Source organism: Rana temporaria, chromosome 9 (genome assembly GCF_905171775.1).
Source record: "Rana temporaria chromosome 9, aRanTem1.1, whole genome shotgun sequence".
In the NCBI taxonomy this organism is placed as follows: Eukaryota; Metazoa; Chordata; class Amphibia; order Anura; family Ranidae; genus Rana; species Rana temporaria.
The window spans coordinates 117,783,026-117,906,108 of NC_053497.1; the positions used below are offsets into that span (position 1 = coordinate 117,783,026).

Consider the following 123,083-nt stretch of genomic DNA (forward strand, 5'->3'; position numbering starts at 1 on the left):
GTAGGGTTCTCACATTAGGCAGACAAGCCCCAGATGCCACACGAAAAAGACTAAATCTCCTACATTTTACTGAAAAACACTATATATCAACTCTATTCATTACCTTAGATGCCGAAAATGCATTTGATAGGATTCACTGGGGTTATTTGAAACATACTCAAAATACGCAAAATTTGGATTTCAAGGCAACATATTATTAGCCATTCTAGCTTTATACTCTAATCCCAACGCTCGAGTTCCCTCAGATGGGGTATTTTCAGACCCAGTCAATATCCACAATGGGACAAGACAGGGATGCCCCGTCTCCATTGATTTTCACACTAATGATGGAACCCCCTAGCTCAAAAAATTTGTTCCTCAAACTCCATTTCAGGAATAAAAATTAATGGTCAAGAATTTAAAATCACCCTATTTGAAGACGACATAATTCTCACTTTGACTGATCCGGCTTCTTCCCTGGTAAAGGTATGGGAAATCTTACATAACTTCAATGCATGCTTCTTTTATAAGGTAAATGATTCCAAATCCAATGTCCTTGGCGTTCACATTGCTAAATCCGCAAAATTGCATCTACAATCTAAAGTTCCTTTTCATTGTGTATCTTCCTCAATGCCTATCTCTCATGGGCCGGTAGAGTAGCAGCTTTTAAAATGATCACTCTCCCGAAACTCTTATACCCAGGGCTTTTTTTCAGCTGGAACGCGGGCGAACGCAGTTCCGGCACCTCCAGCACTAAACGTATGTAATGGCTAGGGGTGCTGGAGGGTCTATTAATGCTGGCTGCTGGGAGATCTATTGTTGCTGGTAAGATCTTTTGTTGCTGTGGTGGATCTACTGTTGCTTGAGGATATATTGTTGTGGGGGTTCTATTGTTCTTGGGAATCTATTGTTGTTGTCTGCAGGTGATCCATTTTACTGCCTTTCTTGTTATCATTAGCAAAGCCTATTAACCACTTAAGAACTGCCTCCTGCACATATACATCGGCAGAATGGCACGGCTGGGCACACGCACGTACAGGTACGTCCTCTAAGTGTCCAGCCGTGGGTCGCCGCGCGCTCCCGCGACTCGGTCCGAAGCTCCGTGACCACGGGACCCGATCGCTGCTGGAGTCCCGCGATTGGTCCCCGGAGCTGAAGAACGGGGATGTAGTGATCTCATAAAAGTGTATCCAATAAATGTAGTGATATAGATGTATAGTATGATGACTAGAGGTCGACCGATATATCGGCAGGCCGATACATCGGCCGATATTTGGCCGCTTTGGAGAAATCGGCATCGGCCGATTTTCATCCAAATTAGGCCGATATTTAACATGGCCGTTGGCGGTGCCTCGGCTCCAGAGCTAGGCCGAAGCCGTGGCCTTTCCTGATGCTGTGACCGGTCACAGCATCAGGAAAGGTCGCAGCTTCGGCCTAGCTCCGGAGCCGTGGCCATCTTGGTACACCCAGCGTGGCGGCCCTCCCCTCTGTTTACACCCAGAGGAGGAGGGGCCCGCTCGCTGCTATCTGCTGACTTTTTTTTTTTAGTTTTAGGAAGTCGGCAGCGGGCCTGTAACCGCCAATCGGTGGCCGCCGCTGCCGACATCCTCCACTCTGGAAAAAAAACGTCCCCTGACTGCTGTGCGCCCTGCCTACAAGCCCCAGAATGCAGCGCAGGCCGGTAACTGCCGGGCCGCGCTGCATTGTGGGGTTTGTAGGCAGAGGCAGGGCGCGCAGCAGTCAGGGAATGTTTTCTTTACAGTGGATGATGTCGGCAGCGGCGGCCGCCGATTGGCTGTTACCGGCCCGCTCTGCATTCTGGGGATTGTAGGCAGAGGCGGGGCAGCGGCACGTCAGGGCCAGGGACGAATAGAGTCTTGTGCTAGGCTGGTGGGCATTGATGAGTGAATGACATTGGGCTGTACTGGTGGGCACTGATGAGGTGATGACTGGTTGGCACTGAGGTGACGCACTGGTTGGCACTGAGGTGACGCACTGGTTGGCACTGAGGTGACGCACTGGTTGGCACTGAGGTGACGCACTGGTTGGCACTGAGGTGACGCACTAAGGTGACGCACTGGTTGGCACTAAGGTGACGCACTGGTTGGCACTAAGGTGACGCACTGGTGATATATGCGCTGGTGGGCAATGATGGGATGCACTGGTGCATTGATGAGGTGGCACTGATGGGCTGCACTGATGAAGTGGCACTGGTGGACACTGATAGGCTGCACTGGTGGGCACTAATGAGGTGGCACCGATGGGCTGCACTGGTGGGCACTGACAGGCTGCACCCCACCTCTCCACCTTAAACAATTATCTCCTCTCCACCCTAGGTTTTTTGAGATGAGGGAAAAAAAAAACCAGCCTAAAATATCGGCCGCAAAAATCGGCAACACATATCGGCCGCCCCGATTTCCAAATATCGGCATCGGCCAGAGAAAAACCCATATCGGTCGACCTCTAATGATGACTTATAAATTACGTTGTTTCGCAGCAACACAGGTCCTCCAGAGAATGAAAATTTAATTAACTTCCAATAACATACAAAGTCCACAGACGATACAAATCCAACAGAGTATATAATTCCTAAACATGTGCCATATTTCTCAGTCACAAGACCAGACTGAATGCCAGCTTGACTGCCTCAAAAGCTGGTCTCACACTGGGGGGAGTGGTTCTTCCAGGTCAATGGAAACTTCCCCAAGTCTAATTACCATCAATAAATACTTCCTTATGTATGTAAGGAAGTACCAGGCCATCTCACACACCTAGTCTTAGATAAGATTAACACATCAAAGGGTCTTCAGCTGTTCCTTTGATCTGTGTTTGACCACTAACCCTTTTGGTCTGAAAACACACTTTGATGTGTAACCTTGAATGCCTGTATGTCACACATAAATACCATGCCATATATATAACACAATATATATAACACAATATTTTAAATACCTACACATCTATATTAATATTACAACAGGGGAGAGCTGTGTGTAAACACAGCTTCCCCGTTCTTCACTGTGGCGCCGTCATCGATCGTCTGTTTCCTTATATAGGGAACCACAATCAATGACGTCACACCTACAGCCACACCCCCCCCCTACAGTTAGAAACACAGATGAGGTCATACATAACCCCTTCAGCACCCCCTGGTGGTTAACTCCCAAACTGCAATTGTCATTTTCACAGTAAACAATGCATTTTAAATGCATTTTTTGCTGTGAAAATGACAATGGTCCCAAAAATGTGTCAAAATTGTCTTAAGTTTCCACCATAATGACGCAGTCACGAAAAAAATCGCTGATCGCCGCCATTAGTAGTAAAAAAACAAAAATTAATAAAAATGCAATAAAACTATCCCCTATTTTGTAAACGTAAATTTTGCGCAAACCAACCGATAAACGCTTATTGCGTTTTTTTTTTACCAAAAATAGGTAGAAGAAATTTTTTTATATATATATTTTTGGGGGATATTTATTATAGCAAAAAGTAAAAAATATTGAATTTTTTTCAAAATTGTCGCTCTATTTTTGTTTATAGCGCAAAAAATAAAAAGGTGATCAAATACCACCAAAAGAAAGCTCTATTTGTGGGGAAAAAAGGACGCCAATTTTGTTTGGGAGACACGTCGCACGACCGCGCAATTGTCAGTTAAAACGATGCAGTGCCGAATCGCAAAAACTGTCCGGGTCCTTTAGATGCCTAAAGGTCCGGGTCTTAAGTGGTTAACATACCTTAACACCACAAAATTATACTTGGTGCTGTATTCTCTAAAAGGGGCAGGCCTGAGCAGTAAGTAGGGGGTGCAACCAAGGGAAAGTGGATAGGGGGCGGAGACAAAGGGGTGATTTAAAAGGGGGAAGTACCTGTACCTTTTCACTGAGGAAAAAAAGCCCTGCTTATACCTATACAGAGCTTTACCAATACAGGTCCCCAAGTCTTTCTTCCATGCTATTAAAAGATTACCGAGAGTGTCTGTATGGCAAGGACGGAAACCTAGATGTTCGTATGCCACAATTGTAAAACATAAAATTGCAGGAGGAATGAGCTTCCCGGACACAAACGATTACTACATGGCAGTGTACTACTGGACCAAATTAGACATTGGTTTACGCCTTTGTTCAACAAAAAATGGCAATTTTTAACTGTTTAACATGTCTGCCTCGTCCTCTCCTGATAGACGGAACATAGCCCTACTGTCAAGATTTGGAGCTGTGTCAATCCATGAACCAAAGAGAAATTACATTTTTGTTGCAGGACATGCTTGAAATCTGACTTCTATCTTAGTGCAGACTTCTGAGAAAATTGGTGAGCCAATCAGACAAGAAATTATGGGCCGGATTCAGAAAGCACTTACGCCGACGTATCTTCTGATACGCTGCGTAAGTGCACGGATGCGCCGTCGTATCTCTGCGCCCGATTAGTGAAACAAGATACACCTGAATTTTGGCTCCATCCGACCGACGTAAGTCTCCTACACCGTTGTATCTTGGGCGCATATTTACGCTGGCCGCAAGGGGCGCTTCCATTGTTTTACGCAACAAATATGTAAATGAGATAGATACGCCGATTCAGAAATGTACTTACGCCCGTCGCAGTAATCTACGCCGTTTACGCAAGGCGTACGTCCGGCGTAAAGTTAAGCCACATAAAGCAGGTGTAAGTCATGTTAGGGTATGGACGACGGAACAGCCGTCGTATTTTATGTCGTTTACGTAAGTCGTACGTGAATGGGGCTGGGTGTAGGTTACGTTATTGGCGTAGGCATTGAGCCGTCGTATCTTAGGGAGTATATGCAATGTGATTCTGAGCATGCGCGCGCATGGGCCGTTAGTTCGGCCCTTCATTTACATGGGGTCACGGTTCATTTTAATAGATCGCGCCCACTACCTTCCTACTTTGAATTAGGCAAGCTTACACTGGCCAATTTACGTTACGTGGGAGCAACAAAGGGAGCAAGTGCTTTGTGAATACTGTTCTTGCCTCTCTATGTTACGTCGGCGTAGTGCATATGAGATGCGCTACGCCGCTCTAAAGATGCGCCAATCTACGTGAATCCAGGCCTCTGTGTACAAAACTCCAGGTAGCCATTTTGCTTTGCATTTAGAGAAAATTACAGTGGCTGCAGATTGAAAAACAAAAAGGTAATTTAATAACATTCAATTAAAATATGACTTGTATTAAATTGTACATGCTATATTCTTTTTTCGCTATTTTTATTCCAACAAAAGAGGAGTTACCCTTTAATAAATATGTCCTTATGTCTAGCTATAAAGCCCTGTCTAGCATCAACCTAGGGTATCCTCGGTGTAGAAATCTCCCATAAAAGGGACTGTTCACATGGGTCATCGCTGCAGATACGCCGCAAGAACTGACCAACATGGATAATTTTAATGGTAGGTCTCGGGTGGCCTGACTGGGCAAATAGGAGGGAGTACCACAATAAGGGCTACCCATATAAAGTGGTGGAGACTAACCAATTAGCTTCAGTCAGGCACAGATCCAATAAACACACAGATCCATTGTCCAAACCACCAGTGAAAACAAGGATTCTATCATTACAATTAAAAAGGTTTCAAAAGTGGCAATAGACAATCTGTCCCAAATTTGTACCACCAGCAGTAGGTCAATGAACCTCAGAGACCCCAGTAAGTGGCCTAAAGGGGGTTTTCCCCTACAAAATATGTTAGACCAATCCCACCAACCCATGTAAAGGTTAGCCAAGGAAGATGGGGGAAAAAAAAACAAAAAAAAAACTTTGCTCCCACGGCAGCCCCACACCTCTGGATGTAGAACTCCAAATATAAAGTATTTGTGTGACAAGAATGCAAGTATATGCGCAATGTAGAGTCTGTGTTCCATAGATAAATTGGTCATATATTCCAAGTAAAACAAAACAGCTGCCACTGCAAGATGGGGAGGTATGGAAGAAATAGGATTTTTGTACTCACCGTAAAATCCATTTCTCTGAGTTCATGGACGGACAAAGCAGCCTTTGACCTTAGGGTTATGTACCTTCCTTCCAGGAGAGTTAGGCAAAAAAACAGCACTTTAAGTGCTAACAACACTTTCCTCAGTACAGCTCCTCCCAGGGAGCGTGGTCCCCAGGGTATAACCCACACTCTGCCTCAGCAGCTCCAGTTCGTAACAAGCAGTACAAACAAAAGGAGGGGTGGGTGCTGTGTCCGTCCATGAACTCAGAGAAATGGATTTTACGGCGAGTACAAAAATCCTATTTTCTCTTCCGTTCATGGACGGACACAGCAGCCTTTGACCTTAGGGACGTCCCCAAGCAGTGTCAAAAAATTCGAGGGGTAGGGGGAAAAAAAGCAGCAAACCAAGCTACACCCCAAACAAAACCGGAGTTACTCAACGAAGGAACTCCAACCTTAAACTACCGCCTGTAACACCTTGCGGCTGAAGGAGGCATCCGAAGATGCACTCACATCCACCTTGTAAAATTTCGAGAAGGTGTGGATTGACGACCAGGTCGCTGCCTTACACACCTGTAACACAGAGGCTTGACGGAAAGCCCAAGAGGCACCGATCGCCCTGGTCGAATGCGCCGTAACCTGAAAGGGAGGCGCCCGCCCCTTCAGGGCATAGGCCTGAAGCACAACCTTTCTGATCCACCTAGAAATGGTGGCAGACGAGACCGCCAGACCTTTTTTAGGACCGTTCACCGACACGAACAGTGATTTCGACTTCCGGAACGGAGCCGTAGCAGATAAGTACACACGTAGGGCCCGAACCACATCCAGGGAATGTAAAGTGGCCTCCTTTGGGTTTTTTCGGCCGAGGACATAAGGATGGTAACACAATGTCCTCATTAATGTGAAAAGCCGAAACAACCTTCGGGAGAAAAGATGGCTGCGGCCGCAGCACCACCACCTTATCCTCATGGATGACCAAGTAAGGAGCCTTGCAGGACAAGGCTGCCAGTTCAGACACCCGTCTGATCTATGTAATTGCCACCAGAAAAAACACCTTCTGTGACAGAGTCAACAAAGGGATCTTTCGAATGTCCTCAAAGGGAGCGTCTTGAAGCACCGAAGACTAAATTCAGGTCCCATGGGGGCGGCAGTGGAGGGCGCACAGAAGGCGCCACATGCCGGACCCCCTGCACAAACGTACGCACCAAGGAGTGCGCTGCCAAGGGTCGCTGAAAGTAAACAGCTAGAGCCGAAATCTGACTCTTAACCGTACTTAAGGCGAGAGCCTGGTCCACTCCCCGCTGTAAGAACAGCAGAAACTGGGACACCACGTATGTACGGGTGTGCCATCTCATCTCCTCACACAGAGATGTAGGCCTTCCACGTACGATGGTAAATCTTCCTTGAAGTAGACTTCCGTGCACGCAGCATGGTAGAAACCACCGAGCCCGATAGGCCCCGGTCCTTCAGCACCTGGCTCTCAACAGCCACGCCGTTAAAGCCAGCGACTGTAAAGCAGGGTGGAAGATCGGACCCTGCGACAGAAGATCTTCTCTCAGGGGTAGACACCAGGGGGCGTCTGCCACCAGACGCACCAGGTCCGCGTACCAGGAGCGGCGCGGCCAATCTGGGGCGATCAGGATTGTTGGAATCCCTTCGGCGTCCACTCTGCGCAGTAGGCGAGGAAGAAGCTTCAGAGGAGGGAAGGCGTAAATTAGGCGATAGCGACCCCAAGGTGCCACCAACGTGTATGACGCGTCCGCCCACATGTCCTTCGACCTGGCCACGAACCGTGGCACCTTCTGATTGAGACAGGATGCTAGAAGGTCTATGGCTGGAGTGGCCCAGACTCTGAAACACCTCCGGGAGGAGCGACCAATCTCCTTGGTCCAGTGTTTGGCGACTTAGGTAGTTGGCTTGCCAATTCTGTACTCCCGGAATGTACACGGCCGGAACGGACATTTCGGCCCACCGAAGGATGTGCGTGACCTCCGTCACTGCAGCTGAGCCCTGTGTGCCTCCCTGATGATCGACGTACGCCACGGCCGTGGCGTTGTCGGACTGGATCCTGACCGGTCGGCCCTGCAGATCCAGGGACCACCTGGCAAGGCACAGCTTGATTGCTCGGAGCTCCAGTACATTGATTGGCCGGCGGGACTCCTGATTCCAGCGCCCCTAGGCTGACTGGGTGCCCCAAACGCCCCCCCCAACCTGAGAGGATGGCATCCGTCGTGACCACTGTCCAATGGCACGGCAGAAACGACTTCAGACACCGGAGACATCAGCCACCACACCAGGGAAGACTTGACCAGATGACTTAACTGAATCTGGTAATCCAGAGATGATGGTCAAACTATTTAACCACTTGCTTACTGGGCACATAAACCCCCTTCGTGCCCAGGCGAAATTTCAGCTTCCGGCACTGCGTCGCTTTAACTGACATTTGCGCGGTCGTGCAACGTCCTTTTTTCCCCACAAATAGAGCTTTATTTTGGTGGTATTTGATCACCTCTGCGGTTTTTATTTTTTGCGCTATTAACAAAAAAAGAGCGACAATTTAAAAAATATATATTTTTTTTACTTGTTGCTATAATAACCCAATTTTTTTTAAAAAAAACTATTTTTTTTCTTAGTTAAGGCCGATACGTATTTTTCGACGTATTTTTGTAAAAAAAAAAAAAAAAAAATCGCAATAAGCGACTGGTTTGCGCAAAAGTTATAGCGCCTACAAAATGGGGAACAGAATTATGATTTTTTTTATTTTTTACTAGTAATGGCGGTGATCTGCGATTTTTATTGGGACTGCGATATTGCGGCGGACGTATCGGACACTTCTGCCACAAATTTGGGACCATTCACATTTATACAGCGATCAGTGCTATAAGAAATGCACTAATTACTGTATAAATGTGACTGGCAGGGAAGGGGTTAACACTAGGGGGTGAGGAAGGGGTTAAATGTGTATCCTGGGTGTGTTCCAACTGTGTGGGGGGAGGGGGGTGACTGGGGGAGGTGACCGATGCTGTGTCCCTATGTACAAGGGACACAGATCGTTCTCCTCTCCTCTGACAGCACGTGGAGCTCTGTGTTTACACACAGAGCTCCACGTCCCTGCTGTGTTCCCGACGATCGCATGTACCCGGCGGACATCGGGGCCGCCAGGTACACGCATCGGCTCTTCAGCGATGCGCCGGGACAGTTTACCCGATGCGCGCCCCCCAGAGGCGTGCGCGTGTAATGCACATAAAAGGATGTCTAAAGACGTCCACTTGGCACTTGAAAGCCGCGCTGACGACGTCTTTTGTCAATAGCGCGGGTCTCAAGTGGTTAAGGAAGGAGAGGAGGAAATTGAAGCATTCCAAGGTCCATGACAACGGGAGCTTGTCCCAACGTGACAGAATTTCCTTCTGTAGCACCCGGTGTGGAATTGGGCATATTGGCCATCAGACCCAGAACCTTCATGCAGAATCGAAGAGATGACCACTTCTGGGTCGACAACTGCTGCACCGCTGATTGCAGTGTCTGAAGTTTCTCTGTTGGGAGAAAAACTCCCGCCTCCGCAGAATCCAGGACTAGCCCCAGGTATTCCAGTCGCTGAGACGGAACTAACACTGACTTCTGGATATTCAGAAGCCAGTCGAACTCTTGGAGAGTCTGACACGTGATACACGTCCTCTAATTCTGAGCTTGAGGAAGCTCTCAGGAGAAGGTCGTCCAGATATCCCACGATAGCGATCCCTCTCTGCCTCAGCAGGGCTGGTATCGGGGCGAGCACCTTGGTGAAAACTTGTGGTGCCGATGCCAGGCCGAACGGGAGGGCCACAAATTGAAAATGGTCCTCCCCGATCGCAAAAACCTCTGGTGCTTTGTGCATATGGGAACATGCAGGTACGCGTCCATGATATCCAAGGACGCCATAAAGTCCCCCTAATGGAGCGCTGCTATTATTGAGCGAATCGACTCCATCCTGAATTTTTGCACTTTGACAAAACAATTGAGGGCCTTGAGGTCCAGGATTGGACGGACCCCTTCCTTCTTGGGGACTACAAAACAGATTGGAGTAAAACCCCTGAAACCATTCCGTTGAGGGAACTGGCACAATCACTCGCCTGCCCAGTAGATCCTGGACAGCCCCTGACAGATCCTTCAGGCGATCCGGAGGAAGCTGGAGGTTGGAAGGAAAAAATCTGTTTGGTGGACAAGAGAGAAACTATCTTGTACCCTGAAGAAACTACTTCACAAACCCAACGGTCGAAAAGAAGAGACCTCCACCGAGCCGCGAAATCGCGAAGCCGGCCCCCCACCCGAGACACGGGTGGGGGCAGACCTTCATGCGGAAGCAGGCTGGTCCGCAGGCTTGCGGTACTAGATGCGCTTCTGCCCTGCAGCGGGGGTCTTAGCACCTTGAAAACCTTTTCCCGCCGCACTGGGCGGGCGAAAAAACAGCTTGGGGGTAGTAAAAGAGGGCCCTTGCTTTCGGCGAGGCTCCTTGCCCTTCCCAGACTGTGGGAGCAGTGTGCTCTTACCACCTGTGGCATCCTTTATGATGTCATCCAGGGACGCCCCAAAAAGCCGTTCACCCTTAAAGGGTAAATCCACCAAGGCCTTCTTGGAGGACTGGTCCGCAGACCAGCACTTCAGCCACACAAGGCGGCGTAGTACCACCGCATAGGCCCTGAAAAGCAAGGGGGGCGTATCCAGGGCCGACTCAGACAAACTTCAGACCCTGAACCAACTGTTCAGCCAGGTCCTTACAGGTCTCAGAAGCATCCTGCGCCTCCAGCTCTTGTAGCAAAACCTTTGCCCGTTCGGTCAGTGTCTGCGACACCAGAGTCCCGGCCAAAACCGGTCTTACTGCCGAACCCACTACTGTGAACATGGAGCGGGCCACAGCCTCCACTTTCCGGTCTGCGGGGTCCTTAAAGACGGGAGCCCCTTCCACCGGCAACGTGGTGGCTTTGCTCAATCTGGACACGGAGGGTCCACTGACGGAGGAGAGACCCACTTTTTTTTTTAAAAAGTCCTCCTCAAAGGGATAACAGGTCGCAAAGTATTTTGGAACAGCAAAAACTTTCTGCGGCGTATCCTATTCCTTGTATAACAATTTGTCCAAATATGGAATACAAGGAAACGCTTTTGCGGTGCGGGGCGGCTTGCGGAACCCAAAAGGGACCGGCACATCCGATGCCTCCGCCAAATGCTCAAGTTTGAGTATCGCGCACCGCAGAAATAAGAGCTCCAACAAATTCCTTATTCATAGACCCTGAAGCAGTCATCCTCGCTGTCCGCGTGGGTTAAGCCTGCATCATCTGACATGACAGAGCCAGAAGCAATAGCAGGGTATGATTCTGTGTCAGAGACATCCCCAGAAGCAGGCTCAGGGAGGGGGCGCTTTTTACCCCCCTTCTGGCCACTTGTCGCTTCAATCCTGGCGAGAAACGCCTCAAGGACAGCCGTCATTGCCTCAACAGATGCGGCAGGGGCACTAAGGGTTAACTCAGGCATTGCTGGGGCAGAAGCTCCTGGTTCAGGCTCCATGATGCCCCACCGCTGTGCCACCCTAGTACTGCAAAGCAGAACAACCCACCGGTCACCTCCCGGCTGCAAAAACAGAAGGCAGGGGCCCCCAGGGAACTCACCACCCCACCCGGTTGCAGTGTGAGCTGAAAACGCTGAGAAGTGCTGGCTGTGCTGCGTCTGTCCCTCAGGGATGATTCGCGGGCTTTAGCAGCGCTATTTCAGGCACTAGAGGCCAAGACTTTTCCAAGATGGCCGCCGTCTGAGGTAAAAAGCCCCATGCGGGCTACAAGAAAATGTCCGCCGACCATGTAAACGGCGTCCGCGACAAAATGGCGGCCAAACGCAGTTTAAAAACCCAGTGACACAACACACGGCCAGCACACACAACAGCATCCCCAAACATAAAAAATAATCGCAGCACCCCGCAACACGGTCCCGGGTGGTGATAAAACCCCAGGAGGCCCCCCCTCACAGCCGCCACCCAGTATGGGGAAGGAGGGAGAGAGGAAAGCAGGGCGGACCCTCAGTCGACCTCCCCAGGGAAGCACCAGCCATACCACCTTGCCAGGGCAAGGGGCCACTACTTACCCGTCCTGCGACCACCGGCTGGTGGCATCCGGGACAGAACCAACGTCTGCTAAACGGCTTGGCTGTCAGCCAGACACACTGTGACAAGGCCATAAAGACCGGTCATATGTGTGTCCTGGAACATGTAGTTCCCTGGCCGCCCCTGGAGCAATGGGGCCCTGTCGTGGACGACCCAGAGCTGAGCTGAGGGCCGGCACAAACTCGATGGCCGAACATGGGGGGACTACAAGAGTCAAGACCCAGCCTGTCACCCAGTCGGCAGTTGATCTCAGGATTCAAAAATGCAGGAACAAAACAAATAAAAGCGAAAAAAAAAAGTTGCAAAAAAAATTCCAGAGTACAGGGACTCCAGAAGGCCATGTCCTCTCCTGACATTAGGCAGAAAAAAAACTGGAGCTGCTGAGGCAGAGTGTGGGTTATACCCGGGGGAACATAGTTTCACCACAGCTGAAGGGAGAGTTTCTGGATTCCTGACAGACTCTTGCATCCGTTTATCCAGTGTTGCACTGACGTTTCTGTATTCATGTGGAAAGCAAAAAAGGAATTGTCAAAAGGATCTGAGGAAAAGGGCAGTTAAAGTATAAAAAACAGGCAAGGGATATAAAAAGATATCAAAAAACAAAAGTGCAGCGCTAAATATGTGAAAAATAAGAAAGACTACATGAGTATGTCTTATAAACAAGTGATAATGACACCAAATGTGCTCAAAAAGTCCATATATAGTGATATAAAGGATAAAGTCTCTAAAAATTCAAAATCAAAAATTATCCAACTAAGTGACTTAGCGTTAATAGTTTTGATGAAAATTTGCTAGTAGATCCACCACCAAGAGACATCCCCAGAAGCAGGCTCATGTTAGGTCACTTTATTTAAACTATCACCCAAATAATTTTTGGCATTATGGCGGTTTCTGCCAGATGCCATTGTGTGGGATAGCTTTTATGTATATGGTTGTGGATACTGACTTCTGTCAACTCTGTCCATATTTAGGAAGAGGATTAAGTTATTTTGTCTTCCTTTCGTTTTTATTTTTAAATACCAGATTTTTAGTACGGTTTTATATTTAATTTGTATCATCAGAAAAGGGGGGAATCCTAATATATGTTTGTATCATAGACGTGCGGTATTTCTCCGCTGTGTACGCGTGCTGTCAGCCTCCATTTCCTGGTGGGTCATGTGATGTGATCCCGGAATGATAGTGAGCCGTGGTGTCTGACTCAGCGCGCATGTCTGGGGGAGGCCACCTGACGTCGACGCTGCGTTCCGGTTCTGCCTTCATTGCGAGTCCTGGAGCGCACGCCAGCGTTGCCATCTTGCAATAACCCGGAAGTAACGATGTTATATCGTTAATCTCTCAGCTGGAGCCATAATTAAGGTATGGGGGTTTATCCATTTATTAGGGTCGTTTTCCAGCAGTAGGTCAGTGCCCCAGATGACGGTCTAGTGATCGAAACGTGTCGGGACCACACGCTGACCCTACTGCTTGTTTGTTTTATGCCTATTTTAATTTTCCTGAAATGGGAGTGTAAATTTTTTATTATTTACTGCCAAGTAAAATAATTTCATACGGATTTACACTATGTGCACCCTCATTTCTCTTTTTTACTCCTCATACTCTGAACTTTTTGAAATTGGAAAGTGTCCACTGTCATCACTGGCTGTTTCCATCAAATGGTCTTATATTACCTATGCAGTAGAATTTCATCCCTTTGCGCATCATTCAAGTGGTTTTGGAATCAGGACATCATTATTCCTTAAGCCTGTCTGACCCAATAAGTGTATGCTTACTTGGGTCCGATCCTTCCGGTAGGCCTCCCATTTATATCTTGGTGGTGGATCTACTAGCAAATTTTCATCAATACTATCAACACTAAGTCACTCTTAGTTGGATAATTTTTTATTTAGAATTTTTACAGACTTTATCCTTTATATTACTATATATGGACTTTTTGAGCACATTTGGTGTCATTATCACTTGTTTATAAGACGTAGTCTTATTTTTCACATATATATTTAGCACTGCACTTTTTGTTTAGTTTGTCTGCAGAATTGATCTAATGTTGTGGTGTTGGCTGCCATTTATATATTTAAATCAGGTAGCGCGGTGATTGTATATACTATTGTGTATATAATTTCTTGTATATAAAAAGATATCCAAGGAATTGAGAATGCCAAACAGTGTTCAAACTTGAATCAAGAAATGGAAAATTAGGGGATCTGTTAAAACCAAAACCAGTCAGTTGGACCAATTAAAATGTCAGCCACAACTGCCAGGAAAATTGTTTGGGATGGAGAAAAAACAAACAAAAAACTTCAGGTTGAATAAAGGACTTTCTAAAAACATGTGGTGCGGCTGTTTCAAGATGCACAATAAGGAGGCACTTAAAGAAAGATGCGCTGCATGGTCGAGTCGCCAGAAGAAAGCCATTACTATGCAAATGCCACAAAGTATCCCGCTTACAATACGCCAAACAGCACAGACAGGCCTCAAACCTTCTGATAAAGTCATTTAGAGCAATGCAACCAAAATTTAGCTTTTTGGCCACAACCAGAAAATCTATGATGAACAAGGCCTATGATGAAAGGTACACCATTCCTACTGTGAAACAGAGATGGATCGCTGAGGTTTTGGGGATGTGTGACCTACAAAAGGCACAGGAAATTTGGTCAAAATTAATGCAGTATGTCACCAAAATATACTGGAGGAACATTTGCATTCAACAGCCAGGAAGCTGCGCATGGGACGTACTTGGACAATTCCAACATGACAATGATCCAAAAACACAAGGCCAAGGAAACCTGTTATTAGCTACAGAAGAATAAAGCTAAGGTTTTGGAGTGGCTCAGTCTCCTGAACTCAATATCATTGAGCCACTCTGGGGAGATCTCAAAACATGCAAGACAGCCCAAGAATTTATAGGACAACACACAATATTATGAACTGGGGGTAAACTTTTGATCAGGGTCATTTGGGCAGTTTCTGCCCAAAAAAAAAAAAAAGAAAGAAAGTGTAAAACACAGTTGATAAGAAATGGCTTCAGCCAAACACTAACCATGAGTGGGAAAAAAGTTTGTTATCCATATTCTCTGAAAAATAGGATTTTTGTACTCACCGTAAAATACATTTCTCCGAGTTCATGGACGGACACAGCAGCCTTTGACCTTAGGGTTATAGCCGCTTCCTTCCAGGAGAGTTAGGCAGAAAAAAAAGCACTTTATGTGTTAACAAAACTTTCCTCAGTGCAGCTCCTCCCAGGGGGCGTGGTTCCCCGGGTATAACCTACACCCTGCTCTAGCAGCTCCAGTTTGTACTGCTTGTTACGAACAAAAGGAGGAGTGGGTGCCGTGTCCGTCCATGAGAGAAATAGATTTTACGGCGAGTACAAAAATCCTATTTTCTCTTCCGTTCATGGACGGACACAGCAGCCTTTGACCTTAGGGACATCCCCAAGCAGTGTCAAAAAATTCGAGGGGTGGGGGAAAAAACAAAACAGCAAACCAGGTTACACCCCAAACAAAACCGGAGTTAATCAACGGAGGAACTCCAACCTTAAACTGCCGCCTGTGACACCTTGCGGCCGAACGAAGGCATCCGAAGATGCACTCACATCCACCTTGTAAAACTTTGAAAAAGTGTGGACCGACGACCAGGTCGCTGTCTTACACACCTGTAACACCGAGGCTTGATGCCGGAAAGCCCAAGATGCACCGATCGCCATGGTCGAATGCGCCGTAACCCGAAAAGGGAGGCGCCCGCCCCTTCAGGGCATAGGCCTGAATCACAACCTGTCAGATCCACCAAGAAATGGTGGCCGACGAGAGTGCCAGGCCTTTTTTTTAGGACCAGCCACTGACACGAACAGTGAGTCCGACTTCCGGAACGGAGCCGTAGCAGATAAGTACACTCGAAGGGCCTGAACCACATCCAGGGAATGTAAAGTGGCCTCCTTCAGGTTTTTTGGCTGAGGACATAAGGATGGAAGAACAATGTCCTCATTAATGTGAAAAGCCCAAACGACCTTTGGGAGAAAAGACGGCTGCGGACGCAGCACCACCTTATCCCTATGGATGACCAAGTAGGGAGCCTTGCAAGACAAGGCCGCCAGCTCAGATACTCGTCTGATCGTGGTAATTGTTACCAGAAAAAAACACCTTTTGTGACAGAGTCAACAAAGGAATCTTCCGAATGTCCTCAAAGGGAGCATCCTGAAGCACCGAAAGGACTAAATTCAAGTCCCATGGGGTAGTGGATGGCACACCGGAGGGGCCACATGCCAGACCCCCTGTACAAATGACGCACCAAGGAGTGCGACACCAAGGGTCGCTGAAAGTAAACAGCCAGAGCCGAAATCTGACTCTTAACCGTACTTAAGGCGAGAGCCTGATCCACTCCCCGCTGTAAAAACAGCAGAATCCTGAACACCACGTATGTACGAGGGTGCCATTTCATCTCACACGATGGTAAATCCTACGTGAGGTAGACTTCCGTGCACGCAGCATGGTAGAGACCACCAAGCCAGATAGGCCTCGGTCCTTCAGTACCTGGCTCTCAACAGCCACGCTGTTAAAGCCAGCAACTGTAAAGCAGGGTGGAAGACCGGTCCCTGCGACAGAAGATCTTATCTCAGGGTTAGACGCCACCAGGAGCGGCGCGGCCAATCTGGGGCGATCAGGATTGTTGGAATCCCTTCGGCTTCCACTCTGCGCAGCAGGTGAGGAAAAAGCTTCAGAGGAGGGAAGGCGTAAATTAGGCGATAGCAACCCCAAGGTGCCACCAACGCGTCCGCCCACGGGTCTCTTGACCTGGCCATGAACCGTGGCACCTTCCGATTGAGATGGGACGCTAGAAGGCCCATGTCTGGAGTACCCCCACTTTCGGCACAGACTCTGAAACACCTCCGGGTGAAGTGACCACTCTCCTTGGTCCAGTGTTTGGCGACTTAGGAAGTCGGCTTGCCAATTCTGTACTCCCGGAATGTACACGGCCGAAAGAGCCGGAACAGACCTTTCGGCCCACCGAAGGATGTGCGCGACCTCAGTCTCTGCAGCTTAACTCCATGTGCCCCCCTGATGATTGACGTACGCCACGGCCGTGGCGTTGTTGGACTGGATCCAGACCGGACTGCCCTGCAGATCCAGGGACCACCTAGCAAGGCACAGCTTGAATGCTCAGAGCTCCAGTATATTGATTGCCAGGCGGGACGACTCCCGAGTCCAGCGCCCCTGGGCTGACTGGGTGCCCCAAACGCCCCCCAACCGGAGAGGCTGGCATCCGTCGTGACCACAGTCCAAGAAACAACTTCCCGGTCGGAAGCACCGGAGACGCCAGCCACCACACCAGGGAAGACTTGACCAGTTGGACTCAACTGAATCTGGTAATCCCGAGATGACGGGATCTTGTGCCAATGTGACAGAATATCCTTCTGTAGCACCTTGGTGTGGAATTGGGCATACAGAAACGCCTCGAAAGAGGCCACCATCAGACCCAGAACCCTCATGCAGAATCGAAGAGATGACCACTTCTGGGTCGACAACTGCTGCACTGCAGATTGCAGAGTCTGTAGTTTCTCCGTTGGGAGAAAAAAACTCTCGCCTCCGCAGAATCCAGGACTAGTCCCAGGTATTCCAGTCTCTGAGACGGAACCAACACTGACTTCTGGACATCCAGAAGCCAACCGAACTCTTGGAGAGTCTGACACGTGATAGACACGTCCTCTTCTAATTCTGAGCCTGAAGAAGCTCGCAGGAGAAGGTCGTCCAGATATCTCACGATAGCGATCCCCCGCTGTCTCAGCAGGGCCAGTATCGGGGCAAACACCTTGGTGAAAACCTGTGGTGCCGATGCCAAGCTGAACGGGAGGGCCACAAATTGAAAATGGTCCTCCCCGACCGCAAAAACCTCTGGTGCTTTGTGCATATGGGAACATGTAGGTACGCGTCCATGATGTCCAAGGACGCCAGAAAGTCCCCCTGATGGAGCGCTGCTATTACCGAGCAAATTGACTCCATCCTGAATTTTTGCACCTTGACAAAACAATTGAGGGCCTTGAGGTCCAGGATTGGACGGACCCCTTCCTTCTTGGGAACCACGAACAGATTGGAGTAAAATCCCTGAAACCCTTCCAACGAGGGAACTGGTACAATCACTACCCTGTCCAGTAGATCCTGGACAGCCCCTGACAGCCTGCCGGCGAGCCGGAGGTTGGTGGACAAGAGAGAAACTTGCTTCGCAAACCAAACGGTCGGAGAGAAAAGACCTCCACCGAGCCGCGAATTCGGCCCCCCACCTGAGACACGGGCGGGGGCAGACCTTCATGCGGAAGCAGGCTTGTCCGCAGGCTTGCAGAACCTGGGACGCTTTCTGTCCTGTAGCGGGATCCTTAGCACCTTGCGAATTCTTTCACGCTGCACAAAAAAAAACAAAAAAATAAAAAAAAAAAACGCTTGGGGGTAGCAAAAGAGGGCCCTTGCCTACGGCGAGCCTCCTCGCCCTTCCCAGACTGTGGGAGCAGTGTGCTCTTACCACCTGTGGCATCCTTAAGGATGTCATCCAGGGATGCCCCAAAAAGCTGTTCACCCTTAAAGGGTAAACCCACTAAGGCCTTCTTTGAGGTCTGGTCCGCCGACCAGCATTTCAGCCACACACAAGGCGGCGTAGTACCACTGCATAGGCGGAGGCTCTGGAAAGCAAGGGAAGCGTATCCAGGGCCGACTCACAGAAATTTTAGACCCTGAACCAATTGTTCTGCCAGGTCCTTGCAGGTCTCGGAAGCATCCTGCTCCTCGAGCTTCTGCAGCAACAACGTTGCTCGTTCAGTCAGTGTCTGACACAAGAGACCCGGCCACAACCGGTCTCACAGCGGAACTCACTACTGTGAACATAGGAGGGTGGAGACTGTGGCCCACTCTATCAGTGGGGTCCGTAAAAGCAGGAGCCCCTTCCACAGGCAATGTGGTGGCTTTACTCAGTATGGAGTGTACACTGATGGAGGAAAGACCCATTTTTAAAAAAGTCCTAATGAAGGGACAACGGACCGCAAAGTTTTTTAGGAACAGCAAAACCTTTGTGGCGTGTCCATTCCTTACATAGTAACGCTCCAAATATGGAATACAGGAAAATACACTTGCGGTGCTGGGTGGTTTGCGGAACCCAAAAGGGACCGGCACATCCGATGCCCCCGCCATCCTCAAGTTTATGAGTATCACTGCAGAAATAAGAGCTCCAACAAATCCCCTAACATTTACTGACCCTGAGGCAGTCATTCTCACAGTCCGTGTGGGTTAAGCCTGCATCGTCTGACATGACAGAACCAGATCTGTGTCAGAGATATCCCCAGAAGCAGGCTCAGGGAGGGGGCGCTTTGAACCCCCCTTCTGGGCACTAGCTGCTTCAAACCTGGCGAGAAACGCCTCAAGGACAGCCGACATTGCCTCAGCAGATGCGGCAGGGGGATTAAGGTATAATTCAGGCATTGCTAGGGCAGAAACATTCCATGTTGCCCCACCGATGTGTACTGCAAGGCAGAACACCCCACCGGTCACCTCCCGGCTGCAAAAATAGAAGCAGAGGCCCCCCAGGGACTGACCACCCCACCCGGTTGCAGAAAGAGCTGAAAACCTGAGGTGCGCTCTGAAGTGCTGGCTGTGCTGCGTCTGTCACCTCCGGGAAGATTTGCGGCGTTTTGCAAAGCTTAAAACTGTCACAAGAGGCCAAGACATTTCCAAAATGGCCACCGTCTCAGGTAAAAATCACCAGCGGGCTACAGGAAAATGGCCGCCGACCTATGTAAACCGCGACCACGGCAAAATGGCGGCCGTGGCGCAGTTTAAATTCCCCAGTGATGCACCAAACACCTGACACTACACCGCAGCATACAGTAGCACACCCCAGAGTAAAAAACCCAGTCACCCGCAACACACGGGCCCCGGTGGTAGTAAAGAAACCCCAGGAGGCCCCCCCTCACAGCCGCTACCCAGTATGGGGAAGGAGGGAGAGGAAAGGGAGAGAGGAAAGCAAGGCAAACCCTCAGTCGACCTCCCAGGGAAAACACCAGCCATACCACCTTACCCAAGCAAGGGGCCACTACTTACCCGTCCTGCGACCACCGGCTGGAGGTATCCCAGACAGAACCAACGTCCACCAACGGCATGGCTGTTGGCAAGACACACTGTGACAAAGCTATAGAGACCGGTCATGTGTGCCGTGGAACATGTAGTTCCCCGGCCGCCCCTGGAACAATGGGGCCTGTCGTGGACGACCCAAAGCTGAGTTGAGGGCCGGCACACGCTCGATGGCCGAACATTGGGGGACTACAAGAGTCAAGACCCAGCCTGTCACCCAGTCGGCAGTTGATAGAAGAATCTCAGGATTCAAAAATGCAGGAACAAAAGAATAAAAAAGCGAAAAAATATTTGCAAAAAAAAAATCTCCAGAGTACTGGGACTCTAGAGTGCCTGTCCTCTCCTGATGTTAGGCAGAAAGAAACTGGAGCTGCTAGAGCAGGGTGTGGGTTATACCCGGGGAACCACGCCCCCTGGGAGAAGCTGCACTGAGAAAAGTTTTGTTAACACTTACGGTAAAGTGCTTTTTTTCTGCCTAACTCTCCTGGAAGGAAGTGGATATAACCCCAAGGTCAAAGGCTGCTGTGTCCGTCCATGAACGGAAGAGAAAAATTACCAAGAAAAAACACTTGGACAGGACAGGCGTAGCCTTTATTCAGTCATGAATTGTCGAGTGTTATAGATCTGTTTGACATTTTCACTCTAGAAGACTAGTGTTCTGGTCCAATAGAATAATTGATCAAGTGTGTTTCCTTCTACCAATTACCATCCTCTGAACACCTGCGATTATAGGGGGTGGATCTATACAAGCTTCTTTAGTAGGATAGGTCTTTGTACTGCTTAAGCACATTTATACTGTGTGAACGCGTCTACGAGATTGTGTGTTGTCACCATGGTGACTAAATGGCATTTGGAAACACTCAATGTTCAGTAACCTTGAATACATCCACATCAGACACATTCAACTCACCTGGAGCAGCCAGGTCTTTAGATGTTATACTTACCTGCTCTGTGCAGTGGTTTTGCACAGAGCAACCTAGATACTCTTCTCGGGTCCCCTCCCTCCTGATAAGCACCCCCACAGGAGGGAGCTGTGTCCATTCAGACACAAAGCCGCAGCCCGACCCTTGCCCTCTTTATCGGCTCAATGACTTTGACAGCAGTGGGAGCCAATGGCACCGTGCTGAGGGAGGGGGTGGTGCAGTGTAGGGGGAAAAAATGCATTTTGTTTACCTGCAAAAAGGAGAAAATTATCTTTTAAGGTCTGATGTACACTGCGGCTGGTAAACGGATGTTTAGGAGTAGTTGCGCATTTTTTTTTTTTTCCCAGCTGCCCCCTTAGTCATATACGTTATTTTATCAATACATGTACACAGGGTCTTTTATAGCAGTTTCTGGGCAGTTGAGTTTAGAAGCATTTTTTTTAAACGCAAAAGAAAAAAACACACACGTTCAGGACAAACCGTTCAGGGGAATTTGAAACGGCAAATGCCTGTAAAAGCTGGTAAACGCGGTAACTTGCGTTAAGGCACGTTTTGTTTACAGGCGTTTTTCATTTCTGCCCATTTGAATTTTCTTAAACACTTCTAAAAAAAAAAAAAAAAAAGCTGAAACGTGGAAAAGCGCCATGTAAACATGCCAAAAACTGCCATTTTAAACATAGTTTACAATCAGTCAAGTCGTTCAGAAGATGTAAAAACGTCCCCGCAAGTTTTTTCAGCTTACTGAAGAAAAGGGTGTGCAACCGCCTGGGACACTAGCAAAAAAAATATGAGGCATGACAAGTAGGAGAGGGTTTATACAGGAGCTGGCATATTGCTTTTCTGTTTTCCGGTGTACCAACAACTTCTAGGTGGCAGTATAACCTGACCTGTATGCTTCAATGGACAGTAAAGAAAATATGTGGCCCGTGGCCAACAGGAGAATCCCCAGTAAAGATGGCACCTGTCAAAACACCCAGGGAAAGAGTAGAGCTGTCATTGCTGAAAACAGAGAAAACGTTGGAGGCAATTGTGTCAAAACCCATTCATGGTAAAAGCATCTGCCGCCCACAGTACTATTAATCTGTACCTTCCCAGTAAGATGGACCAGACACTTTATTAAAAGGCAGAAGCAACAGCTAGGAGTTTTAGTTTTTTTTATTTCCTTTTCAGAACTCACAGTATAAAGAAACATTTCTATAAGATAAGGCCCTCAGATCACTGGCACGCTCTGGGTGGTGGTGTGGGCAAGACAAAGATGCTCCCCCATGCAGCTGTAAAACCAGAACTCTGGACAAGCTCCAGTCGGTCACTAACCCTTCTGCCAGCAGGTATGAAGGGTTAAAGTATATCTAAATTCAAAACTTTATTTTTGGTAGTTTTGGATAGAGTATGAGAACTTTGATTTCTGTCTGCATTCAATTGGGGAGCTTTCCCTTGGAGACAACATGAAGTGAAAAATCTTTTCAATGTGAAGACACCGCCATTTTAGATTTCCCATCATTATGTCACCATGACAATGGTCCCCAGGACAATTCCAGGGTTAAACATGTCAGAGGTGACAGACAAAAACCCGACAGAGGTTCTAACCCTTCTCCACTCCATCCAAATCTAAAAAAGTCTTGGGTTTAGAAACACTAAGCAAATGTGTGCACTACACAGCTAACAAAACAAAAATGAAACAAGTTAATGAGACAAAGACATGGAACAGAATGTGTTGCAGGCTGGCACTTCTTGGGCCAATGAATCAGGATACATCAAGGGAAAGCAGACCGAGCCTGAAATGGGCACTCATAGAAGGGTACTTGGGTAGAGTGCCCTTTTTCCCCCATGCTGCCTCAAATCCCCCAACATATGCATCAAAACCAATATTCTATGTTCAGCGAATGGTGTAACGCACATAAGGGACCTCCACATCTTCTCCAAGATCATCGTTACAACACAGTTCGAACACGAGCGCTTTAACATGTTTCCCAATCTTCTTCTTTGACACTCTAGCCACAATTTCAGTCATCCTGCAATCAGAACAAGCATGTTAAATAGGCAGGGAGGGAAAAAAGAAGGCCCCACTAAGATATTCAATATATACAGTATACCAACTAAACAACAAAAATAAAGAGACAAGAAACAAAATCATTTTGCAATATGATGCAGCTTCTTTTAAACTTGCTGTGCTAGCCAGGAGTCTAATGGTAAACGCAACAAATCTTTGAGTTGCAGTATTTAGGAAAAAAAGAGATACGTACGGTAGCTTGAGACGCTCTTTCAGCTTAGCAGCTTGCATGAAGAATGAGTACAGCATGGAGACCCCCTGGGACAACATTGTGATTTCAAGTTTGTGTTCATTCTGCAGACAGAACAGACATGATAGTTACTTCAAAAACAACAGAAAAAAAATGTTGGCATCAGATACAGCCTGTAGAGAAGACCAATCTTGGACAGTCACTTCAAACATCTCCAACATCGATCAGGCCTGGAGAGCGGTAAGTGCTTTCATTTGTCCGACGGGAACAAGGTGGTCATTGCTTGTACATTGTTAATCAGGCAACAAGTACAAGAGCTCCTGCTGCCCATTACAGTTCAATACCTTTTTATACATTTTTCATAGACATAGCAAAAGACTGCAAGTCGTAGAATAGGCGAGAATATCATGAAAATATCCATACAAAGAAAAAAAAAAATAATAATTTTGAGTGTGGGGGAGTCTTCAATGCTCTGCCTTCTGCTGTCAGTTGCTACAGACTACTGCCTTCTCACAGAAAGCATTTAAGCCCTGGTTGACACATATGCTATTCTGGGTGCGTTTTAAAATGCACAGATTCGCACGACAGGCTAGATATTATGTGTTCCCATTGATGCAATCCACAGGCATTGCGTTCTGAGTGCGATTCCAAAAAGGGTCCTGTGGGAGTTTGGAGCAGTACGTTCCAGACTAGCAAGTATAGCAGCATGCAGAGAGTGTTTAAATAGGATTGCGAGTGACATGTAATTTTGCCCCGATATCAATGGAAGGCAATTTTGGCCTGAAGTCAAAAATACAGAAGCCAAAAATAGCACGCCTGGTGAAATTGCACTCAAACTGCAATGCTATGCACATTGAAAACGCATTCATAAATTGCAATGTTATTTTAGCACACATATGTGTGAACCTAGGCTAAGAATCAGGTACTGCAACACCACACACTGGAGTCCCGAGTCCATTAGCAAGCACAATCATATACAGAGTTGGCATGTTCTCTCCCCAGTTAGTGGCAGGAAACGGATGCAAAACACACAAGCTGGCAAGACAACTGGCTTCCAGACTGCAAAGCTCTTTGGGCAGGGACAGATCAAATGTATTATTCCTAGGCAGGGTTTGACAAATGTGCTTGGAATCTGGGAGCCAGCTAAAAAAGTTAAGAGCCAGAAAACGCACCCCGTCCCGATGAGCTTGCACGCAGAAGCGAACACATACGTGAGCAGTGCCTGCATATGTAAACGTTGTTCAAACCACACATGTGAGGTATCGCCGCGATTGGTAGAGCGAGAGCAATAATTCTAGCCCTAGACCTCCTCTAACTCAAAACATGCAACCTGTAGCTTTTTTTAAACGTCGCCTATGAAGATTTTAAAGGGTAAAAGTTTGTCGGCATTCCACGAGCGGACGCAATCTTTCATAATATTAAAAAAAATGGGGATAACTTTACTGCTGTCTTATTTTTTTAATTAAAAAAAGTTATTTTTTCCCAAAAAAGTGGGCTTGTAAGACCGCTGCGCAAATCCGGCGTGACAAAGTATTGCAACAATCGCCATTTTATTCTCTAGGGTGTTAGGATAAAAAAATATATAATGTTTGGGGGTTCTAATTAGAGGGAAGAAGATGGCAGTGAAAATAGTGAAAAATGACATTAGAATTGCTGTTTACCTTGTAATGCTTAACTTGTAATACCAACAGCCACCACCAGATGGCGCCAGCTCACATCTGGTGGTAATAACTTGTAATACCAATGGCTCACCACCAGATGGCGTCAGCTCACTACCTTCCAAGCCAAGTCGCCAGGACACTATTTCTAGTCGCCATGGCGACCGGGATTTGTCGAGCCCTGTCCCTAGGAAAGTGTGCCTCTACTAAAAGCATAATAAAAGGCAACTTGTACATTAGGTTCCTTGTCTTTTTAAGTACGCAAGACTTAGGGAAGTGACTCACCTTGAAATAATCCAAGAACTGCTTCAGTGTCATTTCCTCCCCATTGTCTTGTATGCCAGCCACCTCAAACCTGTCCCACAGAGTCCATTCATGCTCATAGTACTAAAAAAAAAACAAAAAAAGAAAAAAGAAACTGTCATTGTTAAAATAATCAGGGCTTTAAAAACTAGACCAGAGTTGTGCTTTAAAAGCATTTTTTTTTTTTTAATGAAGCAAAGCAGGGGTTATGCCCCACCACTGCCCATGACTTTGTTTGCTACCCACCTTTCAAAAGTCAAAATGTTAACCTTCAGGTAGGAACAGGTGTGAGATACAGATCTCACCAGTGCTTCCCAGATTTAACAAGGGCCTTACCTTGTGCTTGGGGGCAGCAATGGGTTCAGAGAAGCCAAAGAAAGGCAAAGCTAGGTTCATGAAGCCATTTTTGTAGGATTCCAGCGACTTGTGTCCCTGAATGATCTTGTAGAGCTCCAAACAGACAAGGCCTACCACTGCAGCTGTGGTTGTAGCAATGGCTGGGATGATCTTCCCAGCTATCAATTTGCTCTGCAAAAAGGAACACATGAAAAACATGTCACAGAGCAGCCATTATTTCCAACACAAGGTTACCAGTGATAAGTGACTAAGTTATAAGTACATTCCGCTCATTGAAAACATGTTAAAGCCTTAAAGTGGATGAAAATCCACTCTCATCCTTTCTAAACTACTGACATAGTGATCTATAAGGATATACATGCCTCCTGCATGTATCCTAACCTGTCAAATGTTTCCGCTCTGTCATTAGACCAGAAAAACTGCATATTCTGTGGGTGATTATGCTTTCCAGAGCTGGGTGGTCGTGATGTCAGTAGACACTCCCCGCCCACCTCTACACCTTTTTGTGAACATGCATTTTCTCCCAGGTATTTTACACTGAACTTGTGCTATGATCACCAACATCTGAATTAACTCTTTGTGGCAAGACTGGACACAGACATGAAATCCTATACTGTAATATAGCTTTAAGGAAGAAGAAAAAGAAAAAGAAAAAAGAAAAAGAAAAAGAAGATTAAAATGTGGGCTTACATCCACTTTAACCCTGACCTCTAGGGCTTCGATTTTACAGGTGTGAGGTATAGATCTCACTGTTAGGTGATCAAGAACCCAGCCATTACACTTACCTTGTGTCGATCTGCAGGTGGGATGTCATAATTCTCTGCCCGCAGATTAGAAGCGGCTACAATGAAGTCCATGTGGAAGTTGGTGTCATCGTCCTGTAACAGACAAGATCATCAACACCCAGCACGTAAAAAAAGATTAAGGGCTTGTGCACACCATAAACAGAGACCCAAGTTTTTCTACCACTATAAAAACACAACACACACAGAAAACATTTGTTTTCTATGTGTCTTGTTCACCCCAAAACGATGGTGTAATGTGTTTGTGCAAAACTCTGCAGAATGATGCAGTATGTCTGCGGTTTTCCGCACGGCTCCACACAAACTCAAGGTAACCGAAAGAAACACTGCATAGGGGAATTATTTTTTTTTATAAAATATGACAAGGGGATCACCGATTGGTGGACCTCTGAGCTCCAATGTGGGACACTGATAGTGGGGACCTTGCCATGTTCACACTTGTGCAGGTCTTGCGTGCAGCATTAGTGTGGGCACAGCAGCCCATTCAACTGAATGGGCCGCTGTAGATGCTGAAAGTAGGGAAAAACATCCATGACCTTTTATTAAAAAACACACACCCTGCAGTTTAGCGCACATGAAAATGCACTCATTTTATAATGTGTGGAAGTGCCATTAAGAATTATTGAACCCCAACGCTGCTGCTGCTAAAGAGCAGCACATGTTGCCTGTGGGTCAGTGACGCATGCAATTTTGCATGCATTCCCCACCCACAAATGTGTAAATCTAGCCGAATGAGGGGTGCACGAATTTCATGGGGCCCCATCAAATCATTATCCACAGCCATTACCTTTTGTACCACCACCCCCTCCCTTTATAATGTAAGCACTACAAGCAGGGCCCTCCTGTACCTTCTGTATTGAAACGTACTGTAATTGTGCTGTCCCCCCCTCTACATTGTAAAGTGCTGCATGAACTGTTAGTGCAATATAAATGGTAAATAATAATATTATTAACGTGGGAGCTCTGATGGGACTAGGATGTAAGAGGGTTTAATGAAGACTATAGTGTAAAAGGTGGCGCTGATGGGGACTGTACGGTAATGTACAGATGACTCGGTGGGGACTCTAATGCTAGTGTTGCAGAGCCTCCCTTTACATCAAACTATCCAAACTGTCCTCTTCTTTCTGCACAAATGGGGAAAAGGTTACAAAGGATGGGAAGTCTATTTGTACAAAAAGATAAAAAAAATCAACGTACATAAAAACTTCACTGAAAACGCACATGAAAAATGGACGTAAATTTGTCTTGTGTTTCTGCACATATGGTGTGAACAAGGCCTAAACAAGCCACAGGTCACTTTACCTTTTCGAATTCAATAGGAAACATTTTGAAACCGGAAAGACTGTCTGGTTGGGGTAGGCTGTTTTTCAGCTCATCTAGACGGCTGTCATCTATCAGATAGAAAAAGTATAATAGTTAGCGAGCTATATGGCAGTGGGACGAAATTCCACCGATAACGTCTCCGTCAGCAAGAAAATCAAATGTACAAAATGCTGAAACCAATAGCAATCAGAAAGGGGTTGCAGATAAAAAGGAAATACAAAATATAAATAAAATAGGAAAACATTGGCTAGTATTCCACTAAGGCCTCATTCACACTTAGGGCCGTTCGGGTCCAACTGTCACGGACCTGAACGGCAGCTCCATGCATCGCTATGGAGCGTCGGATGTCAGCGGACATCGTATGGGGGCCATGTCCCCATCCTTCCATGCGGATCGGGTAAGATCTGATGAAAACAGACATGCTGTCCGTTTTCATCAGATCGCTCCATAGGACACAGCGGTGCCCGACAAGCCCCTCCCCGCTCAGTGAGAAGAGAGGAGCTTGTCATTCGTCGGCTCAGCGGAGATCTGCGGACTGATCTCCCGCTGAGCCGACAGGAGCAGGCGGACTCCGTATCGACGGAGTCCGACAAGTGTGAATGAGGCCTAAGAAAGTCAGCAATAACCCTCCTTCCTTACTGAGCTGCTAAATAAGTCAGATTACAGGAGACCTTCCATTTTCATTAATTTTCAACCAAGCCCAGTATACCCTGTGCTGGAAAGCCAATTTAATCATCATTCTTAGTCTCCTCCCTTTTCTTTCCCCATTATACAGACATTTGCTGTATAAAAATTACAAGTTAATATAGAGTATTTGACTTGTTGCAACCTCTTTAATAGAGGCCATGCCACAATTTACCATTATGCAAGATGAACATACTAAAGCAAAATGTGTGTAGTGATCATACCTAGGGAGGCATGTGCATTTTGCATCTCTTGGTCCGACACATGGATTTTGACCCCGGATTTGGGTTTAAACTCCACCACTTTGACAGCTTTTAGAATTTCTAGCACAGCGGTTCTGTCCGTGGATCCACTGACACTGTATGTCTCTGCCAAGAGGTTAGCAGCTGCCATGATGTAATCCAAGTGCAATGACTAGGGATAACCGAAAAAGATGAGATTTTTAAAGCTCCACTGGAAAAAAAAAAAAAACTAGAACAAAAAGGTCTTAGAATATCAGAGAACTTACATTGTTTCCACTGAAAACTAAAGGATGGGGACATCTTTTGGGGCCGGACCAGAATGGAGCACCAGATGAGGTCAGCTAGACGGATAAAAAAAAAAAAAAAAAAAAAAAGCATAATCAGATACCATTACCAGGTATACTGTTTAGTCGCATTTCTTGTAGAAAAACATTCAGGGTTATTTGCCAGATCACAGTCAAAGAAGTGTCTTTTTTAATTTAAAATACACATCTCATATATACGGCATCACACACACAAATATATATATATATATCTCAGACCTCACTGCATTTGATTTAAATGAGACACACCTGCTCAGAAGGAAAATTGTGCAGCAGCTGGCAGATGTTATTGGAGTACTGAGTGTGCCAATGATTAAAAGCCCAGGACACGCAGTCTGTCCAGCTCTTAGGCCGGTCTGTAACTAGACTCTTGTAAACAGCATCGATCACCTCGAGGGGTTGAGAGCCTGGAAGCTTCAAAGTCCTTTCCATGAACTTTGGATCTCTGAGAAAGAAGAATTAAAAATAAATATAAGTCAAGAAAGCAAGAATTGTCACTTCCTATCCATAAACTAGGTCTTTTTGCTCGACTTGCACAATAAGAACTGCTGGAGATCACCATTATGGTTGAGTGCCAAGTGATGCATCTTCATATCACATCCAGCTCTGGAGAGAATCTGAAGATCTGACTCTACAAAAGAGAGCAAAGCAGAGAAGAAGGTGCTTCCAAGTGTAGTAACATTTTAATGACAAGGAAGGGTTAAAAACACTTACAAGATGGAAGTGAAAAACAGGTTTATCAATGAATCCATAATGCCTAGTGGGATGCCTCCTGGGAGCTGCAGGTGGAAGTTCCAGTCGACCAGCGGTGGTAAACATTGCGTCTCTGGTCCAAGACGGAGAGGCGTGCTGCCAGGATCAGCATGGCAACCGAAAGGGACATAGAGTGGGCAGGACCATATGAGTATGCTCAGTTACTCATTGGTCTGAAGGAGTGACTGGGCATGCTCCGAAACATGTCCTGCTCACAGATGTCCCTGCTGGTTGCCTGGATTCCATGCTGGTCCTGACAGCATGGCTCTCCATCTTGGAACAGATAGCGTTTACCACCGCTGGTCAGCTGGAACTTCCACCTGCAGCCGTCTTGACTCCCAGGAGGCATCCCGCTGACATTATAGACACGTCCGCTATTCACCTCTATCTTGTGTTTATAACCCTTCCTTGTCGTCATTAAAGCGGAGGTTCTGGTTTTTTAAAAGCCAGCAGCTACAAATACTGCAGCTGCTGACTTTTAAAAAATGCACACTTGCCTGTCCAGCGTGACCGCGATGTCAGCAGCCGAGCAATCGCTCGGTCCTCCGCTGCCATCCTCGGTGAGGGAATCAGGAAGTGATGCCTTGCGGCTTCACTGCCCGATTCCCTACTGGGCATGTGCGAGGATCGTGGCGCGCCGTCACTGGTGCCCGCTCTCTCCTGGGAACAGTGTTTCCCAGAAGAAAGCGAGGGGGGCGGAGGGGTGATGACACGACGAGGCTGGATTCCCCGCGGGAGTCAGAACCCGGAAGTGGTGCAAAAACAGGTCTCAGACAGGTATCTGCACCCCCTTGAAAAGGTGCCAAATGTCACACCGGAGGGGGGAGGGGGATACAAAAAGCAGAGGTTCACTTTGTGTGAACCTCTGCTTTAAAGTGTTTTATTACTGCACTTAAAAAGCACCTTCTGTATCTCCTATAGAGTGTGCTTCCCTCTACATAAGTGCTACATTAATCACATTTCAAGAGCCAGCCATGTACTCTTTGTTAGAGTAGCCTTGTTATCCAGAGCGCCCAATTCTCCCACACACCTACAAATCAGAGCAACTTTTAGAAGACTATCGCAGACAGGTTATGTGAAGAATTTGTTACTCACGTTAAATATTGATTAACATTGTCTCCGGGTTGCTTGAAGAGACCCTCAAACTCATCCCGAGCCCACTATAAAATGAGAAAAAAATAAAAAATAAAAAATAAAAACTGTTTTTGCACTCCCTTGTAAAAATCTTTTTCTTGAATTCCACTGAGGGCACACAGAGCCTTTCCCTTTGGGGTATATTTCCATGTACAGTAGGACTGGACATTGAAATAAACTAAATAAAACCACACACACAATGTTTCAAGCAAAGTAGTACAGAGAGCATGATCAGATATACACAGTGGGTGCAACCCAAGAAAATAATTTTACAGTGAGAACAAAGATATACATTTTTCTTTATCCATTGAGAAACACAGGAGGTTTAACATTTGGGTCAGCAATAAGCAGTCCAAATAAGAAATGTGCAACATAAACAAATCTCCATCAGCTTGTTCACTGGTGTGTTAATACCATGCGTTTATTCTGCATTTATTCAGCATTTTCCAAGCTTCATAACCACCCTTCAACCCCTGCCATGAATATTACAATGGCACCACACAGTGCTGTTCACACAGGAGCGGGCAAGTTGTGTTAAAAAATAGTGACTCACTTTCATGAGGCATCGACACTTGTTAGCCACCACCATTAGCAACGTCATCTTAACAGGACCTAGAGCATTTATTTATGGACGTGTTGGTAAAGCATATATAAAAAAGTGTTACACTGGAAGCAAGTTTGCATCTTGGACTTGTACCTATAGGTGAGCCTCTTTATAGGTTTACCTATAGGTATTGTAAATATCTCCTAAATGTGCAGCGTTTAGGAAGATATTTTCTGTCCATGCAGCCAGTGACATCCCAGTTGGGCATTCCTTCAGAGCCCTGTGCTGTAAACAGCAGTGCATGCACAGGAGTGACATCACTGCTCCGGTCAGTCTCAGAGCCAGAGTCCACAAACCCAGAAGCAAGACGGGTGAAGATGGAGCGCTTGAAGCTCCGACATCTCGGCGCTGGAAGGGCTTCATTTTATAGGCAAGTTTAACAATGTGCTAGTATGCAAAGACAAGTCCACCCTATGTGTGTGATTAGGTTAGTATTACCTTGTATGTTGTAGTCGTTCAGGTGCTTATCTAAGGCCGGGTTCACACCTATGCGAATTGAATGCGTGTTTCCCTGCATTAAATTTGCATAGCAGGAGAATGTGACTGGATTTCTATGGAGCCGGTTCACATATTTCGGCAGCGGGTCCAGCGCAGAGTGCCGGAAAAACGCATGCTTTTCAGGTTACATTTAAGCCCAAAATTCGGGCCAAATTCAGACCTGAACCGGTGAACCAGCACGCACCGGACCCCTGCTGTGAGCTGCATGCAGAGACAGTGTGAACTCAGCCTAATAGTTTCTTGAAACTATTGATGCCCCCCGCTGAGACCACTGCCTGTGGAAGGAAATTCCACATCCTTGTCGCCCTCTACGAAGTTTGAGGTTAAACCTCTTTGCTTCCAATTTTAATGAGTGGCCACGTATCTTGTTAAACTCTTCTGCAAAAAAGTTCTCTATTGTGGGGACAACAGTACAGTATTTGTAAATTAAAATTATATCCCCTCTCAAGTGTCTCTTCTCCAGAGAGCACAAGTTCAGTGCTCGCAACCTTTCCTCATAACGAATATCCTCCAGACCCTTTATTAGCTTTGTTGCCCTTCTTTGTACTCACTCCATTTCCAGCACATCCAGCCATTGCTGAGCCCATCATCTACTGCGGGGATGTGCAATTAGCGGACCTCCAGCTGTTGCAGAACTACAAGTCCCATGAGGCCTAGCAAGACTCTGACAGCCACAAGCATGACACCCAGAGGCATGATGGAACTTGTAGTTTTGCAACAGCTGGAGTTCCGCTAACTGCATATCCCTGGTCCTTTTCCATCCTAGATTCCCCCAGTGTATAGATAGCATTCATATCTTTGCTAACCAAATGCATCATTTTACATTGAAACTCATTTGCCATGTAACTGCCCACCCAATTCATTTGTTCAGATTTTTTGCAAGATTTCCACATCCTGCGGAGAAGTTATTGCACTGCTTAACTTTGCATCGTCCGCAAATGCAGAGATTGGACCATTTACCCCATCCTCCAGGTCGTTTATGAGGAAGGTGGGGGACCTTCACTTCCCACCCCTGACCATTCCGAGTATTCCCCCCCATCACCACCCTCTGAACTCGCCCTTGTAGCCAATTTTCAATCCATGTACTTACCCTATGGTCAATGCCAATGGACCTTACTTTGTACAGTAAACATTTATGGGGAACTGTGTCAAACCGCTTTAACTGAGCATGAAGCCCTGAAAACTTTTGCCAAATCCCCAGCTGAACAAACATTACCAAGATCGCAGTTCCTACTGCAACTGAGCTGGTTTTAACCACTTGAGTCACAGGCCGTTTTTATAGACAGCCTGTGGAGAGCAAGTGGTTAAAGATGAGAAGCTTTCTTTTCTCAACTTAATTTTTAAAAACAAGCTAGAGCTTTTTTTTTTGTTTGTTTTTCAGATGAAAGTGCAGTTATGACTGGGCCCCAGAAAGAGGAATCAATGATATGTCAATTTCAAAAATACTTTATCTGTAAGGCTCATTTCACACTGAGCAGCGTCAGGCGTCAGCTGTAAAACGCTGCAATTTTTAGTGGCGCTTTAGTCTTTTTGCAGCGCTTTTCGGCTGCTAGCAGGGCCCCTTTAACCCTAGCTAGTGGCATTGATTTCAATGGGCAGGGGCACTATAGGCTAAACCACTGCAAAGATGCAACTTGCAGGAGTTTTTTTTAGTGTCCTGCCAGTGCACCCTCTGGCTTTCACATGGGAGGAGAGGCGCTTTACAGGCGATATTTTAGCGCCAGTAAAGTGCCTCAGTGTGAAAGCAGCCTTAGACGCTGATGTAAGAAGCCTGCAATTGGATATTGGTGCACGAAATAGGTGTGAAGGTGGGCAGTACAGATTTCTGGTCTGTTAAATTAGACTCGAAGTGGATGGGACAGACCAGGAGTGTGAGCCAACTGGGTCTTCCCACTGCACAGAAGTAGTTACCACTGCCGCTCGTATAGTAGAACCAACAAGAGGCTATTACACAACTAGTAATGCAGAAAAAAGCAGGCATGGTAGCCAGCCCTTACTAACAGGAAAGTTAGGACATGGAGCCATATAAATATAGGAGACAGGGAGATTTCCCAGTGGCTGCTGAAGTGCAATGAAAAAACAAACATATTTCAAAGTACTGTAGAAAGATTTATAAAAAAAAGTGTCGTTACAGCTCTGCCCAGAGTTCAGCTTTAAATATCAGTGCATTTATTACCCATGTTTGTCATACATTACCCATTAAAGATCAGCCTACCTGTAATGTGTGTTCAATGGCATTTGGGAAGTTCTTTAGGGTACAGATGGGTATAGACTTCTCAGGTGGATCCTGGCTTGAGCTGTAGGACTCTGTTATGAAAGGTATGACAACTTGGACATTCCCTTTTGTTCCTAACGTTCCAGATTCCAGAAGTGGTTTTCGGTAGTAGACACAACGACGGTCCATATACATCCCTAATTACCACCACAAGAGAGTGAAGGAAAGCATTCTGTTAAAGTCCAGCTACAGTGCCAGTCTCTAAACCAAACAGATCTCCATTTAATGGCTTCAAAACTATAATGTGCTGGTTTAAAAAAAAAAAAAATGGAACATAAGAAAAATATTTTCTCTTCATTTTGGACAGAGCAAGTGAAGGTTATAACCCCTGGCAGAATTCTCACCATCTGTGTCCCATTTCAGAGATGTCCCTTCACTTCCTGTCCAATAGCCAAACAGGAAGTGAGAGGAAATGTCTAACTTAAAAGGGAATTCCTTGGGGACCCCCAGGTCCCAGAACTAGCGTGCCCATTGGAAGATTTCCCCCTCTTACTTTTTTGGGGACACTAGTAATGGTACACAGGACAAATAGAGGGGATGAATCTCCTAAACCGGGTCACAGACAGCAATAAAACAAAAAAAACAAACAAACGGCAGCTGATATAAGTGAAGGCTTTGTTTTCCAAAACAAAGAGAAAAAACACACACACACACACACACACACACACACACAATGTGTTACGCGGGGCTTGGTTCCCAAGACTTCAAAAATCAGCACCACAGATGCTTGGACTCACCTCCATGCCGGACCTTAATCATCAGTGACCTATCCACAAATGAACCATCTTTGACCGCCTGGCTACTGAAAGGGAGCTTTTAGAGATACTATCCTTAGCATCAGGAAAGCCGCCACCAATGCTATACACAAGATCTTGGAAAAAAGTTTGAGGTGTAGCGTACAATCAACAGAACCTCAGACCCTAGGATCCTGGCGGTTTTAGAATTGCTTCAAGCCAGTGCAGACCTAAACCTTGCAGTCAGTACAGGTATAAGCCCCAGCATGCTTCCTGATACAAAAGCTAGTAGAAGAACCTCCAATCAAAAGGTTTCTTAAGCCACAAGTCTTAAAAGGTTACCCAAATCTAGGAGGTACACCTCTTGGGACTTATCCAGAGTACTACACTTTTCTGGGAGCCATTTGTGCCACTGAAAGACTGTTCCATAAAAACAATTGACCTTAAAAACGGTCACTCATCTCTGCTAGGAGAGGGAGAAATTCAAGCCCTCTAAATGGCAGAACCATTTTGCATTTCCTGCCCAAAGTAGCTTCCAACTTCCACCGACTGGAAGATATACTGTCTTTTTGTGGAGACCCAAAAATGATAAGGAGGCCAAGTTTAATAAAAACAGACGTGAGAAGATGAGCGATTGCGAATAAATTGAGTGCACCAAAGGATGGAGATCCTCCATGAGTCTGTTTATACCGTTTGCTGGTCCTAACAAAGGTAAAAAAAAAAAAAAAAAAAAAAAAGCGTCAAAAAGTACCATTGGTAGGTGGATGAAGTCGGCAATCATGGATGCATACAAGACAGCATCTCTACCACCAACAGGTAGTCAACGCTCATTCCACAATAGCAGTGTCTACATCTTAGGCTGGAAGGCCTGGAGCTTTGCACTACAGGCTGGATGTGCTTGAAAATCAAGACCAGTACTGCAGGCTGTGGTCTCACCCTGATCAGTTAGTTCTATTTTGTCCTCTGTAAGCCGTCCTGGATGATGACTGGAAAAAAAACTGTTTTATTACCGCCAACGCTCTTTTCCAGCAGGGTGCTATGCAACTTAAACGACAAAATTGAACAAGCCAAAAACAGGAAACCATGGCAGAAGAGGCCGCATTGCACTTCCTCAGACCATCAGAGTACAAAAAAAGAGCCAGATCTCTGGAAGAAAGCCGTAGCAGATAAATACACCAGAATCAGCCATTCCACATCCAAGGAGTGCAACATTGCTTCCTTAGGATGCGACGGCCAAGGACTCAAAGAAAGGACGGACAATGTCCTCATTCAGGTGAAAAGCCGACACCACCTTCAGAAGAAAGGAAGGAGACAAAGAACCACCTTGTCTTTGTGCACAACAAGATAGGGAGGCCTACAGGACAGGGTTGTCAGTGTTGATCTTCACTGTACAGAAGTAATTGCAACCAGGAAGGCAATTTTCTGAGAGTAAGAAATTACCTAAATGCTCTCAAAAAGGAAGGCTTCATGAGAACCGGAAAAAAAAAAAAAAAAAAACGAATTCAAGTCCCACCGTGGCAACAGCGAACCCCCTGGATAAAGCTGAAAATCTAAGATCATCATGACCTGAAAATAAATAAAATATTAAAAAAAAAAAAAAAAAAAAAAAAAAAACAGCAAGGGCATAGACTTGACTTAGTCAACACCCTGTTGCAGAAAGGCCAACACACATGCCACCAAAAACAAAGTATGAATCACCAGAGGCTCGCACCAAACGACATAAACCTTCCAGGTGCAATGATGATCTTCCAAAAGGTAGACTTGCGTGCCTTGTACAAGTGTAAGGATCACAGAATGCAACAACTCAATGTCCCTCAGAACCTGACTTTCAAACAGCCATGACAGCCAGAGATGGCAAAGCACGATAGATGACTTAACCTTGAGACAGGCAATCTTCGAGGAGGGAGGCGCCAGGGAATGTCCACAACCAGCCGAAGCATGTTTGCATACCACAGGTGAAGAGATCAGTCTGGAGGCACCAGAACCTCCTCAACCTCGATTCTGCAGAGCAGATTGAGAGGAGAAACAGCACAATCACTGCGTCACAAATGGGATCTCTGGCCCTCGGGATGCCAGTAGTTACACGTCCAACATTTCCTAACATAGGTAAATCTGTTAGAACACATCTGGATGAAGGGAACACGCCAGTCCAAGGTTTGACAGCTGAGATAGTCAGCCTGCCAGCTTCTGATGCCCAGGGACTGCCCCAGATCTCACCCCCAGCACTGGAGTCAAGTTATGATGGCAAGGGTCACAAGAGAAATGATCACCCATTCATCCCCAGCCAGCTCCCCTGCAAAGCGGTCCATCGCAAAATGGCTGCCATTGCAGAAGACAAGACAAAGGCAACCGGCCCATAAGGAGCACACGGCTGTACAACCGTCTCAAAATGTGGCCTATGCAGCGAGAGGGGGTTTTATGCCGAGAGGACTGCTCATAGGAAGTGTCAAGCTCTTTCCTAACTAGTGCCCTACTCCGGGAAGGTGGCGCTATAAAACCCCATTAGTCACGAATATGAAAAGAAGCTGTGTTGGTCAATGAACGAATAAAAAAACTAAAATTTGAACAACAATAAGCTTACAGGTCTGCCGTTTCCTTTATCAGCATGGCTGCAGGAAGGGAGGCGTAGAAAAATACACACAAACAGATTCAGGCTGCAAGTGTGTGATGGCACAGGGGTGTCTCCTTGGAATCACATTTAAAGTGGTTGTAGTTCCTTTACAACCACTTTTCTACTACAGGCAAGCCTATAGTAAGGCTTACCTGTAGCTACCCGGGATATCTCCTAAACCTAGTTTAGGAGATATCCTCTGTATCAGCATATGCCGATGTCATCAGCACATGCGCACTGAAGCAATGGCACTGTTTGTGCCGTTACCCACTCCCATGTGCGGGAGTGACTTCATTGTGGCGCTGGTCAATCACAGCGCCAGAGCCCACGAAACCTGGAGGTAACTCCGGGAGCAATGTCTCCGGCCGGAGTGGTGTACGATGACCGATGCGGGGGCTTCGATCGTAGGCAAGTAATTTATATGCTATGCATACTAGCTCATTTTGCCTTTGTCTTGCAGTTTTTTGGTTTTTTGTTTGTGGGTTTACAACAGGGGTCTCAAACTCAAATTACCTGAGGGCCACAAGACAAGTTTTCATATGCCATGGGGGGCCGCATGCAAACTTTCAAACTTCAAAAACAACAGTACTGGTGTCAGCGGACACATTATTAACCCCCAGCACTGGTGTCAGCGAGCGCATTATTACCACCAGCACTGGTGTAAGTCAGGGTTTGACAAATTTGCTTGGAATCTAGGAGCCAGCTAAAATAAATAGGAGCCAGAAAACGCACCCCGTCCCGACGAGCTTGCTCGCAGAAGCGAACACATACGTGAGCAGCGCCCGCATATGTAAACGGTGTTCAAACCACACATGTGAGGTATCGCCGCGATTGGTAGAGTGAGAGCAATAATTCTAGCTCCTCTGTAACTTAAAACATGCAACCTGTAGATTTTTTTAAACGTCGCCTATGAAGATTTTAAAAGGGTAAAAAAGTTTGTCGGCATTCCACAAGCGGACACAATTTTGAAGCGTGACATGTTGGGTATGAATTTACTCGGCGTAACATTATCTTTCATAATATTAAAAAAAATGGGGATAACTTTACTGTTGTCTTATTTTTTTATTAAAAAAAGAGTAATTTTTTCCCAAAAAAGTGCGCTTGTAAGACCGCTGCGCAAATACGGCGTAGCAGAAAGTATTGCAACGATCGCCATTTTATTCTCTAGGGTGTTAGGATAAAAAATATATATAATGTTTGGGGGTTTTCTTTAGAGGGAAGAATATGGCAGTGAAAATAGTGTAAAATGACATTAGAATTGCTGTTTAACTTGTAATGCTTAACTTGTAATACCAACGGCCACCACCAGATGGCGCCAGCTCACATCTGGTGGTAATAACTTGTAATACCAACGGCTCACCACCAGATGGCTCCAGCTCAAAAAAAAAAAAAAAAAAAATTTTTTTTTTTTTGCTCCCCTCACTTCCACCCTGCCTGAGGGCCATTTATAACTGGTCCGCGGGCCGCAAATGGCCCGCGGGCCGGTACTTTGAGACCACTGGTTTACAACCACTTTAAGTCAGCACCCAGGACATGAAACAATGAAGGAAAAAAAAAAAAAGTGCAATAACCTGCAAACTAAAAAGCCCTGCAGCACCACAGGTGGCCATTACTTAGAGAAAACCTCAGCTCCAGCATATGTAATCAAGAATAGTGTACTATAGGAACACTAAAAAAGGAACGCTAGAAGGGTCACTCAAATTTAGGAGCAAGCGTCCACAGTGAATCTCCAAATCTGGTGCGACACTGATAGAGAGCGAGGGATACCTAGTTCCTAGTGTTCCTCTCCTCCTAAGGACAGGACTTTAAAAAAAAAAAAAAAAAAAAAAAAAAACACTGCAATAATTTTAACAAAAATTTCATACTTAACTGCTCTGTGCAGTGGTTTTGCACAGAGCAGCCCCGATCCCCCCACTGGCTCTCCTGGCTTCTCCGTCCGGCCCCCAGAGCAAACAGCTTGCTATGGGGGCGCTCGAGCCTCTTCTGTGCCCATTTACACATGAGCCACGGTTCAGTCCCACCCCTCTCTCCTCATTGGCTGATTTTAGTCATAGCTAGTCAGCCAATGAGGAGGGAGAGTCCCCAGAGAGCCGAGGCTCTCTGGGGACGATGGGGCTCAGGTAAGTATTGGGGAGGGCTGGGGTGGATGCTGCACAGAATGTATGAAGGTAAAAAAACCTTGAACCGTTAAAACCACTTTAAAGGGTCACTAAAGGAAATTTTTTTTTTAGCTGAAATGACTGTTTACAGGGCATAGAGACATAATAGTTAACTGATTCCTTTTAAAAATGATTAAAAATTGATAAAAAAACAATCATATAATGTGCCTGCAGTGTAGTTTCGTTTTTGCTGTTGTTTGCTGGTTCTCTGATGTACAGAGAGCCACTAGAGGGCAGTCAGCCAATAGAGAGCAGTGATACTTTGTCTAAAACTCCTCAGCACCAATCCAGTTTCGTTTTACACACAGTAATCACACCTCCTTGATTAGTGACCACCGTGAGAAATCTCCCAGTACTGTGGTGATCAGGAAACAGGCAACCAGGAAGTGTCCAAAACAGAGAGGATTTACAGCAACATCAAAGCAAAAACGAACAATGAGGACATGAAATCAGGACTGCAGTAAGGTAAAGGAAGCCATTTAGCTAAAAAAAAAAATTCCTTTAGTGACCCTTTAAGAGTTCCCCGACTAACCATTGAAGAAAATCATTTAACTTTCAACTTGTTTTAGAAAAAATAATTTAATATTACTTTAATGGCATGTTATATTTACCTGGTCTGTGTAGTGGTTTTGCACAAAACAGCCCAGATCCTCCTTTTCTCAGGTTCCTTGCTGGCGCACCTGGCCCCTCCCTCCACCTGCAGCTTGCTATGGGGGCACTCAAACCGAGGTTTTATGTGTCCATTCAGACACAGAGCTGCGGCCCCGATCCCCTCATTGGCTCAATGACTGGCAGGAGCCAATGGCTTGAGACTGGGCTCAGGTCAGCTCAGGCTGATGCACACAGAATTATTATTTTTTTTTTAAACGCACAGAATGTATCAAGATAGATATATATATATATATATATAAATATAAATATATATATATATATATATATATATAAAAAAAAAAAAAAAAAAAAACACACGTTATGCCTTTAGAACCACTTTAAACACCTCGTTATAGTGAGCCCATTACAGTTAAAAAGGCTGCATTCCAAAGTGTGCGTTTGACACATGGAGTCCAACCATTTTAAATGTAAAAGGACCATACACACGATCGGACTTTAACAAATGTCCGATGGACCGTGTGTATGCTCCATGAGACAAACTTTGTCTTTTTCATCGGAACAAATGTCCGCTGTGCTAACAAACTTTGCAGCAACAAATGTCCGATGGAGGCCAATCCTATCGTGTGTACACAAGTCCATCGGACTAAAGTCCAAAGTACAAACACGCATTCTCAGAACCAATGCTAAAAGATCAGACAATAGCAGAAGTTGCCCACAGGGTGTCAGTAAAGTGCTGAAAAAACACGTGCTTTGGTGAAAGTTGGCCAAAAAAGTCCTGCCGTGTCTAGTCCGATGTGTATGGCTTTAATGTGATGCACAATGGAATGAAACAAGTATTTATAGGTGCATTGAAGTTCCTGCCATTAGGGTATCAGCAGACATCAGTAACTTCTGTGACACCTTGCGAAAAACCCTTAAGAAAAAAAAAACTGTAACTTTTACCTATTGATAAAAAGTACTTTAACAGCAAGGGGCTCAGTTTGCAATAGTAATGTCAGACATAAAAAGCTTGTAAATGATGATCACTCACTGGCATCCACATTATCAAGTGCATTAGCTACACCATCTAGTGCTTCAAAGAAATCGTCATCATAAACTTTCTCGGTGTCTGGTCCCACTCTATTCTGGTGAGCAGTGACATGCAAATCAGGATTCATCTGTTTGACGGCCAGTGCAGCAGTTTCAGATTTCATTTTCTGTTAGGAGAGAGGACACAGCAGTTACATTTCGGTCATTTATTGGTGGGACACAACTCAAGCTGTAGGTTTCTCCGCCATTTTTGGCAAACTTTTAGAGGTTTACCCTGCACCAAAAGGGTTAAAGCTGTAAATTTGATGAGAACAAAAACTATGCCAGGAGATGAAAGGAAAAACCTGCCCTTGCGCCACCACTCACCGTAACATCCCACGTTCTGAAAAGGAACTGTCTGTTCAGATTAGACTTTTCTATGGTGTCCATGTCCGTAACTGTGATCTCTCCACCTTCTTTAGTTCCCAAACCAATCATAGCAAAGTTTTTCAGCAGCTCACAACCAATGGCACCAGCACCAACCTGCACAAAAAAAAAAAAGAGAAAATGAATAATAAAAAAAAAAAGCAAGAGATACCAAACGATCACGTAACCACTTAAGACCCGGACCATTACACAAGTAAAGGAAATGGCCAGTTTTTGCAATTCTGTACTGCGTCGCTTTAACTGACAAACATTTTCTCAGTTTAGGCCAATACGTATTCTTGTACATATTTTTGGTAAAAATAAAAAATTCGCAATAAGTGTTTATCGATTGGTTTGCGCAAAAATGTATAGCGTTTACAAAATAGGGGATAGTTTTATTGCATTTTTATTAAAACATTTTTTTTTACTACTAATGCCGGCGATCAGCGATTTTTTTCCGAGACGGCGGCATTATGGCAGATACATCGGACAATTTCGACACATTTTTGGGACCATTGTCATTTTCACAGCAAAAAAAGCTATAAAAATGCATTGTTTACTGTGAAAATGACAATTGCAGTTTGGGAGTTAACCACTATGGGGCGCTTAAGGGGTTAAGTGTGACCTCATATGTGTTTCTAACTGTAGGGGGGCAGGGCTGGACATGTGACGTCATTGATCGCCTTTACCTATATCAGGGAACAGACAATCAATGACAGCGCCACAGTGAAGAATGGGGAAGCTGTGTTTACACACAGCTCTCCCCGTTCTTGAGCTCCGGGGACCAATCGTGGGACTCCAGCGGAGATCGGGTCCCGCGGTCACGGAGCTTCGGACCGGGGTGTGTCCGCAACCCACGGCTGGGCACTTAAAGAGGATGTAAAGATACATGCTTGTGCCCAGCCGTGCCATTCTGCCAACGTATATGTGCAGGAGGCGGTCCTTAGATGGTTAATGAACCCATTGTGACAAACCTCTACATATTTGAAGATACTCAATCCCTGTCATAACAGCTTTGTTGCAACATGCTCATCAAATTCAAAAGATCTAGACTGGAACAGTGATGCAAACAAATTGTACATTTAAAGTTTGTATTAAAGCCTAAACATTTTTTACTTGAATGCATTCCCTGCATTAAAGGGGTTGTAAACCCTCCTGTTTCACCTTAATGCTTCCTATGCATTAAGATGGGGAAAAAAAAAAAAAAAAAAACTGCCAGTCACCAACCGCCCCCATTTTACTTACCTGAGCCCTGGAAGGCCCCACAGCGAGGATGTGCCATCTCTCTGCCCAGGGTTCTCGGCTCTTGATTAGATAGATTGATAGCAGCGCAGCCATTGGCTCCCGCTGCCGTCAATGAAAGCCAACAACATGGGCGCCGGGGCCAAGTCCTGCATTCAGCAACTATGGACGCCGAATGCTGGACTCGGGAGGGCACCCGCAAGGTAACCCCCCCTGGGAGACCGCATCTCCTAGGATCATCTGATGCGGGGAGGAGCTGCCGTGGGACCCCTAAAGACAGTGTTCGGGGCCACTTTGTGCAAAATGAACTGCACAGTGGTGGCAAGAAAGTTTTTTTTTTTTTTTTTTTTTTAAAACAAGCCTTTGGTATAACTTTAACCACTTAAGGACCCGCTCATGTATATACATGTCCGGTTTTTAAAGATGGATATCTCGGTAACGGCAGCAGCTGCTGCCACAACCGAGATATCCATCTTTTCTTTGAGCGGTCCTGTAAACGATAACGGTGGTCTCCGCGCGATCATCCTTATCGGCGGCGGGAAAAAAAGGATTTTTGTACTCACCGTAAAATCCATTTCTCTGAGTTCATAGACGGACACAGCCTTCATTGACCTTAGGGTTATGCTTCTTCCTACCAGGAAATTTAGGCAGAATTCTACAGCACTTAAGGTGTTAAAAACTTTCCTTCATGCTGCTCCTCCCAGGGGGCGTGGCTCCCCCAGGCATAACCCACACCCTGCTCTAGGAGCCTCAGTTCGTAACAAGCAGTACAAAAAAAGGAGGGGTGGGTGCTGTGTCCGTCTATGAACTCAGAGAAATGGATTTTACGGTGAGTACAAAAATCCTTTTTTCTCTTTCGTTCATAGACGGACACAGCCTTCATTGACCTTAGGGACGTCCCCAAGCAGTGTCAAAAAAATTCGAGGGGTGGGAAAAATAACACAGCAAAAACAGGTTACACCCCAAACAAAAACCGGAGTTACTCAACGGAGGAACTCCAACCTTAAACTGCCGCCTGTAACACCCTGCGGCCAATGGAGGCATCCGAAGATGCACTCACATCCACCATATAAAACTTTGAAAAAGCGTGGACCGACGACCAGGTCACAGCCTTACACACCAGTAACACAGAGGCTTGGTGTCGGAAAGCCCAAGAGGCCCCGATCGCCCTGGTCGAATGCGCCATGACCCGAAAGGGGGGCGCCCGCCCTTCAGGGCATAGGCCTGAAGCACAATCCGTCGGATCCACCTGGAAATGGTGGCCGACGAAACTGCCAGGCCCTTACTGGGACCGGACACAGACACGAACAGCGAGTCCGACATCCGGAACGGAGCTGTCGCCGACAAGTAAACTCGAAGGGCCCGAACCACATCCAAAGAATGTAAAGTGGCCTCCTTCGGGTTCTTCGGCTGAGGACACAAGGATGGAAGAACAATGTCCACATCCAAGTGAAAAGCCGAAACGACCTTAGGGAGAAAAACGGCTGCGGCCGCAGCACCACCTCATCCTTACGGATGACCAAGCAGGGAGCCTTGCAAGACAAGGCCACCAGAACAGACAGACACCCGTCTGATCGAGGTAATTGCTACCAGAAATAAAATCACCTTTTGTGACAATAAAACAAAAAACCTCCCGAATGTCCTCAAAGGGAGCATCCCGAAGCACTGAAAGGACTAAATTCAAGTCCCATGGGGGTAATGGAGGGCGCACCGGAGGGGCCACCTGCCAGACCCCCTGACCCAACGCACGCACCCAGGAGTGCTATGCCAAGGGTCGCTGCAAGTAAAAAACAGCCAGAGCAGAAATCTGGCTCCTAACCGTACGTAAGGCGAGAGCCTGAACCACTCCCTGCTGCAAAGACAGCAGAATCCTGTACACAACGCATGTACGAGAGTGCCAGTTCATCTCCCCACACACAGAGAAGTAGGCCTTCCATGTATGAGGAAAAAACCTACGTGAGGTAGACCTCCGTGCAGGCAGCACGGTAGAGACCACCAAGCCCAATAGGCCTCGGTCCTTAAGCCCCTGGCTCTCAACAGCCACGCCGCTAAGGCCGGTGGCTGTGAAACAGGGTGGAAGATTGGACCCTGTAACAGAAAATCAATTCCCAGGGGAAGACGCTAGGGGGCGTCTGCCAGCAGACGCACCTGGTCCGCGTACCAGAAGCGACGCGGCCAATCTGGGGCAATCAGGACCGATAGAATCCCTACAGCTTCTACTCTGCGCAGCAGGCGAGGAAGAAGCTTCCGAGGAGGGAAGGTGTAAAGTAGGCGACAGCGACCCCAAGGAGCCACCAACGCGCCTGACGCGTCCGCCCACGGGTCCTTAAACCTGGCCACGAACCGTGGCACCTACCGATATAGAGACGGGACGCTAGAAGGTCCACGTCCGGAGTGCCCCACTTTCGGCACAGACCCCGAAACACCTGCGGGTGGAGAGACCACTCTCCTTGGCCCAGTGCAGTGCGACTTAGGTAGTCGGCTAGCCAATTCCGTATTCCCGGAATGTACCCGGCCGATAGAGCCGGAACGGACCCTTCGGCCCACCGAAAGGATGCGCGCGACCCCCGTCGCTGCAACAGAACTCTGTGTGCCTCCCTGATGATCAACCTACGCCACGGACGTGGTGTTATCGGACAGGATCCTGACCGGTCGGCCCTGTAGATCCAGGGACCACCTGGTAAGGCAAAGCTTGATTGCTCGGAGCTCCAGAACGTTGATCAGTAGGCAGGACTCCACCTAAATCCAGTGCCCCTGGGCTGACTGGGTGCCCCAAGCGCCCCTCCCCAACCGGAGAGGCTGGCATCCGTCGTGACCACTGTCCAGTGGCCTGCAGAAAAATGACTTTCCGGCCCGAAGCACCGGAAACGCCAGCCACCATACCAGGGGAGACATGATCAGATGACTCAACTGAATCTGGTAATCCAGAGATGACGGAAGCTAGTCCCATCGTGACAGCAGTTCCCTCCGTAGTACCCTGGCGTGGAATTGGGCATACGGAACCGCCTCGAAAGAGGCTACCAACTGACCCAGAACCTTCCTGCAGAATCGCAGAGATGACTGCTTCTGGGTCGGCAACTGCTGCACAGCAGATAGCAGAGTCTGAAGTTTTTCCGCTAGGAGAAAAACACTCCCGCCCCGGAGGAATCCAGGACCAGTCTCAGGTATCCCTGAGACGGAATCAACCCTGATTTCAGGACAATCCAGAAACCAGCCGAACACTCGGAGAGCCTGACACGTGATAGACACGGCTCCACCAATGCAGAGCTCGAAGAAGCTCGTAGGAGAATGTCGTCCAGACATCCCATCATAACAAACCCCCGCTGTCACAGCCGGGCCAGTATCGGTACGAGCACCTTGGCGAAAACCCGCCGAATGGGAAGGACACCATTGAAAATGGTCCCCCCCGACCGCAAAGCACAGAATCTCTGGTGGTTTGAGGATATGCAGGTACACGTTCATGACATCCAAGGATGCCAGAAAAACCTGACAAAACAAAACGATGGACTTGAGGCCCAGGATCGACCGGGCCCCATCCTCCATGGGGACACAAACAGAATGGAGTAAAACCCCGAGACCGTTCCAACGAGGGAACTGGCACAATCACTCCCCTGACCAGAAGATCCTGGACAGCCCCTGACGGAGTCAACCGGCGAACCGGAGGAGGCCAGAAGCCGGAGGGAAAAAACCTGTTTGGCAGACAAGAGAGAAACTCAATCTTGTACCCCAAGGAAAACACTTCGCAATGCGAAGCCAGTCTCCCACCCGAGACACGGGCGGGAGCAGACCTTCAGGCGGAAGCAGGTATGTCCGCAGACTTGTTAGGCATGCGGTATCCGGTGCGCTGCTACCCCGCAGCGGGGATTCAAGCACCATGTAGACCTACCCCCACCGCACAGGGCGAGCGAAAAAACGCTCGGAGGTAGGCAAGGAGGGTCCTTGCACAGGGCGAGGTCCCTAGCCCTTCCCAAACCGTGGGAACAGCATGCGCTTACCACCTGTGGCATCCTCAATGATGCCAGTCAGGGAAGACCCAAAAGGACCGTTCACCCTTAACGGTGATCACCAAGGCCACCTTAGAGGTCCTTCTTCCAGCTCCTGCAGCAGGAGCTTCGCCCTTTTAGTCGGGGCCTGCCAGGGCCCCGGCCAGAGCCGGCCTCACCGCCGAACCCACCACCGTGAATAGGGAGCGGGCCACGGCCTCCACTCTCCTATCAGCGGGATCCTGAAATGCAGGAGCCCCTTCCACAGGCAATGTGGTGGCCTTGCGCAGTCTGGACACAGGGGGGTCCACTGGCGGAGGAGAGACCTACTTTTTTTTTTTTTTTTTTTTTTTAAAGCCCCCCTCAAGGGGGTAACGGGTTGCAAAGTTTTTTGACAAACTTTTTGCGGTGCATCCCATTCCTTGTATAACATATAGTCCAAATAAGGAACACAAGGAAACACTTCAGCGATGCGTGGTAGTCTGCTGGTACTGACACGGAGGTGTCTCCGCCACATCCTCAATTTTTAGAGCCTCACGCACCGCAGAAACAAGAGCTCCAACAAATTCTTGCCAGCAACTGACTGCAGCAGAGTCATCCTCACTATCCATAAGGGTTAAAACCCGCAGCCTCTGACATAACAGAACCAGAAAAAAAAAAACAGCGATTCTGTGTCATCCCCAGAAGCAGGCTTCAGGGAGGGGGCGCTTTTTTACCCCCCATCCGGGCACTAGCTGCTTCAAACCTGGCAAGAAACCCAGGACAGCCAACATAACAGATGTGGCAGGGGGAGGGGCATTAAGGGTTAACTCAGGCATAGCTTGAGTTCCATAGTGTCAGCGCTGAGTCACCCACCCTGCAAGGCAGGACAAAAAAACCCCACTGGTCACCTCCTTGCTGCTATTGCAGAGCATGGGGGCCCCCGGTATTCACCACCCCACCCAGCTGCAGAGGGAGCTGAAAAACCTCAGGTGTGCTCTGATGTGCTGACTGTGATGTGTATTCACCTCATGGAAGATTCACAGCACTAAAACTGTAACAGCACTAAAACTGACCAGAGGCTGTGCCGAGTCATCTCAGGGAAGAATCACATCGTTACCAAGGAGATTTCCAAGATGGCCACCATCTGAGGTAAAAATTACCTCATAGAACACAGCAGCACTGACTGCTTTGTTACCTCAGAAAAGAATCACAGCGTTACCAAGGAGATTTCCAAGACGGCCGCTGTCTGAGGTAAAAATTACCTCATAGAACACAGCAGCACTGACTGCTTTGTCTGTTACCTCAGAAAAGAATCACAGCGTTACCAAGGAGATTTCCAAGACGGCCGCTGTCTGAGGTAAAAATTACCTCATAGAACACAGCAGCCCTGACTGCTTTGTCTGTTACCTCAGAAAAGAATCACAGCGTTACCAAGGAGATTTCCAAGACGGCCGCTGTCTGAGGTAAAAATTACCTCATAGAACACAGCAGCACACAGCAGCACCCCCCAGAGTAACAACACAGTCCCCCTAACAACACACGGGCCCCGGTGGTAACAAAGAAAACCCAGGAGGCCCCCCTTCACAGCCACTACCCAGTCAGGGGAAGGAGGGAGAGGAAGGGGAGAGAGGAAAGCAGGGCGAACCCTCAGTCGACCTCCCCAGGGAAACCACCAGCCAGACCACTTACCTGAGTAAGGGGCCACTACTTACCTGTCCTGCGACTACCCGGCTGGAGGTATCCCAGACAGAACCAACGTCCGTAAACGGCATGGCTGTCGGCCAGACACACTGTGACAAAGCCATAGAGACCGGTCATATGTGTGCCCTAGAACCAAAGTTCCCCGGCCGCCCCTGGAGCAATGGGGCCTGTCGTGGACGTCCCAAAGCTGAGCTGAGGGCCGGCACACGCTCGAAGGCCGAACATGGGGGGACTACAAGAGTCGAGGACCCAGCCTGTCACCCAGTCGGCTGTTGATAGAAGAATCGCAGGATTCAAAAATGCAGGAACAAAATAATAAAAAAAGCGAGAAAAATCGCCAGAAAAAAACTCCAGAGTCCAGGAACTCCAGAGATAGCCTTGACCTCCTGTCGTTAGGCAGAAAACAAACTGAGGCTCCTAGAGCAGGGTGTGGGTTATGCCTGGGGGAGCCACGCCCCCTGGGAGGAGCAGCATGAAGGAAAGTTTTTAACACCTTAAGTGCTGTAGAATTCTGCCTAAATTTCCTGGTAGGAAGAAGCATAACCCTAAGGTCAATGAAGGCTGTGTCCGTCTATGAACGAAAGAGAAAAGGGGGCTCCCGCGCCGCTTACTGGAGCCGTCAGCAGCGGCGGAGGCGATCTGGTCCTCTCTCCTGCTTGCTGTATATGCGAGAGAGGGCAAGATGGCCCCCACCCGTCCCCATAGCATAGCAGGGCGGAAGCAATATTTTCTTGTTTTTTTTTCAAATGACAATTTTTTATATTTTTTATTTGCATTTAAGTCTAAATATGAGATCTGAGATCTTTTTGACCCCAGATCTCATATTTAAGAGGACATGTCATGCTTTTTTCTATTACAAAAGGATGTTTACATTCCTTGTAATAGGAATAAAAGTGATATTTATTTTTACACTGGGAAAAAAAAAAAAAATTAAGAAAAAAAAAAACTTTTTTTTTTTAAAGCGCCCCGACTAGCTCGCACGCAGAAGCGTACGCATACGTGAGTAGCACCTGCATATGAAAAAGGTATTTAAACCACACAAAGGAGGTACCACCGCGATCGTTTGAGCGAGAGCAATAATTCTAGCCCTAGACCTCCTCTGTAGCTCAAATGATGCAACCTATAAACAATTTTAAACTTCGCCTATGGAGATTTTTATGGGTAAAAGTTTGACGCTATTCCACGACCGGGCGCAATTTTGAAGCGTGACATGTTAGGTATCATTTTTCACAATATATAAAAAAAATTGGGCCAACTTTACTGTTGTCTTATTTTAAAGTGTTTTTCAAAAAAAAAAGTGTGCTTGTAAGACCGCTGCGCAAATACGGTGTGACAAAAAGTATTGCAATGACCGCCATTTTATTCTCTAGGGTGTTAGAAAAAAAATCTTGTAGTATTAATCTTGTAAAAGCCAAAAGTGGTTAAAAAAGGTGTTTTTCACCTTAATGCATCCCAAGCATTAAGGTGAATAAACTTCTGGTAGTAACTGGCCCCGCAGCCCTGACCTCCTCCGTTTTACTTACCAAAGCCACACATTTCCCTCGGCAGACACGCGCTATCCCGTAGATAGCAGTGCAGCCATTGGCTCCCGCTGCTGTCAATCAAATCCAATGACACGGGCAGCAGGACTGAGACCTGCATTCGTGTCTATAAAACTTGGGGAGCACGTTTCTCCTGGGGAGGGGGGGGGGGTTATCTGATGCGAGAAGGAGCCACCAAGGGACAAAACAAACTGCACAGTGGAGGCAAGTATGACATGTTTGATATATATATATATATATATATATATATATATATATATATATATATATATATATATATTGTTTAGGTAGCAGTATGCACCCTCAACCCCACCTTATACTTAGCCAAGCCCTTAATTGATCCAGAGCAGTGTACGAATAAATAATGATCAGCGCAACTTCAACAGTGTACGTCTGTGGCAGTTCTCCCCACTCCAAGAGGCTTTGCTGAGGCAGCAGAAGTCATTGGCTTCCACTGCTGTCAAATAATTCCATGATGAGGGAGCGTGGGGATGAGTTGCCTATGGACACAATTCCACAGCCAATGGGGGAAAGACCTCCTGCCGCATGTAAAAGCAATCCATCAGGTTTTTAGCATTTTACTTTGTACTGTATTGCCGGCAGAAAAAAAAAAAAAAATGTACGCGTACATCCTTTTGAGGGAAGGGGTTAGAGCAACACACATCACTTGTAGATTAGACAAAGTGTTGAAAAAAATTCGAAGGGAGCAACTCACCAAGAAATACCGCTGTTTTCCAAGCTTCTGTTGCAGCTCAGACCCAAACACAGCTATCTGTCCATCGTAACGAGAGTTTTTCTGTCATAGAGTAAAACCCAGACATGTCCAGTTAGATAAAATCCAGAGTGAAAAGGGTTAATGATCTTTGTAATATAAAAGCAACTTACAGGGCTGCAGTTTTCCTCAGTCAGTATGGCATCCGCGTTTTCCTCTGGCAAACACTCTAAGGCATCAAAGTACAACCACTGCATAACCGGCATGAACTTCCCTGAAAGTGCCTGAGGACAATAGGACAGTCAGCAAAGCTAGTAAAACTTAAGAAAACCAAAAGAAAAGTGCTCACAAAATGCACATACTACCTTCATAGCCTCCTGTGCAGCAAGCCCCCCAATAAACGCATTCATGGGAGCCAGGTTTCCAAAAGCCTGGAAGGACAACTTTCTCAGCAGATCCTCCTTTAGCTCTTCCTGCTTTGCCGATCCATTTAAGTGCTGATTAAGTTCTTTGGTAGTAGCCAAAACTTCATTTGCATCGGCCTTAAAAATGACCACAAAAAAATACTTAGACAGAAAGGGGCTTTGATATCCTTCAAGGTAAATAAGCAATAAATTGTAAAATCGACACTCACCTCATTACGAGGCTTTGGAAGTCGGCCATGCTTCTTCTGGAAGGCATGAAGGGCCTGGAAGCCTAGGTGCAATTGGGACGGGCGGTCAAACTTGGCAAAGTCTGTGATCAGAAGCTCTGGTTCCTGGATGGACTCCCGCATGGGTTTCTGCAAGATGAAAGCGCAGTCATGGGAAAGTCAGTGTATGAAGGAGAGGCAAGGGAGAGCCACCACATGTAGGAATTGGTTCTCAGTGCACAAAACTTACAAAGCCAATCTTTTTTGGCATTTTGACTTGGCTGACAATTCCCCCACGGACATAGTCTGAGAAACTGGTTGTGTCACAGATGCCGAATGTGTAAGGTCCTACAAAAGAAAAAAGTTGCATTTAAAAATAAAAAAGTTTTATCCTATACCAGACAGATTTCCAACAAGCTTAGGGAGAGGACACACTAGCAGCTACTTGTCCATCGATAGCCAGGGATCCCTTTTCCTATCCAAGTCACCATTGCCAGCACACCACACAGCTTTTCTTTTGTACAAACTTCATTTGAAGTGTGGGGGTTCTTCTCCCTGCACCCGTTGTCACTTATTAAAAAAAAAAAAAAAACTCAGCCATGCAGGGCTCTGCCCACCTGGTGTCATTCATTCACAGAGTTATGTAAGGAAGAAGCACAGCTACCATTAGCCAATGTGGTTGATAGCTTGTAGTTCTGAATGAACCATCGGGGTGCTCATGAGCACTCCAAGTAGTTCATTGAATCTCCATGTCATTCAGCAACTTCTTGCCCATATAAGGTATGAGGTATGGGCAAACAGCTGCACGGAGTCAGCAAAAGCCTAATATTAAAGGGGGTTGTATGGGTTAGTTATATATAAAAAAAAATAAAAATAAAAAAAAAACACCCCCACACACAAATTATACTCCCCTCCACTGTGCAGCTTGTTTTGAACAGAGTGGCCCCGATCTATGTCTTCTGGGGTCCCTCGGCGGCTGTCTCGGCTCCTCCCAGCTTCTGGTTACCCCCCTGGGAAGCGCTCTCCCAAGTCCTGTATGCAGCATCCATAGCCGCCCCCCGTATCATTGGAGTTTATTGACAGTAGCATGAGCCAATGGCTGCGCTGCCATCAATTTATCCAATGATGAGCGGGCCGAGAAGAGCCAAGAAGCAAGCATGACGCAGGACTTTTGAAGGCTCAGGTGGGGCAGTAAGTAGCAGATGTTTTTTCACCTTAATGCATAGGATGCATCAAGGTGAAAAAAACATGAAGGTTAACAATCCATTGCACCCACAATCGGTGCATTGCAGGTGCAAAGGCTTCTAATAAAAGAAAAAGCACTTTTTTTACCTGCAAAAAGATGTGCATTTTTTTCACAGGTGAACTTATCCTTCAGGTTAAGGTCTTTTTTTTTTTTTTACTGATCTGTGTAATATGTTGGCATTAAAATGTTGCTGTGCAGAAGATTCCTGTAATGAAGACTAGTCACTGCAGCTCTTTTGGTCCAGGATGACTGGCCTTTTATCCTCCCCCATGCTCTAAATTTTTGCAGAGAGCCTGTAGTGGCTGGACTCACTGGGTGATTATGTCCCTTTTGCTTTTACATGGTCATATCTGGATTTACGATGACATTTGGTGAACACAAGTGGATTTACAACCATTATAATGAATGGGGAAAATACTGGAATGAAAAGTTTGTGCCTAGAGTACAGATTTAACAATGCAAGGAGCTAGGGGCTCACATCTCAGAAGAGTAAAAGCATAGAAGAGACGCTCCAAGAAAGGCTACAGAGTTCTAATGGGGCTTTCTAGACTTGAATGCAGTTCTTACCCAGCACTTTGATCTCCACAGGTTCGCAACTGTTCAACTCTGTCATGCCTTGTATTTCTGTGAAAGTAACAAAGTCGCCACTTTCAAAGCCGTGACGAGCCTCATCTAGGCAGGTGACAACACCTGCGTTATCCTGGAAGGCATAAACATAGATTAAAAACGGAACATACATTATATATATATATATATATATATATATATATATATATATATATATATATATATATATATATATATATATATATATATATATATATATATATATAAATAAATAAATAAATAGCAGTTCTGGTGCCTGCATAGGAAAGAGGTGAAGACTCCAAGGGTGTGTCAGAAAGTCCCAGAGAGATCTCATAAAAAACATAGCTACAGCAACCAGTAAACTAAATCAGCCGAGAGCAATTGGTCCCATTAGAATTCACACAGAAACTGCATTGTTGAATACCTTTGTTATCATTGAAATCATAGCGCTCAGTGGTTGCTCTCCATTGGGATCCAGCACAACAAATTCCTTTCCAAAGTCACAAAACAGCTGCCTGTAAAAGTGTTTAAAAAAAATAAAAATAAATGATATACCCATATCTAGACTTATCTGGATAGATTTTTGAAAAATAAAATTATGTCAAGTTTAATTGCCCTTTAATTCTTTCATTTGGAGCATATTTGCAGCTTGCAACTTCAACTAAAGCCGTGGCTCTGACCAGAGTTGTCAGTTTTATTTTTCGAGCAACCTGCTGGAAACGAAAAACTGTGTGTACCCAGCTTTACTCTATCAGTATGTAAGACACTGGAAAAAGCAGCATATGGTTCTCGTCCGGTGCACATACAGGTGAAATTGAAAAATTAGAACATTGTGCAAAACCAATATATGAGATAGTTCAAGCCGTGATGTCATAATTGTGATGATTATGGCTTACAGCTTATGAAAACCCCAAATCCACAATCTCCGAAAATTTGAATATTGTGAAGGTGTAATATTCTAGGCTCAAAGTGTCCCACTCTAATCAGCTAATTAAGCCTTAACACCTGCAAAGGGTTCCTGAGCCTTTAAATGGTCTCAGGCTGGATCAGTAGGAATTGCAATCATGAGAGACTTTTGACCTGACAGTTGTGCAGAAAACCAATCATTGACACCCTCCATAAGGAGGGAAAGCCTCAAAAAAGTAATTGAAAAAAAGTAGTTGGATGTTCCCAAAGTGCTGTATCAAAGCACATTAATAGAAAGGTATGTGGAAGGGAAAAGTGTGGAAGAAAAAGGTGCACAAGCAGCAGGGATGACCGCAGCCTGGAGAGGATTGTCAGGAAAAGGCCATTCAAAGAGTATTGTGGACTTTCACAAGGAGTGGACTGAGGCTGGAGTCAGTGCATCAAGAGCCACCACACACAGACGGATCCTGTACATGGGCTTCAAAAGTCATATTCCTCTTGTCAAGCCATTCCTGAACAAACAAAAACACAAAAGCGTCTTACCCGGGCCAAAAGAAAAACAGACCTGGTCTGTTGCTCAGTGGTCCAAAGTCCTCTTTTCTGATGAGAGCAAATTTTGCATCTCATGTGGAAACAAAGGACCCAGAGTATGGAGGAAGAATGGAGAGGCGCACACTGCAAGATGCTTGAAGTCCAGTGTGAAGTTTCCACAGTCTGATTTGGGGAGCCATGTCATCTGCTGGTGTTGTTCCACTGTGCTTCATTAAGTCCGGGGTCAATGCAGCCGTCTACCAGGAGATTTTGGAGCACTTCATGCTTCCTTCTGCAAGCAAGCTCTATGGCAATGCAGACTTCATTTTCCAGCAGGACTTGGCACCTGCCTACACTGCCAAAAGCACCAAAACCAGGTTCAATGAACGTGGGATTACTGTGCTTGATTGGCCAGCAAACTCGTCTGACCTGAACCCCATAGAGAATCTATGGGGCATTGCCAAGAGAAAGATATGAGACCGAACAATGGTTGAAGGCCGCTATTGAAGTGAAGCATCCTGGTCTTCCATAACACCTCAGCAGTACCACAGGCTGATGGCTTCCATGCCACGCTGCGTTAAGGCAGTAATTGCTGCAAAAGGGGCCCAAACCAAGTACTGAGTACATATGCATGCTTATACTTTTTTTTTTTAGAGGTCAGATATGGTTTTATGTACAATTCTTGTTTTATTGTTTGCATGTACTTTTCAAATTTTCTGAGATTTTTGGATTTGGGGTTCTCATGAGCTGTAAGCCATAATCATCACAATTATGACAAATCACGGCTTCAACTATCTTGCTGTGCATGTAATGAGTCCATCTCATATATTAGTTTCAGCTTTTAAGTTGCATTAGTGAAATAAATGAACATTTGCACAATATTCAAATTTTTGGGAGTTTCACCTGTATGCCTGAAATATAACATTTCAGACAGAACACCAGGTAGGAGCTACTGTGGAGTTCTCTTTAAAAAAAAAAAAAAAAAAAAAATTGCCATCTTTACATGCATTTACGCTTTTTTTGTAAAAATCTTTATGGGAAAGCAAAAACCACGTACAAATCAATTACACTCACCCAAAGAGGCCCCGGGTGTCGGCCACAATAAACTTGATATTGTGACTGTGGCAGAAATCACCCACTCGTAGCTGCTCCTCCAAAGTGGCATCTGTGAGGATCACCAACTACAAAGATGGAATGGGTAGAAGAGAAGGTTACAAGGAGGACAAAGGAACCTGTGTCTGGATCAACATCTCAAGCCTACTATAGCACTGCATTGATCCATGCTGTCAATTGTTTCATGCCACTAAAATGTCAAAACGTGTTGAGAAATTAGGAAAGTCATTGCTCTCCTCTCCTGAAACGCTAGTATGCCTGACCCAATGGTTTTAATGGAAAGTATGCAAACATTAGAAATATTAACAATCTGTACTAAAGTTGTATTTACCTGAAAGTTGGAGAGGAAGTCATCACTCAAGGGCTTGATGGAAGCGGATACAGACACATAACGGTTCAGCTCAACCAAACTTAGAAGACAAACCTCGGCTCTGTTTTTACCGATGTCTCCCTCTCGGAGATAGAACTGCCAGAGACAAGTTACAGTTACAAACTATACAAAAACCCATCAGCTATATACAATGAGCCCAGGTTTTACAAAGCTCTGGATACCTGAGATGAAAGGTCCCTCCATTCAGTATTTACGTGGTCATGGATGGTGACAGACTTCACACCTCCTAAGATAACATTCTTGGCTATCTCCACACCGAGGCCACCCATTCCCGAGACAAGAACATTGGAGTTCTGCATTCGCTTCATCGCCTCATGGCCCAAGACATAGCTGAAAAAAATAAAATAAAATTGCTAAGCTAATGACACCAAGAAAGGAGCACCAGGCAAAGCTCTGCACGTGTTATACAAGACAAGAAATGTTCACCCAACAACCTACATACCCAACAAGACCACCACCCAGTAAAAGCTGCCCGTGTGCTTTAAAGTAGGTATTAAGCACATACAGCCATCAGTTCAAAATTCCCCTGTGCTGCTATGCAAGATGCCACCAATTCCACACACAATCTTATTCATTAAGGTGTGTGCGGTAAAACACCACAAGCTTTAAATTGTGACAGGTTGGCATTAACCACTTCCCGACCTCCGCATGTAAATGTACGTCCACAATATGGCACGTACAGGCACATGGGCGTTAATGTACGTCCTTGCCTATTAGCGGGTGGGGGGACCGATCGGGACCCCCCCCCCCGCTACATGCGGCGGTCGGGTTCGCTCGGGGAGCGATCCGGGACCACGGCGCGGCTATTTGTTTATAGCCGCTCCGTCGTGATCGCTCCCCAGAGCTGAAGAACGGGGAGAGCCGTATGTAAACACGGCTTCCCCGTGCTTCACTATGGCGGCGCATCGATCGTGTCATCCCCTTTATAGGGGAGACGCAATCGATGACGTCAGTCCTACAGCCACACCCCCCTACAGTTGTAAACACACACTAGGTGCACTTTAACTCCTACAGCGCCACCTGTGGTTAACTCCCAAACTGCAACTGTCATTTTCACAATAAACAATGCAATTTAAATGCATTTTTTGCTGTGAAAATGACAATGGTCCCAAAAATGTGTCAAAATTGTCCGAAGTGTCCGCCATAATGTCGCAGTCACGAAAAAAATTGCTGATCGCCGCCATTAGTAGTAAAAAAAAAAAAAAAATGAATAAAAATGCAATAAAACTATCCCCTATTTTGTAAACGCTATAAATTTTGCGCAAACCAATCGATAAACGCTTATTGCGATTTTTTTTACTAAAAATAGGTCGAAGAATACGTATCGGCCTAAACTGAGGGAAAAATTTTTTTATATATGTTTTTGGGGGATATTTATTATCGCAAAAACTGAAAAACCGCAGATGTGATCAAATACCACCAAAAGAAAGCTCTATTTGTGGGGAAAAAAGGACGCCAATTTTGTTTGGGAGCCACGACGCACGACCGCGCAATTGTCTGTTAAAGCGACGCAGTCCCGAACTGTAAAAACACCTTGGGTCTTTAGGCTGCATATTGGTCCGGGGCTTAAGTGGTTAAAGTATAACTTTAACCATAACAATTTAATTAAAAAAAGCAATGTTCTTTAGCAAGGAACATAAATCTAAAATTGGGTTAATAAAAGAAAATTCCAAAAATAAGAAATTAAATAGAAATAAATGTGAAATTGAAAAATATAAAGTTATATCATAATTAATAAAATAAACTGAATGGAACAAAAACATGAGTACGACGCTGATCAATTGCATATCGGGTCATATCGTATCCTTTCACAGAAAACAAATAAAATGGAGAGAAATTATATAATGTAGCGCAAAGCATCTTAGAATGCCAGTAATGACAGATCACTGGCTTATTTTTATTTTAATGTTACTAAACATCTCAGGCCGGGGGTCACACCTCTGCTTTTTGCAGAAACACACTACAGTTCATTTACATGTTTTCCTATGGGACACGTTCACATCCAGGATTTTTTTTTCAGCTGCTGCATATTTGGAAAGGGCAAGGACTTAACGCAAAGCGGTGCCATTTTTTTTTTTTTTTTTTTTGGGTTCAATATACTTCAATGGAGAAGCATGTAATTTGAGTTTTTGCTGCAATTTGTGTTTTGTAATCTGTCCAACAACAAATTGGCCCAATTTTTTTTTTTTAAGGCTATTATCAGATTACCAATCGATTATGAAAATAATCGTTAGTTGCAGCCCTAATACTAAGACACATTGATTGGGAGCATCTGTGTGCAGTACCTGGATCCCTCCACACAAGTGATACCAACGGAAGCTTCAAATCCCCAGGGACGGGTGTGAAGACTTTCCTGGCTATATTACACTGCACATGGCAGCAAGCAGTCTCTTGATTTTCTATTAGAGGAGAGGAAGACTCTGCAACATCAGATGATCTCCACACATAACCTGGTCTGGTGAGTGGACTTACAGTCCTGTTTCCATCTGTGTCTCCTTTCATTTGATTATGTTGGCACTTTGCACATAACTACACTGCTTTGTGACTGTTGCTGCATTCAGCTGATCATCAAATTGCCATGTTGATAAACTTGATCTTTATGCTGCTATATTGCTAACCTGCTTTCTACTTGACTTGGCTGGACAGTGTCCTTGACCTTCATGAATGTTATACCACGATAGCCCTCTCATACTGAACCGTGTGTTATTGAGCTGTGATATTCAGGTCACGACATCATTCATTGGTCAGCCACAGTGCATAGCTAACTTATCTATTTTGAATTACTCCGATATATGTCCTGTTTCGGACTTGATCAGCTTAGAGACTGATCATCCAATCAAATGCTGGGTAGTCGGCTGGACAAATTCCAACTGATTTTTCCAGTCTGAGTAATTTGCATGCATGCATCCCGTATGTGGTCAGTGTCTATTTAGATAACGTTATCTAATTATTTAAGTTTTTATATTATGTGATGGGTGTTAAAGTGTCTGAATTTATGTGTAAATTTTTGTATCAATAAACCCCTTTTTTATGCAGCATGGCCCAATTTTGGCATCTTTAGCTCCGGGAGGATACATTTCTTTTGTTTTTTCCCCCCGGGGGGGTCTTTTTGTATTGCACTGATCCTGCCCCCCCCCCCGCAAGCTGACCACGTTCATCATGGCTGCTGAGCCCTGACACCATGGTCAGTTTTTTTACGTGCCTCCGTCTTTCCCCCCCCCCCCCGCCTGTTAGCTGGACGGTGTCCGTGTGTTAACAAATTATTGCAATTCTTTTTTTTTATCAGTCCTGTTGGGTGGCTTTGATGAGATATCAGGGGTCTTAACAGACGCTTGATATCTCCTTGAGTCAGAGAAAGACTGAAAATAGAGATTCCCAGTCACTTTGTCTGTAGCCTCAGCTGCACTGAAAATGAATGAAGAGGAGAAAGCAGCTCCTCTGCATTCATAAACCGAGACATCATAATCACAGGTTACAGTGTGTCAGTTATTTGAATGGACAGTCAGTGATCACTGGCACTGTTCATTTGGAAAAGAAAGGAGGAGGACATGGCTTTATTGAAATCTATACAGCAGTGATCCGTGCTTGTAACCCCCCCACGCACTGATCACCGCTGACTGTCCAGGTATCGGGTGAAGCATCGGAGCATTTGCCCAAGTACTCGGGCAAATTCTCGGTATCGATACTAGTATCGGGACAACCCTATCGGAAAGATAACTATTAAGAACCTATATAGACTGTTGTCAGAATACAAACTAATTTCTAAAGACAAAATCTTTAACGTTAATCTATTAGGAGCATTTTAATTTTTTTGCTTTGGAGAGAATAAGGAAAGATTAGAACCCCTTTGGCAACCCCTTTTGCCATCTAGAGCTCCATTATAGAGATTTCCCATCACTTTGTTTTGGGGACAATCCTCTTACCAGACAGAAGTGAAGGAATCTCTCAAAAGGAGCCTCTGACGGCAGTAAAACCTGACAGAAGTTATAATGCTCCTCACCTGGGAGAGGCAGAGAATCTAAATTTTGCCAATAGGAAAAAAATAAAAATAAAATAAAAACACCTGACAGGTTCTATCCTTTCCCTACTCTGCCACAACAAAGTTTCAGCTGTTCTACAGATTTAATTGAGACACAACGGAAAGAATACTTACAGCTGACGGGAATAGAGACCCTCATCAATCTCCGCTTCAGTGTTGTTTCGAGCCATTCCCTGCAAGAAAGCCAACTCATTAAAATCTCAGAAGACTGGGATAGTATTTGATAGCCATTTAAGGTCTTGTTAGTGGGGCACTTACGTTGGCTGACAGTTCCGCTACTGTGCTCACATAAACCGTGGAGGAGCTACTTGAACCCGTTTCCGATGCAGCCACGCGTCGCTTCTTGGACAGCGGCGAGGTGGACCTCTAAAAATTGGAGAATATGAAAAAGTCAGGACAGATAGAGATAACAGAAGCAAGCAACTACAGATTAAAGCGGGAGTTCACCCATAAGACAATTTTTTCAAACAATCCCCTTAGATTCCTGCTCGTTTTGTCTAGGGGAATCGGCTAGTCGTTTTAAAATATGAGCTGTACTTACCGTTTTCGAGATGCATCTTCTCCGTCGCTTCCGGGTATGGGTCTTTGGGAGCGGGCGTTCCTTCTTGATTGACAGTCTTCCGACGGTCGCATCCATCGCGTCACTAGTAGCCGAAAGAAGCCGAACGTTGGTGCGGCTATATACTGCGCACCGACGTTCGGCTTCTTTCGGAAAATCGTGACGCGATGGATGCGACCGTCGGAAGCCGCTCGGAAGACTGTCAATCAAAATAGGAACGCCCAGTCCCACAGCCCATACCCGGAAGCGGCGGAGAAGATGCATCTCGTAAACGGTAAGTACTGCTCATATTTTAAAACAACTAGCCGATTCCCCTAGACAAAACGAGCATCCATCTAAGGGGAAAAAGTATTATGTACGGGTGAACCCCCCGCTTTAAGTATGAGCCAACAATAAACATTTCCTATGTATTTTTGTAAATACAAATCAAAAATATGGAATGATGGAACTGGTAGCTCCAACACCTGAAGTGCAAAAGGTAACAAACAGTAAAAAAGACATTTGTTAAACATTACAAAAGATCTTGTATTAAAAAGATAGTAAACCACAGCAGTTGAGGAAAAAAAAATCCTATGCAAGGCAATAGCATAATGTGCTAGTATGGATATCATACTAGCACATTATGAAATACCTTGTAATGAAGTCCTTCAGCAGCATGATTTTACCGATGGGGCTTCGATCTTCCCCCAGTCTTCCAAGCCGCAGCTACAATAGTGGCCAAGCCACAATGACATCACTTCCGTGCATGCACATGGGAGCCCTCGGCTCCGGCATGGAGCGCTAAAGATCTGGCACGGTAAGCCAGACCTTCAGAGCACCAGTGACATCACCTGCTACATCCAGTGTGAACATCTATATCGATATTTTACCTACACAGACAAGCCTTATTATAAAAAGGCCAAAAAAAAAAAAAAGCAGACTTTGCTATTGCTTTGTCACTACAACTTCAAGTCAGCTCACCTACACACCTTTGACATCATTCAGCCTCACTGCAGGGTCCTTGGAAAGCTGAATATTCAAAAAAAATTGGTTGGGCCAAGCACCAGCACTGTCACATACTACTCCATATCCATAAGTGATGGGCGTTTGTCACTACACTTGAGAGCCAATAAAGATGGCTTTCCTTATCTGCATGGTTGTTCTAGATGAATAACACAAAGTACTGAAGCTGATGAATATTGACTGGTTGTTATGCATACTTAACAGCCAGGCAAAAGGTGGTTTAAAAAAAAAAAAAAAAAAAAAAGGGAGCAATGGCAGCCCACATACTGACAGGATTACATGGGGCAACACACAAGTGCTGCATGACACATCTCTATTGAACTAGCATTGCAATGTCAGCACAGCATGCAGCAAAAATACAGCCTCACTAAGCACTTTGTGTACAAAGTCATTCAATTCACTAGGCCTCTAGTGTCAGGACTCTTGGGAGGAAAATAGGAGGGACCATCAAGCAACAACTACACTGATCCAGATTGCATCTTTATCTCAAGTCAAGCATCCCATCAACTGCCATCTGCAGCAGATTTAGACTACATTCACACTAGATGTGGTTGGACTGCTTTGGGCAGCTATTACAGCACCGTCCCGGCACTGTCTGATTACTTTACAGAGCAAACAGTCACGCTCTGCTCACTGAAGACTGAGAATGGAGTGATCAGCGGCCATGCGATTGCTCAGTTCTCTGCGTTAGAGCCGGTGGGGGAAAGCCGGCGCTCAGATCCATGCTGCAGCCATCTAGGCAAACATGTCCCTCCCCCCCCCCCCCCCCCCAATACTTCATGTTGAATTCTTTTGAGTCACAAACCTAGAACAGGTTTGGTGTAAAGGAGTGTCAGAATTCTTTATCTCAATCCTTGCTGCTGGTCAGCGACTCAAAAAAGCCTTGCGACATCCAGCAAATCATTCTTTTATGGAAAGATAAGTAATTTCAACCTACAAATTCTCACTTTGTCAACACTGAAAATTAAGCCAGAATAAAAAATAAAAGTTTGCCCCAATTACCAGTAAATATAAAACACAATGGACATGATAAAACCAACAATTGTGCACAATAGTGGCAAACACACATTACTGCAAATGTACAAACTCTGGTGCTTCTCCTTGGACCCAACACGTGCGTCCTGCTGATGATATACTGTATTTATTGGCGTATAACACTCACTTTTTTACCCTGAAAATAGAGGGTAAACTGTGCCTACGTGTTATATGCAGGGTGCTGTGGAAAGTTTTTTTCCTGAAACATCCCTCTTAAAGTTAGGGTGCGTGTTATACACCGATAAATACGGTACATAGATAATAAACGAACTCTAAAAACATTGATGATGCCGCCAAGAACACCTGCAGCTACAATGCCAACATTAAAGTGGGAGTTCACCCATAAAACACTTTTTCCCCTTCGATGGATGCTCGTTTTGTCTAGGGGAATCAGCTATTTGTTTTTAAATATGAGCTGTACTTACCGTTTTCGAGATGCATCTTCTCCGTTGCTTCCGGGTATGGGTCTTCGGGAGCGGGCGTTCCTTCTTGATTGACAGTCTTCCGAGAGGCTTCCGACGGTCGCATCCATCGCGTCACTAGTAGCCGAAAGAAGCCGAACGTTGGTGAGGCTCTATACTGCGCACCGACGTTCGGCTTCTTTCGGAAAATCGTGACGCGATGGATGCGACCGTCGGAAGCCTCTCGGAAGACTGTCAATCAAAATAGGAACGCCCAGTCCCGCAGCCCATACCCGGAAGCGTCGGAGAAGATGCATCTCGTAAACGGTAAGTACAGCTCATATTTTAAAACAACTAGCCGATTCCCCTAGACAAAACGAGCATCCATCTAAGGGGAAAAAGTGTCATGTGCGGGTGAACCTCCGCTTTAATTCCTAGCTGATGGAGAAGCTGCATGTCCAGTAAATGATGATCAACGGGCAGAGGATCAGGTGTGGTCTGCTTCTAGGAAGAGAGATTACACCAACACATGAGAAAGCAAAAGCCTTAAACTATGATGCTGCACACACCATCTGCCATCATCTGGAAATCCCCTTCTCTGCTACACGAGCCATGACCTCGAGTCACAGGCCGGCCACTAAGGGGTTAATCCATACCAGGAAGAGGTAATGTGAGCTTGGGGTGGGGTCCGCTTCGCACCACAGACGCCCAGGATGGGAATCTGATATTAAACTCACTTTGACTGTGATTAAAAATACATCGGGCTACAAAACTACTATGCCAATCCCAGTGTCACTCGTCTTCTCAGCCAAGGGCTGGCAGCATGTCTATCCAATAGAAATGGATGAAACCTAGTTACAATGAGACCAGGGTGGAGGCAGAGGGCACAATATACTTCCTGTAACCTGTATACATATAGCAAGACTCTACGCTAAGCATCCTGCCAGAGCGCAAACATCACAGGTGCCCCCCCCCCACACATGTGATGGAAACATGGACTTGGTCCACAGAGGTTACCCATCCACCCCAGAGCAGGTCACTGACGATAGGAAGTAGAAATAATTACATCAATGACGGGCCAAACCAAAACACTTTCCACATTACACATCATTACCACTCAGTAGGATGAATGACACACAGATCATACAATGGATGGAACGATACACTTTCACCGAATCTTACAGTCATTCTAACACCGTACACACAAGATTATATTCTGCCACACCAATATATATATATAAAAAATAAAAACCAAACACACACACACACCATACGACTGCATACAATACTATATTGTATCCGCCTCGCCAATCTCTATATACACTGAACTGCCCTCTTGCAATACCACTATATGGTAGTCACCTCATTGATCTCTAGCTGGTCGCACAGGATACCACACTGCATCCACTTCACCGATCTCTAGATTAGTAGTGGGTGAATGTGCCCGGCTGATCGCACACTGCATCCACTTCACCGATCTCTAGATTAATAGTGGGTGAATGTGCCCGGCCAGGACACCCCCCTAGATCTGTCATGACAGCAAACACTGCAGACCATGATGATTGGCTGAGACAAGAGCCATCTGAATTATCAACGTTGTCTCAGTACGAGGTGATCTTCCATCCAACACACACACAGTACGAGGTGTTCTTCCACCCACACAGTATAGAATTAAACTACTACCCTGACCAAATACGAGGCGATCTTCTATTCTGCCAGAGTCCGATGCGATCTTCCACCCCGATACACACAATGTGAATAATAAGTATGTGTGTATAATATAAATATCTATGTTAGTAGACCATGCTAATAAATCTGTGCGCACACACACTATACCATCCTGTAGGAAAGGCGATGATCCGCAGGCTGTGATTGCACGGAAATGACACCTCTGGGCTGGTGCTGCTGATGACTCAGGGTGTCAGGAGATCTCGGGCTGGCACTGATCTGGGAGTGACTCTGCCCCTCTTACAGAAACACCCTGGAAACGCCCGATCGCAAGCCCGCCCGACCCAGCACTAAGTACTCACCAATCCCCCCGGGGCTCGTCCCACATTACTTCCCCGATTCCTCACACCCGGCTTCGGCCTAACACAAAAACAAGATGGCGGCCGCCCGGAAAGCGGCAGAGAAGAGTGTAGAGCGCCCGGCCTCATCAATAAACAGCAGGGGCGGGCAGTATACTGTCCAATAGGAGGTGGGGCCGCGCCCACTACCCTGCCGCGTCTGCTGTGACAGCTCGGACCACGTGAGCCAGTGTCAATTGACGAGGCCAGGCGAACTCACGTGACCGCGCCCAGCCACTCATAAGAGCCAGGATTAAAATGGCGCTGCGTTTCAGTGTGGAGCGCACCCCATTCAATTCTGACAAATCTGGAATGACGAACACTCCCAAATCCCCAGCACACGCCTGACAAGACCACATTGGCGGTGACCCGGCTCATGGTACAACCTGAAAACGCCTGCTGACATCCAGCCAGCACACACCCAACAGGACCACTCCCTACTTTCACTAGAGGCACACATTGCCGTCCGGATTTCCCACAACTGTCCCAAACGGCGACAAAAGGAGTCCATTAAACCCCATCCTTATAATGCAGCGGGAGGGTGGGCTACACTCACTTTGCGGGGCATAGACCACGCCCCGCAGCGTATATTCTGACAGCTGCAGATCACGTGCCCCAGAGACAGAGGCGTGGAAAGTGCAGGTTAAAATCAGATGACCAACACTAGCCACGCCCGACGGGGGTAAAATGGCGCTGCGTTCCACAGTGGAATGCAAAAATCATGCCTGTCAAATATGGACGCCTCTACAGCAAATACCTGACATTAGGGACGCACATACAGTGCGTGACCAGAAGATTAACACAACAACTGTATGACACGTTCTATTGTGTCCATTAAACCAGCAGAACTAATGACAACCTCCATGACGCAAACCCACATAGCTGAGGAGTCCAATGCTGGCCAAGATAAGAAATCCAAGCCCCCACTCACACCACGGCGGCTTTAAAGTCGCACAACTTGCATGCAAATTCTTTAACACAAACCAATGCAAGTCATTCATACCGAAGTCAGACCAAAAGTAGTGCAGGAACCTTTTTTCAAGTCGCACCAATCGGAACGGTTCCATTGCGCAGAATAGGGTCCGACTTATGCGACAAGTGCTCCAAAGTCAGAGCGAATGTTGCATCAGTGTGAACCGGGCCTGAATATGCAGAGCCAAGAATTAGAGTCCATAAATATTCTAATAATGCCAATGGGTCCATATAAAAAGGCGAGACAGAGGAGCGCACAAGCTTCAAAATGTGATGGAAGACAGCAGTCAGGTATTCAAGCCAAGCCGCTTACCAGATATCAGAGACCCTCAACTTATAGAGTGTTCATGAAATGCTCAAAAATTATATATGCAGATCTCCCAATTACTCGGATGATACACTTCATCGGTCACCAAATGACCAGCACAAAGCAACAATCGCCCCCCACCCCCTAAATTCATAATTGTGTGGTCAAATGAAATTTACATCCTTTTCTTCCCACAAATAGAGTTCTCCTTTGGTGAGATTTGATCACTTTTTTTGCAATAATAAATTTTTTAATTTATTTTTTATTGGTTTGCGCAAACATAGCGTCTACAAAGTATAGGATATTTTTGGCGGCGATCAGTGACTTATAGCAGGACTGCGATATTGCGGCAGACATTGAATTTTTTTGGGGACCAGTGACACTAACAAAGTGATCAGGGCTAAAAAATATGCACTGTCACAATTATGACACTGGCTGGGAAGGGGTTAACATCAGGGACAAGCAAATGGGTAACTGTGTACCTAGCCATTGTTTTACTATACTGTGTGAAGTGCATTTACCAGGGGGGGGGGTACTCGATCGAAAGTAATGCAAGGCTTTCTCCCTGGTGTGGTGTGTCGTGCTAGCCCCCTCCCTAGACTACAGGAGAGTCAGGACGACCACTAACACACAGCTCTTTTCTCTATCTGCAACGTAGAGAGCGTCTTGACTCTCCTGTAGTCTAGGGAGGGGGCGAGCACGACACTCCACACCACACCAGGGAGAAAGCCTTGCATTACTGTGTGTAGTTAGACAGAACAGAAAGCGAGGATTTCTCAGAAGAAATAAGGACATTTAAGAGCAATATGGAAGGATGAGGTAAGTGAAGGAGAACTGCACTAAGGTAAAGGAAGCTATTTAGGGGGGGGGGGGGGGGGGGGGGGGGGGGGGGGGGGGGGGGATTGTACCTTTACAATCCCTTTAATGGCTGTGTGTTAAGTTATTTTGAGGGGACAGCAAAATTACACTGTTATACAAGCTGTACACTCACCACTTTACATTGTAGCAAAGTGTCATTTCTAAAGTGTTGTCAAATGAAAAGCTATAATAAAATATTTACAGAAATGTGAGGGGTGCACTCACTTTTGTGAAATACAGTAGCACAAAAGTGTACAGACGGTTGTCCCTTACGAATACGCCTTCTTCCTGCTACACAACAATAACATACTAAAAACAGACGTACAAGCACTCCCTGATCGGCACCTTGGTCAATATAGTAAAAGTCTGCATCCTAGCATCGGAGGGAGACCACCCCCCAGCTGTCACAACAGTTTAACAGGATTAAAGTTGTTAAACATCTGGCATTTTGCTGAGCTGTATGAATGGTCCTGCAGCCTTCTGAAACTTGTGTTCCAGAAGGCTGCGGGCAGGGGGGCCAACTTCTGCTTGGACCAAAAGTGGTAAGGGGGGGGGGGGGTGTTATGGGTACCTGGTTTCAACAAGTGGTCTGAGCGGAAGCCATCTCCCCTTTCCTGCAGCCTTCTGGAATACATCACAAGTCCTAGAAGGCTGCAGGACCATTCACACAGTGTCAAGAATACATAACTCCCCCTGTTCGGTGAAGTTCCCTTTAAAGAAGTTAGTTCTCCCCATTGGGGGGACATTACTTTCTCTCTAGTTGTTTTCCACAGTGTTTAGAATCACTGAAAACTCTGAAGAATACAATGCGCTTATAGCATGTTAAGGAATTTACAAAGGAAAAACAAAACGCCAGCTCTTATCCACAAAACATCACTGGGAAGGAGAAGCAGCACAAGGAGCCATTGTGCTACAGGGCTTATTCTCGAAAAAGTAATATGCTGCGAAAAGGAGGAAGCAGAGTGACCGTAGGCAGATGGGTAAGGGCCCTTTCACACGGGGCTGATCAGTAATGATCCGCCTCCGTGTCTCCGTCAGCTCAGCGGGGATCGCTCCGTATATCCCCGCTGAGCCGGCGGCTGACAGGGCGGTCCCCGCACACTGTGCAGGGACCGCCCTGTCTATTCTCCGCTCTCCCCTATGGGGGGAAAATCGGATGAACACGGACCGTGTTCATCCAATGACGAAAGGAGAAAAAAAAAAAAAACTTTGCAAAAATATACATTTCTTATGGAGTACGATACTACAAGCTTTACATGCTTATTTTTTTGGGCAGTTTCTCCCATTCTTTGCGGGACCTCTCAAGCACCATCAGGTGAGATGGGGTGTATCAGTGCACAGACATTTTCAGATCTCTCCAGAGACGTTGATTTTTGGTTCAAGTCTGGGCCACGCAAGGAGTTGCCCCTTAGTCACTCCTTTGTTATTTTGGTTGTGTGCTTGGAGTCCAGAGCGCTGTGGAGTAGGTTTTCATTGAGGATTTATCTGTACATTGCTGCATTCATCTTTCCCTCAAAAAAAAAAAAAAAAAAAAAAAAACCACACCCACAGCATAATGCTGCCACCACCATGCTTCACTGTAGGGATGGTATTGGGCCAGGTGATGAGGTGCCTGGTTTCCTACAGACATGATGCTTGCCATTCAGGCCAACGATTTAAATCTTTGTTTTATCAGACCAGAGAATTTTGTTTCTCATTATCCGAAAGACCTTCAGGTGCCCTTTGACAAACTCCATGTGCCTTTTACTGACGAGTGGCTTCCATCTGGTCACTCTACCATACAGGCCTGATTGGTGGAGTGCTGCAGAGATGGTTGTTCTGGAAGGTTCTCCTCCCTTTCTCCACAGACAAATGTTGGAGCTGTCAGAGCGACCATCGGGTTCTTGGTCACCTCCCTGACTAATGCCCTTTTCACTCAGTTTTTCTGGGCGGCCCGGTCTAGGAAAAGTCCTGGTGGTTCCAATCTTCTATTTATGGATGGAGGCCACCATGCTTATTGGGACATTCAATGCTGCAGACATTTTTGTGTACCCTTCCCCAGATCTGTGCCTCAATACAATCCTGACTCAGGGGGCTACAGACAAAATTAGTTGGACGTCATTACTTGGTTTGTGCTCTGACATGCACTGTTAACTGTGGGACCTTATATAGACAGTTATGTGCCTTTCCAAATCATGTCCAATCAACTCAATCTACCATAGGTGGACTCCAATCAAGTTGTAGAAACATCTTAAGGATGATCAGTGGAAAAAGAATGCAAAGGAGCTCAAGTTTGAAAGCTGTGAATACTTGAGTACGTGTGTTTTTTATTTTTTTTAATTTTTAATAAAATTTGCAAAGATTTCAAAACACACTTCCTTCATGTCGTCATTATGGGGTATTGTTTGTAGAATTTTGAGGAAAATAATGAATTTAATCCATTTTGGAATAAGGCTATAACATAACAAGTGAAGCACAGAGAATACTTTCCAGATGCACTGTATGCATACCACTAATGTACCACTCTTAGCCAGTTATTCAGTTTTAACCGGTTGCGTATACAGGGAGCAGGCAATATACCCTGTCCTACCACACTACTGCTCCACCAACTTCAATTCTTGCCACTTCTTGGTGGCTGTCAAATTTACATCATGCAAAGTAGTGCAGCAGCGTCTGATGCCACGGCTCTCAAACAGACCAATTTACATACAAGGCCATATACCCTTTCACAGAATTCAGGTTTTTCTCAGCAGGCGATCTGTCTGGTTATCCCAAAGCAGCCAAATGATGCTTATAGAGAGTGGACAGAGCACTCTGCTCTATGGGCAGCTGGATGTTAACGGACCAGTCTGTTAACACCCGACTGCCCTCTGATGTGATCCAACCAGAAGGAGAGGAACAGATCCACTATTTTTGGTGGGATCAGATCCGGTTGTGAACAGACACAAGTCGGTTTACATCCGAATATAGAGAATAAAATGGTCCAAACTGAAAGAGACAGCTGGACCCAATCATACCTCTCATGTGGAAGGGGCCTTACATAAAAAAAAAAAAAAGGAAATTTCCACCTTGGAAGTTTTTGCCTCCTTCACAGTCCAGTGCATTTCATTACTTACAAATTCAGTATGTTCACACGCCAAAACAGCTTTTCTAGTTTAAATATCGTGGCAGCAAACCAGGAATGGGGCATTAACTACTTCTCACAGCAGGACATCACAATGCACATATGAATACGGTTTGTTCGTAGTGCATGCTAAAATACACAATTTCATGCACACTAGCAAGGTTCATTGATGTGCCATTTAAATTGAATGCAACGTTGCCAACTTGCAAAGGGTAGGAGACCAGTCTTCATGCTTGCAAGTGGATTTGTATTTTTATTACACAGATCAAATACTGTTGAAGTTCTTAGCAAATAGTAGAAGTATGCTTGTTCACTGAAGAGGATCAATAAAACAATAGAAGCGAGTGCCGACGTGTGCTTCAGTGCAATGAAGAGTGCAAAAAAAAATAAAGATAAAAATGTCCTGTACCCTTCCCCTCACAAGCTGGAGTTCTGGGCAAGGCTGAAGATGGCAAGGCCAGACTGGGTACTCTTGCAGAGATTTGTAATTTTCACCCCTTCTTGGGTCATCTGCCTGCCTGAGTAATCCTGGGTCCCACACTGCTGTGAGCAGCCCAGAAAAGACACACAAGTGAACCAGTATGCACTGTGCCCAGCCTCACCTTCCCACCTTGGGGTGGGATTGTACTGATGTTGGTATAGTGGCAGGGACATGCGTGGTCAGTGCAGTGGAAAAAAATAAAATGTACAAGGTCATTCACAATAAGAATCACTATGGTGTCTCACCTAGTCAGGGGATTCCTGGCATAATCAAAGACCCCTTGGGAGCCCGAGTAGTGTCTCTAGCATTACTTCACAGCCTCAGCGCAAAGCCTGCTCTAAACACCAGGTTGAAGGAAAAAAATCTTGAGGAAAATCTGCTGCCCCCTGCCAGAAAGTTGTCATTGGAAAGGTGGTTTATCTTTCAACATGATAATGACCCATAGCAGAAAGGAACCCACAGTGGTTGGAGAAAGATGAATATCCTTAAATGTCCTAGTCAGAGCCCAGACTTAAATCCCATTGAAAATCTGTGGAATGACATGAAAACTGCAGTCCATGTTTGGTCACCATCAAAATTAACTGAACTTGATCAGTTCTGCAAAGAGTGGGCAAATATTGCAAAGGCTAGACGTGCAAAGTTAGTAGAGACATATCCCAACAGACTAAAGGCTGTAATTAAAGTAAAGGATGGCCCAACAAAATACTGACACAAGTGATCCCTTTTCCAACTATATATGTATAAAAAATATATATCAGTCTTATTTTGTTTATAGCACAATTTTTCATTAAAGTACAGCATTGCAAAAAAAATGGCCCGAGGGCTTTCACACCGAGTAGATGCGCTGGCGGGAGAGAAAACAAAAATCTCCTGCAAGCAGCATCTTTGGAGCGGTGTGTATACCGCTCCTTCCCATTGAAAACAATGGGAAACCGCGGTAATACCGCCGTCAATGCGCCTCTGCAGAGGCGCATTGCGGGTGGTATTAACCCTTTTTCGGCCGCTAGTGGCCAAATTCGGCAGCAATTCCAACGGTATAGTGCCGCTATACCACCACCGCACATCCTGCCACAGTGTGAAAGGGGCCTAAGTTTTTTTTCCCCCCCCCCGCACTAAACTCTTAACCCTCTACTGTGGGGCAGCACAGTGGTGTAGCGAGTAGCACTTTCGCCTAGCAGCAAAAGGGTCGCTGGTTCGAATCCCGACACCATCTGCCTGGAGTTTGCATGTTCTCCCTGTGCATGCGTGGGTTTCCTCCGGGTACTCCGGTTTTCTCCCACACTCCAAAGACATGCTGGTAGGTAAATTGGATCTTGTCCAAAATTGGCCCAGTATATATATGTATATCTGTGTGTATGACTGTGTGTCCCAAGCGTGTCACGATCCTACGGGGTAAAATGACCGCACCAGCCAAGCAGACTCTGGCTGGAAAAAGCACCCAGAGGCGATTCAGTTTGCATGAGTTGCGCTATACAAGTCATTCATTCATTCACCTAATCTATGGAAACTTGGGGCCATAACCCAAAAGGTTTGAGAATGACACAAATATGAAATTTTCCCAAAGTCTGCTGCCTTAGGTTTTTACAATGGCAATTTGCATATACTTCAGAATGTTATGAAGAGTGAACAGATGAATTGCAAAGTAATTTTCTCTGATTGTTTGGGGCATAAAAAAATAAAAATAAAAAAAAAAACACACAAACACACACACACACACTCACGCTCCTATAGCGTTAGTCTCCCGTTAATGAGCTTAAGGCCCCATGTACATGGGACGCTGCTAAACGTAGGTTCAGACGCTTTTTTTCCCAACTGCCCCTGAACTCCTTCAATCAGGGGTTGACAAATTTGCTTGGAATCTAGGAGCCAGCTAAAAAAAGTTAGGAGCCAGAAAACGCGACCCGTCCCGGCGAGCTTGCGCGCAGAGGCGAACACATACGTGAGCAGCGCCCGCATATTTAAACGGTGTTCAAACCACACATGTGAGGTATCACCGCGATTGGTAGAACGAGAGCAATAATTCTAGCCCTAGACCTCCTCTGTAACTCAAAACATGCAACCTGTAGATTTTTTTAAACGTCGCCTATGAAGATTTTAAAGAGTAAAAGTTTGTCGGCATTCCACGAGCGGACGCAATTTTGAGGCGTGACATGTTGGGTATGAATTTACTTGGCTTAACATTATCTTTCATAATATAAAAAAAAAATGGGGATAACTTTACTGTTGTCTTATTTTTTAATTTAAAAAAGTGTAATTTTTTCCCAAAAAAGTGCGCTTGTAAGACCGCAGCGCAAATACGGCGTGACAGAAAATATTGCAACGATCGCCATTTTATTCTCTAGGGTGTTAGGATAAAAAATATATATAATGTTTGGTGGTTCTAATTAGAGGGAAGAAGATGGCAGTGAAAATAGTGAAAAATTACATTAGAATTGCTGTTTAACTTGTAATGCTTAACTTGCAATACCAACGGCCACCACCAGATGGCGCCAGCTTACACATCTGGTGGTAATAACTTGTAATACCAACGGCTCACCACCAGATGCCCCCCTTCCAAGCCAAGTCGCCAGGACCCTATTTCTAGTCGCCATGGCGACCTGGCGCCCGGGATTTGTCGAGCCCTGCTTTCAATGTTATCCTATGTGACCATGTACACAGTCTCATTTGCCGTTTTTTAGGCAATTGAGTTTAACAGCGTTTCTTTGAAAATAAATAAATAATAATAAAAAAAGGGTTCAGATGCAGAAGTTTCCACGTTTTAGAGGCCAAACGCAACAACCCGCGTTTCATTTATAGGCGTTTTTGGCCATAACATTTTTTTTTTATTGAAACACTAAACGCGGCATGTAAACGTGGCAAAAGTGGACGTTACCATCTGTCAAGTTAAATAATTTAGGAGCAGTTGTAAAAGTGTCCTGTGTACATGGAGCCTTAGTATGGATGTTAGACTGGCGTTTTACAAGTGTTAGTGTCAAGTTAAAAATGCCCCCCCCCTATGGGCACTTTTGAAGCCTCTGATGAGCGTTAAAACAGCTCCACAAACTTCTATCCCATTAGAGGAAATAAACTAATCTTAACGCACTGCAATTGAATGCCAGTGTGTTTGTAAAAGGCTACAATAGACTTGTTCATTCCCCGACTTAGTTGGGGTAGGCGGTACACTTTGGTGGAGGTGGGTCAGTCACACCCCCGTGACCTATGACCTCTGGGGGGAGGTCCCTGTTCTAATTCCTGAGTCCTAGCCTTATTCTTCAATGGGAAGCCCTAACCCCTCCGGGCTCAACATGAGGCTTCAATTTTGAAGAGACGCAACGCCAACGCTTCAGGTTTTGCTAATGTGACTAGCGCTGTCCAAATGCCTATGCAAATGATGCAATGAGTGGAATTTTCAAGTCAAACGCATTCTTTTCATGCCAGTGTGAACTTGGCCTAAAGCATCCTTAGACCATTCGTGTGTGGGGTTGCTTCTCAGCCAAGGGAGTGGGCTTACTCAATTTTGTCTATGAACACAGCCATGAAGAAAGAATTGTACCCAACCATCTAAGAACAGTTTGGTACCGAACAACGCTTTTTCCCCAGCATGATGGAGCACCTTGTCATAAGGCCAAAGTGATCACCAAGTGGCTTGGTAGAGCAGCACGATTCTGGATAAAATGAGAATCTAAATTTTTTTGCTTTGAAGATAGATCATGATTCTCACTGCATAACATCTTTCACATAAAAACAAAGAAAATGTTTTAATTGTTTACTGTGAAAATGACAATTGCAGTTTGGGAGTTAACCACAAGGGGGCGCTGATGTTATGTGTAACCTCATGTGTCTTTACAACGGTAGGGGGGTGTGGCTGTAGGTGTGACGTCATCGATTATGTATCCCTATAAAAGGGATCACACAATCGATGACGCCGCCACAGTGAAGAACGGGGAAGCTGCGTTTGCATACAGCTCTCCCCGTTCTTCAGCTCCAGGGACCGATCGCGGGACTCCAGCGGCGATCGGGTCCCGGTCGCCGAGCTTCGGACCGTGCACGCCCACAGCTGGGTACTAGCACAGGACGTACCTATACGTGCATGTGCCCAGCCGTGCCATTCTGCCGACGTAAATGTGCAGGAGGCGGTCCTTAAGTGGTTAACCGTGTAGGTTTAGGAGATATTTCCAGCACCTACAGGCAAGCCCTAATCTAGGCTTACCTGTAAGTCAAAGTGGTCTGTAAGTGTTTACAACCACCTTAAGATTGCGAGGGGGGTTGAATTGGGATTTTTTTTTTTTTTTTTTTTTTTTTTTAACAATCGTGCAGCTCTCTAGCTTGGGGAACAAAACCTCTAAATTTTGGGTCGATGTCCAGGAAGCACCGACCATATACCCACTGAGAACTTGTGGTCAAACCTCAAGAGGCGGGTGAACAACACCCCCCCCCCCCCCCCCCACACACAAATTCTGACAAACTCCAAGCATTGATTATACAAGAATAGGCTGCCATCAGTCAGGATGTGGCCCAGAGTTTGATTGACAGCATGCCAGGGCAAATCGCAGAGGTCTTGAAAAAGAAGGGTCAACACTGCAAATATTGGCCCTTTGCATAAACTTCATGTAATTGGCAATAAAATCCTTTGACACTTATGAAACGCTTGTAATTATACCATAGTAACATCTGACAAAAACATCTAACACTGAAGCAGCACTTTGGGAATTTTTTTTTATTTGTGTCATTCTCAAAACTTCTGGCTGAATTTTATCTGTACATTCATTTTTTTTGGGCATGCAACCTGCATATCACACAAACCAAGGGGGAAACAAAATTTTCTTCCTGTATTCTTCCACAAGGTAGAGAATTAAATAAAATGAAAAAATGAACTGATTGCATAAGATGGGTGGGGAAATCTCACAGTTGGAACACCCGTCTGATCGATGCAATAGCAAACAAGAAAAACCACCTTTTGTGACAGAGACAACAAAGGGATCTTCTGAACGTCCGCAAAGGGAGCATCCTGAAGCACCGAGAGGACCAAATCCAAGTCCCATGGGAGCAGTGGAGGGGCCGCATGTCGGGTCCCCTGCACAAACAAGCGCACCAAGGGGTGCGCTGCCAATGGCCGCTGAAAGTAAAACAGCCAGAGCCGAAATCGGACTCATAACCGCACTCAAGGCGAGAACCTGATCCACGCCACGCTGTAAAAACAGCAGAAACTGGGATACCGCGTAAGCACGGGGGTGCCACTTCATCTCCTCACACAGAGACGTAGGTCTACCACATACGATGGTAAATCCTCCCTGAAGTAGACTTCCGTGCACGCAGCATGGTAGAAACCACCGAGTCTGATAGGCCCCGGTCCTTCAACACCTGGCTCACACCAGTCACGCCGTTAAAGCCAGCGACCATAAAGCAGGATGGGGGAAAAAAAAAAAAAAAAAAAAAAAAAAAAAAAATCGAACCTTGCGACAGAAGATCTTCTTTCAGGGGTAGACGCCACCAGACGCACAAGGTCCGCGTACCAGGAACGGCGCGGCGAGTCTGGGGCGAACAGGATTGTCGGAATCCCTTCGGCTTCCACTCTGCGCAGCAGGCGAGGAAGAAGATTCAGAGGGGGGGCGCGTGAATCAGGCGATAGTGACCCCCAAGGCGCCACAAACGCGTCTGATGCATCCGCCCACGGGTCCCTCGACCTGGCCACGAACCGTGGCACCTTCCGATTGAGACAGGATGCTAGAAAGTCCACGTCTGGAGTGCCCCACCTTGGGCACAGACTCAGAAACACCTCCGGGAGTAAAGACCATTCTCCATGGTCTAGTGTTTTGGCGACTCAGTCGGCTTGCCAATTCTGTACTCCCAGAATGTACACGGCCGATAGAGCCAAAACAGACCTTTTCGGCCCACCGAAGGATGTGGGCGACCTCCGTCGCCGCAGCTGAACTCCGTGTGCCTCCCTGATGATTGACGTACGCCACGGCCGTGGCGTTGTCGGACTGGATCCTGACCAGTCGACCATGCAGATCCAGGGACCACCCGATAAAGGCACAGCTTGATTACTCGGGCCCCCAGGGAACTCTCCACCCCACCCGGTGCAGAGCGAGCCGAGACAGGTCCTACGTGTGCACTGGAGGTGGCTGCGCAGCATCTATCATCCCAGAAAGATTTGCGGTCTTCCAGCAGCGCTAAAACGACTGCACGAGGCCAAACGAAATCCAAGATGGCCGCAGTATGAGGAAAAAAACACCACAGGAAAAGCAAGCCATAGAAAGCGTAAACACAGTAAAATGGCGGCCAATGCGCAGTATAAAAATACCCAGAGTGACACAGCACACAGAGCAGCACCCAGTACACACAGCGCTACAAAAACCTGTGCAAAACACACACACAGCCCCAGCTATACACACAGGCCCCGGTGGCAATAAAGAGACCCCAGAAGGCCCCCCCCCCCCCTCACAGCCATTACCCCAAGGGGGAAGGAGGGAGAGGAAAGCAGGGAACACCCTCAGTCGACCTGCCAGGGGAAAATTCCAGCCATACCACCTTACCTGAGCAAGGGGCCACTACTTACCCGTCCTGCGACCACCGGCTGGAGGTATCCCAGACAGAACCAAAGTCTGCTAAAAGGCATGGCTGTCGGCCAGACACACTGTGACAAGGCCATAGAGACCGGTCATATGTGTGCCCTAGAACATGACGTTGCCCGGCCGCCCCTGGAGCAATGGGGCCTGTCGTGGACGACCCAGAGCTGAGCTGAGGGCCAGCACACGCTCGATGGCCGAACATGGGGGGGGGGGCTACAAGAGTCAAGACCCAACCTGTCACCCAGTCGGCAGTTGATAGAAGAATCACAGGATCCAAAAATGCAGGAACAAAATAATAAAAAGCGAAAAAAATAAATAAATAATAATTCGCAAGAAAAAAAATCTCCAGCGTACAGGACTCCAGAGTGCCTGTCCTCTCCTGTCATTAGGCAGAGAAAAAAAAAGAACTGAGGCTGCTAGAGCAGGGTGTGGGTTATACCCAGGGAGCCACGCCCCCTGTGAGGAGCTGCACTGAGGAAAGTGTTGTTAACACAAAGTGCTTTTTTTCTGCCTAAACTCTCCTGGAAGGAAGCGGATATAACCCCAAGGTCAAAGGCTGCTGTGTCCGTCCATGGACGGAAGAGACGGAAAATAGGATTTTCTTCCGTCAGCAAAATCGGATCTTTGCGGAGGCGGGTGATTACGGATGTCAGCGGATGGTCATCCGCTGACACCCGCAATCAGATAGGGACCAATGTATGTCCCGTTTTCACCCGCGATGGATGAAAATGCGGACATACCTTTCACATATTCTGCCTGGCAGCACATGTGAAAGGGGCCTTATAAAGTTACTCTACCTGCCAGTGAAAGCACAGCCAATACAGTGGGGGAGAGAGAAAGATACATGGATGCCTGCCAAGCAGCTTTGTTTATAAATATAAGAAATGCAATCGCTGTCCAGTCACCAGTCTGCTCAGGCAGCTGTCAGTGACCGCTCAGGGCACATTAAACTGCACAAATCATGTGGCTGATCCTAAAATGGAACAGATTAATATTTCCAGAACATAAAACACTGTTTAAAACATTCATTTATCTAATGTACACCTCAATTCTAGAATTGCATTTTAAATAAAGAAAAGAAGGGTTAGAGCCTGTGATGAGTGTGACTGCCATCTGTGTCCCCACTGGGAATGTTTCCTCTGACTTCCTGTCAGGACAGGAAGGGATAGAATGATTGAACCTTTTGTCAGTACCCCTCATTTCTAGTGCTTAGGTAACAGGAGAAGAAAATTAGTAAACTAGACACTGGACACTTAATTTGACCAGGACAGAGGCTTTTGGAGGGGAATGAATGCTAGCCTCTTGCCTTGCGATCATGGGCCCTGGCATTTGGGGGAACGGTGCGCTTTGTGAGCTGTATGCCAGGGGACCCTTGAGGTGGTGTTACCTTGGATTCAGGTCCATGTCCTGTCTCCCCCCGCCTCCCAAGACTCTGGGAACCCTGTATATGCCATATTAGAAAGAGTGACCGATTCATACTGTAAGGAGATGCCAATGTCATCACCTCCAGCCACCTGTCCGTTGTCTTCTATAATATAAATTAGTCTAGTGTGGCTTCTGTCACCCATTGTTGCTTGTGCTAATTGAACCTGCAATTGTATGAAGGAGTTCTGTGTTGACATACATGATAATGTGTATTGTAGAGTCACATCGGCTGTGTTAAGGGATTAGGTAATTAGCTCATCTTAATTTATGTTTCTGGTAATGTTAGAGCCGATGCCTCCTCTAACACCGCCTCCTGTTCCAGGCTAAGCGATACCCAGTACACTTCACCTGGGACCTTTCTAGCAGCCTGGCAAGCGATTCCAGAAGAGGAAAATGTCAGTGTATTAAACATCACATACACAGTACTTTTGCAATGGACATATTAGCACTTACAAAAAAGGTCATTAGGCTGCTTTTACACATCAAATGCAGGAGTTTTGGTGAGCTTTCGCAAAGTGCACCACACCCACAAGAAGCAATAGAAGTCTGACTGACTCCGTGCAGCTAACCCACAGGAAAGCCGATGGGGCGCTGCAGGTAAACCGCAGTGCAGCCGTGTAAAAGCTTTATAGGAGATAGTAAGGGCTCATTAACGTTTGGGGGGGGGGGACAGTAAAACCCCCATGGCTCATTGTGGCCCCACACGATTAAATAACTTAGGTGGCCCTCACTCTTCAAAAGGTTTAGCACCCCTGATGCAACATGTGCCAGCCTCCTCTTCCCCTAATCCCACCACCCTGTGTCAGCGGGCAGGGAATCTTCTCCCCACAACCACCGTCACCATTTATAAACTGTGTGGCTGTGCCGAGCCATGGTCACATCATTCAATCAGAGTTTTGTATATATTCTCATCGCACACGCCCCTGGAAAAAGAGGCTCATCAATGGTGGGTGCTGCAGCGATTACCAGCTGGACCCTAGAGACATCAAGAAAGTGTACATATTCGCCAGAACACCATGGTCACTGTCCAAAGGCTTTTATTGCAGAGAAATCACAAAGACAAGTGCAACATTCCCGAGTCGCACAGGACCTCTTCGTCAGCCATGGTGTGCTGGCAAATATGTACAATTTATTCAGAGTTCTTTGAATTAACTACAAGTACTGTCGGCCACTGCAGACAGGAGCTTGCAGTTCTCAACGCACTGCGAGGGAGCTGGTGAGCGCTCATAGTTCATTGATTCTTCCTGCAATTCAGTAACTGTCTGCCCATATCAGACATAAGGGCAGAGTGTCCTGAGAGTCTGCAGGTTCCTGGAATTGCACCCGTGATCTGCTGATGGCAGGTGCAATGTTTTTCAGGCTTCAGTGCAAGAAGAAGAAGAAGAAAAAAAAAAAAAAAGCATTTTTCTTTTCCAGCAAAAAGATGTGCATTTATTATAAAATGTGAACTTATCCTTTAAGCTGGATGTGTAGACAGCTGCTCTTATCGCAAAGCAATGTATTATTGTACAACACCACAGCAGATAGCTGCATGTCTTAGGCCCCTTTCACACTGGGGCGTTTTTCGGGCGCTTTGGCGTAAAAAAAAAAAAGCATGTAAAGCGCCTGAAAGAAGCCTCATCTGCAATCCCAATGTGAAAGCCTGCTTTCAGAGCCCTTTCACACTGCCAGCGCCCGAAAAACACTGGTAAAGCGCCGCCAATACCCCTTTCACACTGGGGCGTTTTTTCAGACGCTTTGGCGTTAAAAAAAGCTCACTCAATGGGAAGGGGGCTTTAGGAGCACTGTATTCAAAGCGCTGCAAAGAAGCCGCTTGCAGGACTTTTTTTGACGCCCTGCCAGCGCAGCGCCTCAGTGTGAAAGCACTCTGGCTTTTACATTGGGATTGCAGATGCAGCTTCTTTCAGGCGCTTTTTTTTAATGCTAAAGAGCCTAAAAAACACCCCAGTGTGAAAGGGGCCTTAGGAATACTTATGATGGTTCTGCTAGGTTGTGTGCACTCCAGCACTATGCTTCTTGTTTTCACCAGGATCAGCAGAAGGATGTTCTGCAAGCATCTTTGAGCAGCAAGTAGACAGACAGGAGTGGAGAGCCAGGAATTATAAGAGAACAGCTGCTGAGGCCAGCAAAATAAGGATTCAACACTCCAGCAAGTGTTGGATTTCTATGCTGTGTGTAGAACTGATTTTTTTTAAAGGAAGAAAAAGGGTAAAATTAAAGGAACAAATCAATGGCCAAGGACAGCCATTAGTAGTCAACCCAATTTCCTTTCATTGCAAGCAGTGCTAGGGGGTGGAATGCTGATGCTGGCGGTGCTCAAAAGATAACTGTACATTACATGAGCATCATTCAGTGCAGCTTTAAAGTGGTTGTAAACCCTCCACCCGGAAGTTACACCTACAGGTAAGCCTAGATTAAAGGGGTTGTAAAGGTTCGTCTTTTATTTTCTAAATAGGTTCCTTTAAGCTAGTGCATTGTTGGTTCACTAACCTTTTCCTTTGATTTCCCTTCTAAATGCTTTTTTTCTTTGTTTTAATTTCTCACTTCCTGTTTGTCCTCAGTAAGCTTTCCACCATCATCTGAGCGGTGGAACGTCATTTAGAACAGCTTACTGAGGAGGAGGAACAGGAAGTGAGAAAATCAGACAAAGAAAACAAAAGAAAAAAAACATTTAAAAAGGGAAAAATCTAAGGAAAAAGGTAAGTGAACCAACAATGCACGAGCTTAAAGCAACATATTTAGAAAATAAAAACGAACCTTTACAACCCCTTTAAGGCTTACCTGTAGGTGTTTGCAATATCTCCTAAACCTACACGGCTTAGGAGATATTTGCCAATAGGTGTGCGCAGTAAAATCCCCATTCATAAAAACGACAATGCCGTATTTGATGGCTCCCGCGCACATACGCGGGAGTGACGTCATCGCTGGTCCGCCCAATCACAGCGCCGGAGCGGCGATACCCAGAAGAGATGTCTGCGGCCGGAGGGGGGAGACTGGCGGCTTCGATTCTAAGGTAAGTAATGCATAATGAGCTAGTATGCTAGTCATACTAGCTCATTATGGCTTTGTCTTGTAGGTGTTTTTTCCCCCTCAAGGGTTTACAACGGCTTTTAAGGACCACAGGAGGAACTTGGTGCTTCACTGTTCAGCTCAGCAGGAGGAAAGTCTGTTTAACCACTTCAGCCCCAAGCCTAATTTTGACACTTGTTGCTTAAAAGTTAAAAACAGTATTTTTGTAACAAAATAACTTAGAACCCCCAAATATTGTAATTTATATATATATATATATATATTTTTAGCAAAGACCCTCGAGAAAATGGCGGCTGTTCCAATATTTTATGTCACACAGTATTTGCACAGCGGTCTTTCAAACGTGATTTTTTTTTTAAATAAACTTTTAATTAAAAAAAAAAAAAAAAACACAGTAAAGTTAGCCATTTTTTGCATATTCTGAAAGATGATACGCCGAGTAAATAGATACCGAACACGTATGCTTTACAATTGCACACACCTGTGGAATGGCGACAAACTAACTACAGTACTTAAAAATCTCCATAGGCGACGTGTTTTTTTTTTTTTTAGCAGTTACTGGTTTAGAGTTTTACAGGAGGTCTTTTGCTAGAATTATTGCTCTTGCTCCAATTGTAGCGATACCCCACATGTAATTTAAAACACAGTTTACATTCGCGGGCACGACTCACATATGCGTTTTCTTTGGTGCGCGAGATCACCTTTATTGCTGTCACAAGGAATATAAAAATATCCCTTGTAAGGCTGGGTTCACACTACGGTTTTCCCGTCCGTCAGCCGCATACGATTTATATGGAAAACCGTATGCGGCTGAAACGGACGGGAACGTATGGAACCGCACACATGTGCGTTTTCCATTAACATTAATGTTAAAGGAAAACGTATGCGTTTGCCATACTGTCTTAAAAACGACCGCAAAACCGTGGTTGAACACGGTTTTGCGGACGTTTAAAAAACGTTTTGCCAGCAAATCGTACGCACCCGGATGCATCTGAGTGCATACGATTTGCAATGCATTCTCTATCTATACGTTTTCCCGTCCGGGCCCGTACGTTTTCAATACTGAAATCGTATGCGGCTGACGGACGGGAAAACCGTAGTGTGAACCCAGCCTTACAGTAATAGGCAGTGACCGGTACTTTTTTGGGGTTGGGGGGGGAAAATTGGGGTCTAAAAGAACCCAAATCCTTCCTTTGCACTTCAAAGCATTCAAAACACCAAAATCTGCATTTTGGAATACTGTTTTTTTTTTTTTTGGAGAGAAGTAGTCAAACAAGCAGATTTTGGCACTTAGTTGAAAGATCTTCACGGTTTTATCAAACTGACTGCATTTTGCACTAAATTGGAAAGTTACACATACACGATCTTTGTGACCTTTTGACACAAAGGAATTTCACATTTAATTATATGGACTGATTTATTGTGCATCTTTTAATTTGTTTTCATTTTCTCTTGGTAATTTGAATTGTGCAGTAAGAAATAATCCAAGTTTTTTAGGGTTTAGCGTGGCACATTTGCGCATACATTTTATACAGAAGGTTAAACAATTCTGAGTACTCCAGACGTTTTCCTTCATTTTAAGATCTTTGTGTGAGTGCAAAGTCTTTGATTATATAATTTAGTTTACTGGAGAGCGTAAAAGAACGCTGAGTTTAATAATACTTTAATACGGAACTTCACCCAAAAGGGGAAGTCCAACATAGTTTGCCGTCTAACCCACCATGCCCCCCCTTCCTTTGCCACTTTTTGGGGTGGGTCGACAGGTACCCACTTCTGTCAATGACGAGTTCACCCCCTCGGACACATTACTGGTCCAAGAAGGCTGCAGGACCATGCACAAAGCACAGTGGTAAGCAGCAAAGCTTGACTGCCGGTTTCCCTTAGTTAGGATGCCGGCGCCTTGATCCAAAACCCATTGGCACAGGTGAGGACATCACTGGATCTTTTTTCTCCTCTTTAAGCTTCAAAAAAGAAAGAAAATAGCAGATTCGTTGCCATGCACAGCTACTCTAGTTTTAATAAATTCACCTCAATTGTCTATTATGTGATATATATATATATATATATATATATATATATATACACATATACACACTACAATGTGGCAAATTCACTGTTACAGTCCGCTCTACAGATCCTCTAAAATGCCTTTGCTGTGCCCCCCCCCCCCCCTAAATCATCTTCTACATCTGCTCAGTATCTTCATTGTCAATTCATTCAATTGTGGGGAGGGGGAGGGAATCAAACTAAATCTATTTTGTTTTAGTTCCCTCCCCTCCCCCCCCTATTGTGGCTGTGCATGGCTTGATTTTGGCCTAAAGCTCATTTCACCTCCAGCTGCCCCATATCAGCACTATACATCCACACTCTCAAGAGTAGATATTCAACAGATAGCAAATCTGCAAGACAGAGTAGAATTAGAAGCTGGCAAGACCAAAACTCAATCATCCATATCTTTATGGGCCTTGCTTTGTGCTCTGTCATGTTGGAACAGGAAGGGGCCATGCCCAAATTGTACCCACAAAATTGGGAGCATTAAATTGTCTTGGTATGCCGACACCTTAAGAGTTCCCATCGCTGGAACTAAGGGGCCAACCCAACACCATATTCCCCCTCCCCGCCAAATAATTTGGACCAATGCACAAAACAAGGTCCATAAAGACATGAGTGAGTTTGGGGTGGAGGAACTTTACTGACCTGCACAGAGTCCTGACCTTAACCCAATAGAACACCTTTGGGATGAATTAGAGCGGAGATTGTGAGCCAGGCCTTCTCATCCAACATCAGTGCCTGACCTCACAAATGTGCTTGTGGAAGAATGGTCAAACATTCCCATAGACACACTCTTAAACCTTGTGGACAGCCTTCCCAGAAGAGTTGAAGCTGTTATTGCTGCAAAGGGTGGGCCAACTCAATATTGAACCCTACAGACTGGGATGTCGTTAAAAGCTCATGGGCGTCCTAATACTTTTGGTAACAGTATATATATATATATATATACATATATACACACACACACACACACACACACACTTGGATTAAAAAAATATATATATGAGTGCGGTAGATATTTCTGTGTGTTCACTAGGGAGGCATTCTCTCAAGGACTCATTGATCCCAAACTCTGTACTGTATTTTGGGACATTTGCAGCCAAGGTGACAAAAAAAAATGCAGTTTATAAACACAGCAACAATCTATGCCTGTGTGCGCTCCATTCAGTATGCAGTGCTATGGGAACAGACATCTTCATGACACATTGGGACAGTAGGATTGGTAACCTGTGCCTCTATAAGATGTAGAACTACTGGTCCCAACACAGAGCAGAGCCGATAAAAGATATCCATAACTACAAGGGTGCGGGCACACCAGCTGTACTACAAGTCCCAGCATGCACCAGCTAGCAAAAAAGGCTGGGCTATGTAGCCCTATCACAGCTTGGGAGGTAAGGCTGGCGAGACAGGAAGGACTTAAAGTATAACTAAATGTAAGTTTGTTTTTTTCTTAATTTTGGACAAAGTAGAGCACCTGTCAATTTGTATTGCTGTCTGTGCCCCCCTGTCAATTTGTATTGCGGTCTGTGCCCCCCTGTCAATTTGTATTGCTGTCTGTGCCCCCCTGTCAATTTGTATTGCTGTCTGTGCCCCCCTGTCAATTTGTATTGCTGTCTGTGCCCCCCTGTCAATTTGTATTGCTGTCTGTGCCCCCCTGTCAATTTGTATTGCTGTCTGTGCCCCCCTGTCAATTTGTATTGCTGTCTGTGCCCCCCTGTCAATTTGCATTGCTGTCTGTGTCCGCATTAAGGAGATTCACCTTTTCCAATTGTGCCGTTTACCATTATCCTTAATAGTGAAGAAAAGAAAAAAATCCCACAATTGAGTTGTCTCCAGAAAAGAGGGTACATCTTCCAATGGGGACACTAGCTCTGGTAACCCCCAAAGGAACTCCCTTAATTTGGAGGGATTTCCTCTCACTTCCTGTTTGGCTGTGAGACAGGAAGTGAAGGGAATCTCCCCAATGGGACAAAGATGGCAAAAAAAAAAGCCTGACAGGGGTTTTAATCCTCGACTGCTCATCCATAATGGAAAAAGGTGTCTTTAGTTCTACTTTACCAACCCCACAGCAGCTGTGAGAACAGAAGTACGCATCAGACAGACTGGGCCCAGTGATGTAGCAGAACTACAAGTCCCAGCCAGCTCTGAAGTTATGTGGGTGTTATGGAATGCTGGGGAGTGTAGCTGGAGGGCTGCATGTGGCCTGTATTCCTCCAGCTAGATATGTGGAGCTGTCTGTACAGCACACAAACTCCATGCTGCCTTTCTGTACCAGCCATTAAAGAAGGACCCCCCCCCTTCCTCGGCCTGCTATCTCCCCCCACACCAGCCATACACCTCGCTCCCAGCCCCCCGAGGGGTACCTCTTGTTCCTTCGCCTCTCCCTGGGAACGGCGATCACACAATGAATGCTCGGCTTCCCTCGCCAGCCGGTGCTCCATCTCTCCCGCGTCGCGCAGTATGACTTAACGAGACCGGCTCCAGCCGATGACGTCAAACGGGACAGAGGCGGGGCCGAGCGGAGGAGGATGGCAGAAGCGCGCGAATTGGGCGAAGGGGCGTAGCTTGGCGATGCATTGTGCTCAGACACGTGACTGGGTGAGAGCAGGGCACTGTGAAAGGGGAAGGCAAGGGATGCCACAATAGGGAGTGGGGGAAGGAGAGGAGGCGGAATGGTGATATGAAGAGGGGTGCAGGAATATGGAAGGGTAGTAACAAGAGGGGTGCAGGAATGGTGCTATGAAGAGGGGTGCAGGGATGGGTGGTAAGAAGAGGGGTGCAGGAATGGAGAGGGGTGCAAGGATTGGTGAAGGGTGGTAAGAGGGGTGCAGGCATTGGTGAAGGGTGGTATGGGGAAGGGTGGTAAGAAGAGTGGCGCAGAATGAGGAAGGGTGGTATGAAGAGGGGTGCAGGAAGGGTGGTAAGAAGATGGGTGCAGGAAAGGTGGTAAGAAGAGGGGTGCAGGAAGGGTGGTATGAATGGGGAAGGGTGGTATAAAGAGGGGTGCAGGAATATGGAAGGGTGGTAAGAAGAGGGATGCAGGAATGGGGAAGGGTGGTATAAAGAGGGGTGCAGGAATATGGAAGGGTGGTAAGAAGAGGGGTGCAGGAATGGGGAAGGGTGGTATGAAGAGGGGTGCAGGAATGGGGAAGGGTGGTATGATGAGGGATGCAGGAATGGGGAAGGGTGGTATGAAGAGGGGTTCAGGAATATGGAAGGGTGGTAAGAAGAGGGGTGCAGGAATGGTTAATGGTGTAATAATACAGAGATGGAAACCCAGGAAGACATTAGGGTGATCAAGAAGCAGATCACCAATCCCACCTTGATGAAAAGTGGGCATGGATCATTTTAACTCCGGAAGATTTTACCCTCTTCATGACCCGGCTATTTTTTGCTATTTGGCACTGCCCTAACTTAACTGGTAATTGTGCCGTTATTCAACGTTGGACCCCAATGAAATCATGTACTATTTTTTTCACACAAAGCTTTCTGGTATTTGATTACCACTGGATTTTTATTTTTTGTACAATAAAGACCAAACAATTTGAATAATTTTGTGGCAAAATGCAGGGTGCGTTTGCATCCATGTAAATGGGTCCACTCTACAAGCTCCTCACAAGTGCATGCTTCTGCAGGGTTAAAGCAGGTGGTGAGAAAGCAACAAAATCCTGCTTGCTTTAACCCCAAGGTTGCAGAGTGGCCCCATTCATTTGAATGGGTCATGCTTGGCAGGTGCTACACCCACCAACCATGACAGGGCGTACAACTCCTGCTGCGGATGCAACATGTACACACTTGGCCACTATGGGGGTTTCCCCCCCCAACTGCAAATGTAAATAAACCCTTAACGTGCTGTGGTTTACCTGTACCTTGGGTGCAGTGCATCTGCAACGTTCCAGGGTTTCGCTTTGCCTGGCCATAGACCTCGTATTGCGAGTAATGCGGTTAACGAGCATTTCGCAATACGAGCACTGTATTTTTTTAAATCCTAACTCGGTTTGCGAGTGTTGTCTCGAAACACGAGCAGGATTTAAGCCAAAGCGGTGTGCAGTACCGCGTTTGGCCTAAGGTGGGGGGGCGTGGTAGCCGAACAGCGCCGTTCGGAAATACGCCGTTCCCGAGCCTTTGCAAGGTTTACCAAGGTCAGCGGAGCTGTCCTCTGGCCTTTTCGTCTGTTCCCGAGGCTCTCCACCTCTGCACGCATGTGGTATTGCATGACATTGAAGTCATGGCAAAACAAATTATTTTCGTTTACATTGACTTCAATGGGGAAACTCGCTTTGATAGAAGTACTTTGGATTAAGAGCATTCTCCTGGAACGGATTATGCTCGTAATCCGAGGTTCCACTGTATATAGATTAAAACAAACGTTTATTCGAAATATAAAAAACAGACATACATATTAGGGATTGGGCTATCAATAAAACCCATACACATACAGTTGTGCTCATAAGTTTACATACCCTGGCAGAATTTATACATTTCTTGGCCATTTTTCAGAGAATATGAATAACACAAAAACGTTTTCTTTCGCTCATGGTTGGTGTTTGGCTGAAGCCTTTTATTATCAATCAACTGTGTTTACTCTTTTTAAATCATGACAACAGAAACTACCCAAATTACTCTGATAAAAAGTTTACATACCCCAGTTCTTAATACCGTATATTGCCCCCCTTTAACATCAATGACAGCTTGAAGTCTTTTGTGATATTTGTGGATGAAGCTCTTTATCTTCTCAGATGGTAAGGCTGCTCATTCCTCTTGGCAAAAAGCCTCCAGTTCCTGTAAATTCTTTTGCTGTCTTGCATGAACTGCACATTTGAGAGCTCCCCAGAGTGGTTCAATGATATTGAGGTCAGGAGACTGAGATGGCCACTCCAGAACCTTCACTTTATTCTGCTGTAGCCAATGACAGGTCGACTTGGCCTTGTGTTTTGTATAAAAACTCACGGTTCGGATCGTTCCTCGGATCAGGAGTCACGTATCGGATCATTTTTCGGATCAGCAAAAAAAAAAAATCTCCCCACTGTAATATCCACATGTCCCCCCCCCCCACCAACTATAGTACCCCCTCAGTGCAGACACCCCCCCTCCTCTCAGTACAGTGACCCCCTCCTCAGTACAGTGACCCCCCCCCTCCTCACAGTGATCCCCCCCCTCCTCACAGTGATCCCCCCCCTCTGTACAGTGATCCCCCCCTCCGTACAGTGATCCCCCTCCTCAGTACAGTGACCCCCCCTCCTCAGCAGTGATCCCCCCTGAGTACAGTGACCCCCTCAGTACAGTGACCCCCTCCTCAGTACAGTGACCCCCTCCTCAGTACAGTGACCCCTCCTCAGTACAGTGACCCCCCCTCCTCAGTACAGTGACCCCTCCTCAGTACAGTGACCCCCCCTCAACTAGTACCGACAGGCACTCCCCGAGCGGTGTGTCCGAGTGCGGGCTCCTCCTCTGTGGGTGTAAACAGAGGAGGGCCGCCGCCGGGTGTACCAAGATGGCCGCGGCTCCAGAGCTAGGCCGAAACCGCGGCCTTTCCTAAAGTTACGGCGGCGGCTCCGGAGCTAGGCCGAAGCCGCGGCCTTTCCTAGCGTTATGGTCACGGCTCCGGAGGTAGGCCGAAGCCGCGGCCATAACATTAGGAAAGGCTGCGGCTTCGGCCTAGCTCCGGAGCCGCCGCCGTAACATTAGGAAAGGCCGCGGCTTCGGCCTAGCTCCGGAGCCGTGGCAATCCGCGGATCACAGTGTGATCCGATCCGAAGGGGGTGACCCGTTCGGATCACGGATCAACTGTGATCCGTTGCACCCCTAGTTTTGGATCATTGTCATGTTGGAATTTCCAAGTACGTCCCATGCGCAGCTTCCTGGCTGATGAATGCAAATGTTCCTCCAGTATTTTTTGGATTCCAATGTTTTTATTCAAAATTTTCAGATAAGAATACAAAATTAGCATTTGCCATTGTAATGAAAAGTAATTGTACATTAAAGTGGTTGTAAACCCTCCTAAGCCACTTTCACCTACAGGTAAGCCTAGAATAAGGCTTACCTGTAGGTGTCTGCATAGATATATGCAGAAAGGAATGCACCGTTGTCTACGGTGCATGCGCGCCGTAGACAACGGCGCAGGCGCCCTGACCGTGCAGGACTTGTTACCTGTAGATGCCGGGAATAATACCGGATTCCACGCATGCGCGGGAGTGACGTCATCGCCGCTCCGGCCAATCACAGCGCCGGAGCGACGATAATAGGAAGAAAGATCCGAGGGGACATGGCAGTGGACGGGACCGTGGAGGACTTCAGGGGCTTCGTTCTCAGGTAAGTGACACATAATGAGCTAGTATGCTGTGCATATTAGCTCATTATGCCTTTCTCTTGCAGGTTTTTTTTTTTGTGATGGTTTACTTCCTCTTTAACAAGTCGTTGAAAGTTCAGTTACATAGCTGTTAAACCTATATGCACTTAAGTCGTAATATTGCATTATTATTATCTTGACCCGCTATTCCAGAGCATTAAGAGCTGCATAGGCTGATGCCTCATCTGTAGTGTCGGCTCCTGTCCCATACGGAGTGATACGAACTGCACTCCACCTCTTATCCCGGCTAGCCGTCTCCAGCGTGGTGCCAGCAGCAGGAAAGAAGAGATCTCCAGGTCAGTGTGAAGCAATACACTGGGCATAATAGTATAGGGCTGCTTTCACACTGATTTGCTGTGGTTAATCACACCGTGGGTGCAGCGCAGTGTACCTACAGCTTTTTTGCAGGTTTGCTGCGCTTAACCATACACTTCTATTATAGAAGTACAAGGGGATAAATTTAAAAGCTGGGCGTTAAATGGTGTTTCCCTGATGATATAGCATAGACATATATAGATTTTGTAGTGCTACCCCCGGAGGAGCCGCTGATTAGATTTGGGATCGGCGTGTTTAAGTTACATCTATACGGTGTCTTGGGGTGATGGTGGTGCTGAGAGCAAAGATAGAATGTCCAGGACCGTTGAAATGGACCGCAAAGCACTCCAAGCGCGCAATTTTTTTGCCCATGCTGCATTTTTGTTGCAGTGTACCATAATGCACACAGAAAAGTAAGTGGGAGTAAAATAAGTTCCAGTGATGGTGTCAGTAATAGTAACTCCCACACATTAGTGTCAGTGGGTGTAGCAAGAAACCCCCCTGCATTTGGTATCAGTGACTGGGAAAATAACCCTCTGCATTGGCATCAGTGAAAGTATTGCGTAAAGTCCCCACCCAACATTGGAAGATATTGGCAGTGCTGTTACCTCCTCCCTGCATTAGTGATCAGCAGTAATGCTGTTTATCTTCTGACAGTACTGGCTTTGGTAGAGTGCCACATGTTGGAACACTGACAGCATTCCAGCACCTGGCACCCTACTGCTACTCTGCAAACTGGCCAAAGAGTGGGGGACTGATGATCCATACACAGCGAGCCAATAGGTGTGTTGGGAACCAGGCATACAAATACACACACATGCTGAGAACACAGAACACCGGGGGGAAATGATCAGATGACATGTAGAGGCATGGTAGATTGGTAAAGTTCTTGGAAAACAACCCTAAAATACCAGATGACCTCTGTGTTTTTCTTTTCAGGTGACTTGATTGGTCTAGTAATATTGAAGGACAGTGTGAAGATGGGTGCAGTAATTATTATTATACAGAATTTATATAGCACCAACAGTTTGTGTAGCGCTTTACAACATCAGGGAAGACAGTACAGTTACAACACAATTCAATACAATACAATACAAAAGGGATCAGAGGGCCCTGCTCATTAGAACTTACAATCTAGAAGAGAGGGTCAAGTGGAACAAAGGGTAGAAGCTGTGGGGGATGATCAGATGGACAAAATCAAAATAAAGTTGTTAGGTTGTGGGTAGGATAGGCTTCTCTGAAGAGGAGGGTTTTCAGGGATCCTCTAAAAGCTAATAGAGAAGGAGATAAAAAGACAGATTGAGGTAAGGAGTTTCATAGGCTTGGAGAGGCTCTGGAAAAGTCCTGGAGACGAGCATGGGAGGAGGTGATGAGAGAGCTAGACAGCAGGAGGTCTTGAGAAGAACGAAGAGAACAATTAGGTTAGTATTTAGAGACTAGATTAGTGATGTAGCTGGGGGCAGAGTTCTGGATGGCTTTGTAGGTAGTTGTTAGTATTTTGAATTTAATTTGTTTGGTAAAAGGAAGCCAGTGTAGGGATTGATAGAGAGGAGTAGCAGAGACAGCGCGGTTGGTAAGGTGGGTGAGTCTGGCAGAAGCATTCATGATGGACTGAAGGGGGGATAGAGTATGCAGAGGTAGATCAATGAGGAGGGAGTTGCAGTAATCGAGGTGAGAAATGACCAGAGAGTGAATTAAAAGATTTGTTTTGTCATTAGTTAGAAAGGAGCGTATTTTGGAGATGTTGCGGAGGTTGAAGCAGCAAGATTTGGAACGTGATTGGACGTGGGGCTTAAAGGAGAATTCAGAGTCCAGTACTACTCCTTGGCATGTGGGGATGGGCTGATAGTTGTGCCATCAATTTTAGCAGAGAGATCAGGGGATGAGGCACGTGGGGGGAGGAAAAATTATAAGTTCGCTTTTGGATAGATTGAGTTTGAGGAAGTGGTGTGACATCCAAACTGATATATCTGATAGTAAATTAGTGATGTGTGAGGAGAATGAAGGAGCGAGTTGAGGTGCAGAGAAATAGATATGAGTGTCATCAGCGTAGAGATGGTATTGGAAGCCGTAGGAGGCTATCAGCTGACAGAGGGAGGAGTTGTAGATTGAAAATAGTCGAGGTCCAATAACAGAACCTTGGGGGACCCCAGAAGAGAAAGGAAGAGGAGAGGAGGAAGTAGAATTGTAAGTAACGCTAAAGGTGCGGTTAGATAAGTAGGTAGAGAACCAGCGAAGAGTACAGTCAAGGAGACCAAAGGCGTGGAGGTTTTTTGAGGAGGAGGGGGTGGTCAACCATATCAAAGGCAGCAGAGAGGTCCAGGAGTAGAAGTACACAAAATATTGTCCCTTCGTTTTGGCCGTTAGTATAGCGTTTGTTAGTTTTAGGAGAGCAGTTGAGGACAAAATGCAGACTGAAGGGGATCAAGGCGGCTATTATCAGCAAGGTGGATGCTCAGTCGGTTTTGGACTAGATGTTCAAAGAGTTTGGATAAAAAGGGGAGCAAGGAGATGAAGCATAGGTTGTTAAGATTGGATGGGTCCAGTAAGGGCTTTTTAAAGTAGGGGGCTGACTAGTGCATGTTTCAAAAAGTTTAAAAAAATGGAAGATTGGGACTTTAAATGAGATGCGATTATAGCAATATGTGATTAAGTATAAATATGGAAAATAAAAAATTGTTTCCTGCAACTAAACCTCTGTATTAATTACATACAGTTAGACAGATTAATTTGGTTTAGTGCTTCTTGGGCTGGTATTTTTGAGCCTGGTCATTATGGAAACAATTTTTTATTTTCCATATTTATACTTAATCGCATATTGCTATAATCGCATCTCATTTAAAGTCCCAATCTTCCATTTTTTTAACCCTTGCAGGGATGGAGGCCCGTGGCGGTCTAAGCCACGTGCCTCATACAAAGTCCCAACTCCATTTTATATTTTTTTAATATTAGCCAGGGATGGAGATGCGATTTCAGAGGTGTAACAGAGTGCCTTTACAGATCTATCACCAACAGTTAATTTATGCATTGTCATGTTTTGGCTAGCTGACCCAGTTAGATGTGGTCCGCACTTAGTTTGGTGGCATTTTGGTTTGATAGGCATGTATTGGTTTCACCTTTGTTTGTTGTCTTCCCAGTGCTCTCATTTGCCATACCAACTTTATATAGGGGCAGGTCTAGGTTGCCATTTGCTCCCTGTCTATTGATTAGCACACCTGGGCTCCTCCTTTGGAGGCCTTAAAAATTATAGTTAGGACTGCAGTTACACAGAGTGCCGTGACGCTTGGCCTGCAGCTTCCCAGGTATTTGCAAATTCCTGCAACTAAACCTGTTTTAATTACATACAGTTAGACAGATTCATTTGGTTTAGTGCTTCTTGGGCTGGTATTTTTGAGCCTGGTCATTATGGTAACAATTTTTTATTTTCCATTTTTTTACTTAATCGCATATTGCTATAATCGCATCTCATTTAAAGTCCCAATCTTCCATTTTTTAACCCTTGCAGGGATGGAGGCCCTTTGTATGTATGCCTCATACAAAGTCCCAACTCCATTTTTTATATTTTTTCAAAAAGTTAGGGAAGATGGCAGAAGAGAGGGAGAGATTGAAGAAATTGGGAGGGGTAGTAGCAAAGAAAAGGGTTTTCCACTTACCATTAAAATCAATTGCCTGGAATATAGTAGAGGACCCATGCTTCTTTGAATCATTACAACCAAGTTATATGCAGCTACCATCAGGTGATTGGCCACTGACAAAAGCTACAAGAAAGACTACAGGGCGGGACAAGCCACACCCTATAACTTGCCTGTATGTAAGGTAATTTTCTTGGTGAACATGTGATATACAATAAAATAAATCCTATTCACCTGATTGTACAGTACAGGACACAGGTTTCTTTAAAACATTCCAAATTGGACAGCAAAAAGCAAAAAAATGTCAACAGGTCATGTTGGGATCAAAGGACTAGGAGAGCAGCTTGTAGCACCTTACACCCAAAACTGGATTTAGAGGAGGCTTGAGCATCCACTTGTGAGAATGAAACAAAAGTGTGAATGCAAATCTAAGAAATGGGTGCCTTATGCTGCCCATGAAGCACTCACAGATCTGGTAGAGTTTGCCTAACAGGAACAGGATGAACCCTATCCTTCAGTTTAAAGGCTCTGCTGAGAACTTGTAGTGTAAGGCAGTGTTTCTCAACTCCAGTCCTCAAGGTGCCCCAACAGGTCATGTTTTCAGGATTTCCATTATTTTGCACAGGTGATTTGATCAGTTTCACTGCCTTAGCAATTACCACAGCTGTTTCATCTGAGGGAAATCCTGAAAACATGACCTGTTGGGGTGCCTTGAGGACTGGTGTTTAGAAACACTGGTGTAGGGCAATATCCTAACTCAGGTAGAAAGCAGAGGCCTCCTTTGGAAGAAAGAAGGCATTAGGATTCAAGACAACGTTGGCCTTTTACAATAAGAAAGGCTCCTTAAAGTATAAGGCTTCTAACTCAGAGACTCTCATTGCAGGCGATAATGTTCTGAGACCAGAAGGTCAAGAAAAACAGAAAAGGTCCCCCAAAATTTGAGAAGTGGGGGCTCCCCCTCACTGTGCAAAATCCTTGGTTTGTTTGAAAGACCATGTCTTCTTGCAAAAGTCAGTTCCTAGCTTATACTTTGCATTGGAATGTATGGGACAGACGAAAGAAATCTACTCAAAGAGGCATTAGCTTTTTTCTTTTGGGGGAAGCGTACTCCAAAAGTTCATAATCTCCCTAATGTACTTATGGAAGTATGAGAGCTGGGATTTCAGGCCACACCCAGAGTCCAGAGAGCAATAATATGAAAAACCACTATACAGGGAGTGCAGAATTATTAGGCAAGTTGTATTTTTGAGGATTAATTTTATTATTGAACAACAACCATGTTCTCAATGAACCCAAAAAACTCATTAATATCAAAGCTGAATGTTTTTGGAAGTAGTTTTTAGTTTGTTTTTAGTTTTAGCTATTTTAGGGGGATATCTGTGTGTGCAGGTGACTATTACTGTGCATAATTATTAGGCAACTTAACAAAAAATATATATATACCCATTTTAATTATTTATTTTTACCAGTGAAACCAATATAACATCTCAACATTCACAAATATACATTTCTGACATTCAAAAACAAAACAAAAACAAATCAGTGACCAATATAGCCACCTTTCTTTGCAAGGACACTAAAAAAAAGCCTGCCATCCATGGATTCTGTCAGTGTTTTGATCTGTTCACCATCAACATTGCGTGCAGCAGCAACCACAGCCTCCCAGACACTGTTCAGAGAGGTGTACTGTTTTCCCTCCTTGTAAATCTCACATTTGATGATGGACCACATGTTCTCAATGGGGTTCAGATCAGGTGAACAAGGAGGCCATGTCATTAGTTTTTCTTCTTTTATACCCTTTCTTGCCAGCCACGCTGTGGAGTACTTGGACACGTGTGATGGAGCATTGTCCTGCATGAAAATCATGTTTTTCTTGAAGGATGCAGACTTCTTCCTGTACCACTGCTTGAAGAAGGTGTCTTCCAGAAACTGGCAGGAGGACTGGGAGTTGAGCTTGACTCCATCCTCAACCCGAAAAGGCCCCACAAGCTCATCTTTGATGATACCAGCCCAAACCAGTACTCCACCTCCACCTTGCTGGCGTCTGAGTCGGACTGGAGCTCTCTGCCCTTTACCAATCCAGCCACGGGCCCATCCATCTGGCCCATCAAGACTCACTCTCATTTCATCAGTCCATAAAACCTTAGAAAAATCAGTCTTGAGATATTTCTTGGCCCAGTCTTGACGTTTCAGCTTGTGTGTCTTGTTCAGTGGTCGTCGTCTTTCAGCCTTTCTTACCTTGGCCATGTCTCTGAGTATTGCACACCTTGTGCTTTTGGGCACTCCAGTGATGTTGCAGCTCTGAAATATGGCCAAACTGGTGGCAAGTGGCATCTTGGCAGCTGCACGCTTGACTTTTCTCAGTTCATGGACAGTTATTTTGCGACGTGGTTTTTCCACGCGCTTCTTGCGACCCTGTTGACTATTTTGAATGAAACGCTTGATTGTTCGATGATCACGCTTCAATAGCTTTGCAATTTTAAGAGTGCTGCATCCCTCTGCAAGATATCTCACTATTTTTGACTTTTCTGAGCCTGTCGAGTCCTTCTTTTGACCCATTTTGCCAAAGGAAAGGAAGTTGCCTAATAATTATGCACACCTGATATAGGGTGTTGATGTCATTAGACCACACACCTTCTCATTACAGAGATGCACATCACCTAATATGCTTAATTGGTAGTAGGCTTTCGAGCCTATACAGCTTGGAGTAAGACAACATGCATAAAGAGGATGATGTGGTCAAAATACTAATTTACCTAATAATTCTGCACTCCCTGTAGACATAACTTCTATCCCCTAGGTTGCATGGCTGAGGCCACCAGGTCACAGATAGCCTTAAATAAGGTCTCCAACACAGAGGTTTGTGAAGGTTTTCTTGAGGTAGCTGAATGGCTGGATCAATCACAGGGCTTGCGAACTTTAGGGGGAGAAAAAAAATCTTCTGCGGTTAAATCCAGCCTCCATATAAGACAAGCTCAAGCAAAAACAACAAGTATATCATTGAAAGTAGCATAGCAATAATTTCCTTGAGTTTTTAAAAGTTTTCATTTACAGATACACCATCCTCATCAGATGCCACTAAAGGAGAGTATTGTTCCTCATCTGATACCTACTTTTCCTTCTGTATATGTTATAAGAGCACAGTCAAAGATCCAATTAAGTATGGGAGTTCTGAGGGGCACAGCTGTGACCTCTGCTGTCTAAGGCCTCAGCAAACGCCACAATTTTGCCCAAGAACTCTGACACAGTGGCACAAAATTCTCCAGAAAAAGCGTGAGGCAGTTATGGCCAATGGCCCGGTTGAAGGACCAGAGAAAGGCAGGCATTCCGAATGGGGGTAGCCATCAGAAGAAAGAGTAATAGGCCCCTGAACTGATGTACAACCTCAATTCCAAAAAAAGTTGAGACGCTGTGTGAAATCTTCATAACAATAGAATTAGAATTCTCCTAAACCCATATTTTATTCACAATACAAAATAGGAAACATATCACATCACTAGAAAATTTTAATAAAAAAAAATTAGGTACATTTTGAAATTGATGGCAGTAACACCGCTTTAAAAAGTTGGGATAGGGCAACAAAAAGCTATCAAAGTAAATGGTACCAACTAGGAAGAACACTTTGCAACCAATTAGCAATAGGTCAGTAACGTAACTGGGTATGAAAAAAGGGCATCTTAGAGAGTCAGTGTATCTGAAAAGTTTAAATGGGCAGAGGTTCATCAATCTGTGAAAAGCTGCATCTAAAAATTGTTTAACAATTTCAGAATAATGTTTTTCAACTTAAAATTCCAGGTCTTTAAATATATCAATATCATCTACAGTATATAACATCAAAAGATTCTAAGAATCTGAAAAAATCTTTGTGCGCAAAGGAAAAGGCCAAAACGCAATATTGGATGCCCGTGATCTTCTGGTCCTCAAACGGCACTGCATTAAAAACAGGCATGATTCTGTGATGTCCATCACTGCATGGGCTCAGAAATACTTCCAAAAATCACTATCTGTGAACACAGTCTGCTGTGACATCCAAAAATGCTAAGTAATGCTCATAAGCCATATCTGAAAATGATCCAGAAACACTGCCGTCTTCTCTGGGCCAAAGAGTTTTTAAAATGGTCTGTTGCAAAGTGGTAAACTGTTCTGGGGTTAGACAAGTCAAAATTAATATCTTTTTTTTGGGGCAGCCCTGGGCACTGCATCCTTTGGATTTAAGATGGGAGGGACTTTCCAGCTATTAGTTTAAAAGCCTACATCTCTGATGGTATGGGCACCTTACACCTCTAGAAAGACACCATTAATGCTGAAAGATGTATCCATGTTTTAGAGCAGAATATGCTCAGACAAGAATAGGTCAACAGTCCTCTGCCAAATGGCCATCAGCTGGTCTCCTCAGTTCTCAGATATTTACAGTGTGTTAAAAAAAGAGGGGATGTTTACACCGTGGTAAAAATCACCCTCTCCTAACTTTTTGGGAAATGGGGACGTACTACAACCCCCAACAGGAGTTAAAGTCTGAGCCTGTCTGACTCTCTATGTGCTTATGGTCTCACAGGTCCATAATATAAAATGCCCCCAAGAAGACACAACCTCTGCAGCAGAAAAGCAGGAGAGAAAACCATAAGATGCTATTTAACTGGATCCATCATGTAAAAAGGAAGAGGCAGGGTGTGCAAACCCAACTCAACTAAGTAGTGCCTGCAAACACACACAACAGTACAGTGCCACCAAGTACAAAAGGCACCTGGCAAAACCATCACTTCTTGATAGGACCAGTTAACTGATGGCAAGCACCAATAATCCTGCCCATCCTGGAGCCCCTCAGTCATGCAAGGATGATTGCAGTGCAAATGTACCCAAAAGCAGGGATAAATTGGGCACACTACTCACCAGTAACAGGGAGGAGCACTATAAAGTGCACGTGTGTGGATATATATATATAAAACAAAGTATCAAAATAATCTATGAACGGACGTTCAAATGCTAAAACAGTGCTGGGAACTGGCGAATTCCAGCTCAATATAAAGTTATTAAATAAGGAAAAAATATGGTGATGTGATCTTAAAATGGGTATTCGTGCACCCTACACCAATTAAAAGATACACCAAAATACAAGTGGGTTACTCCCCCCTCCGGGGGGCAGGCTTATCACAGAAAAAACAAATGTTTTTCCTCCTGAATCACACCATCCGATATTCCTCCAGGTACTGTCAGGATTATTGTCAGCAGAGGTACATATAAGACAAGAAAAACACTAAAATAGTGTGATATTGCTTTGAAATGTAACCCCCAGATAAGTCAGGAACAAACCCACTAATAATGCCCGTACAGTATAACACTTGTAAATGAACATGTAAGGGTATACAAAATGGTCACCGCCATCCTCCACACACAGGGGCCGCGCGCGTGCTGTGAAGTTAGTATGGTAATCCAAGTTTGGCTGGTAGTCAGTGGAACGCAAATTGTCTTCCTTGTAGCACCGTTGTAGCCACGCCCTGACGCGTTTTGTCACTTCCGACTTCGACAGAGGGCGTGGCTACACAGCGCTGTCACTTTCTCTTTGTACTCTCTCAACAGCAGCTATTGGGTAAGAACATTCCGTCCCCCGGTCGCGATAGGTGCAACTCAGACCGGATGGGCAGATGGACGTCAGCCGTGTTGTAAAGGAGATTTTAAAGAAGTTGTGAAAAAGATCTTTGTACTGCACTTTAATGGAATTGAAACTATAAAAAACGTAGTATATCAAAACATTGATACGCTTGTCCCATAAATAAGGAAAGATCATTAGACAATGATCAATACAAGCGATAATATAAAAATGCCTTTAATAAAAGGGAGCAAATGTTAAAAAATACACATATAATAATTTTGTGCTTTAAACACACGCTACATTTCACCCAATCACGGCTGATGTGGGTGTGTATTGTGGTTAGTATGTCTATGTGTGACATAGATATCTGGTCCTGAAAGGGAGGATTCAGGTGTTGCAATAATAAGAGTGTGCTGGATTCATTAGATGGCACTCAAGATGCGAAATAAACGTAACGTATATAATTTAGACGTTATGAAAGTAAGGATAGTTTTTATTAAAAAAACACACGCAATGGCCATAAAAAATGAATAAAAGTCTAAAAAACACACGCAATGGCCATAAAAAATGAATAAAAATGCACAGTAACGCACGTAAAAAAAAAGCTATCTAAAATATAAAAAACATACTACCTCTAAAGAAAAACACACACACACACTATATATATATATATATATATATATATATATATATAAAAATATATATGTATATATGTGGGATTTCTTTTAAAAGACACACAGATAATCAACTGACGGGTTCATAATGTATGGTTGCTGGGATTTTTCAATAGTATTAAGCAGGAGACTGTTATAACTCACATAGCTGATCAGTGAGAACAGCAGTTAACTGGAGACAAAAGATGAAAAAAGATGGGCGACAAACAAAAGAAGCAACAATGTATCAAATAAAATCTGAAGTAGTTGTAGATTTGTGTAAGGACGTGTGAAGAGCCAATAGGGGAGATAATTAAAATTAAAGGGTCACTAAAGGAAATTTATTTTTTAGCTAAATAGCTTCCTTTACCTTACTGCAGTACTGGTTTCATGTCCTCATTGTTCGTTTTTGCTTTGAAGTAGCTGTAATTCTGCTGTGATCTCCACACTTCCTGGTTTCCTTATAACCATCATACTGGGAGCTTTCTCACGGTGGTCTAAGCTGTCATTACTGTGTGTCTAAAACTCCTCAGAACCAATCAGATTCATTTTAAAAACAAAACACTGCCCTGGATTTGTTTGTTTTTGTTCTGAGTCTTCCCGACTCACCTCTCACCCGGAACTTCATGTATGTACCTTTAAAGCCGAAAGTGAAACTAGAGGCACATATGATAGATTAAATTCAATTTTTAATCATTTTTAAAAAGGAATCAGTTAACTTGTATGTCTCTATACCCAATAAACAGTCATTTCAGCAAAACAATTTTTTTCCTTTAGTGACCCTTTAATAGTCACTGATAAAACAGTTTATGTCAAGATCGACATTCAACCCTTTTGGCAACAATGTATCAGCTGTATAAATCCATTCGGTTTCGCATTTAGATAGTTCCCTAACATAATTGGATCCTCTCCATGTGGGTCCAATATGGTCTATCCCCCAAAACTTGAGACCTGCGGGATTGCGATTGTGGTGTAACTTGAAATGCAATGATACGTTGTGATCTTTATATCCTAATTTAATATTGGCCACATGTTCAGCTATTCTAACTTTTAATGCTCTTTTAGTTCGCCCAATGTATATCAATTTACAATGACACTCAAGCATATAGACCACATGGGTCGTATTGCAAGTAATGAAGGTTTTAACATGAAACTGAGTGCCATTAGATGTAGAGGTAAAGGTATCGATAGAGCCTCTTGATCTGTCGGCTTCTCTACATGGGAGACATTTCTTGCAAGGAAAGAAGCCATCCTTATCCCAGATGGATGGAGGCTTTTTTGGAGGGTCTAGTACTTTTTTGACAATTTTGTCACCGAAGCTGATGGCCTTCCTATAGATAAAACCAGGTTTGGTTGGAAGGACTGTATTGAGTATTTTGTCTAAGAATAATATGTGCCAACGATTCTTAAATATTTTTTCTACCTCTTTGTATTGGCTGTGATATCCTGAGATGAAGCTCCACTCATGCGTGTTTTTCTTATTAAGGGATTTTGTTCTGGCTAGGCAGCTTGATCTTGGTATTAGTGCTAATTCCTCTATGATCTTTTCCAGATGGTTGTCCTTATAGCCTTTTTCTATAAATTTCCCTTTCAGCAACTGGGCCTGAGATTTAAAGTCAGTATCATTTGTACAGTTGCGTCTCACACGCATTAGCCGTCCTTTAGGTATGTTCTTCAGCCACATAGGATGATGACCGCTTTGCATGGGTAGGTAACTGTTAGAGTCAGTTGGCTTAAAGTAAACCTTGGTTCCCAACTTGTTCTCATTTCTGAATATATTAAGGTCTAAGAAATGGATACTTTGTTGGTTGTATTCACTAGTTAAGTGAATATTACAGGTATTTGTATTTAGCTCCTTTAAGAATTTTTCCAACGTTAAAAGGGAACCTGCCCAGATAAAAAATAAGTCATCTATATACCTACGATAAAAGATTAGCTCATTGCGTGCCACATTAAAAAATTGTTTTATCCTCCCACTCCGCCATAAAAAGATTCGCTATACTTGGGGCAAATTTAGCCCCCATTGCGACACCCGTTCTCTGAGAATAAAAACACCCATCATACCAGAAGTAGTTATGTCCTAAGCAAAAGTCCAAACAGTTGCGTAGGAATGATTTCAAAGTGTGTGTAATATCGTCTCTTTTAGAGAGAGCCCAGTTAAGCGCTAAAAGGGCATCATCATGCTGAATAACCATGTACAGTGATGATACATCAGCTGTTACTAAGAAAACGTCTTTTAATCTGGATAAATCTATCCCTTGTAATTGGATAAGTAATTCCTTTGTGTCTCTTAAATAAGCTTTCGTTACAATCACACTTTTTTGAAGATAATGGTCTAGAAATTGGCCCAAATGGGATGTGATGCACCCTATCCCATTTACTATGGGTCTTGCAGTATATATATATTTTCTCACAGCTGCTTGAGTGCAGCACAGGAGCTGGATAACAAATTCCTCCACTTTCTCTGTGTAATAGAGGTCATGCAGAAGTCACAAAAGTGATCAAGGAAACCAATCAACAGTTTTGATTGTTTTCCACTCCCTATTGACTGTGGTGACCATAGGCAATCTTGGTCTGCTTAAAGCTGTCCAAAATTGCCATTAATAACCACCATTAAGCGCTTTTTAATGGTTGACCAAGACCCCTTTCACACTGCAGACCCCCCCCCCATAGCAGTGGCGGTAAAATGGCAGTAAAACACTGCCATTTCACCGTCGGATTTGCGGCGCATTTCGGCTGGGAGCTTTTAACCGCTGCTAGCGGCCGAGAAAGGGTCAATACCACCGGCAATGCACCACTACAGCAGCGTATTGCCGGCGGTACCGCGGCACTGCCCATTGATTTCAATGGGCAGGAGCGCATTAGCAGAAGGGAGTTCACCGCTGCTAATGCGCTCCAAAAAAGCTGCTGGCAGGACTTTTTCTGACTCCCTGCCTGTGCATCGCTCCAGTGTGAAAGCCCTCAGGCTTTCACACTGGAGTGAATAGAGCAGCAGTGTAAGGGCGGATTGCAGGCGCTATTTTTAACGCTATAGCGCCTGCAAAACGCCCTCAGTGTGACCTGGTATCTTCTTTGGCTAGAGCAGTGGTTCTCAACCTCAGTCCTCAAGTACCCCCAAACAGGCCCTCTTTTGGGAACTTCCCTAAGATAAAATGGCTCTTATCAATACCATGTATAACCACTGCCCGCTCGCCGTCATATGACATTGAGTGGCGATATCTGAATGATTCCTGCAGTTACAGGCATCATTCAGATTTCTTCTTTTACTGCCGGTGATTCCCTGCACCATAAGAACAATCATAGTGGCCGTTCAGCCGATTGATCGTTTTTACAGGCAGTGGGAGTGGATGCCCCTCATCCCGCCACCCTCCGGTGGTTTTGAGAAGCAATCGACCGGCGCCAGAAGTTTATGATAGAGAACCTGGCAGGCCAGATGGTTCCTGGAAGTCTCTATGACCTTTTGCAGGCGGGACCTCTGCATTTGAAAAAACTGCCGCCGTCTCGGCTGCCCTATTCCTATTACAAGGGAGGTTTACATTCCTTGTAATAGGAATAAAAGTGAATACATAAAAAAAAAAATTCAAGTAAAATAAACAATGAAAATAAAGAAAAAAATGTAACGGGAACCGTCCCAGCTTGGAGAAGCGGACACATACAAAGGTCATGCCTACATATGAAAATAGCTTTCAAACCATCCATGTGAGGTATTGCCATGAATGTTAGAATGAGAGCATTAATTCTGGGTAACCTGTAAACAATTTTAAAGCGTCGCTTATGTGGATTTTTAAGTACCGAAGTTTTGCACTATTCTACGTGTGCGCAATTTTAAAGCGTGACATGTTAGGCATTTATCTACTCAGCATTACATCTTTCACATTATGCAAAAAAAAAAAAAAAAGAAGTTGCAATGACCACCCCTTTTATTCCCTAGGGCAGGAATAAGCAATTAGCGGACCTCCAGCTGTTGCAAAACTACAAGTCCCATCATGCCTCTGCCTCTGGGTGTCATGCTTATGGCCGTCAGGGTCTTGCTATGCCTCATGGGACTTGTAGTTCTGCAACAGCTGGAGATCCGCTAATTGCTGGAGGTCCGCTAATTGCATATCCCTGCCCTAGGGTCTCTGCTTAAAAAAAAAAAAAAAAAAAATGCTAGGGGTCATTTTCTAAAAAAAATAGTTTTACATGTAGGAGCAAAGTGTCAGAATCAGCCTAATAGACAAGTAGTTAAAGCAGTTGTGCAAAGTAATGAAAAACAGACTGATGAAATAGAGGGATAATCTCTTTGCCAATAGTAGCCACCATTCATAAGAGACTCAAGACTGTATGATAGACCAGTGATGCCAATAGAAACCAGATACCTGCTATAATTTTTCCAAACCTCTTTTGAGAATAACAGTGATTGGAGGAGAGGTCATTAATGAGTGACAAGTCATGTTCAAACCTTTATTTCCTATGCATCCATTGGAATGAATTTCATGTCGCTTGCCGTTGCAGCTACACCTTGGTTATTCTTGCATTGACTGAACCTCTCTCTCAAGATTTGAAGTGTCTAAAGCATCTTACACACGATTGGACTTTCATCTGACTTTTCTGTGGATTTTGCTCCATGTTCATCCGCCGACATCCACTATGCCATAGGGATACATGCATATCCGTATTTCATTCGAAAACGGATGGATGAAATACGGACATACTGTCCGCATGTGTGAAAGGGCCCTTAGAGTACAGTTGGTGCATGTAATTGATTTAAGAAAAAGCAAGTCAAGTTATTCTTCTCACTTACCATCTGGTCCCCAGAAGAGGGAAACGCACATGTTTTGGCTGTAGACCAATTAAAAAAAATCTCGAGAGACTCCAGAATGTTGATCAAATGTGTTAAAAGGCAATATTTTTGTTACTTTATTTTTTAGAATTTATTGTTAAATTGTCCTGCCCAATAAACAAGTTTCCCCCAAATAAAATGCATTTGTACATATTGCACAGTGTTGTCCAGTCACCATTCAGTGTGTAACAAATAAAACAAATAAGAAGGGATACTACAAACTGCTTCTTTGATCCGAACCAGCATGGAGGCAACGAGTCCAGCTCAGCCTCGCTCTTCTATTTCAGCAGCTATAATTATTGGTTTCTTTCCAGTGTGTCTACTTACAAACATTCAGTGTGGATACAAGTTATCAAACTATACAGTGTTTTACACAGCAGGGACTACAGACAGTTAGCACTTCGCAGTTTCAGTTTGGCACAGGGTTTACAATGAATTTTACCAGTCTTTACCCACTGCGAGCAAACAATGCCTTAGCTTTCTTCTTCCCGCCATTGAAGGTCACAATTCATGCTGAGATAAACGTGTACTATCTCAGTTCAGTCACAAGGATGCAGAGATCCAAAATAGGCAGCAATATTAACTGTACACAGAATTATCCGATTTCTTTTCTTTCCCCGCCCCCCAACACTGAGAAAGACGAATGCCAATGAACGCACGATATAACAGAACATTTATCAACAAGGTCGAAAAATGGAAACTGTACATATCACAAAACCCCCTCTACCAGGGAGGCACTTGTAGAGAGTTGTTAAATTGGCATTTGTGACAAGGAGGACCAGTCTCTCCTTGCTGCACACTAAACCCCAAAACAACAAGCAATGAGGCTCATTAAATCGGGGATCATTTATGTACTGCTTCACTCCCCCTGACTAGTCTTATTGCTGAAGAACCAAAAAAGCAGTGTGGGTCTCTAGTTCTTCTTTGAGGAAGATTTTCGGCATTTGGTGGTAGGAGGCAAGACGGGAGGGCTGCCATCCAGTGTCAGACTAAAGTCCCTGGGGGTGTGCCTTCTGTCGACCGCTCTCCTTGTGCCCGACTCGTCATAGTGGCCTGGCTGTACAGGTCCTCATCGGCGTACTCTGAAAAGTGCCTGATTGGGGAAGGGGTGGAGGAAATATGGGGGGCAGGTGAGGTGGCCAATGACAGAATGCGAAGCAGTAGTGTAATGCCGAGTTGGTGAAGGGGGGCAGGAAGTGCATACCATAATTAATTGGTGGAAAAGTATTCCCACGTGACAAAAATTGGATAGATTAATGAAAAGGAGGGTAAGAACATTTAAACGTGAAAAGAAAGGGAACAGTGTTTGAGTAGGCATAGAGAATTCAAAAGCAAATAAAAGGAGAGAAAAGAAGTGGGAAAAAAGGAAAAAATAAAATAAAAAATATGGTCACATTTTTGAAGAGTGGACATTAGATTGAGAATGTGTGCAAAATGAAGTAGGGACGGTAACATGAATATAAAATGGAGATTGGTGTTTGGAATAGAATCAAGGAAGAAAGGAAAAAGAAATTAGAAAGTCATAAAGTTCATGAAGCAGCCCATGCAATTGAAGCACTTCAACAGAGTGTCCATCCCCTATTTATATTCTAAGTTTATACCAACTAAGCGGAAAAAAATAAATCATATGTACTGTAGAAAACCTTTCTGCATGGATGCTGTTGACTCTTCTCAGCAAATCTCATTAGCCGGACCATAGCCCTTTTCCCCTCCGTTTCATTATCCAGTTGAATTTGGCTCTACTGAGTCACAGAATATTGCCCAAAAAAACCCATACACAAATAGTGTGCGAAAATACAAACACATATATGCACACACAGTACTCTGCAAAAGTTTTGGACATGTGTGAAGAAATGCTGTAAAGTAAGAATGCTTGAAAAATATATATATATATATATATATATATATATATATATATATATATATATATATATATATATATATATATATATATATATATATATATATATATATATATATATATATATATATATATATATTTATATATATATATTTATATTCATTTTGTAAATTGATGAAAAATGAACAGAAGAAAAATCTATAGCAAATCAATATTTGGTGCAATTAACCTTTGACTTAAACCCATAATCAGTTGTTACACTTGCACACAGCCAGGGATGTTGTAGAATTAGTCAGGTGTATAATTAATTAAATCAAGCAGGTGCTAATGATTATCAATTTTATATGTAGGTGGAAACACTGTCATTAGCTGAAACAGAAACAGCTGTGTAGAAGGCTTAAAACTAGGTAAGGAACAGCCAAACTCTGCTACTAAACCTAGGATGTGGAAGACCGTTTCATATCACAGGTTATACACCATGGCAAGACTGAGCACAGCAACACATAAGGTCATACTGCATCAGCAAGGTCTTTCCCAGGCAAAGATTTCAAAGCAGGCTGGGGTTTCAAGATGTGCTATTCAAGCTCTTTTGAAGAAGCACAAAGAAACTGGCAATGTTGGGGACCATAGATGCAGAGGTTGGCAAAGGATAGTTAAAGCAACAGTGAAAGACACATCATGCTTGCTTCCATTAAACATCAGAAGATGTTCAGCAGTGCCATCAGCATAGAACTGGTTAAAATCAGCGAGACACAGATGCACCCATCCACTGTTCAGCGAAGTCTGGCCACAAGTGGACTTCATGGAAGACTTGTGGACAAAGCCATACCTCTGACGTGGAAACAAGTCCAAGACTCACCTATGCACAAAAACATACAGTAGTAACTGGGATAAAGAATGATGGCAGGTGCTCTCTACTGATGAGTCAAAATTTGAAATATTTGGCCATTTGTTTACTGAAGGTTAGGAGAGCAGTACAATAATGAGCGTCTGCAGGCAACAATGAGTACTGGAAGTAATGGGTTGGCCCCAAAGAGCCCTTATCTCAACATTGAGACTGTCTGGGATTACATGAAAAGATAGAACTTGAGGCAGCCTACATCCACAGATCTATGGTTAGTTCTCCAAGATGTTTGGAGCAACCTACCTGCCAAGTTCCTTCAAAAACTGTGTGCAAGTGTACCTATAAAAACTGATACTATGTTGAATGCACACCAAATATTTATTTCTGAAAGCATTCTTAAAGGGGTTGTAAAGGTACAATTTTTTTTTCCCTAAAAGGCTTCCTTTACCTTAGTGCAGTCCTCCTTCACTTATCTCATCCTTCCATTTTGCTTTTAAATGTCCTTATTTCTTCTGAGTAATCCTCACTTCTTGTTCTTCTGTCTAACTCCACACAGTAATTTGAGGCTTTCTCCCTGGTGTGGAGTGTCGTGCTCACCCCCTCCCTTGGACTACAGGAGAGTCAGGACGTCCACTAACACACAGCTCCTTTATCTGCAACGTAGAGAGCGTCTTGACTATCCTGTAGTCCAAGGGAGGGGGGGCGAGCACGACACTCCACACCAGGGAGAAAGCCTTGCATTACTGTGTGAAGTGAGGATTTCTCAGAAGAAATAAAAGGACATTTAAAAGCAAAACCGAAGGAGGACTGCACTAGAGTAAAGGAAGCCATTTAGGGGGAAAAAAAAAAAAAATTGTACCTTTACAACCCCTTTAAAGTTACAGATTTCTTTCACACCTGCCTAAAATGTTTGCATATACACACACACAAAATTGTTTTTTAACTCCGCAATAAGGTAGACTTTTCCGAGGATTAAGGCCAGATTTTTCAGCAGCCAGTGTGGAGGTTGAGAGATGCATAATGGTGCACAAGACAGGAGACAGTTCAGTAGAGAACTTCATACCTGCTATGCAAAGGGGCCCCAGTAAAACTGATTGAATGCGGAAGTGGAGATCCAGTCTGATAGTGTCCCTCGTGATAACCTGGACGATAGTATCTCTGGTACTGCATGTGCGAGGGAATAGGGCCCCTTTGAACTCCCCCAGATGCTGCTGAATTGCGCAGATACCAGTCCCGAAGCCCTTCTAGAGCAAGAGCTTTGTGCACATTCCTCTCCATTGTCTCTGGGGGTGGAGCCCGAGGTTGACTCCTAGAGCGAGGACCTGGATGGGAGACTTGGGGAGCACTGCGTTGTTGGAAGCCATCAGAATGCCAAGGCTGCTGAAAATGACCAACATCAGTCAACTGAGGGCCACATGATTTATTTCGAGTAACGTTTCTGCGCTGTTGGGTCTCTGCACGACTCCGAAGGGCTGGGCTACCCATATATCCCTCGAAGTAACCGTCTCGTCTAGAGTAATGGCTACTACCATCAGGGTCGGCCCACCAGGGGGAGTCAGGTTCCACCCACCACTGACCTTCCGATTCTGCCCACCCTCTTGTCTGCTGCTGTTGCTGCTGGCGATCCATATAATAATCTAACAGTATCTCTTCATATGGAAGACGGGAGTTGGTGTTGGGTGTTCTGGGGTCCGGGGATCTTGCCCCTCGCTGTTGGTGGTGAGTGGGTGCTGGACCAGCCTGAGGGCGATCGCTCAAGGCTTCTGAACTCTTGAAGGAAGGTTTTCCCTGGGTATCAGCAGGAGGCGGTCTCTCTATCAGAGCTTCAGAACTATTGCTTCGCCGGCTTCTGGCTGAATGCATATGTGGACGCTCACTAGGGAAGCCCACTTGAGAGTCTTGACTTCCTGTCCATTGCCTCTGCGACAATCCTGACCCATCCGACCTGGAAAAGGAGAAAAAACTAATTGGTTAGAGACATGAAAGCTCAGTCTTTCGATTTTCGAATTTGTTCTTCTCAAACCCAATGTATAGCTGAACCCCATGCAGATATGAAAAATACCCAAAGATTAAAAGGTATCTATTTATTAAAGAAATATGAAATGTAACTTATGAAGTATCTGAAGTTAGATCAGCATCAGACTCCTGTAACTCCTGGTACAGCAGATCTCAAGCTACGGGAGGGAGGGCTGCACGAAGATTAGGTTTGCTGCTGTGTATATGAGCTGGTAAGGAACATTCCATCAATAGTGGACAGCAGTGTTGAGTCATCACTGTACTGCTAATACATGTGCATTGTGAGACAGAACGTACAACCTTTCCTATGCAGGACTGCCAGATCTTACCACAAAACGTGCCAGCACCCTCCACTAAAGCAACCCTGTAGTACCTACCTCAGCGCAGAGCTGCTGCAGGCATTTCGGCTTAGGACTGGAGTGGCCGGAACACTTCGACCTTCAAGACTGGATAGACTTCGGGGAAAGGAGCGTGTGGGACTGTGGGTAAAAAATAGAGATTGGGTGAATGAATACTACATAAAATAAATGTAAGCAGATAGGTCTTACTTCCAGGGAGCATTTAGACACGTTCAGCTTTTTGTCTGCCAAAACTCTGCTATGCCTTGATGCACAGATAGTGGGTTTTTTCCTGCCACCAACTGCTGCTAAAAGCCCAAGTATGCATGGACACATAGGCCAACATGCAGGGGAGTTTAGAGGAAGGAAAACAAACGCCTGATGCCCCTAGGAGTAGCTGTGTTCATCTATTCACAGCGCTCCTTCATCAGAGATGTTCCATTACTTACAAATCAAAAACCTTGTCAACCACACTATCAATCTTCCTCCCTGCAGACTGACACCATTTGAACCTATATGCTTACATTATCCACTTAAGACCCGGACCAATATGCAGGCTAAGGACTTAAGGTGTTTTTACAATTTGGCACTGTGCTGCTTTAACTGGTAATTGCGCGGTCATGCAATGTTGTACCGCAACTTTACAGGCAAGTGCTTTGTGAATCAAGCACTTGCCCGTAAAACTTGCGGCGGCGTAACGTAAATGCTATACGTTACGCCGCCGCATATGTACCTGAATCTGGCCCCTCATTTGGTCTAAAGAGGCTCTTTGGACTCAAACACTGCATACTTACACCAGCACAAACAAACCCGTTGTCATATCTCCATGGTTGGAAATCCTTAAAGGGGTTGTAAAGGAAATTTATTTTTTCCCTAAATAGCTTCCTTTACCTTAGTGCAGTCCGCCTTCACTTACCTCATCCTTCCATTTTGCTTTTAAATGTCCTTATTTCTTCTGAGAAATGCCCACCTCCTGTTCTTCTGTCTGTAACTCACCACCGTAATGCGAGTCTTTCTTCCTGGTGTGGAGAACGCCTCTTGAAGGGGGAGGGGGCGAGCAGGAGTGTCAGGACGCCCACTAACACACAGCTCCTTTCTCTATCTGCAAATTAGAGAGTGTCCTGACTTGCCTGCTCGCCCCTCTCCCCTCAAGAGGCTTTCTCCACACCAGGGAGAAAGCCTCGCATTACGGTGGTGAGTTACAGACAGAAGAACAAAAAGTGAGCATTTCTCAGAAGAAAGGACATTTAAAAGCAAAATGGAAGGATGAGGCAAGTGAAGGAGGACTGCACTAAGGTAAAGGAAGCTATTTAGGGAAAAAAATGGGTTTCCTTTACACCCCCTTTAAGGTTTTTCACCTTAATGCATACTATGCATTAAGATGAAAAACCTTCTGTGCTGCAGCTCCCCCCAGACCTCTCCCTTTTTTTTTTTACATGAGCCCATAAGATCCAACGATGTGAACGAGTGCAGCGGCTCCAATCGCTGTCGCTCTCCTTATTGGACAGATCGATAGCAGCGGGAGCGTCAATCAAAAGCTGTGACACGGGAGGGGGGGGGGTGCAGAGTCCCACTGTCTGTGTCAAAGGACACAGCGGCAAGACACGGGAGAGAGCCCGCATGGGCGCCCTTCTTGGAAAGCGGCTTTGCATGGCTACACCCGATTAAGAGGGGCGTGGATGGGGATCCGAGAAGAAGAGGATCAAGGTTGCTCTGTGCAAAACCATTGCACAAAGAGGGTAAGAATAGGCATTTTTGTTGTTTTAAATCAAACAAACACTTTAAAACATAAAATATTAAAAGCAATATTAAATCATCCCACCTTGCAGTGCTGGCCATGGAGTTACGCCTGTTCCGAATTTCACAATACATTTCCACAGGGGATGCTTTCCAGCCAACCCTCCGCTCAGGACTATTGGAGACAGCACGGGAGTGCTCAGCAATGCGAGGAGGAGAAGGCCTCATTCCTGGAGCAAGAATGTCATCTGCGGGAAAGAATTATTCAATCTTTTAGTACCATTTTATTTTTTTTGTCTCAAGCTTGGAAATGTCTTTGAATTTATTGAAGTGTACAGTGTAAATTTTCTTCTCTAGCCATACTCACCATGGCTGCCCCCGTCAGATAATGAACTGCATTCCGATTGAAAAGCTTCATCTGTTAAAAAGAAAAAGTTATTAATAATAATAATAATAATAATATTTGCATGAATTCTTAGAAAATTGCTTGCTATTGCCGGTCTACAGTGAGGAAAATAAGTATTTGAACACCCTGCTATTTTGCAAGTTCTCCCACTTGGAAATCATGGAGGGGTCTGAAATTGTCATCGTAGGTGCATGTCCACTGTGAGAGACATAATAAAAAAAAAATAATTCCAGAAATCACAATTTATGATTTTTTAACTATTTATTTGTATGATACAGCTGCAAATAAGTATTTGAACACCTGTCTATCAGCTAGAATTCTGACCCTCAAAGACCTGTTAGTCTGCCTTTAAAATGTCCACCTCCACTCCATTTATTATCCTAAATTAGATGCACCTGTTTGAGGTCATTAGCTGCATAAAGACACCTGTCCACCCCATACAATCAGTAAGAATCCAACTACTAACATGGCCAAGACCAAAGAGCTGTCCAAAGACACTAGAGACAAAATTGTACAACTCCACAAGGCTGGAAAGGGCTACGGGGAAATTGCCAAGCAGCTTGGTGAAAAAAGGTCCACTGTTGGAGCAATCATTAGAAAATGGAAGAAGCTAAACATGACTGTCAATCTCCCTGGGACTGGGGCTCCATGCAAAATCTCACCTCGTGGGGTCTCAATGATCCTAAGAAAGGTGAGAAATCAGCCCAGGACTACACGGGAGGAGCTGATCAATGACCTGAAAAGAGCTGGGACCACCGTTTCCAAGGTTACTGTTGGTAATACACTAAGACTTCATGGTTTGAAATCATGCATGGCACGGAAGGTTCCCCTGCTTAAACCAGCACATGTCAAGGCCCGTCTTAAGTTTGCCAATGACCATTTGGATGATCCAGAGGAGTCATGGGAGAAAGTCATGTGGTCAGATGAGACCAAAATAGAACTTTTTGGTCATAATTCCACTAACCGTGTTTGGAGGAAGAAGAATGATGAGTACCATCCCAAGAACACCATCCCTACTGTGAAGCATGGGGGTGGTAGCATCATGCTTTGGGGGTGTTTTTATGCACATGGGACAGGGCGACTGCACTGTATTAAGGAGAGGATGACCGGGGCCATGTATTGCGAGATTTTGGGCAACAACCTCCTTCCCTCAGTTAGAGCTTTGAAGATGGGTCGAGGCTGGGTCTTCCAACATGACAATGACCCGAAGCACACAGCCAGGATAACCAAGGAGTGGCTCTGTAAGAAGCATATCAAGGTTCTGGCGTGGCCTAGCCAGTCTCCAGACCTAAACCCAATAGAGAATCTTTGGAGGGAGCTCAAACTCTGTGTTTCTCAGCGACAGCCCAGAAACCTGACTGATCTAGAGAAGATCTGTGTGGAGGAGTGGGCCAAAATCCCTCCTCCAGTGTGTGCAAACCTGGTGAAAAACTACAAGAAACGTTTGACCTCTGTAATTGCAAACAAAGGCTACTGTACCAAATATTAACATTGATTTTCTCAGGTGTTCAAATACTTATTTGCAGCTGTATCATACAAATAAATAGTTAAAAAAATCATACATTGTGATTTCTGGATTTTTTTTTTTTTGATTATGTCTCTCACAGTGGACATGCACCTACGATAACAATTTCAGACCCCTCCATGATTTCCAAGTGGGAGAACTTGCAAAATAGCAGGGTGTTCAAATACTTATTTTCATCACTGTATATCCTAATCAGACATTGCAAACTCATCTGTTTAATCCCTGTACAAATGATAAAAGATAATAATTCCGTATATATGCAATATTTGGAATACACATTTTAAATAAAATGATAAAAAGGATGCCATGCAGAGTATTTAAAATTATTACAATTTAGAAAAATGTAGCTCCGCCCCAATTGGTGATTAAATCTCGTCTCCAACCAATACCCTGCTGCCTATGAACCATGTTAGAGAGCTTGTACTCCAACTGCTGAGCAGCTTCATTTGTAGAGCTGGGACACCTTCATGAGACTAGGACCAGCTCTGGGTGCTGACATATTGTCTTTGTCAAAAAGTCCAAATTCCACAGCAATGGCCTGCTCTCTGCTTCGCTACAAAAAAGTATATTAACTTATAGCTGGAGCTCTTTAAAATTATCAAAACGTACTTAACTACCTACTCCACGGTTAGGACATGCGCACTTACCGAGGAGACTGTGCGGCACCCTATGTGTAGGCCTCAGGCCCAGTTTTCTGCGCAGATTATTACTTTGTTCCTCTATCTCCTGCAGTCTGCGCAATGCGTCCAGATAAACCAGTCTGCGTTTTCTGCGCTGCTCCACAGTCAGTTCTGTACTCTGTTCTGCAGCAACGCTCAGCTTCCGAGCGGCTTCTGCCATCTGTAGCTGCAAAGCAAAATCCCGCTCCAAACGGTCCAACTGCGCTTCCTGCAAGAGAGAACCAGAATCAGATATATAGACACCGAGGTAGGGCACAATGCTGGACTAGGCTGTTATACCAAATATGACCAGTAGATGTCAGACACCACTGCTTTATCCATTTAAACAAATTCAAGGAAGAATTCTGATTGAAATAAAAACATTTCTATTCAATTATAAATGGTAGAGCCAATACATCTCTAATAATAAAGTTTATACTTTGGAATTCTTCCACATGACTAAGAGGACCCCATTTTTTTTTTTTTACAGAAGTGACTGGGGACTTTTTTTTTTATTTATTTTTTTTAGATTAACCACTTGCTGACCTCCCAAAAGCATATTTTTTGATATAGGGCGGCCCTGCTGTGCAGAATTTCGTAGATGTACACACAATTCTGGGTGCAAGTGCACGCCACTTGGCGGCTTGCTCACGCCGTGATTTTACACAGCGTGAGCTGACCAGCGTCTCTGCCTGCACCCACTGATCGTTCACTACACTGACAGAATGCCAGTCTGCTTATGTAAACAAGGCAGACTGTCATTCTGTCAGTACAGAAGGCATGGATTCTGTGTTTCTGTAAAGCAGAAACACTGAGCCATATCTTCCAGTAGTAAAAGCACCTCCCCCACTACACTAAAACATTAGCTAGGCACACAGTTAACCCTTTGATCGCCCGTTAACCCATTCCCTGCCAGTGTCATTAGTACAGCGACTGTGCATATTTTTAGCACTGATCACTGTAATAAGGTCCCCCAAAAAAAAGTGTCAGGTGTCCGATTTATCCTCCGCAATATCACAGTCCCGCTAGAAAAGTCGCTGATCGCCCCCCATTAAAATAAATAAAATTATCCCATAGTTTTTTAGATGCTATAAAACTTTTCGCAAACTAATTTACGCTTATTTAGGATTTACCAAAAATATGTAGCAGAATACATATTGGCCTAAATTAATAAAGAAATTATATTTTTACATTTTTTTATTGGATGTGTTTTAGAGCAGAACGTATAAAAAGTTTTTTTGTTTCTAGCAAAAAAAAAAAGCAGGGGTGATAAAATACCACCAAAAGAAAAAAATAAAATTTGTTTTTCTTCCACAAAGGAAAAAATGGTATTTGGGTACAGTGTCGCACAACCACACAATTGTCAGTTAAAGGAACGCAATGGTGTATCGCAAAAAATGGCCTGGTCAGGAAGCGGGGGGGGGGGGGGGGGTAAACAGTTCTTCCAAAAGTGGCAGAGAAAAACGCAATTTATTTTCATAATTTATCTACAGCTCTTTCACAACCAGACACCCCTCCCTCGTGTTGCTGTAAACAAAATCATAATTATCCCACCATTCAAACCTTTCATTGCTCCCACCCCCTTCCCATGTACTTTCACACGACAAGCCCGCATGGATCCGCCTGTTCACTTTTTAGGCGGATCCGAGCGGGCCATCTATTGACTCCTACAGGCAGTCTGCCACCCGATCCGCTAAAATCAGACGTATGGCGATATGTTCAGCCATCAGTCTGGCGGGCCGCTAAGCGGATCTGCCCCATGTGGAAGGGGCCTAAAACACCACTTCATTTTAAGTGAAAAGGACTCAGTAATACTACTTGTTCCAAGGCCATCTACTCTGAATTGTTTATTATTTAAAAACAAAAGGATAAAATACTGCAGTTTGTTACTACTGCTTTGATATGGTAGCTGCATTTGTTTTATTTTTTCAGGCCAAGTACATTTTCTCCAAGTACAGAAAACTAGATCAATGGGTATTTTCTGAACTTGCTGAAAATATTTTTAACCTAAAAAAACAAAATGCAGCCACCACATCCAAGTACTACTAAGCTGCAATATATTACATTTTGTATAAATATATGAACCCTTCCGCGCTGATGTTCATTCATTACTACTTATTTTATTATAAGTTCAAAAAAAAAAAACAATCCAAACGGTGTAATGACTAAAATGTTTCCATAGTAGCTGAATGCAGGACTCGGCCCCGCCACCCGCATCATTGGATTTGATTGACAGCAGCGGGAGTCAATGGCTGTGCTGCCATCAATCTATCCAATCAAGAGCTGAAAACCCTGGGCAGAGAGACTGCCTCCTCGCCAAGGGACATTCCGGGGCTCAGGTAAGTAAAATGGAGGGGGCTGAGGGGCCGGTGACTGCCAGAAGTTTTTGGCGATCACATGGTCAGAAAGCTCCTGATCACAAGAAGCGATTGCAAGCTTTCCATTAGCCTCCAGTAACTGTGGCAGCAGCGCACACTCTCGACACAGCTCCGTCAATTGGCACATAAACATGTGGCTACTCGGTGCCAAGGCCCACCCACAGATAGGCTGCATATTTGAGTACTGTCGGTGCCCAGGGGTGCGTGCTTTGGAAGATCTTTGTAATTAATACAAGCTGTGTTTGCCTAATCTTGTAGGGAGATAGACACGCACTTCTGGTACATGCATTTTCCTATATTAACCACTTAAGGACCGGACCAATATGCTGCTAAATGACCCAAGGGGTTTTTACAATTCGGCACTGCGTCGCTTTAACAGGCAATTGCGCGGTTGTGCGATGTGGCTCCCAAACAAAATTGGCGTCCTTTTTTCCCCACAAATAGAGCTTTCTTTTGGTGGTATTTGATCACCTCTGCGGTTTTTATTTTTTGCGCTATAAACAAAAATAGGAGCGACAATTTTGAAAAAAAATCAATATTTTTTCCTTTTTGCTATAATAAATATCCCCCAAAAATATATAAAACATTTTTTTTCCTCAGTTTAGGCCGATACGTATTCTACCTATTTTTGGTAAAAAAAAAAAAAAAAAAAATCGCAATAAGCGTTTATCGGTTGGTTTGCGCAAAATTTATAGCGTTTACAAAATAGGGGATATTTTTATTGCATTTTTATAAAAAAAAATTAAACATTTTAAATTGCATTGTTTATTGTGAAAATGACAGTTGCAGTTTGGGAGTTAACCACAGGGGGCGCTGAAGGAGTTTCGTTTCACCTAGTGTGGGTTTACAACTGTAGGGGGGTGTGGCTGTAGGTGTGACGTCATCGATCGAGTCTCCCTATAAAAAGGGATCACACGATCGTTGCTGCCGCCACAGTGAAGAACGGGGAAGCCGCGTTTACACACGGCTCTCCCCGTTCTTCAGCTCCGGGGACCGATCGCCACACTCCAGCAGCGATCGGGTCCGCGGGACCCGGCCCAGGAGCTTCGGACCGGGTCATGGGAGCGCGCCCGCGACCCATGGCTGGGTACTAGTACAGGACGTACCTGTACGTACATGTACCCAGCCGTGCCATTCTGCCGACGTATATGTGCAGGAGTTGGTCCGGAAGTGGTTAAAGTGGTTGTAAAGGTTAATTATTTTTTTGTTTTTGTTTTTTAAATAACAAACATGTCATACTTGATTACATTTTTGTTATTAAGTTTAGATATACTTTAATTTGCTTTATCCACAGAATGTGAAGGTGACGGGTGCACTTTACATTATATTGCACCAACAGAAAAAGTTTAATGGAAAGTGTGTACGAGCAAACCCAATCATGGTTCGGATCAGGGGCGGACTGACAACTCATGGGGCCCCCGGGCAATAGGAGATTATGGGGCCCCCGGGCAATAGGAGATTATGGGGCCCCCGGGCAATAGGAGATTATGGGGCCCCCGGGCAATAGGAGATTATGGGGCCCCCGGGCAATAGGAGATTATGGGGCCCCCAGACAATAGGAGATTATGGGGCCCCCAGACAATAGGAGATTATGGGGCCACACAGTATACATACATACATACATACACACACTAAAAAGGTACTACATTTCAGGGACAAATATAAAAAATTGAGGCTGGCAACCCTGATGGGGCCCCCTAGTGGCATGGGGCCCTCGGGCAGTGCCCGAGTGCCCAAATGGTCAGTCCGCGCCTGGTTCGGATAGAGTATAAGCGAGTTTGGTTTGCCATGAGGATGCACCAATCACACACACACACACACACACACAAGTGTGCAGTGGTCAGAGAGCTGGGAGGAAATTATCACTCAGTAGTGTTTTTTGTAAATTCAAAACACAAGGTATTAAAATGAGGGCATTTATGGATTTCATAAATTATGAAAAAACTGCAGCTGCTCACTTCTGCTCTGGTAACTGTTGCCGCAGTCATTCTGAATGCTCGCGGCCTTCTTGCGACAGCTGGGGGTCTCTCGCCATATTCTATGGGGTACTCCACAGGCACTTGCCCCGTCAGTTCCTGCTCAGAAAGAAGGGTAAACATTATCATCAATAAATATATCCTAATAAATCAATTATAACAGTAGAGTTTCTGTAGTCAGTCGTGTGCCAACATTATAATCGTACCATGCTGACACTCACAATCAGAACAAGCTTTACAGGCAAGCAACACCATCAAAACTGTACTTGTTTCATCTGATGGGAACACTAAAGTCTTACTTTTTACTTACAATGTTGTGATAAACTTGGCATGCTGCCTGTTTTTTTGTTTGTTTGTTTTTTTGACAGCTGTCAGCAGAGACCTCTCTGCACTGAATCTGGGAAATACTGTATTAAGATCGTGAGGGGGTTGAATCGAGATAGCAATTTTTTTTTAACGATTAATCATGCAGCTCTAATGTATACCTACATAACTCTCGTCCTCTATTAGGCGACAGGCGCTCAAAGAAAACACTTGGTGCTTTCAGACATGGATGAGTTTGTTACCGACTCCATGTCATTGCCAATCAGTGTTATAGAAAAAACAATTTTTTACTCTGACAACTCATAGCTTTCGCGGGGCATCCCGTTTTCTCCCAGTAGCTGAATGAAGTGGCGCAACATCAAAAGGACATTATGTGCTGCTACAAAAGGATAGCATTACAGTGGGCCACATGGCCAAAGCAAAGGTTCACTTTAAAGCTGAACTTTTGGTAACCAGCTAAATATGAAGTCAGCAAAATTTGTTTAGCCAGTCTTGTGATTTTGGCAGCCTTGCCAGAGAACCCAGCCAAGTCTGTTCACCATCCACTGTAGTTAGCAATGCAGCCTGGCCCAGGACCAGTCCCAGTCTGTAACTGGGAAATGATGGAGCAGCAGCAGCACTCTAATGAGATACATTATTGTGCTGTCCCCTCCTGTAAGCATGTTCACAGTGTTAAAAGTAAGAGCACAAAACAAAGAAGGGTGCTGCTCCTCACCCTTTCAGCTTGAATGTTGCTGTGCAAGGGGGTTACATTATCAAGGCAGATTAAGGCATTTATACTATTTAACCCCTTTGCGACCGCCTAACAAATACACAGTATGTGAGCGGCAAAAGGGTGCACTTTAACACCCACAGGCTACACATATGTGACTGTCTCCTGATCATAGGACCTCCCACATTCAGACGTTTTTAAAGGGGTGTCAGGGTGGGCAGGAAAAGTTAACGCAAATGAATTACAAAATATTTATATATATATATTTATTTATTATTTTCCAGAAAGTATTTGCAGCGCTTCACTTTTTTGTTACAGCCTTATTCCTAAATGGATTAAATTCATTATTTTGCTAAAAATTCTAAAAACAATACCTCAGACAGGACAACGACCCTAAGCACACAGCCATGATAACAAAGGAGTGGCTACGGGATAACTCTGAATGTCCTTGAGTGGCCCAGACTTAAACCCGATTGAACATCCTTGGAGAGATATGAAAATGATTGTGCAGCGACGCTCCCCATCCAACCTGATGGAACTTGAGAGGTCATGTAAAGAAGAATAGGAGAAACTGCCCAAAAATAGGTGTGTCAAGCTTGTAGGATCATACTCAAAGACTTGAGGCTGTGAGGGCCAGATTCACAGAAGAGATACGACGGCGTTTCTCTGAAACGCCGTCGTATCTCTCACAGTATCTATGCGACGGATTCATAGAATCAGTTACGCATAGATAGCCCTTAGATCCGACAGGTGTAATTGACTTACACCATCGGATCTTAGGACGCAGTACCTCGGCCGCCGCTGGGTGGAGTTTGCGTCGTATTCCAGCGTCGGGTATGCAAATTAGCAGTTACGGCGATCCACAAAGGTTTTTCCCGTCGTTACGTCGGCGCAAGTCTTACGTTTCCCGTCGCAAAATTAGGGGTACTTTAACATAGTGTAAAATTACTCCACCATGGTAAAGTATGCCCGTCGTTCCCACGTCGCTTTTGAATTTTTTGTTTTTCCCGGCGTAAGTACGTTACGCATGTCGCGATTCAAAAACACATTGCGCCGCCGTAATTTCGCGCAAAGCACGTCGGGAAAATTGCGAACGGAGCATGTGCAGTACGTCCGGCGCGGGAGCGCGCCTAATTTAAAATGGTACCCGCCCCATTTGAATTGGGCGGGCTTGCGCCGGACGTGTTTACGATACACCGCCGCAAGTTTACAGGTAAGTGCTTTTTGGATCGGGCACCAACACTGAAAACTTGCGGCGGTGCAACGTAAACGGGTTACGTTACACGGCCGCAATTGTACCTGAATCTGGCCCTAAATTCTTATGTACATGGGATTTTTGTCGTTATTTTTAATAATTGGCAAAGATGGAAAACAAACTTCTTTCAGGTTGACATTTTGGGATATTGCTTGTAGAATTTTAGGGAAAATAATGAATTTAATCTATTTTGGAATAAGGCTGCAACATAAAATGTGGAAAAAGTGAAGCACTGAACACTTTCCAGATGCACTGTATATACATACACACACACACACACACACACACACACTATAGACAATTTATTTCGGAATGCCCGCGGTGTAGCACTATGGTGGCGAGAAAACACCATTTGCATTCAAGCATTCTGTCATGTTCTAACTTGCACTCGGCTGAGTCGCAGAACAGATTACGGAGTAGTAGATGAAATAACACGTTGCGCTGTTGGTGGAAAATGAGCTACAGGAATCTGGAGCAGCGGTTTAACAAATTTTGTGTGCAAATTGACAAAGTGGAAGTGAAGAAGTGGAAGGGAAACTTTAATTCTGTTACAACAGGCTTATAGTGAACCTTCTTTAAGTGTTTTTGAGGGAGGGACAGGAAGAGGTACGTGATGACCCAAGAATGGGGGGCAGCCTAAAGCGGAAAGGACAGATGCAAATGTGGATAGAGCGTGAAACCTTGTATGCTCAGGTCGAAAGTTGAGTGTGCGAATAATGGCAGAAGAATTGAACATGAACTGGGAAACCGCATGGTAGATTTTTCCAAAGGATTTGGGCATGAGAAAGATTTCCACAAAAATGGTGCCTCGAATCTTGACCGTAGATCAGAACCACTTTGAAGACCACAACAGCCGCTAGTGTATAGGCAAGAAAACGCATACACATATATTATGAGGCGTTTTAGTTCGCATGTGCTGCGCTATATAAGTTTCTCACTCACTCACTAATTTATTATATATATATATATATATATATATATATATATATATATATATATATATATATATATATATATATATATATATATATATATATATATATATATATATATATATATATATATATATATATATATATAAATAAAATAAATAAAATATCGGTATACACACACAATATATATATATATATATATATATATATATATATATATATATATATATATATATATAAAATATATATAATATAATAAATATATATATATATATATATATATATATATATATATATATATATATATATATATATATATTTTTTTTTTAAATAAAAAAAAAAAAAACACACATACACACGATTTGTGAATGGGCTGTTTTTGGGCAATATTCTGTGACTCGATACAGGCATACTCCACTTTTTTTTTGATTGAGTATATAAACAATAACAGAAAGAAGAACAGGTGATAGCATACCCCACTTTTAAGTACACAATGGGAC

General features: G+C 45.0%; 2 protein-coding genes across 12 annotated transcripts in view; both read right to left on the reverse strand.

Annotated features, from left to right (window-relative positions):
- Nucleotides 1–22,201: 22,201 nt before the first annotated feature.
- UBA1 (ubiquitin like modifier activating enzyme 1) lies at nt 22,202–86,724 on the reverse strand. Of its 6 annotated transcripts, none has more exons than XM_040324254.1 (26): nt 86,623–86,724; nt 60,676–60,783; nt 60,532–60,590; nt 56,540–56,708; nt 56,319–56,453; nt 55,949–56,055; nt 53,862–53,952; nt 53,417–53,549; nt 51,854–51,951; nt 51,607–51,753; nt 51,338–51,514; nt 51,146–51,256; nt 50,976–51,056; nt 41,773–41,928; nt 41,408–41,573; nt 34,202–34,398; nt 30,846–30,910; nt 29,247–29,442; nt 28,941–29,015; nt 28,657–28,846; nt 27,728–27,816; nt 26,408–26,500; nt 25,602–25,793; nt 25,248–25,349; nt 23,308–23,408; nt 22,202–23,076 (listed from the first exon to the last, which is right to left on the reverse strand). In XM_040324254.1, the coding sequence occupies exons 1-26, from the start codon at nt 86,698–86,700 to the stop codon at nt 22,941–22,943; spliced, it is 3,252 nt and encodes a 1,083-aa protein (XP_040180188.1). In that variant the 5' UTR covers nt 86,701–86,724; the 3' UTR covers nt 22,202–22,940. The 6 variants fall into 6 exon arrangements, with proteins under 6 accessions (XP_040180188.1, XP_040180191.1, XP_040180187.1 ...); XM_040324257.1 differs by lacking the exon at nt 86,623–86,724 and adding an exon at nt 66,037–66,063; XM_040324253.1 differs by lacking the exon at nt 86,623–86,724 and adding an exon at nt 65,445–65,585.
- A 19,709-nt stretch (nt 86,725–106,433) lies between these two features.
- Nucleotides 106,434–123,083, reverse strand: part of CCDC120 (coiled-coil domain containing 120) — a 57,965-nt gene continuing 41,315 nt past the window's right edge. For all 6 annotated transcript variants that reach the window (XM_040324262.1, XM_040324260.1, XM_040324261.1 and 3 more), the window contains 7 exons: nt 119,343–119,459; nt 114,995–115,235; nt 112,784–112,834; nt 112,502–112,664; nt 110,719–110,820; nt 109,389–110,270; nt 106,434–106,713 (listed from right to left, as the gene is read on the reverse strand). In XM_040324262.1, coding sequence (XP_040180196.1) covers nt 106,605–106,713; nt 109,389–110,270; nt 110,719–110,820; nt 112,502–112,664; nt 112,784–112,834; nt 114,995–115,235; nt 119,343–119,459 — 1,665 coding nt within the window. In that variant the 3' untranslated portion in view covers nt 106,434–106,604. The remainder of the gene's footprint in view (nt 106,714–109,388; nt 110,271–110,718; nt 110,821–112,501; nt 112,665–112,783; nt 112,835–114,994; nt 115,236–119,342; nt 119,460–123,083) is intronic.

What these genes read in the sequence shown, in the direction of transcription:
- UBA1 (XM_040324253.1), bottom strand. Translation starts at nt 65,570, where the DNA reads ATGAGGCCGGGCGCTCTACACTCTTCTCTGCCGCTTTCCGGGCGGCCG. An exon ending in TGCCAAAAAAGATTGGCTTT is followed by an intron (nt 51,754 to 51,853) that starts GTAAGTTTTGTG and finishes TTCATCTTGCAG; the next exon opens with AAACCCATGCGGGAGTCCAT. An exon ending in CTGAGGAAAACTGCAGCCCT is followed by an intron (nt 51,057 to 51,145) that starts GTAAGTTGCTTT and finishes ACTCTATGACAG; the next exon opens with AAAAACTCTCGTTACGATGG.